General features: G+C 42.4%; 4 protein-coding genes and 1 long non-coding RNA gene across 9 annotated transcripts; 2 read left to right on the top strand and 3 right to left on the bottom strand.

Annotated features, from left to right (window-relative positions):
- Nucleotides 1-471: 471 nt before the first annotated feature.
- Nucleotides 472-6,609, bottom strand: ABITRAM (actin binding transcription modulator). 3 transcript variants are annotated; one of them, XM_045467721.1, is made up of 6 exons: nucleotides 6,353-6,609; nucleotides 4,933-4,984; nucleotides 4,109-4,238; nucleotides 1,328-1,404; nucleotides 1,178-1,247; nucleotides 472-1,084 (listed from the first exon to the last, which is right to left on the bottom strand). In XM_045467721.1, exons 1-6 carry the CDS (start codon nucleotides 6,429-6,431, stop codon nucleotides 947-949), a joined length of 546 nt encoding a protein of 181 aa, XP_045323677.1. In that variant the 5' UTR covers nucleotides 6,432-6,609; the 3' UTR covers nucleotides 472-946. The 3 variants fall into 3 exon arrangements, with proteins under 3 accessions (XP_045323677.1, XP_045323678.1, XP_045323679.1); XM_045467722.1 differs by having other exon boundaries at nucleotides 4,933-5,068; nucleotides 6,353-6,467; XM_045467723.1 differs by lacking the exon at nucleotides 6,353-6,609 and adding an exon at nucleotides 6,091-6,106 and having other exon boundaries at nucleotides 4,933-5,068.
- Nucleotides 6,610-6,761: 152 nt separating this feature from the next.
- On the top strand, nucleotides 6,762-65,543 carry ELP1 (elongator acetyltransferase complex subunit 1). Of its 3 annotated transcripts, XR_006709831.1 has the most exons (38): nucleotides 6,762-7,004; nucleotides 10,570-10,732; nucleotides 11,522-11,674; nucleotides 11,896-11,977; nucleotides 12,717-12,797; nucleotides 16,020-16,105; nucleotides 17,794-17,890; nucleotides 18,211-18,301; nucleotides 19,367-19,490; nucleotides 20,795-20,888; nucleotides 24,562-24,792; nucleotides 25,835-26,005; nucleotides 26,829-26,928; nucleotides 29,095-29,277; nucleotides 32,023-32,129; nucleotides 32,451-32,554; nucleotides 33,683-33,736; nucleotides 33,821-33,926; nucleotides 35,009-35,124; nucleotides 35,457-35,530; nucleotides 36,266-36,344; nucleotides 36,442-36,521; nucleotides 37,925-38,062; nucleotides 38,186-38,271; nucleotides 38,580-38,728; nucleotides 41,527-41,650; nucleotides 42,516-42,613; nucleotides 44,129-44,330; nucleotides 46,275-46,336; nucleotides 53,224-53,286; nucleotides 53,659-53,719; nucleotides 55,244-55,357; nucleotides 55,881-55,992; nucleotides 57,298-57,425; nucleotides 57,887-58,041; nucleotides 60,857-60,932; nucleotides 64,208-64,361; nucleotides 65,335-65,543. XR_006709831.1 is itself a non-coding variant. In XM_045467716.1 (37 exons), exons 2-37 carry the CDS (start codon nucleotides 10,583-10,585, stop codon nucleotides 64,273-64,275), a joined length of 3,999 nt encoding a protein of 1,332 aa, XP_045323672.1. In that variant the 5' UTR covers nucleotides 6,762-7,004; nucleotides 10,570-10,582; the 3' UTR covers nucleotides 64,276-65,543. The 3 variants fall into 3 exon arrangements, 2 of the variants coding, with proteins under 2 accessions (XP_045323672.1, XP_045323671.1); XM_045467716.1 differs by having other exon boundaries at nucleotides 64,208-65,543; XM_045467715.1 differs by having other exon boundaries at nucleotides 32,436-32,554; nucleotides 64,208-65,543.
- ACTL7B (actin like 7B) lies at nucleotides 64,252-77,999 on the top strand. Its single transcript, XM_045467720.1, has 2 exons — nucleotides 64,252-64,361; nucleotides 76,608-77,999. Exon 2 carries the CDS (start codon nucleotides 76,649-76,651, stop codon nucleotides 77,900-77,902), a length of 1,254 nt encoding a protein of 417 aa, XP_045323676.1. The 5' UTR covers nucleotides 64,252-64,361; nucleotides 76,608-76,648; the 3' UTR covers nucleotides 77,903-77,999.
- On the bottom strand, nucleotides 69,992-71,434 carry ACTL7A (actin like 7A). Its single transcript, XM_045467719.1, has one exon. It carries the CDS (start codon nucleotides 71,432-71,434, stop codon nucleotides 70,112-70,114), a length of 1,323 nt encoding a protein of 440 aa, XP_045323675.1. The 3' UTR covers nucleotides 69,992-70,111.
- A 27,939-nt stretch (nucleotides 78,000-105,938) lies between the features above and the next one.
- Nucleotides 105,939-114,691, bottom strand: LOC123593120. The gene is made up of 3 exons (XR_006710136.1): nucleotides 114,480-114,691; nucleotides 112,854-112,985; nucleotides 105,939-106,458 (listed from the first exon to the last, which is right to left on the bottom strand). It is a non-coding gene; the product is annotated as an uncharacterized LOC123593120 (long non-coding RNA).
- Between the last annotated feature and the right edge of the window lie 7,205 nt (nucleotides 114,692-121,896).

Genomic DNA, 121,896 nt, shown 5'->3' with positions numbered 1-121,896 from the left:
GTACACATATTGCAGTGCTGAAGAAAAAATTACAATTTAAGAAGTCCTTTTATTTGAAATTTAGTGTAAATAAAGACACAATCTTAAGCCATTATTCAGTTTTGTTTTTAGTTTAGATGATGTAAAGGTTTTTGTTCCATGCAAAGGCATGTGTGTCTTGGGATTACAGCAACCCCTTGGCCGGCTACCCCGTAGCTAGAGCGTGAGACTGAGCTACTACAACACTGTATCAGCGCACTTCCCCGCTAGGAGAGCCTCTTCCTGATTCCGTCGTTTAGGAAAGCCACAGTGTTCCATTCGATTTGGTTGCAGAGAGGAAGGCCACCCCAGAGGTGTAAGGGGCACAGGGGGTATAGTCTACACCCTGCCTCTCCCCTACAACCTAGAGGGAGAAGAGCTGGGGCTGAAGGGGCGGCACTAGCATTTTTGGTAGCGTCCCTCAGACAAAGATTCAGTAAAACGGCCCAATTGTTTAACTTCAAACTGAGGGAAAATTGAGGCAAAAACAATGATCATGCCATAACATTTCAAACAGAAGTGTGTCAAAATGTAGTATTTACCAACGGGTTACAGGATGACAGGTAAATTATTTTTACTTTGCTACTTAAAACATAGGTGTCTTGTCCAAATTTTCCTCAAAGTGCTTTTGTTTGTTTGTTTTTAATCCAATAAAAAGAAAACCAAAAAAACATCCCTTGCTTGACGATTGTTACGTAAAAGCAAAAGGAGAATTGAGTGAGTACATGGTCAGGACAGAGGACCAAACAGGAACTAAGGCTTGTTATGCAAGACAAAGACAGGAAAGTAGGTTAAGTTTTAAGATGAGACGTGTCTGGGGATGGCTGGGTGTGAAGCATGCTTCACACGTGCTGGGTCTTGAGAGCTCTGATCGCTCAGGCCAGGGAAGTGTGTGCATGCCACGCTGTGTGTTACTCCTTTGCGGTCCTCATGATGTGGCTGTCGTGGCAGTGATGCGCCTCACCACGACTTCTTCATACTGTTTTTGTGTCAGTAACCCATCTGTTATGCTCTTACTTTCTTCAAATTTGGGCAGCACAACTGCAATGTAGCCTTCAGTGGATGGCTAGAAAGGAAATAGAAGATTTAGTACTGTCAGATGTGTAAAATCAGGTAAAAAGTATGTGGATGGGATCATACTTTTTTCTCCCCACTTTACCTTCTCTTGTAGAATAGATGGCTTATGGAGAATGTTTTCATTCACTTCCATCAACCGTCCTCTGACACAGCTATTTAAAAAAAAAAACTGTTTTGCAGAAAAATATTACCTCCCTTGTTTCTTCTAAATTGTGGTTAAAAAGTAACTCACCTAGATATGGTGTATTCTTCTCCATCTGAGCAGTAAATCTTACACAGAGGTGCAAGCTCTGTTAGAAACTGTGCCCCCTGATAATAAAAGGGAAGAAGTTATTAAGTAGTGTACGTGTTCACTTTCCTTTGAGAGGCAGCCCTCAGTGTTAGAATATATTCCTGGAGCTAGTGTTTTAAATAAAAATGACTTTAGTACAGAAAAAATATTCACTTATTCAAACATTTATGTAAGTGCCTACTATAGGGCAGCTATAATCGTAGGCTCTAGGGGAAAGAGCAGACTAAGACACCTGAGGTAAAGCGTACTTTAAAGATTAAGAATATATTTTATCAACTTTAACAGTATGGAGGTTCCTCACAAAACTAAAAATAGAACTACCCTACGACCCAGCAATTGCACTGCTAGGCATTTATCCAGGGGATACAGGTGTGCTGTTTCGAAGAGACACATGCGGTATCAACACATGTTGTTTCGAAGGGACACATGACTATCAACATTAGCCAAAATATGGAAAGAGCCCAAATGTCCATCGCTGGATGAATGGATAAAGAAGATGTATATATATATATATATATATATATATATATACACACACAATGGAGTATTACTCGGCAATCAAAAAGAATGGAATCTTGCCATTTGCAACTACTTGGATGGAACTAGAGGATATTATGCTAAGCGAAATTAGAGAAAGACAAATATCGTATGACTAGAATGAGGAATTTAAGATACAAAACAAATGAACATAAGGGAAGGGAAACAAAAATAATATAAAAACACAGAATGGACAAAACATAAGAGACTCTTAAATATGGAGAACAAACAGAGGGTTACTGGAGGGTTTGTGGAAGGGGGGGATGGGCTAAATGGGTAAGGGGCATTAAGGAATCTACCCCTGAAATCATTGTTGCACTATATGCTAACTAACTTGGATGTAAATTAACAAAAGAAAAAAAGAAAAAAAAAAACTTAAAAAAAAAAAGAATGTATTTTATCAACTGTAAATGAGAAAGTTACACATGGCCACGTAAAGATTTCAAAAGTGTAAGAAAATCCATCAATAAGCAATAATGTAAAATTCAACATGACAGAGTATGACAGTAATATTATACAAAGTTACTTTCATTAAGACCTAACTTATTTTTTACATTAGAACTTACTAGATAAAGGAACTTCTTTATTAGGGTTAATTACTAACACTACTTGAAGCAGTTATATTTTTCTAATTAAAAAGAATTCACTTTGAGGAAAGTTTAGAAAAATAAAAAAGTTTTAAATAGCAAATAAGAATAGTTTTCCCATTATCCTATAACCCAGAATACTGTGTTTTGACATTCATCTGTTGGAAGGTTAAGGCATGGCTGCTGTTTCATGTACTCCACTATATGGGTGTGTCTGGGGGAGGTTCTGACAAATATCTACAAGGAAGCTCATGGGGAACCCCTGCATGCATGTCTCACATGTTGCTCATTTTCCCAGAAATTTTTCCTACAGTGAACATGGGTATTTGAGGTCAAGATGCTATTCTCCATGACCTCTCTACCACTCAAAACATTAGATAGCACACAGACGCTACCACAACTGGCTTTAGTCCTCCACACGTGGGTATTTCATTTCAAAATACTAGTCAGTGTGGCTCCTCACTTTTCCCGAGGAGGGCTGAGGATTTGTCCCTGAGGGTGTGTCCATCACTGGGTCTGTATTAAAAGAGCAGAAATGTTTTGACCCCTTTTGTATCACCTCCCTTGGGAGAATCAATGATTGGCAGTGCTGAGATTCAATCACATCTTATCTGTAGTGGGTTCCACATTTAGGTACTTCTCTATTCTTCAACAGTAACAATAGTGTTACTATTTTGGACAAAGATTTATCATAGGAACCTCACAAGCACTAGCTGTTATACTTGTAATTTGCAGACTTTATTTTTTAAGAAAGGTTCGTGCTTTTCTAAGTCCATGTGCTTCGTGAGCAAGGAAAAATTAATACTTGTAAGGTATGTTATTAGGGAGTTTCAGGCCTACAAAGGGGAGTATAGACAGGGTCTCCTAGAACGATGAGGGTAATCAGCAGAAACTCTTAGTATCAAGTCAGAAAATGAAGGAGCTAAATCATCCACTGAAACTTTCCTATCCTGTAGCTATGTCAGGATACTTCAGTATGTTACTGAATTGTCCTTGGTGTGATGCTCTCTTTTAATAAAATGTGTCCACCCTGCCTAGAGTTGTAGAGGGTGGAGAGAACATTACAACTGAGCACGGTGTGGTGCTACAAGGTGCTAAGGTGACTGGATCTGTATCAAATTGGCAAAGATGAAAGAATGGAAAATGGTGAGGAGCAAATACTGTTATTTTTTTTTTCAGACTTTTCCCCCCACTATCTCAGGATATTTTTAAATTTATATTTGAAAATACATGTTAAAGAAGAGTTGGTCACCTAAGTTTTAGACAACTCAAGATGCTGGCTTCATAAAACTAGAAGAGACAAAAATATCTTGTTATATTGGTATTAAACTTGTCCTTTCAAAGGTCCACCTTCTCCATCCTCCACCCTGGGAGTGACAGGAATGGTGGCACAAAACCGAAAATAGGACAAATCCTTTTCCTCCTGAAATACCTCATTTTTTGGTCTAAGAATTTCTTTAAGGTTAAGGTATTCTTAAAATTAGCACATCAAACTGTCAGGGAAGTATGCTGAGCACATATCCCTGGATTCTAAGACTGACTGGATCTGTCACTACTATGACATTGAAGATTTAAGTGGACAATTACAGGAACGTACCCGCTTAAATTTCCCAGAGACCTTGTTCTGAAGTCTACTACAGTTGGTGCTGATTTGATAGGAAATGCTTTTGATTGTTTTTCCACTTTGAAGAACTGGATGAGATTCTGCCAATGTGATGACACATATTCTGTAAGGAGCAAAAATGTGGTGCTGTGTTATTGTTTGGAAGAATTCTTCCTCATACGACACAGTACTCCTACTCACGCTATTGTTTTCCCCCATTTTCCTCTGGCTACTGCTGGAACTTAACTAAGACGGGAAGGCAATAATAAAAGAGGAGAAGTGAGGGGGCGCCTGGCTGGCTCAGTCGGTTAAACCTCCGACTTCGGCTCAGGTCATGATCTCATGGTTCGTGGGTTCGAGCCCCGCATTGGGCTCTGTGCTGACAGCTCAGAGCTTGGAGCCTGTTTTAGATTCTGTGTCTCCCTCTCTCTCTCTGCCCCTCTCCCACTCACGTTCTGTCTCCCTCTGTCTCAAAAATAAATAAATATTTAGAAAAGTTAAAAAAAAGGGGGGGGGGGGATAAGTGAGACTGAATTTCCTTCCCAGAAAAAAGAAGAGCATTAGAAGTCATTAGGTAGCACTGAGGTTGATGAGAAGGAAGGCATGCCCTCTCCATGAGGGTCCTCCATTTGGATGTTTGGTTAATCAAGTTTGTTTGGAGTAGACACTGAAAGGCTCATTCTTGTCAGCCCAACTCTTATAATAAATACCATTTCAACATAGTGTTAGATAATCATTTAATGACCATTGTTCAAGACCATACCAGGCTACAATACCAGAAACTTTTTTTTATAATTTAAAATTCCCAGTTTGCTTACCGGTTGGAGTGCTGTAGTATACAGTGGTCCTCACAGGGTTTGCCTTTGACATCTAGAAGAATGAATGACTCTGTTGATTGGTGGGTCGGCATTTACTCCCACTGTGTGGTACTTTCTTTGGTTTGTACAGGTAATTCTGAAGATTGAACACATACTGATCCTTGGTATCCCTTTATTACCCAAAAAGATATACATAAAGGCTTCCTGTAAAGTACTTAAAGGGCCCTGGCCCAGAAAGAATCATTCATTCAATATTAAAGTGATTGTGATGGAAACCAATTTGACAGTAAATTTCATATATTGAAAAAAAAATATTAAAGTGTTTGCTAACTCTTTGCTCCATTTTGCTCCATCCTCACTTGAAAATGAGTACTCTCAGGGATGCCTGAGTGACTTAGTTGGTTAAGCATCAGACTTTGGCTCAACTCATGATATCACGGTCTGTGGGTTTGAGCCCTACATGTCCTCTGTGCTGACAGCTCAGAGCCTGGAGCCTGCTTCGGATTGTGTCTCCCTCCCTCTCTGGCCCTCCCCCACTCATTCTCTCTCACTCACTCAAAAATAAACATTTATATATAGATAGATGGATATTTAAAATGAGTACACTCATTATTTCTATTAGAAAAAGTGCCATTAGCAATGCATTCTTTATATAATACAGTAGTATATGTTTTGTTAGTCAATTTTAGAGTGACCAACTCTTTCTGATTTACCCAAGACAGTCTTGATGTTAGCTCTGAAAGTCTCAGATTCTGGGAAACACCTCAGTTTGGCTACAAAATTATATACCACAATATTTAAAAATGAGTACACCTATTATCCCTGAATGAAAGGGAGCAAGTAGGGCCTAGAGAAGAGTCCTCAACGATGCTCCCACCACTGATATGTACTGCGTACACAAAGCAGTACAACACGATACCGACTTCCAACTGACACGTGTATGGTACTGGCAACTTTTAGTAAAACTGTTAGATTCTGCTTTCCAAATGCCTCTATTCGAACCCACCTCTTCTCTCCATCCCTGCCTCTATTATAGTTTTCGACCTCATTTAAATCATTGTGTGTATGGTCACTGCTATAGGATTGAGCCCCTCGAAGCTTTTCAGGCCCTCATGGCGAATGCAATCCAGCCCCTCCCTTCCTTGGTGGGGACCTCACCTTAGACTAGTATCTTATCGCAAGCGACCCACCCTTGAACTCGCACTACATCGCCAGCCCCAGAGTGCGCCCGGCTGTATTTCAGGCCCCTGAGTCTGCAATTGCCATTCCTTCCGTCTAGAAGGGAACAGAGAGTTCCAGTTCATCCAGACGTGGCGAGGAAGCACCGGGGCGCGCGCCCGTGGCTTATGATCTGTCACCACCGTCCCTACAACATCAGGCCAATGCGGCCGAACAGAGACCTACATCATTCCCCTCTTACCGGCTTTGTACCAACGAGTGAAGTAACGATCCACGAGCGAAGGCACTGCGGGTCCCTCTGCCCCGGGCTCGGTAGCCATGGCGACCACGGTCGCCACTACCCCCCGCCTTCCGGGACCCGAGCACTTCCTCTTTGTACGCCCGAAGCGAGGACGTACTTCCGGCGCGCGAGCCACGGCGTGCGCACGCGTGCTGCTCTCCTGGCCCGGCAGATTCCGCCACCGAAGGTTCTCAGTACGGTGCTTCGAAGTCAGACGTCAAATGGGGGACCGAATATAGTAGCGTGGGCGGGAGGGCAGAGGGACAGAGGCGGAGGGGAGGCACAGCTCGCCACCCTACCTTGCCGGGGCTACGGAGAAGGCCGGCCACGCCTCCGCCTCCTCGTGACGTCACTCCCGCGCCGCTGTTGGTGTGTCCCGTCTCCTTCGCACGCTCTTCGCAGTCTTACGGGTTGTCCCTTCGACCCCTCTCCAGCCACTCCTCCCGCGGGTCCAGCGGCCCGGGGGCCCAATTCGCGTCCCGAAAGCTGGAGAGCCGCGGACCGAGAGGGGCGTGTGTGCAGCCCTGGGCGGGCTCCGGAAGGGCAGGCTGCGCGTGGCTGAGGAGGCGAGGGCAGAGCACCGCTATTTGCGGATCCTCGCAGCGCGGCGCAGGTGAGCATTCGAACGACTCACTCCGGGGCATGGGCGGGCACGGAACCTGGCGTGTCCTCAAGGGATGTCCTGATGAAGAGGACCCCCGAGCGTGCAAACTCTCCCTGCTGCAGGAAACCCGGGAGTGGAGTATGGCGTGATAACCTTTGCCTTTAAATTCTCTTTTTGGAGACTTGCCATCAGCGCCATCCGGGGTCTGCGGCAAGCGGCATGCTGGGGAAGACGTGTTGCTCCCCGGTCGGCACATTGACCAGCCTCCGGATTCCTTGCAGGAGGGGACAATACCGCTGAACAATTAACGCACCAAATAAAGCGAATCAGTTAATGTGCGACTGTTAGTGAATTGGATTTGTGTTGCGCGCTGCTTCTGGCATCTTTTTTCGTGGAGGTGCCCCCTGTGCTTCTCGACCTAATGTGGTATATTATGTGGTCCTCTCTCTCTTTAAACTGTGATCTCTTTGTAGGCAGTGACAGAGTCTTCTCTTGTCTTCAGATCCTAGCACTTACCAAGAGCTTAGTAGGTGTTTGTGTAGGCCACAAACCGGGTCATGGGATTAATTAGACATTGTGCAAAGAATTGAAACTGTATTGACAGCAACAGAGCTAACCAGTGAATAGTTTAATATGAAATATGAGCAAAAATGAGGGAAAGACTGTTTTCATCTTGGGGGACAGAGAGAACAGAAATGCCATGTCCTCAAGGAGGAGGAACTCACTTGAATAGGATAATAGCAGTACTTCGATTTCCAGGTTGTGTTTGATGTGCTTGTGACACATCCTGGTGATAATAGCAGAAGGTTGAAAACGTGGGTTCGTTGTTCACTTTGGGGACGGTCAGGGCTAGACATTTAGATCTAGTCAGCACATTAGTGAGCTGCCTGGTACTTGTAGTCATGGGCATGATAATTAGCCAAGAGGCGAAAGACTGGAGGAGTTGCCAGAAATTTCATAGAGGATGATGGGTGTGAAAAGTTAAAGAAGTTTTTTGAGCTTAGAAGGGTTGGGTTGGTGCAAGGTAAATTAATAGCTCACCTTTGTCGGTGATTTTGGAAGCTCTGCGACTTGAGAACTCCAGTTGTTTGCTATGTTTGTCACGCAGGGTCCAATCAGGAAAGTAGAAACCACACAATATTTCAACTGAATTTAGCATGAAGAATTGGTTAAGTAGCTATTTGAGGAATAAGAAGCAAAAGAAAGCAGTGAGGTAACATAAAATGTGAACTGATGAAAGTAGCTGTAACACTTAGGGCTTAGGTTCAAAACAAGGGAAGATGGAGTTATCATGACCTAATCTTGGAGGAGAGGCATCGTAAAACTGGACTCTGACTTCAGGTGTTGATGACTCTGAAATTCAGAAGAGTCCTGTGTTCTGGATTTCAGTGTCTGGAGAGAGACTGCCGGGTTAGTGCTAGTGTCGTTTGGAGTGGGGCTGATGAGGTTGGTGCTGGGAGTGCCAGGGACTGGGACCAAGGGCCCCTCAAGAATGGAGGCCCATTGCTGGGACGACGGTGACTGGTGTAGCAAGAGAACAGGAAAAAGTCTTCAGCTCTTTCCGTCTCGATCCTCCATATTCTTATCCTGGGGTCTCTCGACCCCAGGGATATACAGGTTTTTGGTTAATAGAGTCCAAGTTCACAGGAGGCATAGGAAGACATTTGATGATCTGATAATAGCGACAGTAACAGCATGATTATTAGATAAACTAGCATCAAAGACACACTGGAGACTCTACATTGGACCCCTTTGCCCATCTGTTCTCTTTTCTTCCTTCTCTATCACTCACTTACTCCTCTGTAGCCAGGCATTCTCTCATCTCACATCTAGCCATCCTTTCAGATCTGTGTCAGTGGTCATCTGTATGATGTTTAAAGATAAAGATATGTAATTTTTAAATTTCTTGAAAAACCAAGCTTTCTATCTAGAATTAGATCTAAATTAAAAACCTACATGATGTAATATCAGTTCAAATAATTTCCAGAAGCTCTTAAATTTTTTTTTTTTCAACGTTTATTTATTTTTGGGACAAAGAGAGACAGAGCATGAACGGGGGAGGGGCAGAGAGAGAGGGAGACACAGACTCGGAAACAGGCTCCAGGCTCTGAGTCATCAGCCCAGAGCCTGACGCGGGGCTCAAACTCACGGACCGTGAGATCGTGACCTGGCTGAAGTCGGACGCTTAACTGACTGCGCCACCCAGGCGCCCCCAGAAGCTCTTGAATATAAATGTCACCAAAGCTTACAAAACCATTGTTAGCCTTGATTTTCTTCCTCACTCCCACCATGTGATGTATGGTCTTGCCTTCCTCTTAACCCACATTACATGTTGTACTTTCATATTACGCTTACCATTATGTGCTGTAGTAGTATGAAGATGAACTCGTCTTTGTTCTTGCATTGTCATATGTATAAAATGCAAGATGAGAGAATTCATCTTGGATTAAGGTGATAATAAAATTAAGGTGATAATAAGGCCATTGTGGTCTGTACGTTGCCACCCCTAACATAAATTAGAGACTTCCAGTTATAAACTGTATAAACTTTAAAGGTATCTGAATATAAATATCCAGTATGTTAAAATTCATTTGTTTTTTTCTCTTAGCTAATATTATATATTTAAGCAGGTCTGATTTTGCCAGACCAAAGTAGGTTTCCTATTTATCATTCTTTTTTCACCTTTTCTATTGCACTGATAAAAACCAGGCCAGGAAAGCCAAATTATGTGAAGTAGTTACATCAAGTCACCAAGCTCCTCAGTATTTATTGGTCATTGTGAGTGCCGTAATATCATAGTGTCTTTTTTTCCTCTCTGAGAACAGTATATACTTTTATTAAAAAATATCAGTATTTATGTTTTAAACGAACATGGAAAACTAGTTTACAAAGAAATTAACTTGGTAATATTAAAGCCATTTTATTCTAGATTTTCTTCAACTGATAGGATATGTTTTTGGATTTTTATATGATTTTATTTTATTATTTTTTAAATGTTTATTTATTTTGAGACAGAGAGAGAGTGTGCAACGGGAGGAGAGGCAGGGAGAGAGGGAGAGAATCCCAAGCAACTTCCACGCTGTCATCACAGAACCTGACATGGGGCTTAATCTATGAGCTTTGAGATTATGATTGGATGCTCAACAAACTGAGCCACCCAGACACCCCTGATTTTATAAATCAGTCAGGTTATAAAGATACTCAAATATGCAAAAATAAGATGTTTTCTTATTTATTTTGATCTTTTCAACTTTCCTGAGGAATAACTGATGTTAAATCTTTTTGAAGAAAAATTTTAAAGTTGAGGATCTTGCCTCTCCCAAAGGTTAAAAACATAAAGTAGATTTCAGAACCTCCGTTTGTAGACCATAGGTAAACAAAATGAGTTGGTGAGGTTGCGACCACAACCCTCTGTGGGTTCGGATTAGGTCTTTTTCTTTTTTTCTTGGTTATTCTAACTACCATGTCCCTGCCCCTATATCATTTTGCTTAATTTGAGTGTCATTTGTCACTATTAAGCAGTTCCTTTCTCTCAGAGTAATAATTCTTCATCAAGAGATATTTGTACTTTCAGGAATTGCTTCATCATGAGAAATCTAAAGTTACTTCGGACCCTGGAGTTCAGGGATATTCAGGCTCCAGGGAAACCTCAGTGCTTCTCTCTCCGAGCTGAACAGAGGACAGTGCTCATTGGCTCAGACCATGGACTGATAGAAATAGACCCTGTCACAAGAGAAGTAAGTTACTTTTTCCAAACTTACTTCCCCCATAATCCTTATTTTAAATCTTACTGAATTTGTATCCTCCTAAATGAATATTCCCATTGCCTTATATTGATGTCATATTAGATATTACTTGAATAGTAACCTGCCTTTAACTCTACTTGTGTTTCAAATGTAAGTTGGCAAAACTCTGACGTTATATTTTGTGTGGGTGCTCTACTTTTTACCCCTTCTATCATGTAAATACTGTTTATAACAGTGGATCACAACTGGGAATGCAAATGAAAATTGCGAATTTAAAAGCTCTTTGAGTTGATTCTGATATCTTCCTTTAAGTATATTTTGCTACTTACATATTTTAGGTAATTACATTCTTAGTTCTTTTTCTCTATACTATAGAAATTTTAGAAAACCATAGTTACTAGCTTTATATTTTATTGGGCATTTTTTGAGACCAGGCTTCTTGCTTTTGTTTAGTATTTGCTTGGCAAAAAGTCCCATAAACTACCTTTTTTTTTTTTTTTTCGTTTTATTTTTAAGCAGTCTCTATCCCCAGCATGGGGGTTGAATCTGCAACCCCGAGATTTAAGAGTCACGTGTTCCACTGACTGAGCCAGCCAGGCATCCCTGCGAACTATTTTTTTGGTTCTCAAATGAAGGTTTGGATTTTAATCTAGAAAAAAAATTTTTGAAAACTTTTATATTAGAAAAGAAGCTTCAAAAATTCATTTATTTTTGGAAATGTTATGAATTGGTCTTGAAAGTCTATTGCCTAACTTGCTAATGTGTTTGTTTTGGTGAAAGGTGAAAAATGAAATTTCTTTAGTGGCGGAAGGCTTTCTTCCAGAGGACGGAAGTGGCTGCATTGTTGGCATTCAGGACTTGCTGGATCAGGAGTCTGTGTGTGTGGCCACAGCCTCCGGAGATGTCATACTCTGCAATCTCAGCACATGCCAGGTAAGTGGAAGGGTCCAGTGAGGAGGAAATCTCCAGCAGCCTCAAGCCACGTGTTTTGTGTAGAAGTTGAAAAAATCAGGAGCCATAATACTTAAGCATTTTGCAAATGAGAGTCTTTGCATTATGTATTTCTTGACAAAAAGTTGTTGGCCTGGCTGTAGCTGTACTGTAGCTATATGTTAGCTGTATTTCTAAAGCTCACTTTTGTCTACTGATGGCAGCTGGAATGTGTGGGGAGTGTGGCCAGTGGCATCTCCATCATGAGTTGGAGTCCTGACCAAGAACTGGTGCTTCTTGCTACAGGTAAGCTTGTCCCTGGTCTCTCGCTCTGACTTTTATAAAACAGGACTCATAATACCTTAAAGGCTTAAGTTTTGGGGTACTTATTCAGAAAATTTCTTTGAACAGTGATAGCATCGTTGTAATCTAGAGGGAATTTGTTCTTTTTGACTTAAATTTCACCTCTTAGTATATTGTTTTAAAAAATTATTTCTTATAACTGTTTCAATTTTTGGAAATGAGAAACAGTCCTAAAACTTGGAAAAGCTCTGAGGTCCACAGTAAAATTGTCAGCAATATTTAATCTATTCCAAGAGCAAGAATTGTTATTAAACAGATTCTAAAGACTGCTCTTCTAGCTCTTTCAGGACCTCTTCATAAGCTCTTGAAAACTACTTTTTTTCCCCTTTGAGTCTGTTCATTCCAGATGAGCTTCTGTAAATTGGCACCCCTGATGAGGTATGTATTTGAAGAGATAACCTTGGTGAAGTGTGAAGTTAGTGGAGGAGGGCTGGTGGACTTTCATGTTAGCTTTCCTAAACAGTTGAGAATAAGCACCAGGTAACTTACCTAGGCAGGCAGAGCTGTTTTGTTGTTTTTTTCCTTCAAATGAGAGTCAAAATATTTTGAGCGAATTGTGTCTTTCCTGTTCTCACTCTAAACTCCTCCACTCCAGCACTGTAGCTTCCAGTGCTGTAGATACTTATGAAATAGCACATTTGTTATGTGAAAACAAAATCATTCTTGTTTGCGCCCACCCAAGGTCAACAGACCCTAATTATGATGACAAAAGACTTTGAGCCCATCATGGAACAGAAGATCCACCAGGATGATTTTGGTGAAAGTGAGTATAGCTTTCTTTTGAAACATTTTGTGACCTGTAGTTCCTCTCAGGTTTGATCATTTTCAGAAACCCAAAGAACTATGAAAGGTGAAGCTTCATGCATCAGTGTCTGGTAGCCCAGGTCCTTTAGCCCTTTCCAGACCATACAAGGCATTCCTCCGGTGTTTGCGGCTCTGAGAGTTCAGGTTGCCAGTAACCTGGGGAATAGAAATCTGCTTAATGTCACCTGCATAGTTGTTACCCAAACCTCAGGGCAGGCTTAGGCTGGGGCTTCAATGAAAGGAACTGTGCTAGCAAAAATAAAGCGAGCATTTCTGTGGTACAGTTTTGGGGCAAAAACAAGAGAGGTGGGATAGAAGGCCGATTTCTTTGTTCCTACTGATTGGACCCGAATCTCCATTTTCATGGGAACCATCAGATTGTTTTCTTCCTAAGATGTAGCTGATGTGTGGGAGTATTGAAAGGGGAGAAGAGAGGAGATGTTTATTGAGTATAGGAAGCTCTGGCCATCACAAAGGCACCAGGTAGATGGCCCGGTTGAGGAAAGGGATGGGGGAGAAGGGATTTTAACTTTTACTGATTACTGACCTCATGCCTTCTTGTTCTCCCAACTCTGAGAAGTCATTTAGAAAGTTGCTACTCATTTATTTATTCAAAAATAATTTATTCAGAGATGATTTTTGAGTAGGTACTGTGAACACAGCAGTGTGTTTGGTGGTGTGGATAATTCAGAGTTTCCTTTAAGGAGTCCCATAATAACATGTGTAGGTATTAGGGTATCGTGAGGGGAAGGGAGCAATGGAGAGGGAGGACTTGAGAAGGCTGGCTTGAGCTGAGTCTTGGCTAAATTGGTGTGGGGTAGGTGACAGTTGAGGGTAGGGATGTGGTGTAAGCAAGGAAATTCATCCATTCCCAGGCATGGATGCTTCATAGACACGACATGGCTTACTCAGGCAGCTGTGAGTACTGTTGTATTGCTGCTGGCAGGACATGAGTGTAAATTGAAATAAACAGGATAGATTTTGATTAAATTTGGACAGGTTTTGATGATGCCGGATTTATTGGTTGATTGGTAGAGAGGGAAGAGACTGGAGACAGGGTGATCAGATAGGGGTAGTAAAAGAAACGGGTAAGAGATAAGGAAGGTGAATGTGGGGCCGAAAGGTGGAATGAATTCAGGAAAAATTTGATTTTCAGGGAGGATGGGGATACGTTTTTAGAATTATCTGAGAAATGTTTTTGGAATACGTATACATGATTCCCCTCCTGTCTTCGCCAATTGGAAATAGTAGTTAGAATGTGAAATAAACGGGTTTGGGTATGTAAGGTGAGGAGGAAAGAGTTTAGTGGGGCTCCAGTCAGAAGCTCAGGTGATGGGAATAAAGATGCCAGTAACTGAGAGGGAAGGTAGGGAAGTGCTGACTTGTAAGCGGTAGATGGTGAGTTCCGTTCTGGATTTATTTAAGGGCCATGTGGGATCACCATGTGGAGTAGGCAAATATAAGGGGTTGAAGCTCAGGAGAGGTCAGAGATGTGGATTGGGAGTCAGTGGCATGTAGGGAATCTTTACAGTCTTGGGAGGAGGTAAACTTACTCAGGAGCAGGTGTGGTGCTAGAAGAGTCTAGGATCTAGGGTGGGACTCCTGGGCATCCTTTTTGAGGACAGCCACAGAGGGAGTAACCAGCACACCTTTGGATGACAAAGTGCACTGGGCCTGGCTAATCCCACTGACTTTTTCAGAAGAAACTTAATAATAGAGTGTAAGTCGAGGGAGAGGGGGTCCAAGTCAGGGTCGTAGGTCTTAGACATATATTTGTCTCATCACTCTGTGATTGTGGTGAATAGATATTTTCCCTGTAACCCAGGGGTTGACAAACTTGTTCTGTGAAGGGCGGGATAGCAGTTATTTTCAGCTTTGCGGCCACATGGCCTCTCTTGTAGTTACCTCTGCTGTTTTAGCGTGAAAGCAGCTACAGACAATACATAAAAGAATGGGCATGGCTGTGTTTCAATAAAAATTTATTTGTAAATGTAGATACAGGCTGTAGTTTACTGATCCCTGCTCTCACCCCATCACTTATTGTCTGATCCCATTGGAAAAGTTCTCTTGCTTCATTCATTGGTCCTTTACATCTCTGGAAACTTTCAGATAGAAGCACAGGGGTGTGCACCAGGGTAAGCATTGCTGTTCATAGACAGATGCAAGGTGTGCTATTGTAGTACTCCCATGTACCCATGCAGAGCACACAGGAAATGGTCATGCTGACCTGTAATATATAGAAATTACGAGGGGGAGGGGAAGGAAAAAAAAGAGGTTAGAGAGGGAGGGAGCCAAACCATAAGAGACTCTTAAAAACTGAGAACAAACAGGGTTGATGGGGGGTGGGAGGGACAGGAGGGTGGGTGATGGGTATTGAGGAGGGCACCTGTTGGGATGAGCACTGGGTGTTGTGTGGAAACCAATTTGACAATAAATTTCGTATTTAAAAAAAAAATTACGAACAGCTCTGCTTCGCCAGAATCAATGGCAGGAGGGAAGTATTGGGTCCTGGATCTGCCTGATACTTTCAGAGACATGTCAGTAGTACCTGGGATGCCTGATCCTGCCTACTGGAACAGAGGGTTGCATTATTTCAGCACCTGACTGCACGCTTTATGCAAGAGAAACATTGTGATTTAGAGAGAACCTTAGGCTGGAAGGTGGACAGCCTGTGTTCTAATTTTGGCTTCTGCCGAATTTAGAGGGTCTCATTTTCTATCTATGTGAGGAGTGAATTCCGTAATCTACAGTCCCCACCACCACTGACAGGAAGGTTGGATACATTTAGTTGACCAAATAATTATAATCAGAATTTTATTCCTAGCTCTTGTGTTGAGTTTAATGTTCTTATCCGTGGATGTATCTCGTAAATTCTTCATGTTTCATTCTTACTTGTGAAGTGGGAATTGTTGACTGTCCTTGAGGGAATTTAGAATATATAAGATGACAGTGAAGTGCTTTCCAAAATAAGACCATTTCAGATTCTTCAAAAATCACTGCTGTGTATGATATGGAACATTGGTTTTCAAATATTGAGTGCTAGTCAGTTTATTGAGAGGTCTCAGAGGACCCAAGTAATTGCCAGTGACCTACTTAATGAAGAATAGCAGTGGAACTGTTTTTATTTCATTTCATGTAGCTTATTGATTGTCTTGCATGTTCTCTATCAATTGCTCTCTAGGCAAGTTTATCACTGTGGGATGGGGCAGGAAGGAGACGCAGTTCCATGGATCAGAAGGTCGGCAAGCGGCCTTTCAGGTGCAAATGGTAAGATTGGTCTGATGGGAACAACCTTGACTGGAACAAATACAAGTTTTGCCAACTACCGGGAGCTCTTAGGTGTCCTGTTAGAGGCTGATAATGGATAGAGCTCTTCTGCTTTAGTAAAACTGAAACTTTAGAGCCCTCGGAATGAGTCATTCTCGAAAGACCCCTTTTCCTTTGTTATTGCCAAGTTGCTTTGTATTGTTTTTTCAGTGTAAGAATAATTATAACTAATGTTCAGTTTAAAAAATATATCATCACAGATAGAAATGAAGTATTTTGTGTATCCCTCCCAGATACTCTCCCTTTCCTCCCCAGAAAGAGCTGCTATCCTGCATTCACTGTAGATCATTCTTATGTATGTTTTTATATTTTTCATACATACATAAATTAGGTACTTTTTCTGATTTTTCCCTTTGGATGAAACTCTGTTTTCCTTTTCTCTGAATACATTTTTTTCCTTTTTTCTGAATACATTTTGAAGGTAGAACTATCAGAGTTATTGATAATGGATTAAATGTAGAATGAGAAGAAAGAATGATCCCAAGATTTGGGCTGAGCAAATAGAAAAGCATATTACTTGCATCCATGTAGACGTTTCCATGAGCTCCGTGGGACAGGCGGATCAATAATGCACCGCTTGTCATTTACATTTTCCATCTTTACTGATTGCTGGCTACAATCCGTGTGACTTCTATTTCATCTCAGCCTTTCACTAGGGGAAGGGTTTGTGTTCTTTGCCAATTGAGAATATGTCTTGTTAGGCTGCCTTGCGTATTCCCCGCTGTGTGGAGTGTGGTGCTCGTGCCGTTCCGCTGCCCCCTGTCACGGGAGTGTGATAATGAATGCTCAGGTGATCTTTTGTCCCCCAGCCTGCAAATTTGGCCTCTGTCTTCAAGACTTCAAGACCTTCAGGACTGGGATATAAGTGGTGCTAGAGCCCTTTCTTGCTCCTGTACTGCGGAACACAGAACTCTTCCGTGTTTGCATCCTTGCTGCTGGCTTTATTGCCTCTGATTTTTCTCTTCCTACCTTTCTCTCATCTTTTTAACTTGTCTCTGCACTGTTGTAAAGCTTATACAGTAATCAGATAACCAGAACTCTACCCCTTTACATTTAGATAAACAGAACATCTATTTCCTTACCGTAGTTACCCAGTAGATTCCTCAGCTCATTATGTTTAATATCAGATCTGCAGCTCTTTTCCTCTGTTGCTGGGCTTGGAGGCCACTTTTTTTATGTGTGAAGATGGATTTTGTTTTGGTTTCTTGGTTTCTTGATGATTTCTGGGTCTGAGAAGCCTTCTAGAAGAGTACCTGAGGATTCTATGAAGATGGTTTTCTAGATAGCTTAAATGTCATGTAAATGATTTAACTTTAATAGTCTGGGGCTGGGGCGCCTGGGTGGCTCAGTCGGTTAAGCGTCCGACTTCAGCTCCGGTCACCGTCTCATGGTCCGCGAGTTCGAGCCCAGCGTCAGGCTCTGGGCTGATGGCTCAGAGCCTGGAGCCTGCTTCCGATTCTGTGTCTCCCTCTCTCTCTGCCCCTCCCCCGTTCATGCTGTGTCTCTCTCTGTCTCAAAAATAAATAAATGGTAAAAAAAAAATTTTTTTTTTTTAAATAGTCTGGGGCTTGTTTGATTTGGGGCCATTTAAGTCCCCCAGTAACATTTGTGTTTCTTCCTCTCTTTAGTACGAGTTGGCTTTGCCCTGGGATGACCATAGACCACAAGTGACCTGGCGTGGTGACGGCCAGTTTTTTGCTGTGAGTGTTGTTTGCCCAGAGACAGGTATGGAAATAAATTGCAGTTAAAGAAAATATTTTTTATTTTATTATTAAGTTCAAGAAGGTTTTCTTCTTAGGCTTTTTAAAATTATACATACGAGGTGCTGCTTTAGATTTTAAGTGAATTTAGAGCTAAGAACTAAAAGAATTCTTTGAGGTCATCTGCTCCAGCCTCCTACTTGTGGGTACAAATTCTTAACAAGATTAATCTAATTAGCTTCGTAAAACCATGGCAGTTTTTATTAATAAGATGTTGGAACAGTTCTGACTTGACAACATTTTAAGTGTGTCTATTTCTTTATTTTAACTCTACCTGCCACGCAGGAGCCCGGAAAGTGAGGGTGTGGAACCGAGAGTTTGCTTTACAGTCCACCAGTGAGCCTGTGGCAGGACTGGGACCAGCTCTGGCTTGGAAGTGAGTGGGAGAAGAAACCTTGTAACTTCTTCCTCAGCGAATATTTTGGAACTGGGGTAGGGGTGGTGATACCTGTTGGGTACAGGTGTTTATATAACACAAAAGGATATTAACTTCTACTCATTTGGCTGTAGGCCCATATCTCTCTCTTTGTAGTTTTTCTGAAGTCTGAATCTGAATTCAGTTTGAATAGTAGATTGACAGCTTCTTCACAGATGTCATTCCAAGATATACACATTTTACAGCTTATAGGGAGCTTCTGTATGAAATCCTTGTGTATAACAGAAAGTGGTGCTTAGAAGGGAAGTCACAGTCTGCAAAGCTCTCAGGGGCAGTAGAGCTTTGGTGAAAATTAGGAAAAGGGCTTTTTTCTCAGCACAAGCCGCAAGCTCTTAGGCTAGAGGGTTCTGTTTGCTGAGGAACATGCAGGCTGGATCTGGGCCCAGTAAACCTCTTGCTTAGTGTCCGCAACTGCCCTGGTCAAAGACAGAAGTGTCTCCTCTGTCTCAGTAGCATCTGTTATATGCCAATCCCCTAGGTCTCTGAGTTTCAGACATCTTTTTCCCACCTGTATTTGAGTGACAATTGGATGACAGAGCAAAGAGAGAAAGGTATTGAAGTTAAAGCTATAGAGACAAATACGAACAGGATGAGGTGACTGGGATGTTTTAAGTAGGCTGGGAAGTCTTAAATACCTGTCTGAGCATGGCATAGTTGCTGAAGTCATAGATAGAAGGAGAAATACATTATGTTTTTATGGGATGTAATATTTAGAATAGAATAGTTTAAATAATGTATTGGTTTTTTAAAAAGTCACACTGGTGCAGTCTAAATCTGTAGTCTTGGGGGACAGATGGAGCCTTTGAGCAAATCACGAAGAGGCACTCTATCCCCTGGGCAGGTGGAGTACGTCACTAATGTGAACTGCTTGCCAAGAGTCACGTGGGCTTTAAACCTTCCTTGGGTAGAGGTTTTTTGTTGGAAAAATCATTTATCTGACTTTCATCTTGTTCTTAGCAGTTGGCTGCACTTTTGGACATTCTAACACTCAGTGTTTGCGTTAAGGCCCTCAGGTAGTTTGATTGCATCCACACAAGAGAAACCCAGTCAGCAGGATATTGTGTTTTTTGAGAAAAACGGCCTTCTTCATGGACATTTTACACTTCCTTTCCTCAAAGATGAGGTTAAGGTAAGTGCCTGAGTTGTTTCACCATCAAATTTAGGGGACTTTCCTCAGCTGTAGAGGTTTCTGTCTGATGTGGGCATATAAAACAGAAGCTCCAGAGTAGATAGTAATAAAAATAGTGGCTTCTTATAACTGAATTTTTTGTTTTGAAGGATGTGTTGCAAAGAAATGGCAGTCTTTCTTACTCTAGTTACAACATAGATAGAAATAGAAATCCTAATTAGTATTGTTTATTTGGACAAAAACATAATGCTTCCAATGATAGATACTTTTCATTGATAACATTTAAACCTTAAGCCACTTGTGTACCATTAGGATTTTTACTGAAGCAAAAACACTGAATGGTGATCTTTAATTATGTAAACATAAAAATGATTTAAAATTATGTTACATTTATGGGGCACCTGGGTGGCTCAGTTAAGCGTCTGACTTCAGCTCAGGTCATGATCTTGTGATTCGTGAGTTGGAGCACCTCCCTCCCCCCCAATCAGGCTCTGTGCTGACAGCTCAGAACCTGGAGTCTGCTTCATATTCTGTCTCCCTCTCTCTCTGCCCGTCACCTGCTCATGCTGTCTCTTTGTCAAAAATAAATAAATGTTAAAAAAATAAATACAATTATGTTACATTTAAATTAAGAATTTAAGCTAAAGGTTGAGAGAGGACTTTAATGAACTTCCATGTCCTTACTTTCAACAGATACTAGCATTTTGCAGAGCTGTTTTCATCCAATGACCCCTTTCTAGCCTACACACACACACACACACACACATACACACACACACACACGCATGCACGCACTCACTCACACATTTTTGTTTCCTGGGGTTTTAATTTTAGAAATTGTATTTTTAATATCCATTTCTAACAGGTAAGAAAATACTTTTCTTTGTATAGCCAGAAATCCATGATCACACCTTACAAAATTAGTAATAATTCCTTAGTAGTACCTAATACTTAGTCCATATTCAAATTTCCCTGATTGTCTAAGACTGTTGACTTGCATTTGGTTGTTAAGTCTCTCTCTCTCTCTCTCTCTCTCTCTCTTTTTGGTTGTTAAGTCTCTTAAATTTTTAACCACAGTGCATTTTTTTTAAAGTCCCTTGCATATAATGATCTATTACATAGGTTTGTAGGTTCTGTAGGTTCATACTGATTTTGTATGTTCATACTGATTCTGTAGGTTTATAATTTATTGCTAGGGATCAGCTCAAGTGTTTGGTTTGTGAGAGCAGGGAATTTAGCTCTCGTAAAGATTATGAAATATGTACATAGTTAAAGGCCAGTGACATGTCTTTTTTCCCTACTAGGTAAACGGCCTGTTCTGGAATGCAGATTCCACTGTGCTTGCAGTTTGGCTGGAGGACCTTCAGAGGGAAGAAAATTGCACTCTAAAAACCTATGGTAAGACAGCACTAGTATCTCAGCTTTATGCCACATGAAATGTAATTGAAAGTAGGCTGTGGAGTTGCCTTTACCCCTTCTACTTAGTCCTGTAGTGGAATCAGAGATAACTGAGGGGGTAGGTGGAGATGAGGGAGTGTTTTGGTTTTGATTATTTATGAATTTTAGTCAGGTATCAGTCAGGGTTCTCTGTAGACATTAGGCTCGGGGGACAGGCTGGCAAGTTGGAAATACAAGAGTTGATGTTGCAGTCTTGAGTCCCAAATCTGTAAGGACAGGCATGTAGTCTGGAAACTCGGGCAGGTTCTGTGTTACAGTCTGGAGGAAGAATTCCTTCTCTGGGAAACCTCAGTGTTTGCTCTTAACGCCATAAACTCTTAAGGCCATAACTCTTTGCATGAGAGCTCCCCACGAAATAATCTTTTGTTTTTAAAGTCAGTTGATTTTAAAGCATGATCACATCTACAAAATACTTTCCAGCAACATCTAGACTAGTGTTTGATCAAATGGCTAGACAGCATAGCCTAGCCAAGTTGACATGTAAAATTAACCATCACAAGTCATTGCTTTCTCTGCATGGATGGTGTTATGCAGGAAGTTAAAGTGCTAGCCAAAGGAAAACTGTAGCAGTGAAAGACAAATGGCGTTAGATACAAGTAAGAGTCGTCTGTATGCCTTTTTAACTGTAGATCACATTGTAAATATGTATTTTTTGGTGTGTGTGTAATATGTGAAAACATTAGAAAGTAAAGATGAGAAGAAACAAAAGTTATTCCATAATTCTTTTGCTCAGTAATGAGCACTGTTAAAATTTTCTTGTGTTCCATATTTTATGTGCGTGTATCGGTATGGCTGTGATCTCATTTTTGTTAAGTATATAGGCATGATATGTGTAGTTTTATAACTTGTTTTTACTAAGTCACAAACACATTTCCATTTCACATACCCATCAGCATAATTTTAAATTGCTGTATGGTATTTGTGCCACACCTTATTAAATCTCATGCTATTAGGCGTTGAAAGTTTTGTAATTTTTTCATATCAACAGCAATGCACCGAATTGTTTTGTTCATAAAGCATTTCACTTATTTTTTAAGTGGCTTCCAAACTTTTTAATCAACAGAACTTTTTCTTTAACTGGAATATTATTTAAAAGCTCATTCATTCATTCATGACACAAACCTCAATGCTGGCTGCTCCGTTAGAAAAAAATTACTATCCAGGCCTCATCTCAGAGTTGGAGTCAGTGTGTTAGAATGGGGACCAGGGACGCCTGGGTGGCTCAGTCGGTTAAGCATCCGACTTCGGCTCAGGTCATGATCTCACAGTCCATGAGTTTGAGCCCTGCGTCGGGCTCTGTGCTGACAACTCAGAGCCCGGAGCCTGTTTCAGATTCTGTGTCTCCCTCTCTCTCTGACCCTCCCCCGTTCATGCTCTGTCTGTCTCTGTCTCAAAAATAAATAAACGTTAAAAAAAAAATTTTTTTTTAGAATGGGGACCATACATCAGTACTTAATTAAAAAATAGGGGCACCTGGGTGGCTCAGTCAGTTTAGTGTCTGATCTCGACTCAGGTCATGATCTCATGGTTCATGAGTTTGAGCCCTGCATCAGGCTCTGTGCTGACAGCTCAGAGCCTGGAGCCTGCTTCAGATTCTGTGTCTCCCTCCTTCTCTGCCCCTCCCTGCTTGTGCTCTGTCTCAAAAATAAATAAACATTAAAAAATTTTTAAAAAGCTCCCAGGCAATTGTTAATGTGCAGCCAGAGTTGAGAACCAGTTTTGAGCCAGGGTGTCAAGGGCTGGTGCTGTGATACACTCAGGACAGAAGTGTTGCACAAGAAGTCACATCATCTGTCCTCCTAGAGCATGAGTACGTGGTCTAACTTAGCAACCCACAGATAGGTAGAAGTGTTCTAATAGCTTAATTAGAGAACTAGGTTACATTCGCTGTGGTTGCTAGGTTAATTAATAATTAGCAGGGAGAGAGGCGCCTGGGTGGCTCAGTCAGTTAAGTGTCAGACTAGGTTTTGGCTCATGTCATAATCTCATGGTTCGTGAGTTCAGGCCCTGCATCGAGCTCTGCGCTGATATCACAGAGCCTGCTTGGGATTCTCTCTTTCCCCCCTCTCTCTGCCTTCTCTGTTCTCTGTCAAATAAACAAAACAAACAAACAAATTTAAAAAAAAGTGCAGGGAGATGTTTAAAGAAAAGAAATTCCTTAATACAGTCAAGGTATTTGTTTATATGTGTTTTCTCTTTAATAAAGGTTGGTTTCAACATGATCAGGTCTTTTCCCCCGAGCTTTATTGAGATTTAATTGCTATTACAACATTGTGTAAGTTCAAGATGTATACTGTGATGATTTGATACACGTATATATTGTGAAATGTTTACCATAGTAAAGTTGGTTAACATGCTTCATTCACTTCACGTAATTCCCAGTTTGGTTGTTGTTAAGGTGAGAACATTTAAGACCTACTCTCATAGCAACTTTCAGGTACGCAATACAGATCATTAACTATGGTGACCATGCTGTCTGTTAGGTCCCCTGAAGTTATAACTGAAGGTTTGTGCTCTTTAACCAACATCCCCCCATTTCCTTCCCACCCCAGCATTAGGTCTTATTCTTTTAACAGATGTTGGAAGGGATAATTGCTGATAAAGGATGAGTACTGATCTTCTTTGGATAGCTGAATCATGCTTAATACCAGATAGCCGTGGACATAACTGCACGTAAAGCGCCTGGAAGAAAATAATAAGTGTCTTGAGCCTAAAACAGCATAGTGATAGTAATCTAGTGCACTTGGATTGAGTGGTTTATTTTTTATTTTTATTTTTTTATTAAATATAATTCATTGTCAAATTGGTTTCCATACAACACCCAGTGCTCATCCCAACAGATGCCCTCCTCAGTGCCCATCACGCACTTTCCCCTGTCCCCCACGCCCCATCAACCCTTAGTTTGTTCTCAGTATTTAAGAGTCTCCTATGGTTTGCCTCCCTTCCTCTCTGTAACTTTTTTTTTCCCCCTTCCCCTCCCCCATGGTCTTCTGTTAGTCTGGAGTCTTAGAACCTTGACTACCCTACGTTCTCCTACAAATGGACCTTGAGAGCTTGTTTGGAGGTTCTAGCAGGGGAGTGCAGCTACTCGTATACCCTTGACTGAAGAACGGTCCTCCTCTATCAGGGAAGGTCGTCCTCTTGGAGTGCGCAGCTTTGGGAGGGACACACATGGAGTGGTGAGGGAGGGAGGGGACACCGGAGCCAGCCAGATCAGCTGAATCAACCCTGGCAATCAATGGGGTGACAGATGTCACAGCCAGATCGCCCTCACATCCAGGATTGAGTGTTTTAATACTTTTAATCTAATTGCCAAATTTTCTTCTTTCTAAATCTTTATGAAAAAACAACTCACTAAAGCACCGTTGTCCTAGTACCTTTCTGTCCTCATGATCCTAAAGTTTGAAAGTAGAGGGAAACTGAACATGTGTGCTTCTGACCTTAGCTTATCCCCATGGAAAACTACTTTTTGACAGTTATTATTATTATGATTTTAATGAAGAGGCTGAGCAGGAAAGGTCATTTGAAAAAGAAAAAATTCTTCCCCATCTAGCAAGTGGCATGAAGTCTGGTCCTCCAGCCTGATGGCCTTCGTCTCATCTCCCCCTTGCAGTGCAGCTCTGGACTGTTGGGAACTACCACTGGTATCTCAAGCAAAGTCTGCCCTTCAGCACCTGTGGGAAGAGCAAGCTGGTGTCTCTGATGTGGGACCTGGTGACCCCGTACCGGCTGCATGTTCTCTGTCAGGGCTGGCATTACCTCTGCTATGACTGGCACTGGACGACTGACCGGAGCTCAGGAGATAATTCGAGCGACATGGCAAATGTGGCTGTCATTGATGGAAGTAAGGAGCTGGAAAGCGTGTCCATGAGCCTGTAGGGGTTCTGAGTCTGTTCGTGCAGATGTCATGGTTTGGCTAAAACTGGAGAATTTTGATTTGTTTGGTGCTTTGGTTGTTTGGTTTATTTTTACTTATTTGTTGTTTTGATTGGATGGGAATGCCCCTAGTGGGGGCTTGTGTTCTCCTGAGAACCATAATCCTTCCTCCTCATCCTTACCCCTGCCCAGCCCAACTCCATCCATGGTCTTCACGAATTTACTTGTCTGGCCTCTGAAGACGTTGAACATTTTGACTTCAGGTACAGAGGACGACAACGGTAATCTTGTGGCATTGGGTGTGTCAGTCTTACCTTTTTGCTCTGACACAGATTTACACTGATCCTTGCACCACTCCACTTGGGTTGCTTTGTTATTTGGTACAATATTTGTTAATTATATAGTCTCCAATATGTTCAATTCAAGTCACAGACATCTGTCTAGTATGAGGATTGGTTGGTGTATTTTGTTTGATGAGGGGGAGGAAATTGGAGCAAGAAGGGGTTACTTCAATAGACAGTGTACTTACCGCTGGTAACGTGTAAAGGAAAACTTGTTGCTAAGATTGTGATGTGCAGTGGTGTGCTAATTTAGTTCTAATTTGTTCTAATCAGTAGTCCTAATACTGATTTTACAATCATATGCTCTGTACAGAGGCCTTAATCAGGTATGTCTTATTATTGAAAACATGTAGGGAAATATTTCAAGGATTTGGAAGGGAATCATTCCCTCGGTTCATTGGCTTGGTTGCAGGCCCGGGTTTCAAGCTAGAACTCTTGGCCACCTTGCCCTTGTTTGCAAGAGTTGGACTGCTCCATGCCTGAAGGTTCCACACTCATTTTTCCTTGTATACCGTGTTTAAGTTTATTTATGATAAAAGCACCAAACATTTTTAGAAACTGCTGTGTATTTTCTACCACCATTATTAGATAGTGGTGCTGTGCTGTCAGATGCTTACTTTGCAAAGGACACATCCACTTACCTAATCTCCTCTTGTCTCTCACACGCAGGCAGGGTACTGGTGACGGTCTTCCGGCAGAGTGTAGTTCCACCTCCCATGTGCACCTACAGGCTGCTGCTCCCACACCCTGTGAATCAAGTCATGTTCTCTGCACACCCCCAGAAGAGTAATGACCTCGCAGTCCTAGATGCCAGTAACCAGATTTCTGTGTATAAATGTGGTATGTTCAAAAACTGTTACCATGATGTTCTGAACCAAGTTCCTTCTACACAAAAGCAGATTATACTATGGTGTTGCCTTGGTGGTACCTTGCCAGTGTTTTTAAAAATTGTGAAGTTTGTGATTAATGTCATTATTATGATATCTAATTGGCTTGTGGGGTTTGGAATGGGAGGGGGTTAATCCTACTCTGGCTTATAAAAGCAATTCGTTTTGCTTGTTGAACTTGAAAAGTTAGTTATTTAACACTAACATTCAACCCTGGAAGTAGCGTAGTATCTTAATGCATCTTTATCACATTTTACAGTTTTCATAGCCTTTTTCACATACTTGCAGTTGATCTCACAGCCTTTCTATGAGTGGTGTCAGAGCTGGGGTTTTTCTGTTCTGTAGGGGAGGGAAGAGAATGCCAGCATGTTTGCAGTTTGCTTGAGTGGACAAGAGTGCAAGAGTGGACACTCTTGAGTGCAAGAGTGGACAAGGACCTTAGCTTAGGTGTTCTAGCTTCTAATCCACTTGCCCTTCCACAGTCCCATTGCTGCCAGCTTCTGTTTGCTCTCTTGATTTTTTTATTTGTGAGTTCAGTGGCATGCTGTAAATTACACTGGCACGTGATACTATAGCCTTGTTTTCAAAGCGTCCTGAATCCCCAGCCTGAAAGGTATGCAGAGATTTAAGAAAGAGGTTGAGATGTGGTTATTTCTAGAATGCTTTATTGCTAAAGTGGATTACCTTCTAGAACCTTAAATGAGGATTCAGTACCCTTAGTACCAGGGAAAGTGTGTGTTGTTTACTACGATAGTGTCTGCATTTTTGTTTTCTAGGTGATAGTCCAAGTGTGGACCCTACGGTGAAACTGGGAGCTGTGGGTGGAAATGGATTTAAAGTTTCTCTTGGAACACCTCATCTGGAAAAGAGATACAAGTAGGTTGTTCTTAATTACCTTGGACCTCGGAGAACAGCATTTAGTTCTAAATTCAGCCTACTCTTACTAACCTGTGCCTGTAGCTGAGTGGAACAAGTAGATTGAACCCCTAGGCCCTGGTTTTTCAGCCTGGTTGGGGAAGTCAGTTACCTGGATATCTGAATGCCATGTGCTAATGGGTGACTGTGGAGCCAAGCTGTTAGCTGGCTTAGAACCTACTTCCTCTGACAGCCCTTGGCTCGCCAGGGAAAACCACACGGTAAAGGTGGAGATGAGGATGATAGGGCCAAGCTGCATATGCCTACATACGTGAGGGGGGCCCATGTTGGTAGCACATGGCAGACTGAATGCGGTCTCTGTCTTTGTCACATCCCACACTCCAGAACTTTGGGTTTCTGTGTTTTGAGTCTCCCGGGTTGGAAATCAGAATGCATTTTCCCACTGAAACAGTAATATAAATGATTGGGTATAACTCAGTATCTCAGGTACACTATAGACATTGTAAGATGACCCTGAAGCCAGTTATTAATTATGATACCACTTCTGTGAGAATCCAGGATTTGATCATTCTATTTGATAAGCCCATGTTCTGAATTACTAAATACTGCCTCTTGAGACCATTTATTTGTAAGTTAATAGGAATAATAAACAGGCTAAAATAAATAGCTGAATTTAATAAGTAATATTTCTCTTAAATATATGCAATATGTTTAATAAATGTGTATAATGTGGGGGCTGTCTGTATAATGCTTAGTCATTTTCGAAGAACATTTATGTGGGTTATTTCATTTCACAGAATTGAAACCACTTGAGGGCAGATTTAAGGCAAACTTGGAAGTGTGAGACAATTTATTTTTTTATTTTTATTAAAAATTTTTTTAATGTTTATGTATTTTTGAGAGAAAGACAGAGACAGAGGCTGAGTGGGTAGAGGCAGAGAGAGAGGGAGACACAGAATCTGAAGCAGGCTCCAGGCTCCCAGCTGTCAGCACAGAGCTGGATGGGGGGCTCGAACTCATAAACCATGAGATCATGACCTGAGCTGAAGTTGGACACTTAACCGACTGAACCACCCAGGTGCCCCAGTGTGACAATTTAGAATATAGTATCATTTTTAAAAATTGAGTGAAGGATAGCTCCACTTCATTTAGAAGATTTTATGAAGGACTTGAATACTTGGTCCTTAAAGAACAGATCTGGCTAGGACTGGCAGAGATGGACCAGGAACATTGGCTATGGTGGGCAGAAACGTGTTGGTGGGAACCAGAGGTGGGAAGGCCCCTGTGTGGGGAAGAACACAGTGGAGGGGCTGAGTCCAGGGAGAGCTGGTTGGGTGCGAAGAGCAGGGTAGTGATCCAGCTTCTTCAGTGCGTGCTGAGGACTTGCCACTTTAGCTAAAAGGCAGGATAAGTAGCCATTACGAGTTCTTGCCTGATGTGGCAAAAACGTGCTCTCCTCTGATGTATTATGCTACAGGAGGAAGGTGTTAGAAGCCAAGATACCATCTTTCAGGCTAATTAGTCGTTTTGATGTGAAATACTTAAAAATAACACACTCTACTGAGACCCAGATATCTGCTGGAGCCTTTTTGAATGCTAATAAGTGGTGGCAGTGGACAGCCTCTGGGGTTTGTTACTCTAGGGCCTAGGGCAGGTAATTTTCTTGTGTAGTCAGTTTCCTGAAGTATTCTTTTCAATATAATGATCTCAACATAAGAAATCTAATTAAATAGAAAAACATTCTTTTTAAAATTTTTTTTTTTTTTAACATTTATTTATTTTTGAGACAAAGAGAGACAGAGCATGATTGGGGAAGGGTCAGAGAGAGGGGCACACACAGAATCTGAAACAGGCTCCAGGCTCTGAGCTGTCAGCACAGAGCCCGGTGCGGGGCTTGAACTCACAGACCGTGAGATCATGACCTGAGCCAAAGTCGGATGCTAAGACAGCCACCTAGGTGCCCCGAGAAACATTCTTAAGCCAGGGAGACATAATTATGTTTGGATTTTGTATTGTTTGGATTTTGTAATATTTGGCATTACTTCAGGTTTTGTCGTTCCAAATTAGTTGACTGTGAGCAGGTGGTTCATTCTTCCTTCATTTAGGAAAATCTCAGTGATATTAAAGTTTTATTTATGTCTTGAATATTCTTCAATATTAAAACAGAATTCAGTTTGAGAATGGTGAAGATCAAGAAGTAAACCCATTGAAGCTCAGCCTTCTCACCTGGATTCAGGAAGATGTTTTCCTGGCTGTAAGCCACAGTCACTCCAGCCCACAGTCTGTCATTCACCATCTGACTGTGATGCCTTCTGTGACGGATGACGAGCACGGGCAGCTCAGTATTAGGTATTGTAGCACTTCCCTGTTATCACACAGAGTTATGTTTGTGTCTTTTCTGAGTATAGGACTTTTTCTGACTTCTGGGGGGTGAAGTTAAGGGCAGTAACTTTGTTAAATATACTTAGCAAGGGGGTTAAGTGTCGTTTTGAGTCATGTCAAAATATAAACCTTAATATGTATCAAGAAGTGGTGAAACATAGGGCAAATACCAATAGATGGGGCAGAACCTTTTGTAAGATGCGATAAATTTTTTTTAACGTTTTTATATATTTTTGAGAGAGAGAGAGTGCATGTGCACATGCAAGCCGGGGAAGGGCAGAGAGCAAAGGGGACAGGATCCGAAGCAGACTCTGCTAACAGCAGAGCCTGACGTGGGGCTGGAACTCACCAGTTGGGAGATCATGACCTGAGCCGAAGTTGGATGCTTACCCTACCAAGTCACCCAGTCTCGGTCTATATCTGTGTGCTTCATTTGATATAGTGACTTTAAGATGCTTCTTCTGGCTTCCTCATCTATATGTTCTTTTTGGTGCTTGACTGTATTTACTATTAGAGCGTGTCTGTTTTTCTTTGCTAAATTTCACTGCTTCCTGGCCCCTGAGTTTTGCTTCGATTCCAGACTGCATCTCTGTCTCAAAACAAGTTTCATTTAATGGGTGCTGTTTTCTGTAACGCAAGCCCTGTTGTGAGGTCGATGGTGTTGCCTTGACAGCTCCAAGAATCCTCAGGCTTCCAGCGTCAAAACTTGGCACAATAAGCCTAAATTGATATTATTCCTCAGACTCATTTGTAATTCAGGGTCTCCTGGTTAGATTTTAATTCTGGAAACCCTTGCTGCAAAATTAGGAACCTCTCCTTACAGTATACACAAAACATAAGGTAGTCATTAACTCCTAATCTTTGACTCAAAGTGCTTCATATTTTTAAAAAGCTTTTTATGAATATGTCCGGATAAAAGATATGTTTTAGCTATATGCAACACTCATAGGTAGCCAGGAGCTTGCTTTTAAAAAGCAGAGCAGATGGGAGGGATGGTGAAATAGGTGAAAGGGATTAAGGAGAGTATTTGTTGTGATGAGAGCTGGGTGATGGATGGAATTGTTGAGTCACTACATTGTACACCAGAAACGAATACAACACTATGTTACCTACACTAGAATTGAAATAAAAACTTACTAAAAATAAGGTAATAAAAAACAAGGCACTTTTACATCAGAAATACCTAAATGGTACAAATTTCTGCTTCTCCAAATTTGAAATTTTTTTAAAAATTTTTATTTATTTTGAGAGAGTGCACATGCTCGTTGGGGAAAAACAGAGAGAGTTCCAAGACTCTGTGCTGTCAGTGCAGGGGCTGGATCTCATAACTGTGAGATCATGAGCTGAGCCAAAATGAGGAGTCGAACACTCAACCAACTGAGCCACCCAGGCGCCCCTGAAATTCTTTTTTTTTTTTTAATTTTTTTTTTTTTTCAACGTTTATTTATTTTTGGGACAGAGTGAGACAGAGCATGAACGGGGGAGGGGCAGAGAGAGAGGGAGACACAGAATCGGAAACAGGCTCCAGGCTCTGAGCCATCAGCCCAGAGCCTGACGCAGGGCTCGAACTCACGGACCGCGAGATCGTGACCTGGCTGAAGTCGGACGCTTAACCGACTGCGCCACCCAGGCGCCCCCTGAAATTCTTTATCATTAGCTCATAGAAGGAAAAGCTAGGTCATCTCATTTGTTGTATGGAAATGAGAAGTCATTTAAAATATATTTGTGCTGCTTTGACTTCTGTTTCTCAAAAAAAGGCTATTCTCTTCATACAAAATATTACTGTCATTAGGGAATATAAAGTTCCTCAATCAGCTTACAGGTCTTAATAGCTTACATTTATTGTAGCTTGTATTTTGCAAAAGATACTCTTTTAAGTGCTTTACCTACAGTAACTCACTTACTTATGACATTACCTCTTCGAAGTGTGTATCATTAGCACCCGTGTTTTACAGCTGAGACCACTGAGGCACTGAGCAGTTAAGTAACTTGCTTGGGATCATGCGGGTAGAGCCTGTATCCAGTCCCATTCGTTCTCACTCCAGAATCTCTTCTCTTAACCCAGTCACAGATCATTTATCCTCACAAAATTTGGGGCATTTTGAGTTTTTCGTAGATTGGCTAAAAAAAACTCTGAATAAATGTTAGCATCAGCAACATTTGGTTTTATTGTTCTCTTCTGCTTCTGTCCAGACATGTCTATTTTCTGTTCATCGACGCAGGAAAATACATAACGATAGTAACAGATTCTCCTCTTCCCTTTAATGAAGACCCACAGACTGTCATGAATGAATATGATAGCAATAAGAGATATTGAGCATACTCATTTTTCTACAGATTCACTGCTTTATTTGAGGCAATGTATATTTTAAGGAGACAGAAATGATACCATGCATGTCCAGTGAAGGCGATTAAATTGTTATAAGTTGTATTAAGTTGCTGCCAGATGGGAGTGATGACCTCACAGTGTAGACACCTAGCTTATTGGCATTGTGGAAAACAGTGTCGTGTGACAGGTAATTTATGTGGGCCCCTGCTTGTAGTATTTATCATTGTGTGTATGTATTATGTATATATTGTATTGAAATAGGCAGTGCAGCCCAAAGGGAAATTACTTCTTTTTTCATTCTGCAAAATGAGTGAAATGCTACTACTTTTGAGAATCAAGTAGTCTGTTCACACCCTCATTCCCCTTTTTTTTACTTTTGTCAGTTCATCTGTGGCAGTGGATGGAGTCATAATCAGTCTGTGTTGCAGTTCCAAGACCAAGTCAGTAGCACTGCAGCTGGCTGGTGGCCAAATACTTAAGTACCTTTGGGGTGAGTATCAGAATGTTAGGAAAGTGTGTTTATGATAAATGTTTAATTCTTGAGAATGTGTACTTGTGAGTTTCTTGTCAGTGCTGCATTGACTGTTAGGTCTTTTAACTATCCTGGAAAACCCAAAGCTGTAGAGTGGAATTGGCAGGTATCTTCTCCCTCTGTGTTCTCCTGTAATGGACTGGAGTATTGTATGAGTTTCCAAAATACACTTGGAAAGTGATCCAAATTGCATGTTAAGTGCTCCAGCAAGTATTGATGTGACAGTGTTTTACAGTGAGCATACCAACTCTTTGTAAACCTCAGCTGCCCATCCTGCAGAGTCACCCTCTCTGGCTGTTGAACCATGGAAGAACCCTAGTGGATTTCCTGTTCGGTTTCCATATCCTTGCACACAGACTGAATTGGCCATGATTGGAGGAGAGGTAAGTGAACACAGGGCAGAAAGACTTACCACTTAGAACAGTGGCCCAGGAACTGACGGCATTAGGTAAAAGTCTCCACTTACTCTCAGGGCAACAGTGAGAAGTACCTGAGCCTCAGCTTCTTCATCTATGAAATGGAATTAAGAGATTGTCTGACATGTAGGAGTTAGCTGATTCCTTTCCTTGGAGGTATGAATTAAAAGATAGAAAAATGCAGTTGGCAGACTTTTATGCCCTGTTGTGTAGATAATTCAGAGTTAGTTTTATTAAATGCTGTTTGGGGACAACAGAAATGTAATCTCGAAAATAGTGTTCAGTGGGTTGTGATCATTCAAATATTGGAATGTCTATAATTATGGCAGATGATAGGATACAGTGGTTACAGAACAAAACAGCCAACTAATCCCTGCTCTTCTGGAATTTGTAATCTATCAATGTAGGTATGACTATCCCCTCTGATAAGAGAATGAAGGAAATGACCAGGGTGTGGTTTGGGGGGCTAATTAGAAGATGGTACGGGAAAGCGTCTCTGACATGGGTTACGTGCTGAGGTATGAAGGGAAAGAAATCTCTGTCCCTGGGAAAGGGAGAGTGTTCTGGGGAGAAGGAACTGCATGCACCTTGAACTTGGAAAGAGCCCAGCTTATTCAGGGAACCGAGTGGAAGTAGTGTGGCTGGACCTTTGTGATAGGCTGTGGGAAGGAGTGTGGGTTTGTTTATTTCACAAAGATTGGAAAATTGTTGCTGTTTTTAATCAGGGAATGGTACGATCTGCTTCATGCTCTGAAAGGTTATTCTGGTTGCCCAGTGGAGAGTAGGTAGGAATGGGCCGACAGTGGACGGACTGTTGGAGAGGAGGTGGTGACAAGCAGAAAGGAATCTAGTCGAGACATGTGTAGCAGATGGGAATGTGGGGCTTGCTGATGGATTGGATGGCATACTGCTCCACTTTGCCCTGAGCCAGGTGTCTGTATTCAGTCTGTAGTCACCATCTCAGGTGTCTGTATTCAGTCTTGATGACGCGGACTTTGAGGTAAAGCCACAGGGCAATAGAACTATGTGATAGACAAATCAGGTTTAACTAGTTGGGTTAGAATTGTTTGTAATTTCAATTTTGTTTCTTTGCAGGAATGTGTCCTTGGTCTGACTGACAGGTGCCGCTTTTTCATCAGTGACACTGAGGTATTAAGGCTGGGTTTGGTGCAGGATCCTTTTTACTGTCGGCTCCAAGAAATACAGCTAACTTTCCCCTTTACCTTATTGTAGGTTGCTTCAAATATCACATCGTTTGCTGTATATGGTGAATTCTTGTTGTTGACAACCCATTCCCATACCTGCCTGTGTTTTTGCTTGAGAGATGCTTCATTTAACAGTAAGTGTTCAGTGTATAAATTAGGAAATAGTCCCTTTTCTAATATCTTCTGCCCTTTGAAGCCTTGATGACTTTAAAGTTCACCACTTACTTTGGCTTTTTATCATAGAGTCCTAGACTGTGAGCAAACCTTTAGAGTTCATATACTTGGCCCCTAATCACAACACAGTATCTCAGTTCAGTATTCTATGCCAGTTAGCAAAGACTTCCAATGAAGGAGGTCTTTCCTCAACCAGAACATTGTAAAATTAAACAAAACTGTTCTCAGGAGTATATAACAAATCCAGTGTTGTACTTTGAGTTACCATGTAGATACAACCGGCTGTCACTTCTTTGTAATCTTCCTTTGCTGACTGTGGCCACCCTCCATCATATATCTGAAAGACTCTATCTAGTGGTTTGTAGGAAACTGTCCCATTTTTTCTTTTTTTTTTTTTTTTTAATTTTTTTTTCAACGTTTATTTATTTTTGGGACAGAGAGAGACAGAGCATGAACGGGGGAGGGGCAGAGAGAGAGGGAGACACAGAATCAGAAACAGGCTCCAGGCTCTGAGCCATCAGCCCAGAGCCTGACGCGGGGCTCGAACTCCCGGACCGCGAGATCGTGACCTGGCTGAAGTCGGACGCTTAACCGACTGCGCCACCCAGGCGCCCCTGTCCCATTTTTTCTTGAATTCCACGTATCCCTTCCCCCTACTGTTTGTGTGTTTTCCTTATTCTAGAAAACTTCCCCTTGTTTTCTTTGCTTCCAACTTGAAAACTGGGAATCTTTCACAGATGTGATTATAGTGTACTGATAATGTGCATAGAGAAGCTGCCCAGTCCTCCCTGTGTTTTCTAAATCATTTGAGAAGCTGTGTATGTGAATATGGACGAGGACTCTGTGAAAGAGAGGGCAAGTTCCAGGGATAAGGTTGTTTGTTAGGAAGGCTACCGGTTTTGTGGTTGAGTGGGAGAGCAAAGGGGTGTGGTTGTTAATTGCTTTCTTCTAGTTTGGAGAATATGTTCAGTTTCAACTGCAGTAAAAGGAAAGTGACTTGTCATGACGGTGATTCTCATGGCTTAGCCAGTGGTGTCTTTAGCATTACATGCAGGTCTGAGCAACAACCACGTGTCTAAAGGGGAATCTCTGCGGAAGGTGGAGAGGGGTTCACGTATTGTCACCGTTGTACCCCAGGACACCAAGCTTATATTACAGGTAAGCTCATTTTTCTGGCTGTGTTTCTGGTTGTGTTTTAGATACTCTTACACTTGTAATAATTTACTATAGACCATTCCTTGCTGAATTCTCTGTTAGCTTTATACAAAGGTTGTTGATACAGGTTGTGCCCAGCATGGGTAAAAGGGAAGCTTCTCTTGGAAGTCAAAATAAACACCGAGCACAACTAGATTCTGCTGGAAGTGTGCGCATTTTATAGTACCGTGGTAGTTCTCTGTGAAGAGTTGAGTTAGGTGAAATAGTATATCCTGGGTATTTAAATTTTTTCTGTTAAATTAAAAACATTACTGTTCTGATTTATTTATTTTAAGATGCCAAGGGGAAACTTAGAAGTTGTTCATCATCGAGCTCTGGTTTTAGCTCAGATTCGGAAGTGGCTGGACAAGTAAGAACCATGTATATGACTAGTTTGTTTGTTGTTATGACTTATATGTGAACATAATATGTATTCTATTAAAGTTTTTAAAACATGAAAGTATGAAATTACACATGTCTTCAGTTTCTCAGAGGCTTTTTTCCCCCCACAATTTGATTTTAATATTATGTGGTGCAATAAATATTCCTAGTAGGAAGAATCGTGAGACTCATCATACAAGACAGGGTTTCCTAGCTTGAGAAGGTCCACATGGGTTTTAGATGGCCCGCGAACCCAGGGAAATCGTGCACCAAACTGTCTGTGTGTATTTATTCAGGGAGAAGGACTAAGGTTTTGGGCAGATGTACAGAGGGGCCTTTGACCCACAAATGCCTGAGACACTATTGTGAAGGAAATGACCCATTGTCTGAGTTTATTTTGGGAAAACTTTATATTAGAAAGACCTTTACTAACATTTTGCTAAAAGAGAAAGTAGACCTAAGTTCTATGATGATTGTCTATCATGTGTATGTGGGGAAGTAGTCCTCAGACTGCCATGGGGACTAAGTTAAGTGAAGAAGGTAAGTGAAGCTGGTACCTGATTTTTCATTCTGTGAATTGAGAGTGGAAGTCCAGTGGTAGTTGTTTGGCATTTGGACTGTAATCTAATTATAACTGGTTTGTATCATAATGAAAACATGTTGGATCCAGGAAGGTTATTAGTCTTTGTAAAATGACATGTCTATTCATTATGTCTCTTCACAGACTTATGTTTAAAGAAGCATTTGAATGCATGAGAAAATTGAGAATTAATCTCAATCTGATCCATGACCATAACCCGAAGGTGAATTTCTGAATCTGATATTAACTCTAGCTTACCTGAGACTTGAACTGACGTGATTGGAACTAAAATTTTTTGTCCTTTTTTTTCTCTTCGGTAGGTATTTCTTGAAAATGTGGAAACCTTCATAAGACAGATAGATTCTGTAAATCATATCAATTTGTTTTTCACAGAATTGAAGTAAGTATTTTGAATAATTTATGAGTATCATATCCATTATTTATCTCATTTTGGAAATAAAACATAAATAGCTACAGGAAAAAAATTAACCTTCTGTTTGGTATTTTTTAATCATTATAAGTCTAACATGCCACTGACAGTAGATATTTGCTCTTTTCCCTTCTTTTTAAAAATAGCCTATTTAAAACTAAGACTCAAAAAAGTGTCCTTTAGAATGATAATTGACTATTTTTAGGTGTATATGAAATTGAAGTCAAATGGTGTGTTTTCCTGCAATGACTTTTTTCCAATTTAAAAAATTCTAAACGTACAAGAAAAGTTGAGACGTCCAGTGAGCATCCTATACCCCCACCTAGATTCTGCAGTTGATGTTTTCCTATATTTGCTTTATCATGATCTACCATCTGTCCATCCATCATTCACCTTTTTTAAGGCAAATTAAATAAAATTTCTTTTAATGTTTTTACTTATTTCTGAGAGAGAGAGAGCAGGCATGAGCAGGGGAGGGGCAGAGAGAGAGAGGGAGACACAGAATCCAAAGCAGGCTCCAGGCTCTGAGCTGTCAGCATAGAGCCCAATGTGGGGCTCAGACTTGTGAACCGCAAGATCATGACGTCAGCCGAAGTCAAATACTCAACCCCCTGAGCCACCTAGGCACCCTGAGGCAAATTTTAAGTTAATTGTAGAAATCAGTCCACTTTATGTCTCAGTATTCCACTTTGTGTAACACTGATTAGAGTGCATTCTCCGTGTACAGGGTCCCCCCCCCCCCCCCCCAGCAGGTCAGATTCATGTGTGATGAAGTGTACAGACCATAAGTGTACTGTCTAGGCAGTTTTGACCAGTGTGTACTTCCGTATAGTCCAAACCTGTCAAGATAGAGAACATTTCCTTCATCTCAGAAAGTTCTTCCAAACCTCTTGTTAGTCCCATTCCCTACTTCCTAGGCAACCATTGTTTGGAGATTGTCACCGTAGATCAATTTTGCCTGTTGGAGAACTTAAATGTTAAGTGGAATCAGATAGTATTTGCTCTTCTTTGTAAGTTAAGCTGCTTTCACTCGGCATGTTACCTTGAAAGTAACCCGTGTTTTTGCTGGTATCACAGGTTCATTCATGAAGTGTGCTATAGTGCAAATATACTACAATTTGTTTATTTGTTCCTCTGTAGTTGGGCACCTGGTCTGTTCCCAGTTAGGGGCTAATGTGAATATAATGTCACTGTACACGGTTTTTGGGACATGTTTTCATTGCTCAGTTTGTTTCTTCATTTTTCACCTAATGTGAATATAATGAAACTGTTCTCCAAAAGCCATTTTTATTACCTCATCAGCATGTCCCAGTACCTCATTTGATAGCTAGGACACATGTTCAGTTAGTGACCTTTTAATGACCTGTTCTTAGGGAAGAAGATGTTACAAAGACCATGTATCCTCCACCGGTTACCAGCACTGCCCAGCTGTCCAAGGATCCTGATGGGAAAAAAGTAGACCTTATCTGCGATGCTCTGAGAGCAGCAATGGAGAGCATAAACCCTCACAAGTATGTGTGCTGTCATTAGTTGGCGTCTTTTGAGGCCCAGAAGTGTGCTATTGTCCTTATGCAGGGACTGAGAATGTCCTTCTTCACTCTGCTCATTCTGGCGTTCTTCACTCACTACCTCAGGTACTGCTTGTCAATACTCACCTCTCACGTGAAGAAAACAACCCCAGAACTGGAAATTGTGCTGCAGAAGGTACACGAGCTTCAAGGTAGAGACCCTTTCACGGAGAGTGTTTAACAGGGCCCCAAGTGTTACCAGACTTCCAGTCTTCTGGAGATCTCACTGACCAGGTTCAGTGCCACATCATAGATTTAGTATGTGGCTTATTGGACATTTGAAGACCTGTGTCAGTTTCTTTGAGCACTGCCCTACAAAGCATGTACAAAAGAAGTCATATGGTGTTCAGTTCGGCCAAGAAATTTTGTTACTTTGTCTTTTTGGTTATGTTGGTAGATGCACGGGTTTATTCCCAAATGGCTTTGATCGGTCTTGTTTTCTTACACACTGACATGACAGGCAGTGCTTCGCCTGTTCCCGATGCTGTGAGTGCTGAAGAAGCCCTGAAGTATTTGCTGCTTCTGGTAGACGTTAATGAATTATATGATCATTCTCTTGGGACGTATGACTTTGATTTGGTCCTCATGGTAGCTGAGAAGTCACAGAAGGTATGTGAAGTTTCCACTTTAACATCCTTTTGGTTCTTATTTTTGTTATCATGGTGGTATGAAACCCTGTCTGTCCCTGATACTGCAGTATCTTGTCTGATGTTAACACTGCATGTACAGGCCTAGAGGCAGATCTGTGAGTTTGCAGGGCTCACGCTTCTAAGCCTCATTCTCTGTCAGTTCTGGGCTTATCAAAGTGTTTTGAATGCTAGGTTGAACAAGTGAATTAAGTTACTTCGTTATCTTTAAGATTATGGTCACGTATGTGAACAAAGTCTCCTCTTATAAAGGGAATATAGCAAATGACTTCTATTCCAATCCAGTTCCTTGTTATGTAGCTGTTTTTCCCAGTGGAAAGTGGGAACATGCAGAATGGAAAGGTTTGAGGCCTCTTGTCCCACCTTAGCATGCTATAGTAGAAAAGTTGGGGCACCCCTGGTTTATACATTTAAAAAACAATTTTTTTTAATGTGTATTTATTTTTGAGAGAGAGGGAGAGAGAGGGAGAGAGAGACAGACAGCATTGAATAGTGGAGGGGCAGAAAAAAGAGAGGGAAACACAGAATCCGAAGCAGTCTCCAAGCTCTGAGCTGTCAGTACAGAGCCTGATGCAGGGCTCAAACTCGGAAACAGCAAGATCGTGACCTGTGCCGAAGTCAGACACTTAACCGACTGAGCCACCTAGGTGCCCCTATACATTTTTTAACCTGTTTTTTGCAGTCTTAGTTTCATCCTGTCACTCCTCTCTTTGCTCTTCCCAGAGTGATCTTTGCTGAAAGGAAATTTTGCTCTTTCATTGTTTTGCTTGTAATGCTTCATGGGCTCTGCCCATTGCTGTAGGATAGAGCTTACAAGCCGTAATACTGCTTAACACCCCCTTGTCCCCCACCCAGGTCTGGTGTCTATGCTCATGCTCATCTCTTGATGTTGTTCTTTTTTCTCAGCCTGCAGAGGGGAGGCAGTGCTTTTGTCCCCACAGCCACCACTTAGCTTTGCAGGTAGCATTACTTCTGCTTCCCGTGGGCCTGTGGGCTTTCACCACTCTCACCCTTCCATTCACCGGGCTAATTCTCACTCACCTAAGGCAAAGGATGCCAGGGTAGCATCTTCCCAGTAATCCATTCTTGCCTCCCTGCCCACCACCCAGGGACTAGATGAGATGGGCCTCGTGTGCTTCCACTGCACCCAGTGCCTGCCCCTCCCTCCGTATCATTCTAGCTCCTCTACTAGCTTATAGGTTTCCTGAGGTTAGGGGTTTGTTGTATTTTTTGTACGTAGTGAATTCTTCCTAAGTGTTTGTTGATTAAATACTTCGGCCTATAGTTGTGCTTTTTATCACATGCATGAGTATTTATTTTTTTCTCTGGTCTTTTTTTGTATACTTAATGTGTATTTATCCTATCTGCCCAGTGAAATTACATTAAGAACAGGGAGCATCTGTTCTTTAGAAAAAAAAAAAACAACAATTTTCAGGGCATAGTACAAAGCTGCAGACAGTCAGTGCTAATAAAATCTTGGTTGGCAGGGCCTTAGAGTTTTGTGTTTAACTCAGTACAGTTTTACCTTTGTTTTAAAACTTGAAGACGGAGAGCATGAAATGTCATGCAAAGAGCTCCAAGTACCTTCCACTTCCAGAGAAGTTGGATGCATTTGTTGAATATCTTCTGGATTGGAACCTTGTTTTCCTTATTAGCTTAGGAAATAAAGGGTTGTTGTGAGACTATATGAGAATTCATCTTCATTATTCTGAATGAAAACAAATAATGCCTGTATTTTTTTTTATGGTTATAAACTAAGACTTTATTTATTTATTTATTTATTTTTAATATATGAAATTTATTGTCAAATTGGTTTCCATACAACACCCAGTGCTCATCCCAAAAGGTGCCCTCCTCAATACCCATCACCCACCCTCCCCTCCCTCCCACCCCCCATCAACCCTCAGTTTATTCTCAGTTTTTAAAAGTCTCTTATGCTTTGGCTCTCTCCCACTCTAACCTCTTTTTTTTTTTTTTTTTTTTTTCCTTCCCCTCCCCCCATGGGTTTCTGTTAAGTTTCTCAGGATCCACATAAGAGTGAAACCATATGGTATCTGTCTTTCTCTGTATGGCTTATTTCACTTAGCATCACACTCTCCAGTTCCATCCACGTTGCTACAAAAGGCCATATTTCATTTTTTCTCATTGCCACGTAGTATATTCCATTGTGTATATAAACCACAATTTCTTTATCCATTCATCAGTTGATGGACATTTAGGCTCTTTCCATAATTTGGCTATTGTTGAGAGTGCTGCTATAAACATTGGGGTACAAGTGCCCCTATGCATCACTACTCCTGTGTCCCTTGGATAAATTCCTAGCAGTGCTATTGCTGGGTCATAGGGTAGGTCTATTTTTAATTTTCTGAGGAACCTCCACACTGCTTTCCAGAGCGGCTGCACCAATTTGCATTCCCACCAACAGTGCAAGAGGGTTCCCGTTTCTCCACATCCTCTCCAGCATCTATAGTCTCCTGATTTGTTCATTTTGGCCACTCTGACTGGCGTGAGGTGATATCTGAGTGTGGTTTTGATTTAATAATGCCTGTATTTTAAAGCATTTTTGCCAAAACTTGTTTTATGTAGTTTCATTATACAATATGTAATTAATATATCAGCATAGTACATATTTTAAAAATTTTGTAGCTTTGGGTTTATTGATTGTTACAATTATTATATATCATTTGTATCGTTATAAGTAAATGTAATTATAAGCAGTAAAGGTCTGACCTGTTAGGTTTTTGGTTTTTGTTTTTTTAGGATCCCAAAGAATATCTGCCATTTCTTAATACACTTAAGAAAATGGAAACCAATTATCAGCGGTTCACCATAGATAAATACTTGAAGCGATATGAAAAAGCCATTGGGCACCTCAGCAAATGTGGTAAGCGTGAGGATTAGTATGTTTATTTCTGCTTCAGATCTTCTTTGGAGCTAGGCAGGGTATAAGTTAAAGTGTCAGTTTAGACATAGACGTAGATGGATGTCAGTTTCCACTCCTGAAACCGAAACACGGTTACCTGTGTGCACCTTATTTTATCATATGTTCTAAAAAGCTGAAAGCAAAGCAAATGAATTTTAATGAACTGGAGGAGCTCCCTAACTTAAAATATAGAGCAGATCCATTTTGGGTTAAGGATGATCATGTCCTAAATTCATTTCAGTATCTCGGAATGAAAATTGGTTGATAGTGCACTCTTCTCCCACGGTGTTTACAGACACCTGTGGGAAGCATGGCTTGTCTGGAGTGAGTGGCCATACCCACTGGCAGCTCCCAGAAGGACACACTCCCTGTCCCATGCTGGAGCTGCTGGCTTCAGCAGTTGTGGCTCTTTCCCGAGAGCTAAGATGGGGATAAGGAAGTTGTTTGGGTGTTATTAAGCTTCCTTCAACAATCCGATTGAGCTGGGCTGGGATAGGACTCAGGCGTCTGTATGGCTGATAAGCTCCCCAGAGGATTCCAATGAAGGCAGTTGAGAAAACACAAGGTTAGATGGTCATTTATCAGGGGTCGTGTATGAAGAATTCCTTTTGAGTAGAACTTTCATCCGAACCAGTGCTTGTCATACCTCACATCTGCCATGGTGCTTTGCTAAAATTAAAATTCTTGGATTCTGTTCTCCTGATACTCTGATTCTGCAGGTCTATAAAGGTCCCTTATAGACTTTGTTTAGGGACCACTGGTGTAAATGAAACTCATTATGCTTCCAAAGTCCTAAATTTGTGTGTGCATGAATCTCACTCCTCAGGACCCGAATACTTCCCAGAATGCTTAAACTTAATAAAAGATAAAAACTTGTATAAGGAAGCTCTGAAGTTATTTCCATCAGACTCGCAGCAATACAAGGTGAGTGGTGTGTGAAATGAGGCTCTTTTGGTGATATGAGTTAGCTGGAAAGGGTGTAAGGATCCTGAGTCTGTAACACCATCCTTGGTTTCAAGGTTTATCATGAAATAAGTTAGCCTTATCATGAACTCTTATCTGGGAGAATGGCCCTGACCTGCTCCTGTTCTGAAGAAGTTGCCCAGGCTGGAAGCCTAGGAGTTGTCTCCCATTTCTCATCATGAATTCTGCTTGATGAGCGGCAGCTTCTCAATAGGATTTCCTGCTTACGTCCCACTCCTTGCTCCAGCCCAGCCTTGCAACCACATGACTGATCATCCCAAAGCGTGTAGATCTTTCTCAGGTGGTTTAGGATAAAGGGATAAAGTTTGGTTGTTTGTCTGAACAAACATCCATTTAGTTTTCTTATATGCCAGGTGCTTTGTTAAATGAATTGTATGAGTGTCATAACAACCTAATAGGATAAACAGATGTGGAAACAACTTGCCTCAGGAGCTGGAGCATGAGGCCGCTGAGCTGGGATGCGGAGCTCAGGCTGTCTGAGCCCGGAGCCTGTGCCAGTGACCACTCCTCGTCCTTGCCACCCTCAGGCCGTGTGCACTTGGTCTGCAAATTGCCTGTGTCCCTATGATCTGGCTCCTGCCTGTTTCGTTAGCATCGACTGCCTCTTCCAGGCCTCTCCCTGCTCCTTTCTTTAGCCCCACTTGTCTTTCAACACTTGGGTCTCCTCTGTGACAAAGCTGTTCCGGGGCGAGGTGCCCCACACCGAACTCCAGAGCACCTTCTCATGTCAGTGGTGGTATGTAACAAACTGCTGACACACCGATTTGTCTCCCCAACTGACCATGGGTTGCTTAAAGGTGGTGGCTTTGTGTTGTATTCCTCTTTGTGTCCCTACCTGCATGGAGCCCAGGATAGAGAATTTGGCCAGTGGCCGCCTCTTTGCTTTTATTTTCATTGTCTCTTCCTCCCTCTGGTGCTGTCTCTTGTCCAGCCACACCAGCCTTCTTGCTGTTCCTTCCTGGGTATTCCATACACATTCCTGCCTCTTGGCCATGGTGCCTTCTGTAGCCATCAGTCTGGAATACTCTTCCTGTAACCCTTTATGTAGCATATTCTCCTCACAGCCCTCCAAAATAACAACTGTCTTCACTCTCTGTCCCTTTAGCACTATGTCACAGGCTATATTGTGTTTGTAAGTCCATTCCCTATCACCACAAGAGCAGGAATTTGATGGTGGTTTTGTTAGTATTTGGTGTTTCGCTTGTTTTTATTTTTTGCATCACCATGTGATTCCCACTGCCATGAATAGTACGCCGTAATTACTTGTTGAGTGAACACATGACACATCCTCAGTAAGGTTTTCAGTGGAAGAATGATTGAATTCACTGATTAACTACAGGATTTTCATAAGTAATTCAAGAGATTTTCAAATGTAGTAACTGAAGCAGCCTCTATTGGAGGTTAAAAAATGACTGTCACCTTTCCTTACCAACCCAATGTCTCCTCTTACCACAGGAGATCAGCATTGCTTATGGGGAACACCTGACACAGGAGCACCTCTACGAGCCAGCAGGGCTCGTGTTTGCCCGCTGTGGTGCCCATGAGAAAGCTCTCAGTGCCTTTCTGGCCAGTGGCAGCTGGCAGCAAGCTCTCTGCATGGCAGCCCAACTTAACTGGACCAAAGACCAGCTGGCTGGCCTCAGCAGAACTCTGGCAGGTAAACACGGCGGTTTAGGCTCTCCAAAATGAGAACTTCCCCAGAGGTTTTTTGTTTCTCCCTTTCTTTGGCAATTTTGCAAGTAAATTTAGAGCAGCATACCTTGAGACAGTCTCACTGCTACAGTGAGTCCCCCAAATGCAGTGGCGTAATAGAGAAAGCTTCTGTCTTCTCTCACGTGAGGACTGAGAAGTTCTTCCATTGTGTGGCTCTGTCATCTCAGACGGATGGTTGTAGCTGGATTTTCTCCACCTCTGTATCGCAGTCCTCAGGAAGGGGAGAAAGCTAGAGCCGTAGGAGAACGCTTTTAAGTTGGAAATGATCTTGAAGTTACACCGTTACTTCTGTTCCATCTCATTTGCCAAAGCTTACATCACACGGCACACCTAGCACAGTTAACTGCACAGCCATGGGCCCTAGGAGAAGGTGAACGTGAGTTTTGGGGTGGGGCCCTTCAGTTATAAACGGTAGATCGTGGGGAACAAGAATAGCATTTTTCAGAAATGAAAGAAGAGGCTAAATGTGTAAGCGTTCTGAATGCAAAGGCAGTTTAGCTGCGTCAGGGTCTAGGGGTTGTCTGATCCAAGCTTCAGGACCGCTTGGGAGAAGAGGTGAACGGGGGCTCTGTCCTCTCAGCTGTGCTTGAAGTAAGGGACCGGTATATTTCCCCCCTGTCCTTTTTAGAGTTTTAAAAATACTGTTGTTGTTTCAAAAAATACGTAGTCCTGAAAAAATTCCAGATTAAATCCTGTTAAATATATGTACATATTTTCCTTAGTTATTTGTATTTTTTTTTCTGGTAATTAGATCTGCAGGCTCTTGTGAGCCCTCTTAATTTACATGGTGAACTCTTTTTAGTTTTTGAGAATTCTCTATATTAGGCCTGTTAGGTATTCTTTGTGACTCCACTGTTACTTCTGCTTTAGAAACAGGTTTTGGTAGTTTGTTTATACCTTCCAGTTATGTTTTTAGGACCTGCTATCTTCTTTTACATTCTTTACAACTTGAGCTTGCTATTTGTCTTGTTTTATGGTATACACCAAGTTCTCCCAGATGTTTAGCAAAAAAAAAAAAAGGCAAGGGGAGGTGATGGTCAAAGATTTTTGAGAAATTTTATAAGGTAGAGTCACTTTATGTACACTTGAACTTAGGCAGTTTACGCAAGAAAAGAAAGATAGCTGTTTAAATTGTGGAGATGATTTTACCTGTTTTTGTCAGGGATGATATGCACAGGAGTTTGAATGAGATGGGAGACATGAATCTGCCAGCCCCGTAGTCAGCTTCAGGTTCTGGGTGCTTCTTACAGCAGGATTCTCTCAACTGTGCTGAGTCACTCGAGGATCTAAAGACACTGCATGACCCCTGAGCCAGCTGCCTTCATCTTAGTGCTCAACCAAAGATTAGCAGTCTCTTCCTATTTGAGGAAGAAATGGATGAGGGAGAGATGTTAGGTCAGTCTCCCATATGTGTGCCTTTGTAAGCTTTTCTCATGGCTGATTTTGACTATACATCATTTTCACATTTTCTGCTAAATTTAGATCGTAACTGCCATTTAAGATAGGACTCCATGGTATTCCTGCCTACTTCCTGACAAGTTCACAACATACGCCGTTTGATACATAATACAGATATATTAGTGAACCACTCAAGCAAAGGAATCTGTGTAGCTTTGTTTGACCTAGTGCTTCACAAACTTACTTGACCTGCGAATGTTGTTGTTTTCTGGTATTGTCTTTTATTATTCTACGGAACACTTTTAGGGAGCACTTTGGAAAATGCTGTTTTAAAGCAGTTCTGTTTGGATGTCTGCTGTAGAGCTCAGTCTCCAATTTGTAAGGGGGCCATTTTTGTTCAGAAAGTACCTGCAAAAACCATTTCAACGTGAGCTTTGGTAATCCTGTTCTTAGCAAGCCAACTATGGTCAGATGTTTATTATCTTTGCAGGAAAGCTGGTTGAGCAGAGGAAACATGGTGATGCAGCCACAGTCTTGGAACAGTACGCCCAGGTAACCTCTCAGTTCCTCCCTTCTTTTTTGTTTTTTTAATGAGCACAAGCTCATGCACACGCAAGCAGGGGAGGGACAGAAGGAGAGCGAGAGAAAGAGGGAGAGAGCATCTTAAGCAACTCCACACTCTTGCATGGAGCCAGGCGCAGGGCTCGATCCCACTACCCTGGGATCTTGACCTGAGCCAATATCAAAGAGTTGGACGCTCAACTAACTGAGCTACCCAGGTGCCTCTCAGTTCCCCCCTCCTTAATCCACCCAACCAACAAGCAAGGTCTTCCCAGTTGTACTTCACTGATCAGGAAAATTAAAGGAACTCAGGGTAATTAGGAAGTCCAGAGACAGTGTTTGCTCTGCAGGTCTTCCATCTTGCTGACCTGACTTAGAAATCTGAATTTAATAGGCCTCTAAATAATTAGTTCTCTAAATAGTAAGTTCTGTGAGGTAGTGAGGCACTACCTCTGTGAGGCACTAGTGATTTGACCCTGACAGAAAGTACTAAATTAAATCTGCAGGGAGTTGTGCTTTTTATGTGAACTTGCCAAGTACAAACAGTGAGAAAGGACCATTCTAAAACAAAGAGATTAAACTTCAGATACTTTTTTTTGGCCTTTACAACCGTTCTATCTGTTGGAAGTGTCTTTTTATCTCAGACAGCCTGATGGGATCCAATTTTCTAGCAGATTATAAAGATGAATACCTATACCAGCTTTTGATAGAATTATAGAATTTATTATGAAAATAATAAAACTATGCATTGATACTGGCCCTGGACTAACAGGATGTAGGTACGCTGTTGACGCCAGGGATTACTGCCTTCTAGAGTTTTGGCCTTTGACAAGAGAGTGTTATTTTTTTACAATCGTTACTAGTGGGCACATTTGTATAACATAATTGTGCTTTTAAAATACCTGAATGTCTTTCATGTAATAAGGGTGAGTGAGAGAAGATCAGTAAAATTTGATATCATTAGATCCTTGCAAGAAATTATGTTGGATGATTGAGCTGAAAACATCAACGAATAAACTATGCATAATAACGAGACTAGAGTAGAAAGATATACTACCTAAGGTGGTTAATTGAATGGATAAGATGCCACCATGTTTTTTCCCCCTCTGTAAATGAAGATTTTAATTCATTTTTGTACTTAATTTATACATTTATAACTTGTATATTTTTAATTGGATATACTTTACATATAATAAAATTTACCAATTTTAAATTAACAATTGGATGAGTTGTGACAAATGCTTACAGCCACGTAGTGCTACTACAGCCACCATAACAGAACATTGCCAGCACCCTGAAAAGTTGTGCTTCCCCTTTGCAGTCAGTCTTCTCCCTCTGCTCTCGGTACTCTCTTACCAACCACTGCTATGCTTTCTATCATTACAGTTTTGCTTTTTCTAGAATTTTATGTAAATGGAACCATCTGGTATGTAGTTTTTTAGTCTGGCTTCTTTCACTCACATAATGCTTTTGTTTTCTAACATTTCTTTTTGATTCTTTCTTAGAGTTTCCATCGTTCTGTTACATTACCCATCTGTTCCTGCATGTTGTCTACTCTCCCATTAGAGCCTTTAACATACTAATCATACTTCTTTTCTTTTATTTGCTTTTTCTAATTGAAATATAACTAACATGTGGTGTCATAATAGTTTCAGGTGTCATCATACTCACTTTAAATTCCTGGCCTCATAATTTCAGTATCCCTGCCCTATCTGAGTCTTGTTCTGATGCTTCCTCTGGCACTTCAGACTGTTTTTTGTCGTTTTTGTAATCTTCTGTAGAAAGCCTGCCATGATGTCCTAGGTAAAAGGAAATCCAGTAAGTAGGCTTTTAGTGATGTTCTGATAAGGTGTGAGGGTAGAAGTGTTCTGCAGCCCTATGATTAAGTCTCAGTTTTTTATTGAGCCTGTGTCCCTGGACTTCACCGGTGCTTCTTAGATTTTTCACTCCTTAGGTAGGACAGGAAGGCCAGGGGGAGCTGGAGTTTTATTTCTCTTCCCTCCCTGATAAATTCCACTTTAGTTAGGTTCTGGCAAAATAGTTTCTCTTGGTCTTGTTAAGAGCAGCGTGCTCTGGTTATATTCAAAATGACATCATTTTTGTTTTTGCCAGAAGCAAGAGAATCTATCTGATACTCACTATGAGACTCTGGTAGGGCTCGTGGAGGTAAAAACTCACAGAAGTGAAGGAGCCTCCCTGAGCCTGGATGTCCATAGAGTTTTCACCTCCAGCCTCGTCCGCAGTGATCCTTCAGCCATTGGTCACTTACACTTTAGATGTTCCCACCCCAGTACTGGTTCTGGTAGGGATTTCTACTTGTGAGTCTCTGTTCTGTTCTGCCAAGTTGTAATTCCCCGTGTCTGCCTGTCTGTTTCTCCAGTTTTAGGGGCAGCAGTTTGCCCTATGACCTTGGTTCTCCAGTCTAAGGAGAATTGTTGATTTTCAGTTTGTTCAGGTTTTTACTCATTAGGATGGATGATTTCTTCCAGGTTCCTTGTGTGTTGGACTGGGAACTGGAAATCATAATGCTTTTGATATTCGTCCATGTTATGTCATGTGTATCTGTGCATTCCTTTTTATTTTGCCTAATGGTATTTTGTTGTAAGAACAGGTCGTAATTTGTGGATTCATCCACAAGTTGATGGACATTTGGATTGTTTTCACTTTAAAGTTAGAATAAAGCAGCTGTGAGCAATCTGGTACCAGTCTTCGTGACGACAGATGTTTTCGTTTCACTTGGGTGAATACCTGAGTGGGAATGCTGGTCACGTGGGGAGTGGATGCGCGACTTTATAAGGAGCTGCAGAGCTTCCATCACTTGTGTTCCCACAAGTGATGTGTGAGTGCCTTAGTGAGTACTCACCCACACTGGATGTATCACATATCAGGGGATGCATAACAAATTACCCCCAAACTTAGCTTAAAATGACACTCATTATTTGTTTCTATGGGTCAAGAATCTGGGTGGGGCTTAGTTAGGGCCTCTGGCTCAGGGTCTTTCACAAGGCTGCAGTCAAGGTGTTGGCCAGAGCTGGGGTCATCTTAAGACTTGACTAGTATTTTTCCTCCACTTCCCAATTTCTTGTTGCTAGTAAACAAAAATAGTTTATCGTTTTCTTTTGGCTTTTTGGCTTTATATATCCTGCAACCTTGCTGAACTTATTTTTTAGTTCTAGGAACACTGGGGTAAATTTTATAAGATTTCCTATGTTAATGAGCATGGCTTCTGTGAATAAAGACAGTTTCTTTCTTTTCAATTTGTATGCCTTTATATTTTTTCTAGCCTTACTGCATTAATCAAACTTCCAGTACAACGTTGAATAGAAGTGATAAGACACCTTGCCTTTCTCCTGATGTTAGTGGGGGATTCGGTCTTTCAGCATTAAGTTTGATGTGTGCTGCTGTTTGTTTTTTTTTAATTTTTTTTTTAATGTTTTATTTATTTTTGAGACAGAGACAGAGCATGAGCAGGGGTGGGTCAGAGAGAGAGGGAGACACAGAATCCGAAGCAGGCTCCAGGCTCTGAGCTGTCAGCACAGAGCCCGACGTGGGGCTTGAACTCAAACTGTGAGATCATGACCTGAGCTGAAGTCGGACGCTTAACCAACTGAGCCACCCAGGCGCCCCTGTGCTGCTGTTTTTTAATAGATGTGAGACCCCAGTAGGGCTTTTGGAGTTGACAGACTGTAGCCTGTGGGCCAAATCTAGCTGGCCACCTGTTTTTACGACTAAAGTTTTATTGGAATGTAGCCACACCTATTTGTTTACATATTTTCTGTGGCTGCTATTGTAACTACAACCAGAGTTGAGGGATTGTGACAGAGATGGTCTAGCGCACGAAGCCTGAAATATTTGTTGTCTAGCCTTTTACAGAAAAATTTGCCAGTTCTTGCTCCATTGGGTTGAGGAAATTCCCTTCTAGTCTTGGTTCTGAGAGTTTTTATTGTGAACGGATATTGAATTTTTCAAGTACAATGTCAGTTAAGGTATTTTTGTTTTAGACCAGTGCCAGGGTGAATTACATTGATTTTTGAATGTTAAATTAATCTTGCATCTCTGGGTTAAACCCATCTTGCTCGTAATGTAATACCCTTTTTCATTACTGGTGATTTCAATTTCCTAAAATTTTCTTGAGGATTTTTGTATTTTTCTATGAGGGATTTTGGTTTATAGTTTTCTTGTTGTGTCCAGAATGCGTAAAGAACTCTTATAACTTAACAACAAAAAGACAACCCATTTTAAAAATGGACAAAAGACTTGAATAGATACTTCTCTGAAGAAAATTTACAGATGGCCAACAAGCAAGCACTTAAGATGTTTAGCATCATTGTTCATTAAGGAAATGCAAATCAAAACCATGAAACTCACTAGAATAGCTTTAATCAAAAACAGTGCAAAGTTGGAAGGATGTAGAGAAATAGAACTCTTCTGTACATTGCTGGTGAGAATGTAAAATGGCACAGCCACTGTAGAAAACAGTTTGTTGGTTACTTAAAAAGTTAAACATAGATTACCATATAACCCAACAGTTCCACTGCTAAGTATATACTCTGGAGAAATGGAAACGTATGTCCACAAAGAAATTTGTATGCAAATGTTCGTAACAGCTTTATTTATAATAACCAAAAGGAAGAAACAACCCAAATGTCCATCAATGACAGATAAATAGATAAATCGTGAGATACATGCTCATAACATTTATACACACACAGTAGGATATTATTCAGTCATAAAAAGGAATGAAAAACCGATGGATGGTTCAATTTGGGTAAACCTTGACAACATTATGCTAAGTGAAATAAACCAGATATAAAAGGACAAATATGGTAGGATTCTACTTGTACGAGGTACCTAGTGTAGTCAGAGTCAGAGAGACAGAAAGTTGAATGATGGTTGCCAGAAGCTGGGGGAGAGGAGCAGGGGAAGTTACTGTTTCATGGGTATAGAGGTTCAGTTTTGCAAGATGAAAAATGTTCTGGAGATGGATGGTGGTGATGGTTTCACAACAGTGTGAATTTGTTTAATGCTACTGGACTTTACAGCAAAAAGTGGTGAAAATGGTAAAATGTATGTCGTATATATTTTATTATAATCAAAAATTGATTTAAAAAGAACAAAGAACTGATACATGCTACAACTTGGATAAATCTTGAAAACATTCTGCTAACTGAAAGAAGCCAGACGCAAGATCACCTATTGTATGGTTTCTATTATATATCCCAAGGGGGCAAATCCAGAGAAAGAGCACATTAGAGGTTACCAGGGGAGGTAAAGAGTAGGAAATGGGAATGTCTTTATGGGGTGATTTAAAAAAGTGTTGGTAGTTACATAACATTGTGAGTACAGTAAATGCCATCTAGTTGTACACTTTAAAGTGACTGTCGTGTGGTTGTCACCTTGGTAAACAGCTTTCTCTTTTTCTCTCTCTCTCTTCCTGAGTCAGGCAACACATCCTCCTGCTGCGTCCTGCTATACCTGTGGTATAAGCCTATTCATGCGGCATATGCATTGGATCTGGGAAGAAAATACTTATTTTTAATAATTTTAATTAAAAATATAGTAGTATGCATATATTTAGATTGTTTAAAATGCTGAAAGTAGATACAAGGAAATAAAAAACGTCATTCCTACCACCCAGAAGATTGCTGTTCTTCCCTCCTATTTCTGATTCTTCTTAGAGTGCGCTCTCTCTCTACACAAACACACACATACCTTTTAGCCAAAATGAAATTACACTGTTTGTGGTGTTTTTAAATTTGCTTTGTTTGGTTATGATCTTCATCTTTCCATGTTAGCACATTTTATTTACCTAACGATTAAAATTCAAGTTCCCTCAGTGGTTCCGAAATTGTTTACAGTAGATTGATCCAAAATAGGCTCCAGTCTAGGGTCATGTATTGCGTTATGCATCTTATGTCCCTTAAATCTCTTTCAATCTAATGTATACCCATCCCCCCTCTTCTTAGGACAGTGATTACTAGAGGAAACCCAGCCAGTTGTCTTAAATATTTCATCTGTTTAAAATGTGTTTTATTTCACTCATTTCCAGTTTCACAAACTTCTAGTTATAAGTCACGGAAAAGAAAAAAGTATAGCATGAGGAATATAATCAATAATATAATGTGTGGTGATAGATATGACTGTCCTTAACCGTGGTGAGCATTGAGTAATGTATAGAACTATCAAATCACTCTGTTGTACACCTGAAACTCATATAACATCGTAGGTCAACTAAACTTAACAGTAAAAACATAAACATGAATTGTACATATAAAAATATTTTGCTTTGTATACTTCATAAGTACCTTAAGTACATACTGCGGTATGTGCTCACAATTTTTTACTGGTAAGGCTACAAGCATCAAAAATGTTTGAAGACTTAGGATATGTGGGTGTTTATTGCACTCATTATTACACGCATTTTTCAGTTCCCTGTAGGTTTGAAGTTTTTAAAAATAAAAGTTGGGGAAAAAAACATCAAAGAGTAAAAAGATTAGAAGTTTACTATTCTAGTTTGCCATTTATTTGAAGTGTGAACTTGTTCATTCTGGAGGCCCCCCCCCCCCCAAACCTGCTGACTCAAACTGGGTAGTGTAGCTGGGGCGATGGGCACTCCGGTGGTTTTGATGCTCAGGGAGATAGGGAGATGATACCATGTGTTTTGTGGTTATTTCAAGAATCCACACCGCCCCTCACTCCTTTGTCTTTTGCATCAGTATTTATTTATTGAGCAGATACTCTGGGCCAGACATGCTACTAGGCACTGGGCTGGAAGGGGCTGGAAGGGCAGAGAGGCCACTCTGTCGGCAGTTTGTCATGGTGGCATCTGACGGGCCTGCTCCATTTACCTGTAATCTTCCTTGGTTTTGCCTTGTCAGGATTATGAAGAAGCTGTGCTCTTGTTATTAGAAGGAGCTGCCTGGGAAGAAGCTCTGAGACTGGTAAGAAAAACTTTAAAAATCATCACTATGTTAGGTGCTTAGAGCAAGAGTGCGGGGGAGAAGGGTCAGCTAGAATCCCTGGTCTTCTGAGGCTAGAGAAATTAAGTAAAAATAGTTTAGGTTCTTGGTCTAAGGATAAATAGTATTTTTAAAGCCATTTTAAAAATGTATTCTTGATGTTTTGAATTAATCAACTTTTAAAATGTGAAATATTACTGGTCTTTACTGAAGTGAATTAAATATTCATTAGAGGCCTACTGCTCTTGAAAATATCCTGGTGACCTCTGAAAGTGATCCATTTCCTTCCAAGTATCTTAACTCTCCAGTGATTTGCAGTTTTCTTGCCTGAGATTACTGTATTTTTCCTTTTAGGTATACAAATACAACAGACCAGATATTATAGAAACCAATGTAAAGCCTTCCATTCTAGAAGGTAAGGGTTACATCTTAGAATTCCACATTTGGAAGTGTGGAGGTGTGGAAGAGCAAGATAACAGTACTTACTTTGTTAGGACATCCTTTAATCAGGTGTTACATAGAGGTGATCAAAACTGTCCACTGGGTGTAATACTTTCTTCTGACCAGGATTTTTAAGCATGCTGAACTGTTAAATGGTAGTATGGAAAATATTTGAATGTTAAAAACACATGATAAGATATGATTAAGAATCTTCATATTTGGAAATAGTTGGTAAACTTGAATATGAACTAGACATTAGATAATAATAGTATTTTGTCAGGGGCCAGTTTCTTGCATTTAATAATTGTATTGTGGTCATATTAGTGTCCTTTATTCTTTTTTTTTTTTAAGTTTATTCATTTTGAGAGAGAAAGAGAACATGCACAAGCAGGGCTGGGGCAGAGAGAGGGAGAGAGAGCATCCCAAGCAGACTCCATGCTGTGCACAGAGCCCGACGCCGGGCTCAGACTCGCAAACTGTGAGATCATGACCTGAGCTGAAACCAAGAGTTGGACGCTTAACCGACCGAGCCCTACCTGGATGCCCTGATAATGTCCTTATTCTTAAGAGAGCTATGCTGAGGTATTTAGGAGGGAAGGATCGTATCTGCAACCTACTGTCAAAACGTTCCATAAAAATAGTAGTTGTGTGTACGAATGGAGAGAAACAGGAAGCCAAAAAAATAGGGCAAAATGTTAACAATTGGTAAATCTAAGTGAAGGGTATATTTGTACATTGAACAGATGAGTTTTACCAGTTCTAGAATACTCAGATGGTCACTGTGACTCCTTAAAAGCAAAATGGGAAGGAAAGGCATCAGTTTGGCTAACAGAAATTTCTGGGAGTGGGGTTTGGTTCTAAGCCCTCCAATTTTAGCACAGTCTGCCCTGTGACTAAGATCTGGCCTTTCTGACATGTATATATATTCACATGTTTACCCTGCCTGCATCCTCCTCCCCCTCCACATTAACACCATGGAAGGATTCTTTTCTTATCGTTCACGTAGGTATCTCTACCTGGTTACTGAAAGCTTCCGTCCTGGCCCTCCAGCAGTCCATCTAGCCAGCTCTTAAACTTGGATTTTGTCCCCTATTGAGCACTTAGAAAAATACTGACAGTTCGTCTGCATGGGCCTCATACCTATGTTCAGGAAGCAGTTCAGTGACTGTTTGTGTTTGTTAACAACTTCCTTGTATTCTCCTTTTCTTTGCTAGTCCTCTCTTGGGTTAGTTACCTAGTCTTTCTTCAGGTGATTTTTTTCAATTTAGTGGTAGCGAATGTTCCAGGATGATGTTGATGAACACTAAGAGCTGAAGTCTCCATGTCTGGCTCATTCTCTGAAAATGATGTAGGTTAATTCTCATTAAGGAAAAAATCTTGCTTGGAAAACCTAGTAACTTGTCTTCTTTTTGTTAAATTCTGACCTCCTCACTGCCCTTCTCTAGTTCTTTTTTTTCTGCTTAAATATCCTCAAATTATTTTCCATCTGCACTCCTAGCCCAGAAGAATTATGTGGCACTTCTGGAGTCTCAGACAGCCACATTCTGCCGCCATAAACAACGTTTATCGGTGGTTCGAGAGCTCAAGGAGCAAGCACAGCAGGTGAACCTGGGTGAGTGTCTGCATGACGGCATTGGCGCTTGGGTGCGGTGGGGACACGTCACACCTTGTCTTAGCTGCTTGTTGTGCCTTCTGCAATATGATTACTGTGCCGGGGGACATGTGAGGCCTCTGTGAAACCCCTTAGGGGCTGTGTGTGCCTGTGTGTGCCTGTGTTTGTGCGTGTAGGGGAGGGCTGAGGGGCAGGACCAAGCATGAATGGGAAGAGCTCTGCTGCATGTGCCCTCAACCCCACCAAGCAGAGTAGCCGACTTCTCTGTTTCACAAAATGAGCCACCTTGTCTCCAGAGGTTCCTTTGCTTTGAAAAAAAAAAGAAAGAAAGAAAAAATAACTAGTTTGGTACTGTATATGTTAATAATAACTAATATTCTCTCATTTCACTTTGAGATCTACTTTATGATAATTGTCATCCATCCTCAGATATGCCCTGGTTAACCACAGTCCACTTACCCCACTAAAAGTAAACTCACATTAGCAGGGAGTTTTCATTCTGCATCTGGTTCTACTTTTCTAGATGATGAGGTGCCCCAGGGTCAAGAGTCAGACCTCTTCTCTGAAACTAGCAGTGTCCTGAGTGGCAGTGACATGAGCAGCAGATATTCCCATAGCAACTCGAGGATATCAGCGTATGTATCATGTTTATTCAGCGTTTTGACCATGCCCTGGGTGTATGGAGAAAGAGCAAGTAAGTAGGTCAGTTTTTCATCAGGAGGACAGTGCAGGGCCACGATATAGTTATGCAAGGACTCTCCCTGCATATCTAAGAAATTAGACTTGGTGTTGAAATGTTTTCTGCTGATTCTTCATGGACTGTGCGTTTGCTCATGCCCACAAGGCTCTTACACTGGGAACTCAGTTTTTATGACATTTGATTTCATTTGTTTAACAAATACTAGGTGACCATAATGTGTAAGCACTAAAAAAAATTAAAAGATGATAAAGAAAAAATATTCAGGCATCTTCAGTTCAAAGTCAGGATTGGAAGAGGTTATAAACATAAAATAAGTCATCATACTTCAAGTGTAGCAGCTGGTCAGAACACCCAGATGCTAGTTGTAGTGGATGTTAGCAAAAACTTTTAAGGAGCTATGGGTTTATAAGTGCTTTATAGTCACCCTTGGGAAGCATAAAACAATGCATATCGTGTATTCGAAGTGAATCATACTTTATGAATTCAGAATGGAGATTTTTGAGGTTATGTGGGGTGATCAGAAATTCCTAGAGAAGTAACTAGAAACTGGACTTTTAAGAGTCAGGTCGAGAGACAGGTGGCATAATTAAAGACCTCTGAGCAGGAAAGATATAGGACTCATTTTATTGCATTCAAATTCAGCGTGCTATGTCTATGTCCCCTGATTGATTGATTGATTGATATTTTGAGAGAAACAGACAGCATGAGTAGGGGAGGGGTAGAAAGAGAGGGAGACAGATAATCTTAAGCAGGCTCTGCACTGTCAGCGCAGAGCCTGATGCGGGGGTCAAACCCACGAAACCATGAGATCATGACCTGAGCCGAAACTGAGAGTTGGACGCTTAACCGACTGAGCCACTCAGGCTCTCATATGTCCCCTGATTTAAATTTTACTTTGTTGCCTTTGAATTTATATTTTGTTAGAAAATTCAAGTTTGTTGTTCTTCTCTTTGTTGTTCTCGCTCTTATGATCAGATACAACCTCATTTTACTCTGTATTTTAATCAAAATTTTAAGGCCAGATACTACCTTTTAGGGTTTTCCTTATTACTTCCTGCCTATAAGATTTGCTTCTCCCAATTTTATTTTAGGCGTCATTTAAACACCTCATCACCATTTATACCCAAATATACATACCATCTGTAGACTCTCTGGGTTCCTCGAAAGTTGGTGGCCAACGGGTACATTCATTTTAATCTGTGCAGCACAAGATTTATAACCTCTTTCTGATTTCTAACAGGCGATCGTCTAAGAATCGCCGCAAAGCGGAGAGGAAGAAGCATAGCCTCAAAGAAGGGAGTCCACTAGAGGATCTGGCCCTTTTGGAGGCACTGAATGAAATCGTACAGAGCACTGAAAAATTGAAAGGTATATTCTCAATACTAATGATTCTTGCCACGCAAAAAAGTAAATGGATAGCACAGACTTTAATAAACATTAAGATGCAATTTTCCCAACTTGAGGAAAGACAAAAACTGGCAGTAGGAAGGACGCATCTTGTCAGGGCACATTCCTGAACCACTCTCAGCTGGTGACATAGGAGCCTTCCTCTATTGGCCTCCATGCACCTGGCCTGGGAGACATTAGGGCTGAAACTGGAGTAAAGGATTGAGAAGACACTGCTTCCTGCTTGGGCCCCAGTGTGTCCCTTTTCTTCTTTATAGTAGATACGTTGAATTATTCCAGCATTTGGGAAGAAGGAAGAAAATGTGGGAGATGGCAGCTGTAGTGTGATATTAAATATTTCTTAATTGGGAAAGAAACTAGGTTGATTCTAGCAATGGAGTTGGGGACCCAAGTTACCACTTTCTCAAATTTCTTCTCTCTAGATGAAGTATACCAGATTTTAAAGGTGCTCTTTCTGTTTGAGTTTGATGAGCAAGGAAGGGAATTACAGAAGGCCTTTGAAGATACTCTCCAGCTAATGGAAAGGTCACTTCCAGAAATTTGGACTGTCACCCACCAGCAGAATTCAGCTACGACGGTAAGTTTCCTTCAGAGACAGAATGTGCATTTTTAAAAAATCATTTTCAAGGTTATTACATTCACACAATCTCTTAAAAGTCGAAGCAAAAGATTTGCTTTCATATTATATTAGAAACACAACATACCATAGTTAAATTATCTTAGGCTTATGTTTAAGCTGTCAGTAAGAAGATCTTCTATTCAGGTACACCTTGGCCTAGGTTAAGTTTGCTTTTATTTCTCCTTTCTGCATGAAGCAGTTGTTGTGGAGAAGATGGGCAATTCAGACTGTTGCCCCCTGCCTTCAGTGAGATCAGGGTGGGGAAGGGTGAAGCCAGGGCCAGCGTTAGCCTCTTCACCTCCCTGTTCAGACTTTGGGTGGGATCAGAGGTTCTTAAAGTAACCCAAACAATTGCTTTCTCTTTTGTTTCATGGAAAATTTGACTTGTCACTTCTACTCTGTTCTCATGAGGAGCTTTGCTACTTACGTTTAAGGCAGTTGTGTCCTATCAAGAACTCTCATGTATTACCATCTGTTGGTTATACCTGTGCTCAGTCTCTCACACCTCGGGCCTGTTGTTAAGTTTCTGTTTTGATTCAGAAAGGCTGGTGTGTCAGGCATGATCCATTAAGGAAAACCACCACAGCTGTTATTTTAACAGAGAGAATTTAATACATGGAACTGGTTGAACAGGTATTGGAGAACTGAAGAGCCAAAATGGGAGCTCAGAGAAGGAACTCGAGATGGTAACTTCGAGGGAACAAAGAAGAGTTTGGGATTACAGCAGTTTAGAAGTTTGGAGATGGGACCCCACGAAGCTGGCTCTCCTCCCTCTGAGAAGAGGGTGCCAGGCAGTTGGTGCTGATACTTCTGAGGGAGCGCAATGGCTCTAAGTGTAGAGAAATAAACTGGAATGAACAGCCACTGCCAGGGTAAAGAGCTGCCATTGCATGAAAGCAAGTGAATGAAGGAGCACATTCCTTCTTTTTTTTTCTTTCTTTCTTTTTTTTTTTTTTTTGAGAGAGAGAGAGAGAGCAAGCAGGGGAGGGGCAGGGAGAGAGGGAGACACAGAATATGAAGCAGGCTCCCGGTTCTGAGCTGTCAGCACAGAGCCTGATGCAGGGCTCAAACCCACGAACCGTGAGATCATGACCTGAGCCAAAGTTGGATGCTTAACTGACTGAGCCACCCAGATGCCCAACACATTCCTTCTTCCTCCAGTCTTGCACTGTCCCTCTGGTGTCTGCTATGGTCAGAGCATCGTGAGCCAGGTGCAAAGGCGAATGTTTTCTCAGGCTCTCAGTGTCACAAGCACTGTAGGGAAGGGTGGTTTTGAAGCCGGAAGAGAAATTGGTATTCAGCTCACTGATTAGAAACACGTAGCTTTACTGGGCCTTGATTTCCTCAGTTGTAAATGGGGATATACTTCCCTATACACCTCACTGGAATATTCTGAAGGTTAGGTAAGAGGGCAGATATAGGTGCATGTAGTGTACCATAAAAATAAAAGCAGTTGAGAATCAGCACCCCACAAATACTTGAATTTACTAAAAGAGGTATTGCCTAGAAGAAATGTGATCATCTTCAAATCTGTACTGGTTTTGAAGCTTAACAATGTATAGTACCTCCTCATGTCCTCCCCTACCCTTTTTTATTCAGATCCTATTAATTTCTGAGACACGGGCTTTAAGAGTCTTCTAGGGGGGCGCCTGGGTGGCGCAGTCGGTTAAGCTTCCGACTTCAGCCAGGTCACAATCTCGCGGTCCATGAGTTCAAGCCCCGCGTCAGGCTCTGGGCTGATGGCTCAGAGCCTGGAGCCTGTTTCCGATTCTGTGTCTCCCTCTCTCTGCCCCTCCCCCGTTCATGCTCTGTCTCTCTCTGTCCCAAAAAAAAATAAATATAAACGTTGAAAAAAAAAAAAAAAAAAAAAGAGTCTTCTAGGGAAAATGAGCAGAAAATTGTTTTGCTTTGCTTGGTAAAGTATGGTAATGGCATATGTGCAGGATACATGAGTCACATGGAGGTGCTTTGAGCATGACATTGACATTGCTGCTGAGACAGTGCCCCCGAGGGTGTGCACGCTGAACCAAGTGAAGCCAAAGCAGAGGGCCTGGCATGTGCCCACTGAGGCTCATACAGGTGTGGAATTCCTATGATGTCTCTTGTTTTACCTTGAACACGTGTGCAGAGTTTGCACACGTGCATCCATGATATGCACGTTTGTTTTAATATAAAAATTCCCACAAATCTTTGAATGCGATTTGATGGTCTGTTCTTTTTTTTATTTAAAAAAAATTTTTTTTAACATTTATTTATTACTGAGAGACAGAGCATGAGCATGGGAGGGACAGAGTGAGGGAGACACACAGAACCTGAAGCAGGCTCCAGGTTCTGAGCCACCAGCACGGAACTGGACACAGGGCTCAAAGGGCTCAAACTCAAAACCCGCGAGATCATGACCTGAGCCTAAGTCGGACGCGTAACCGACTGAGCCACTCAGGCGCCCCTCATGGTCTGTGTATTCTGTAGCCTCTTGTACTCTACTCCTCCCCGCAGTGTATGGTTTGCTTATTTGGAAAGGACCAGGAGTATATTGTTGAGATTTTCTTTTTTGTTTTCCCCTCCTCATCACCGTGTCTTCTGGAAGAAAGGAGATGTGGAGGTCTGAGTTGAGAGTGGGAAAACTGGCAAAGTAAAATCAGAAGGAAAAGAGAATCACTGCGCTTGATACTATGAAAATGACAAGCTCCTTACTGCTAGCAGAGATGCGGCCTTTGGTATTTGCGGTCATGGGAAGTATAAAATGATCTTTGCTGTTCTACTTTCTCCTTAGGTTCTAGGTCCCAGTGCTACCGCCAATAGTATCATGGCCGCTTACCAACAACAGAAGACTGCAGTTCCTGTCCTTGGTTCGTATTTTTTTCTCCAGATTATCACAGAACTAAGCAGAGGAATATTTTTCTGTAAGTGTTAAGATGATCAGCAGTATGAGGAGAGATAGGGTATTGACTACAATTTTCTTTCAATTTTAGGACTATATCTTTAGTAAAATCGGTTTAGTGTTTCTAGTAAGAGCAACCCGAGGGGTAGGGAATCCAACATGACATTAAACATACAATTTTTTAAAAAAATTATCTTGATACCATCTTGTCTATACCCTGGCATACACTTGTCCATACAGGCACATCAGAGTTGAAGTCTGAGTCTACATAGTCCATATATTTTAAAGACTCTTCTGAATTATCATTTTTGGCTGTTGGTAGTTATGCATTGCATCTTGGGGATGTTTTCATAGTTGTTACTTAAGAACTGAACCTTTTTAATCATCTTCAGGATTGACACTAAACTTTGAAAGCAAACCCAAAGAATGCTAGCATTTTATTTGCATTTCCTAATTCCTAAAATGTTTTGTTTTGTGTTGTTGGTGGGGGAGATGATTCCTGATTAGATTGCACAGCCCTTAAAGTTAAAAGCCCTAAAGCCTTTCTTTTTTTATTTGGTTAGAAACTTTTGACACATCAGTTTGGTTCCTGAGTATTTACCCTTCAGGTGGATCAGTCAAGCATACCAACAACCTCTTAGCTTTCAAACATTAGTGACCTATTCTGAAATAATTGGTAGTGTTTGCTACTGTGATTTGCATTTTCCAGCATGTGACGGGCAACAACATTCTGAATTTTTTCCGTTTAAATGCTATTCTATGCTAGCATTCTGATGACATTTGAAGTAGCCTTTGGGGTTTCGCATTAAGTTTAATTTTAACAGCTTATGTTGCTGCCAGGAATAAATTAACTACTTTCCATCCCAGCTCAACTCCTATATCTGGACAGTAACTACTGTATTCCTAGCTCCCCTTCTTCTTAAAGGCTGACAGGCTGCTTTTGTTACCAGTCCCAAAGCATACACTTATGTCTGAGATGCTAAAAATTTATCTTAGACTTGAGGCAGCTTAGTAATTGTTCAGTTTGTACTTTGTCCAATCCAGTTGTGATTTGTGCCCCACTGTCATCATTCCTGGCCAGATGCTGACCTTCCAGTGAAGTCTAGTCAACTGCTTTCTCTAGAGTAGTTTGGTGGCTTTATCAAAGAGCACTCTCATTTTCCAGCTCAGTCTTAAACACAGTAATATTCTGAGGCTCGTTATCTGAGTACATAAGTATTATCAACGTCCTTGTGGGTATTACAAGATAGTGTAGGGAAAGAGAGGGTCTCATAATCTAAAAATAGGCAGAGGAACTACTGACAAAATTAGTCCCTTGCAAATATTCCTCAACTGCCCCTCCCCCAGCTAAGGGGAGTTTAAGCACACTCACACTTCCTGCTGCTGGGATCCAGGACTTGATGGGCATTGTCTCTTTCATGCTTACAATGTGTTATCATACAGATCAGTTACAAGTCTTACAAAAATGTAGAATTTCGTAAAATGGATTAAAATGTTATCAGAGAAGTGCTTGAATCTTCATAGCTGAATTGGGCTTATTAGTTACAATTGATAATAACAAAGTAAGTGTTCCAAATGAGAATGATTTGACAATCAAAAAATTAAGAAAAGTCTTGGAAAAATTGATAAAACTCTCAAAGTATTTTTGTAAAAATAACTCTTGTAGCTGTGAAATTCAAATGTGGAAAGGTAAAAGATGTCATGTCTTGTCCTTATACAGTTTGCCGAACAATTATGTTTTCCTGCCAAAAAGTCAATACTTGGTATTCTTAGTTAAGTATAGAAATCAAACGTAGTTGCGTCTAATTTTTTAATAAAATAGAGTATCTTGTAATGTTCTTATAAAAAAGATTGTCTCATTTAAAGTTTAATCAACTGTCTCACATGGAATGATGGGCCTTGCTGATAATGAATTTCCAGTATCAGTATCCTGAAATAAGGAAAACCTCCTTTGGTATTTTTATTTGTATAGCTCTTTGGGGGAGTAGAAAACACTAATTGTACATGAAATTATCAAACTGATGTGAATAGTAGTGGAAATCTGGATTGTACAGAAAATTATGTCAAAGAATATTAAAATTTGATAATTTCTAGTACATGTATTTATGTGTAATATGGCAATCATGTTTTTAAACACATTTTATTTTGAGCATTTCTCTCATGTTAAATGTTATTTTTTTTAAGTTGATTTATTTGGCGGGGGGTGGGGGGTGGGGGGAGTGGGAAGGAGGGGCAGCGAGAGAATCCCAGGCAGACTCTGCACTCATGCAGGGCTTGAGCTCATGAACCGTGAGCTAAAACCAAGAGTCAGATACTTAACTGACTGAGCCACCCAGGTCCCTCTCGCGTTAAATATTCGTGAAAATAATTTTTAATGTCTGTGTGACTCATATATACAGGTGTACTTTTGTTGGCACTTTATTACGAATAGTGCTGAGAAAGAACACCTTTATATGTACATATTTTCTCACATCTCTGCTACCTATAGATATCTCTTGCTACCACAAATCTAATTGAAAGAGGGCCTGGGTAGAGTGTGTGACTCTTGATCTCGGAGTTGTGGGTTCGACCCTCACGTTGAATGGAGAGATTGCTTAAAAAATAAAGTATTAAAAAAAGAAAGAGGGCCTGGGAGTTTTAGAGTTTGAGCTAACAGTCATAATTTTACCCCAACCATCTTTCCCTCTTCCATTTGCTTTTTTCTAAAAGTAAGGACTTTTTTTTTTTTTTTTTTTTTTTTTTTAAGGACATTTTTATTGATCAGTATGTTTGTAGAATTTTTTTGGTCATAAAATATTTTCTCTTGGTTAACTTTATTTACCGAATAACATGCCACCACTTTTTTTTTACTCTTATAATTGAGGTAAATTTTGTAGATAGTGGAATGTACAGATCTTAGGTATACAGTGTGATGAGATGTAATGATCATATACAGCCTTGTAACCACTACCACCACCCTCTCCCATTCAAAATCTAGAACATACTTGTACTTTGAATCACTCAGTGGACATTTTTTCTTATATCCTTCCACATGCCTGAAATGGAAATTCCTCTTCTTGGGGCAGGGCCTCTAGGCTGTGTTTCTTCTGACTGAAGGTTGCAAGGGTAACAGACATTAGCTCTGGTCTGATGTTTATCTTGTAGCTGCAAAGCCCAGTTGTCTACTTTCAGGCTAGAGTTCCTGCCTCAGCTCCCAGCAACAAGAGAGTGTGTCTGTCACAGTTTCCCTTTCCTTTCTTTTAGATGCTGAGCTTTTGATACCCCCAAAGATCAACAGAAGAACCCCGTGGAAACTGAGCCTTCTAGAGTGACTGACCCCCGTTAGGAGGACCCCAGCAGAGACTGTTTTCCTTCCGCTCCTCACTCCTTGAGGCCTGGCTGTTGGGAACTGGGAAGAGTAAGACAGTAATCTACCTTAGCATTGTAGAGAGCTGCTCTATACAGCAGACCTAAGCAGACACCAAGCAGTTCCATTTTATGTTATTTTGTGCCTAACTTTAATCATTAGCAAAACTTTAAGCTTTAACCAATGTAGCATCAGTTTGTACAAACGACTGTTCTTTTGTTTAGTGCTGTGTGAGAGCATTTTTTTGGTATTTATGGTAATCAAAAGATTGGCTTTCATACCTAGCTACAAGTCTGATTCATTTTGGGACCTTAGATAAGTCACATAATTGATTTGTGCCTCAGTTAATTGGGAATAATGTTTCATGGCTTCTCCCTCAAAAGTGTGAGGAAAAGAAAATAATGTTTTTAAATAGTGTTATGTACCTGGAGGAGAGCATTATATATATACACAACGTGGCTGTTCTATCAACATGTAGTGACACTTAATCACTTAAATGACTTCTTCACCTTGAGCTAAAGCAGAATATAAAGCTAAATATATCCTTTGAAATTCTCAGCGTTCCTATGCTGACAGCTGTTATCTTGTAATGTCTTACCAGGTTATGTGCTTCTAGTTAGTTACAACTGCATTGAGCTCCTGTCACTACAGTGTTTACGGGGACTCTTTTTACTGCCTGTGAATTTTCTGCTAGAGAGTTAGGAGTGTCAGAGCTGGAACAGATGAGAATTTCTGTAACAGTATCAGGCACATTTGGTATGGTGAGCAGTGTACACAGTTGTAAGTTACTCCTTTTTCTCCAAATAATTGCTGCTTTTAACTAAAAGGTTTTTTCTGTCAGTGTCTGGGCCATTTCATTTATTTTTCTTTATGGTGCTTCACTGATCTCTGTCTTTTAGTTATTTTCTTTGGAAAAAGTGAGGATGTTTTCTTTTGGGTAAATCTAGAAAAAGCTCAGTTCATTTAGACAGCAGTTTTGTGGCTGATGTTTGGGTAAGGTTAAAATTTTCTTCCATGCTTTTAGTACCAGAACAAGACCTTCATGACTGCACATGAACTGAGAATGCTGCCTTCGGTCCTCGGAATGTGGATATGCCCAGAATTGTAATGAAAGATGGTCCCTGAGTAGCATGGTGTTGACTGTAGAATCTAGGTGTGTTTGCTGGTGTAATTAAGCTTTCCTATGTGTCTGAAAAATTTCACAAAGTAACATTAAAAAAAGATATCTCCTGCCTTGTAGAAATGTACTTTTTGACTTCTGCCCATAATGGATTTGCTATAATTGAGTGCTCCACACTGAAAGGCTGAAAGTGCTTTGTGACTACTCTTTGTTCTGGGTAAATGAACATAGTAACTTAGATGACATCCTAATACAATGTAGTGCTCTTGCTATGGATAATAGTGAAGGCATCCATGCCTGATGCATTGGAAATAGAAGTGGTTGGAAATAGAAGTGGATTGGTAATGGTGTGACTTTTTATGGATGTTCAGTTCCCTGAAGATAATGTATTGAAGCAGCAAGAAAGAATTTGTGTGAATATAAGTTACTGTCAATTGCTATCTCTTTCCTGTGAGCAAGATGGAATTTTGTTCATTTGGAGAAGCAGCAGGCTGGAGCAGACCTTCTGAATTGAAGGCAGAGTCCAGGAAGAATTTATGGGGAAAGTGCAGTGTATGGGAGGAGGAGAAACTCCTAGAAGTGATGAACACATGATTTGGGGGAAGGGTGCTGTCAGGGTTCTAGAAAAGAATATATAACTCTTCCCCCAAATTTGGACTCTGTCCCAAAACAAGTTCATGCTGCAATAAGCTAAAAAAAACCTCAGTTACTTTGTTGGTTCCATTGATTAAGCTTTGCTTGGACGCTCTAGACATCAAGAGGCAACTTGCAGAGGACTGTCTCCTACAAACAAAGTCCATTTTAAATTTATACTTTAAAAAACTGAGGCAGGAGGTAATATTTTCATTATGTGTTTATGAGTGTAGCTTGGTGTAGTTTCTTAGTACTGCCACATATTTTTAAGTAAGTTCATTTTCTGTACATGTCTACACATACATATATTCACACATATTTGTGTATGTACACACACATGCTCACCTTTTACTCATAGCCATAATTGAAGGTTTTTGTTTTGTTTTTTTAAATGAGTAAAACTAATGAGTCTTAGTAATTTAAGGTGATTATCAGTTTGGGGAACAAAATCAGCTGTTTTTTCTGCCTCCTGTACCAGTCCATAAGCTTCTGTGCTTCACTAGAAGCACCACCTGGACAAGCCCTCGGGAGTTTCTGGCTGTCCTTCCTTGTCTGTTGTATTTGTTAGTAACTGAGATGAGGAACCTGAACATCTTAAGCTAGGTAACCATTAATCTCCGAGATGCTGTAGACCAGTCAAAGCTAATACGGTGACATTTGGGGACACTGAAGACCTGCTCTTGATTTCTGTGTTTTCTATGCTCCCTGAGCCCTTGCCTGTGCCTCATGCCTACTCCACCATTAATCTTATTGGCTCTAAAGTCCCCCACATTTTAAGGCCAACAGATGTTCTTCTGGTATACAGGAAAGAACAAGGCCTTGGGTCCACCCATCTTAGTGCCCTTGGACAAAGACTTTTTTTTAAATATAATTTATTGTCAGATTGGCTAACATACAGTGTGTGTACAGTGTGCTTTTGGTTTTTGGAGTAGATTCCCATGGTTAATCGCTTACGTACAACTCCCAGTGCTCACCCCAACAAGTGCCCTCCTCAATGCCCATCACCCATTTTCCCCTCTCCCCACCCCAAAGATACTTAATCTCACTGAATCTTGCTTTCCTCCAACCTTGTGTACCCACTGGCACTATTGTGTACCTTAGCACTATTGACATTTTGGGTCATATCATTCTTCGTTGGAGGGAGCTGTCCTGTGCATTATAGGATATTTCGCAATAACCCTGGCCTCTACCCACTAGATGCCGGCACTGTATACACCCCCACTCCTGTTCTGGTAACCAAACATATTTTTAGACATTGCCAAATGTCCCCTGGGGGTCAAAATTGCCTCCAGTTGAGAACCACTAGGCTAAGATGACTTACACGTAGTTACCAAAACTATTCATAGCACTCTCTCTCTCTCATTTTTAATTAATTAATTAATTTATTTATTTTTATTATTATTATTTTATTTTATTTTTTGGTGAGGATGGCTTTCTTTCCTACAAGGGGAATTGCGTAAGGATCAAGTGAGAATTCATACTGTTTTGAAAAGATAAGTAGTTGTTCAGCTTTATATTGGTGTTTTTCCTTTTTTTGGTATTTTTCTTTTTTTTTTTTCAGGTTTATTTATTTTGAGAGAGAGCTTGCAGCATGAGAGGGGGAGGAGAACAGAGAGAACCCCAAATAGGTGCCATGCTATCACTGTGGAGCCCAATGCAGGGCTCGATCTCACAAACCGTGAGATCGTAACCTGAGCTGAAATCAAGAGTTGGGCGCTTAACTGACTGAGCCACCCAGGTGTCTCTGGAATGTTTCCATTTTAAAGTGCAGCAGAACATTTATGCCTATCATGGCCTGAAGATTCCCTCCAGAGCCACCTCCCATGCTTCCCCTTCATCAAGACTCACCTTTTTGGGGATCCTTGACTTGGGGATCATAGATACTTAAGGGATTTAAAGACATATGATTGGTTTTCTCTGTAATCCCATTTTATTTTCTAGATTTTAAAATATTATTCTGGGGCGCCTGGGTGGCTCAGTCGGTTGGATATCTGACTCTTGATTTTGGCTTTGGTCCTTCATGATCTCACATGGAGCCTGCTGAAGATTCTTTCTCTGTCTCTCTCCCCCCTCCCCCTCTCTCCATCTGCCCCTCCCCCACTTGCACGCAGACACTCTCTCTTTCAAAAAACAAACAAAAAATATTATTCCTAGGTGGAGCCCATAGGTTTTACCACCCCTGCTGGAGGAATTAAACAAATTTCAATCTGCCCAGTAGTGTTCATGGAATGTTAAGAGTGGTTTGGGCAGAAACTGAGGTTGATAAGACCTTAAACTTCTCTCTCAAGTCAATGTACCCAACTTCTAGGTGATCCTTTGATACTTCAGGATAAGGTTTAGTCATCCTCGGTCAACTGTAGGAACTCCACATGCCCTTCTGTGTTGTCTTTCCTTCTCTACTCCAGCTTGCTGGTGCCAGTCAGCTGTGCCTGGATCAGGTCTTTCAAGGCAGATACTATGAAGATGGCTCTGTAGGGCTTTTCCCTGGGGATTGTAGAGATGTCGTACCTCTCCTGTGAGTGCTTGAATGTGTACTTTTGGGTGTACATATGACTAAGAAGCATGGTTAAGACTTTGGGGCTCCTGTATAAGAGGTAGAAGTCTGCAAGGTAATTCTAGCTAGCTCTTGTGGTCATCTCCCAGAGGCCAAATTCTAGTATTTGAGTGTTTATCTCTGTTTTGTACATCAGTTGTGTGAAGTAGGCGTTTGAATTCAATATTATAGGTAGGTAGACTCAGATCAGAGTTAGGTGGTAGTGAAATCAGTTTTAAATCACAGAGTTCAAAGCCCATTTCCTTCTATTTGATGCTGCTCCCTGCCAGTGTTCAGATGCTGAGGTTTAGACAGGGCAGAGAATGTATTGGGGACTATTCCAAAAAATCTATGTTCCATTTACAAACTGACCCCACAGGACCACCACAGAACGTGCCTGGGCCCTGGAAGGGCTTCTCTGGTTCTGAGGGCTGTGCGTTCCTTCTGGCTCCTCAGTTGTGTTAGAATGACCAGCATAGGGGCGCCTGGGTGGCGCAGTCGGTTAAGTGTCCGACTTCAGCCAGGTCACGATCTCGTGGTCCGTGAGTTCGAGCCCCGCGTCGGGCTCTGGGCTGATGGCTCAGAGCCTGGAGCCTGTTTCCGATTCTGTGTGTCTCCCTCTCTCTCTGCCCCTCCCCCGTTCATGCTCTGTCTCTCTCTGTCCCAAAAATAAATAAACGTTGAAAAAAAAAAAAATTAAAAAAAAAAAAAAAAAAAAGAATGACCAGCATAGGGAAGGTTCCTATAAACCCATACCCTTAGCCCCAGAACTGGCAGCCTCTATCCTCGCCCACCCCAGATTCTAACTGTATATCCTACAGGTTGATGAGGAATCCCATTTAGTAGGAGATGAACAGCTGAATAGCTATCCCCTTCAGACACACACGCATATCTTGCTCATAATATGCCAGGTTTCAGCAAGCAGCCATCATGGTGGCTTGATAAGAACTGGTATTGAGGCATGACTCACGTTCAGAACTAGAAGTACAGTTAGCGCAGGGATCAGACACCCTCATCAGCTCTTTACAAGCCTCCACGAAGCATGATATGTATTCTGCTGCTCTATGGGAAGTTGAGCCATTATAGCATACTTCCTATTGGTGTTTACCAAAAGAACTGTTCTTACATGCCCTAACATACTGTCTCCTCTCTCTTCATCACATGCCCCTCCTGAGCAGATTTAACAATGAGATAGTTCCTAAAAGGGAATACACAAAAGGGACAGAATAATGTTAGAGCTAGTTGTTTGTCAGGAATGTTTAAGCAGGCAGCACGTAATACATGTCTTTGTTGTGTCACCACCCCTCCCACTCTTGTGTGACAAAAGTATATTTTAAGGTACATGCTGCATATTGTGAAGTTGCTCTTACTAAGTCAGGAAATAGAGAAACACTGTGGAGGGAACACGAGGATTGTTTAATACTACAGGAGCAAACATGCGGGCTCAGCTCTCTATGTGTATGGTGGGCGCTCACTCAGCAAAGCGGATGCATGGCAACCATGCTTTATCAGAGTTCAGAAGCACCTTCTGTACAGGAAGAAAGGCCCATGTTCCTGGTACTCAAAGCGGTGGACCCACAATGGTTGGAAGCCCTGAAGCGATGCCAGGATGGAGCCACCCGTCCATACTGCAGTGTCTCTTTCGGGCAACACATTTACCTGGGGGCTGTCATTGGGACACATGCTGCTCAGCTCCTTCTGCAGCCGGTTAGGGAATCCACTGAGCATAGTGCTCCCCCCGCAGAGCAGGATGTTCCCCATGAGATCCCGTTTGAGGGCAATGTCACACTTGTTAAGGCAAGACACTGTCTGGGTGTGAAGCCCCAGCTGCATGGACTTGATCAGAGAAGGCTTAAAGAACATCTCTGCGCAGAGGAACCTTTCCTGGCACAGCTGTATCTCCTTCCCATCAGGCAGTATGTACTGGATTGTATGCTCAGTGGCAGGGATTTTCTTCTCTTCTATGGGGTCCAGGGCCACAAAGCAGCATTTCTTCTTAATGTCCTCCACAATGCCTATCTGGTCCTCGGTGAAGCGTTTCCCCGAGTTATTCATCAGGCCCATCAAGTAGGCTGTCAGGTCAGAGCCCGCATAGTCCAGCCGTCCGGTGATGCTGGGCAAGGGATAACCCTCATAGATGGGGACCACGTAGGACACGCCGTGGCCAACTTCCACCACTAGGCCTGAGGTCCTTCCATAGGAGTACATGGAGAGGCGGGATTGATAGGCGATGTGCATTGCAGGAGTGTTGAAGGTTTCAAACAGCATTTCAGCGTACTTCTCCCTGTTGGTGTGTGGGCTCAGGGGTGGGTCTGAAACCAAGACCGCATGCTCCTCTGGGGCGATCTTCATCTCTTGATGGAAGAGATATTCCCAGATATCTTGCACGGAATCCCAGTCCACGATGATGCCATGTCGCAGAGGATTAAGTAGCTTGAGACGAACCTCTGGATTGATGAGCTCCCGCCCCACGAATGTCTCCTTGCGATTGTCCCCAGTTTTAGCCGTCTCCATGTAGGGCTTCCCCACTGTTGTGGAGATGTTATGGGTGGGCTTTGGCAGCCCGGCAAAGCCACATTTGCAGTAGCCAGTGCCGAGGTCCACAACCACTGCTTTGGTCACCTCTGCCTTGGGTTTGTCCTTAACCGTTCTTGAGTTAGTAGGTTCTTCTGGCTCTGAACAGTTACATCGGACCCACACTGCCCGCTTTGCCGGGCCATCCTTTAAGGAGGCAGTCTGGAGGATGTGTGTCTGTGGGGAGACCTGTTCACCTACTCTCTTGGCAGGCCCGTCCCCGATGACTGCTGCCTGTGGAGCCCACATGCTATCAAGAGCCATTTGCTCTCAGAAAGTTCCTCAATCCCACAGGCTTCAAGGCCTGAAAGACTTATATCAGATGGCAACTTGAGAATTTCCCAGCGATGACATCACTGATTATGACATAATCTGGTGACCTGGGTTTTCTAGATGCCGGGAACCTGTGTCCCATGTTGGGGTGGACTTGTTTCAGAGGTGACTTACCTTTTTCTAGATTTTGTAATAAACCTGATTTAGCCAACCAGTTATTTATTGATCACTTGCAATGGGCAAGGCAGCTGGGAATAAAAGGCAGCCGTGGAGAAAAAAAAAACAATCTCTGCCCTTGTAGAGTTTACGTTCTAGTCACTGGGGGTTGGGAAGAGATAGACAATAGCCAAAACAAAGAGATGACAGAAAATGTTAAGGGCAAAAAGAGAAAAAGCAGAGAAAGAGATTGGGGAAGGTGGCTGTGTTAATGTGCCTGGGCAGAGGTCCCTGAGAGGGTGACACTTGAATGAAGACCTGAGGAGGTGAGGGACGCTGGGTGCCATGTGTACATCCTGCATATCAGGAGCAGCAGGTGCAGATGATGGGGGTGCAGCTGTGACTGATGAGTGAGAGAAGGGGTCAGCAAACTAGGGCCTGCCTGTTTTGGTAAATAAACTTTTATTTAAACACATGCTCATTTACATCTTGTCTATGGCTGCTTTTGTGCTACCACCACAGAATTGGACTCATTGCCACAAAGACTGCATGGCCCACAAAAGTGCAAATTTTTACTGTCAGGCCCATATAGAAAAAGTTTGCTGGCCCCTGAGTTAAAGGATCCCCAGACCCACGTGGCCGAGTGGGGAGAGCAAGGAAAACTATGAGGGGGGAGAAGGGGCGGGAAGGGTGAGCAGCCTACATCCATCCTCTTGGGCCATGACTAGGACTTTGGTTCTGACTCTGCGTGAGGTCAGAAAGCACTAGGGAGTTTTGAGCACTGTGGACACTACCCAGTTTATTTAGCAGGAATTGCTGCTCTGGTGACTGAGCACTTCTGTCTCCCTTGTTTCTCAGGAAAGCCTGCAGAAGAATAATTTTTAGGCCCATATCTGTGCACATACTCCATGCAGGTTGGCAGCGAGATTGGACCGTGCAGAATTGCACTGATGAGAACACTGAGGCTCTCGGGTGTGGAGCTCACCCATGGATGTCCATCCAGCGGTGGCCAAGCTCTCCCAACTCTGACTACTTCCCAGGGGTGTGGTGTGGACACACCTTGACGAGACCCACAGTGTGTCTCTGAAGCTGCATGGCCACCATCTCACGTGCCATCTCTGAAGCTGGGCACATTGGTGCTGACACCGGTCACTGTGAAAGCATCCCGAACCCAGCTTTTTGTTATGTAGTCCCATACTTTTCATAAAAGAGCAGTCATTACGATGGTGGGCCTACTTTTTAAGGAGGTTGCTGGGGGTGCTGTTGGCTCCCTGAGGATTGTGAGAGAAGAAAAGGACCAAGTCCAGTCTTGTGACTGCTGATGGGAGCAGTCAAGGTGTCCTCTCAAAGACAAAGTCACAACTTTTTGGTTCGGTGGGTAGAGGATGAGATGGTGTTGAATTTTGGGATAGGAAAGTGCTTTTCTGTACACCTGGCTGCCTGAAAAGTTGTTTACTTGCCTCTGCTGTTCAGTAGGGATTTGCATGGCCAACTTGGATTGTTTGACATCATATCAAAAGAATGTGTGATAACCAAAGGCATATTTAATTTAGAATGACCTGTTTTTCCTTTGCAACCCTCCTCTTGAATTCTGACAGATCTGCAGCTGCATAGCATTTTTAAAAAATTTTTTTTCTTAAGGTTTATTCATTGTTCAGAGACAGAACATAAGTGGGGAAGGCTCAGAGAGGGAGACACAGAATCCGAAGCAGGCTCCAGGCTCTAAGCTGTCAGCACAGAGCCCAGCGCGGGGCTCGAACTCACGAGCCATGAGATCATGACCTGAGCTGAAGTCAGATGCTCAACCAACTGAGCCACCCCGGCGCCCCTGCTTAGCACGTTTTTATTGCCCTGGATTTCTCTAAGAGCATGTGCTTACAGTTTTCTATGGCCGCTGTAACAAATTACCACAAATTTAGTGGCTTAAAACACAAATTTATTATCTACAGTTCTGGAGGTGAGAAGTCCACAATCAGTCTCAGCTAAAATCGCGCCATCAGTATGGCCGCATTCCTTCCCAAGGTCCTAGGCAGTAATCGTTTCCCTGCTTTTTCCAGCTCCTGGAGGCCACCTACATTCCTTGGCCTGTGACCCCTTCAACTTCAAGGCCTCTCTGACTTCTTCTGTTGTCACATCTTCTGGGACCTGACCCTCCTTTCTGCCTCTTAGGAAAATCCTTGTGATTGCTTTCTGCCCAGTCAGATGATGCAGGGTAATCTATCTCAAACTCCTTAACTCACATCTGCAAAGTCCCTTTTACCATGAAAGCTCACATTCACAGATTCCAAGGATTAAGATGTGGACATCTTTTGGGAGCCATTATTCACCCTGTCACCTGACCTTTCTTCCTACTTCACTGAGAGACTATGGCCTGACAGGCTGTTCCACACGCTCCTCCCCCACTGCCCATGCTCGCCCCTTCTTAGCTCCTTCTTTCACTAGGGGTGGGAGAGGTGCTGTGCTGGCTTAAAGCCAGGTGTCCCATCTTGTCTGTAAAGCCCAAGGGCACAGGGACTCTCAGGGTCCACACCACATCCTTCAGGCTAAAGTTGCTGGACATTTTTTACTCCTTTTATTTCACTTCTCAGGATTTTGCATGCTTGAATGCTCTTTCGTAAGTGAAATCCTTTTCCCTTAGCTTCTATGTACCCAGCCCCCCACTCTCTTGTGTTCCTTCTCTTGGGGTCAGGACACAGTTAATAGTATTGATGATGGGAGAATATGGAGACTGTTGGCACACTGCACCCAAAACCTACAGTCCGTGGCATGCACAAGCCCCCATACTTGTCACTAGCCATCTAAGGTACTTGTGGGCTCCCTGGGGTCTCTGGTGAGGTCCCTCAAGGTTAGAGGCACCCTGTATTGCTCAAACTATCTTGGGCCACATTTTCTCACCTACTTTTGCTCCTCTAGCCCAAGGCTAGAAAACCATGAGGTAACCCTTCTTGAAAGCAACCCTGAGGCTCTCCTGTAGTGGAAAAAGAAAACCAGGAAGATGAGACCAAGAAACACATTTTTCCCCGAGCTGGTATGCTTGCTCTGGTTTTTGGGACTCCGCACACCCTTAATTTTTAAAAGAAATGTGAACTAGGCCCCTGTAATTTTAACAGCTACAGAAGGGAAGAAAGAATCTAGTAAAGAAAATGCCAAAGCACAGTATTTCTTATGAATTACCTGGAGGAGTTTGTTTTTGTTTTTGTTTTTTGAGGGAAGAGAGTTTGGGGTGGAGGGTCCTATGGAAACCTAATGAATTCGTCTGTTGTGGATGACAGACACTTTGGATCTTTTGCTTTGGCACAGGTGAGGGATTCATCCCTCTCCCTCACTCCCCACATCTAGTTTAATCATCTGACATAAATGCAGTGTTGGGGTTAAAAATGTCACAGGAGTAATGAGAGAAGGCCTCAAATGCTAGAATAAGAGCTTGGGTTGAAGTGAGAATAGTTGGGGAACCAACCAAGTAGATGAGATTCTACCTTCTAAATTTCTGTAGAACCTGTTCCTCCTTCTCTTCCACACTATCACAGCCTGGCTTAGATCACCTTCAAGTCTTACAAGAATATCTTCAGTGGTGTTTCAGGTCTCAGAGTCTTGCCCCTCTCTACATTACAGCTAAACACAAGTCTTCTTCAGATTTTCCAGAAGTCTGATCTGACCACCCGCTGCTTAAAGTCTTCATTGGTTCCCCATTGGTCCTCCATTTATTTTTTTAATTTATTTATTTAAATTCAAGTTAATCAACTTATAGTGTAGTATTGGTTTCAGGAGTAGAACTCATCCCAACACGTGCCCTCCTTAATGTCAGTCACCCATTTAGCCCATCCCTCCCCCACCTTCCCTCCAGCAACCCTTAGTTTGTTCTCTGTGTTTATGAGTCTATTATGGTTTGCTTCACTCTCTGTTTTTATCTTAGTTTTCCTTCCCTTCCCCTATGTTCATCTGTTTTGTTTCTCAAATTCGACATATGAGTAAAATCATGTGTTATTTGTCTTTCTCTGGTTGACTGATTTAGCTTAGCATACTCTCCTCCATTTACCCCAAACTCTTACTCCTAGCATTTGAGGCCCAACCTAGTTGGCTCCATGACCTCTCTAGCCCCATCTATTTTTCCAGACACTTAACTATTAAGTGGAACCTTCCCACCATGTCCTCCCACATCACCCCAAGCCTTTGCTCAGGCTGTGCTCTCTGCTTGGGATGCCCGTCCCTCCTCCTAGCTACTTGACAAATACCTACATACCCATTAGTGGTCGACTTAGCATCACTTCTCTGGAGAACCTGCTACTCCCTTCCTTCAGTAACCACTCCTTCCTCGTATACTTTTGTTCTCCCAATAGACTTCCACTTGCAAACCTCTCTGTCCATTCTGTCCCACCTAGACTGGACACTGCTGTAGCCAGGGTTCTGTCATCTGTCGCCGGCAGGCTGCACTGGGCTGGACCTGCCACAAGCCCCAATAAATGTTGAATGAAGGGACCAAAGTACTGTTGAGACCCTTATACTCTTTAAGACCTGGTGAACTAGAGTTGAGTGAACTTGAGAGAAAATACACACTTTTGAAGAGCTGTTTGCTCTTGGGCAAATCATTTAAATTCTGAGCCTTCATTTCCTCAGCTCTGCCCTGCCTCAGGATTCTGTGTAGTAACATATGTGAGGTACCTGATACTGTGCCTGGCTTACTGTAGGGGCTCAAATACTTATCACCCTCCAAGCCAGGAAGCAGAGGAGGAAGAGGTGTTCAGTCAGTGGGCGGGGCATTAGGGACGTAAGGGGAGGGCACAGAGGCCTAAGACCCCAGTGTGCTTGGATTTCTACAACTGCTGGCTGTCTGCTCTGTCTTGGAGACCAGCTGAGTTAGGTAGATGGTGGTGGGGGTGACAGATCAAGGGCCTGCCAAGGCCAAGCCCTCCCCGGGCTGCCAGAATGGATCAGCCCTCAGTGACATCACAATCCTCAGGGGTTACCAAGGCACTGCTGGAGGCAGACCCTCTTATTTCTCCCCACGGAGCTCTAGGATGTGGATGTGAGAAAGGTGAGCAAAGAAGGCAGATGGCGACGAGGAGCAGCCCCAGCCCCATGCCCGTGGGCACGGCTCAGGGTGATCCTGGAGAGGCAGGAACACTGCCGGGTCCTGATGCTGGCATCCGGGAGACTGGGTCAGCCACTCAGCTGAAGTTGAAGCCCAAGAAAGTGCGCAAGATCAAGGCACTCATCGTTGACCTGGGCTCCCAGTACTGTAAGTGTGGCTACGCGGGGGAGCCGAGGCCCACCTACTTCATCTCCTCCACTGTGGGCAAGCGCTACTCCGAGGCCGCCGATGCTGGCGACACCCGCAAGGACACCTACGTGGGCCACGAGCTGCTCAACATGGAGGCGCCCCTGAAGCTGATGAACCCGCTCAAGTATGGCATTGTGGTGGACTGGGACTGCGTACAGAGCATCTGGGAGTATGTCTTCCACACGGCCATGAAGATCCCCCCCGAAGAGCACGCCGTGCTGGTCTCTGACCCCCCGCTCAGCCCCAGCAGCAACCGGGAGAAGTACGCAGAGCTCATGTTCGAGACCTTTGGCATCCCTGCCATGCACGTGACGTCCCAGTCGCTGCTGTCCATCTACTCGTACGGCAAGACCTCAGGCCTGGTCGTGGAGAGCGGGCACGGCGTCTCGCACGTGGTGCCCATCTCGGAAGGAGATGTGCTTCCGGGCCTGACGGGCCGCGCCGACTATGCTGGGAGCGACCTCACCAACTACCTGCTGCAGCTGCTCAACGAGGCCGGCCACAAGTTCACGGACGACCACCTGCACATCATCGAGCACATCAAGAAGAAGTGCTGCTACTCGGCACTCATTCCTGAGCAAGAGCTCGGCCTGGGCCTGGAGGAGGTGCGCGTGGACTACAAGCTCCCCGACGGCCAGCTCATCACCATCGGCCAGGAACGCTTCCAGTGCGCCGAGATGCTCTTCAAGCCCACCCTGGTGGGCAGCAACCAGCCGGGCCTCCCCAAGCTCACCGCCGCCTGCCTGGACCGCTGCCAGGAGGCAGGCTTCAAGGAGGAGATGGCCGCCAACGTGCTGCTGTGTGGTGGCTGCACCATGTTGGAAGGCTTCCCCGAGCGCTTCCAGAGGGAGCTGAACCTCCTCTGCCCCGGGGACAGCCCTGCAGTGGCCGCTGCTCCTGAGAGGAAGACCTCCGTGTGGACTGGCGGCTCCATCCTGGCCTGCCTGCAGGCCTTCCAGCAGCTGTGGGTCAGCAAGGAAGAGTTTGAGGAGCGGGGCGGGGCGGCCATCTACAGCAAGTGCTGAGCGGCGGTGCCCTGGTAGGCGAGGCCTGGCGGTCAGGTGGCCTCCGGCCACTCTATACACATTTACAGAATTTCACATAAAACTTTAATGTGCACTGGTTCTTGTGTGGTCTGGATTTCTTGCTCTAGTCTGACAGCAGGTGGTGGGGATTTGGGCTTAGAAATCTCAGCACCTTTGGCTCTGCTGGGTCAAGAGTAGCAGGTGGGCAGTGGGGCAGGGGGCTGTGCCTCACTGACCCATCCCCTTGAACCCCCAGCATGAAGGTGACATCGTCTCAGAGCCCAGTGTGTTCCCTTAGCTCCTTGGAGCTCAAAACACAGCTCAGCGACATACTGCTTGTTTGTCTGTGGGCCAAGAGGCAAACACAGGCTCATATTAAGGGACTAGCTTGGGACCTGTTGTCCGGTGGGGGTGGGAGGCTTAGCCAGGTGTCCTGTTTCTGGCCCTGATGGTCGCATCTTCCTACCGCTGCAAACAGCTTCATCCTTGCTTGATCTCCCAGGCTCGCTCTCTAACCCCTCACTGCCTGCCCTTTTCAGGGGCGTAGACCATGGGCATGCATCTTCTGATTGTGAGGGGCCATTTCCCTACCAACCCCAGCCAAAACTGCAGCTACTTTTGCACTCACTTTTGCCACTGAATCTAGAAAAACCATAAAGCCCTTTAGAAATCATGTGATTCTCTCCCTGCCGTAGACGTGGGGAAACAGGACCAGGAGGGAGGTGCCTGTGTCAATGGTTGAGCCCAAGTTTTCTGACCTAGGTTATGATTGTTTCCAGAAGGGCAAACATGGTTGCTTTAGGGTGGCTGCTATAACAAAATATCATAGACCAGGTGGCTTATAAACAATAGAAGTTTATTTCTGGACGCTCTAAGTCCAAGATTGGGGTGCCAGCATGGCTATGTTCTGGAGAAAGCCCTCTTCAGGGTTGCAGACTGCCCACATCTTGCTGTGTTCTCACATGGTGGAAGGGATTAGGGAAAGCTCTGAGGCCTTTTATAAAGGCACTGATCCCATTCATGATGGCTGCCGTCAGACCTAGTCACTTCCCAAAGGCCCACCTCCTACTGTTAATCTTGGACATTAAGTTTCCAACATGAATTGGCCAAGGGGGATGGTGGGAGGCGGGAAGTCTAGAGCAATGGTTCTTCATGGTTAGCAACCATTAAGCATTTACCAAGCACCTACTGTGGATGGAGCCCAGAGCTGGAGACAGAATGACCAGAATGTGGCCCTTCCCTTGGGATTGCACACAGCCAGTGGGAGATTGGGTGGTCACCCATGTTGGTAGGGAGATGAGGCCTGAGCTCAATGTTTCTGGGGTGGGAAGGTGGAGGTGGTGTATTGGAAAGCTGTAAATGAAGAAGGGCTAGGTGGGGTGACCACTTGGCTTCAAGACTGAGGGTGAGTGTCGTGAGATTTCAGTTGAGGGATGAATGTCCAGCTACAAGAGGGTGGCTCCTTCCTATTTCCCTGCTCCCTTCTGCTGTCTGTGGGCTTGGACACTGGTGAGCTCTGTAATCTGATGGGCTACTTAATTTTCCCTGAGCTGCCTCTTACCTTAGACAGAGTCCTGATTTGGGGTGGTCCTTGAGGCTGTGTCTGTCCTGGGCCTATGCTGGAGGCTGTGGACTGGTGAAAGAACCAGATATGGTCTTTCTTGCCCAATGCCTTGCCATTTAGTCCTTCCCCATTGCCCAGAATTGGGTTTCTAGCCTGGGGTTTGAGTCCCCTTGGGACTGGCAGGGCCTTGGTGCTGTGCAGGCGCTTGGGCTCTTCCTGTAGAGAGAGATGCAGACTGGGGGCCAGTAAGTTGATGGTGCCAGTAGGCACATTTTGTTTGCCAGGCACAGTGTATGTGTGTTTTCCTGAATGCGAATTCTTTCAGTGGGGCTCACGTTCTTCAGGTCGCCCAAGTCTCTACCACCCTGATCTCTTCATGCATACCTGCTGCTGCAACATCTTTTGCTTAATTAGCCAGCATTCATTTCTGTCGCTTGCACCCAAAATACCTTTGACAAATACTAATCCTAAAATCCTGATGAGATTGGATAAGGAAACAGGAAAGTGACGTGCCCCAAGTCACAGGCAGAAAGCTAGCACTGAACGGCAACCCTCTTGCACATTTGATCTTGAAGATGTCCAGACACCATGCCTGTGTCTAGCCCCTGACCCCCATCAGCTCCTTGCTCCCCACACCCTCAGCAACTTCCGTCTCCAGTTATAGCTTCGCTGCCCTTGCTGCCTGGTTATCTCCTCCAAAGTCATCCCTGTGTGCCAGAGGCTGTAAAAACACTAATCACTTAATACTTGACATGAATTTGTTCAAGCCAGTCACAGACACAACATTTAATTTTGGTGGGAAAATATGGATCAGTGACTTCCTGCCTAAAATGAACAACCAAACGTGTGTTTATTTCCTCTCCCTCGTAAGACTGCGTGATAGTGGAAGAATACAGATGTAGAATCCCACTGCAGATGAGGATGATAGAGACACTGCAGGAGGCCAGAGATGTCTGCCTGATTCTAGAAGGAGGAAAGCGGATGCAGGGCAGGAAGTTTGCAGTCTGAAGCTTGCAAGAGGCTCCCAGTAGGGGAAGGTGACTTTCCTGTCCTGCAGAACAAGTAGGGTTTGGGGACTTGGAAATGCCAAGTAGGGGAGATCTAAAAGTGAAGTTTGTGAGACACAATGGGATAGGGGAGGGGATGAGAACTGATGGTCTCTGAGAGCACAGTCCCCCTCCCTCTCCCTGCAGGTAGAGGGGTGAGCAGAATGGTCAGCCTCTAAGTGTGAAGTTCACAGGCAAAACACTGAAGAGCTCTTTCTGTGAGGGCAGTGCTGGTACAGAGAGAGGAGGAGTGTGGGTGAAGAGCAGGTCATGAACTTGGCCTGCATCCCCTTGTTCCTCCCCCAGAGCACAAGCCACACTTAGTGGAATCAACAGTTGATGCCTTCAGTTCCGCCTCAGTCCTATCCCACAACTTCCAGTTTCTGCATGGGCATCACACGTGGCCCCAGGCTGACTCCCTCTCCAGAGCCAAGGGAGTAAGCCAGTCACAGAGCCACCATCTGCCTGGCTGCAACCGTGGGCCAGGAGCGAGCACGTGACCTCAGTGTGCTGGAGCTGAGGCACAGGCCTTTCACTGGGAAGATTGACATGGGATTGGTATGGCCTAGAACTGCTGTGGCAACGTTTCTTACCAAGAAGCCAACTTGAAGCTGACCCATCAGGGAGCATGGAACTCGGGTAGCTGGTGCCCTGATGGTAAGTGACATCAGATTGAAACAGAGCCTAGAGCTCCCTCTACTGTCAGACGGTGTTTCCAGGAGCTGATGCATTCAGCCTCCTCGTGACTCATCAGTGAGTGTATCGGCCACTTGCAACTGGGAACATTCCGCCTGTTTCCTTCTGAATAGTGAGTGGTGTTCCTCCAGGGCAGTTTGTGTGGAGGAGGGGCTGGGATTAGAGAGGGCTCTTATAATTGAAATTTTAAGACCAACACTTCATTTATTTACCAACAAAAAGGCTACTACACGGGAAGAATTTTTACCAAGATTTTAGAGAGTGTCAGGAAACAGTAAGGCTGAAGTGCAGAAACCTAATAGTGTCTACTGGCCATTGTGCTATATTCTCTGGTTTAGATATTTGTCCCCGAGGTTGAAGTTGGAGTTCCTCAAGGGCAGGAAGTTTGACTTCCTCATCTTCGTTTTCTGCAAGCCCAGTGCAGGGCACAGCACAGGGTGGGTGCTTAGTACATGCCTACCAAAATGACTTACTCCCAGTCTGGGAGGTAGAAGTTACAAGTATTTTCCCCATTTTACAGAGGAGGACACTGTGGCCTGGTGAGGCTAAAAATCGTGTCCCAGTTCAGCTGCCTGATAAATCAGTCTTGTGCTAAATCAAAGTCTTGTGATTCCCAAATGCCTCTTTGCCTTCGTCTCCTACCTTCCTGCAAATTACCGATTTCTTTAACCACGAAAAAAGATTGACATAAAAATCGTTTTCAAGTAACGATCAACACATATGATATAATTTCATACTCAACTTGAGGTATAAAAGTTAAGAATGCCTGAGGTTGCCAGAGACATAAATAAGCAAATATTAGAGTGACATCATGTAGTGAAATGCTACTATTTAGATGTGGCAAGCAGCCTGTCCTTGTCACTGCCTGTCTGGGCAGCCTGATGTCTTTTCCCCTAGTGTTAATTACCAAGTCTGCTCTAAGACTTATCTGCAGAAGATGGGTTTAAGCGATTAATTTTACTACAATACAAACTATTAATGATGTTCTACTTGACGTTAGGTGGGTTTTTTGTTTGATCCTACATTTTCCTGAAATGTTGGGGTTTCTTGACCATGGGGAAGAGGGAGTGTGGGCCATTGGTTATGCTGGAGTTAGCTCTTTTTTTTTTTTTTTTAATTTTTATTTTAATTTATTTTTTAATGTTTTTATTTATTTTTGAAGGAGAGAGAGACAGAGCATGAGTGGGAGAGGAGCAGAGAGAAAGGGAGACACAGAATTTGAAGCAGGCTCCAGGCTCTAAGCTGTCAGCACAGAGCCCGATGCGGGGCTTGAACCCACAAACTGTGAGATCATGACCTGAGCCACAGTCAGACACTTAACTGAGCCACCCAGGCGCCCCTGGAGCTAGCTCTTAAAATGGCTTGTGAGAGAGAGCCCGTTTCCAAGCCATTTGTTAAGTTGTGATGGTAGCTTGAATTGGGCAGGGTGGGAGTATTGGCCCCCACAGAAATCAGCAGATATTACAAATCAGGGTCCCCTCCACCATCGAGAGTTTGTTTACAGCAGGGAGCAGGAGAGTGCACGAGGCATGGTGGGCAGCAGAATCGTCTAGGGAGCTAGTTCCCCCAAAAAACCAAACAACAAAACTGGTGTGGACCATCCTCCTGGACCGAATCGGTAGATCTGGGGAAGCCCCTCAGAATCTGCAAGTGAGAGGTTCCCCTGGGGCCTGGTCAAGAAGCTGCTCAACAGTGTGTGGGGCCACACTAAGTACAATGTAAATGTTCAGAAGTAAATCGGGAACTATGGCATAGGTGGGACAAGCCAAAGGTGCTGGGTGTCTGAGATGCTGCTCCTTTGGGTCATAATGCTTCTTGTTACCTATCTGAACTCTAGTCTCCCTCAAAGGCACAGCCCAATGTCCGCTTCTCTGGAAGGCGTTCCCTGACACGCCCAAGCAGGGCACTTGCTCCCTGCGCCCCTTTGCGCTGCTGTGGCCCTTGCAGTGCTGCGTTGCCCTCCTCTGTCTGCACAACTTGGTGGAAAGGGCAGCCTGTGTCTCTTCCACCTTTGAGTCCTGGTGCAGGCTTGTGTCTCGCATGGAGCAGGGACCTGGGGAAAGGTGTGCTGTAGGTACTGCTCCAAGGCTCCTTAAGTTCTACTTGCTAGGTCTTGACTTTTTTGTTCTTCCTTTCCAGAACTCTGCAAGATCTCTAAAGAAAATATAGTTTAATGTAATTGGCCCTGTGATGAATAGATGCCAAGTAGACAAACACAGAGTCTAAGGAAACACTTAGAATGGGTTTCAATGGGGCTGAATGAGGAGTTGATCTCCCACCCCTCCCTCTGGTTCCCACCTGTGATTGCCATGCTCCGATTTCCCCAGTGGGATAGTGTTGGTGCATCCAGTGTTAAGTCGTACCTTCAGCCCCACCCAGCAGCAGTGAAGTGGAATAAAGTGATGACAGGTGGGGCTAGCTGGCACTTACCTCCCTCCTCCTCCTCCTCTTCCTCCTCCTCCTTCTCTGGTGGTTATGCGGCCCCTCGAGGAGTTAATCTTCCACCTCCACTTGGAGGCAAGTGATTTGTGGATATTGCCAAGCTGATTCTAAAGTTTATATGGAAAAACAAAAGTCTCAAAATAGCCACCCCAACAACGAGAAGGAAGAAAGACAATTTGAAGACCGACACTATCTGATTCAAGGACTTACTTATAATCAAGACAGTGTGGTATTGGTGAAAGAATAGACAAATAGATCAATGGAAACAATACAGAGAGCTCCAGAATAGATCCATACATCTATAGTCAATTGTTGACAAAAGAATAAAGGCAATTCAATAGAGAAAAGATAACCTTTTTAATAAATGGAGCTGCAACAATTGGAAATCTTTTTGCAAAAAAAAAAAAAAGAGAGAATCTAGACACAGACTTTACCTTCCATAAAATTTAACTCAAAATGGATCATAGACCTAAACGTAGGACACAAACTTACAGAACTTCTAGAAGACAACATAGGAGAAAAGCTAGGTGACCTTCAGCTTGGTGATGGAATTTCAGATATAACACCAACACAGTCCATGAGAGAAACTATTGAGTTGGTAACTGTATTAAAATGAAAAACTTCTGCTCTGTGAAAGAAATTGTTAAGAGAATTGAAAGACGGGACTCAGAATGGGAGAAAATATTTGCAAAACATATATCTGATAAAGGATTTGTATCCAAAGAACTCTTAAAACACAGCAATCAAAAAACAACCCAACTAAAAACAGGCAAAAGATCTGAATGAACACTTCACCAAAGAAGATACACAGATGGAAATAAGCATATGAAAAGGTATTCAACACGATATACAAGGTACAAAATGGTGCATTCACTTTGAAAAGCCATTTGGCTGGGGTTTATGTTATTGTTATTGTTGTTTATTAAGCTAAACATATTCTTATCATATGATCTAACAATCACACTCCTAGATATTTGCCCAATTGAATTAAAATTTTACATCTACATAAAAACCTACACACAAATATAGCAGCTCTATTCATAATTGCCCCAAACTGGAAGGAACTGAGAGATGTCCTTAGATAGGTTAATAGATAAATGGTGGTGCATCTATACACCAGAACATTACTCAGCAATAAAAACTATGGACTTTAGTTAAATAAAATGTATCAATATTGGTTCATCAATTATAAGAAATATGCCACTCGAAATGCAAAATGTAATAGGGAAAATGGATGGGTGGATGGGGGGTGGTATGTGGAAACTTTCTGTGCTCTCTGCTCATTTTTCTACAAATCTAAACCTGTTTAAAAATAACTTAATTAAGGGGCACCTGGGTGGCGCAGTCGGTTGGGCGTCCGACTTCAGCCAGGTCACGATCTCGCGGTCCGTGAGTTCGGGCCCCGCGTCGGGCTCTGGGCTGATGGCTCGGAGCCTGGAGCCTGTTTCCGATTCTGTGTCTCCCTCTCTCTGCCCCTCCCCCGTTCATGCTCTGTCTCTCTCTGTCCCAAAAATGAATAAACGTTGAAAAAAAAAAAAAATTAAAAAAAAAAAAATAACTTAATTAAAAAATAATCTGTTAATTAAAAAAAAAAATAAACAAAAGACAATCTATAGATCAGAAGAAAGTTTTTGCAAACCGTATATCCAGGAAAGGACTAGTATCTAGAATATATAAAGAATTCTCAAAACTGAACAGTTAAAAGCAATCCAATTAAAAAATAGACATAAGGCATAAACAGATATTTCAAATGATATCATAAAAATGATAAAATGCATAAAAATGATATGCAATTGGTAGATAACCACATGAAAAGATATTCAGCATCACTAGCCATTAGGGAAATATATGCAAATTAAAATCACAAGAAGACCTATCACACATCTGTCAGATTGGCTTTTAAGAAAACATTGTGTCAATGCCAAAGCTGGTGAAGGTGAGAAACTTGATTGCTCATGCATTGCTGATGGAAATGTAAAATGGTACACTCCAGAAAATCGTTGTGCAGGTTCTTATAAAACTAAACATCCAAGTGCCATACCACCTAGGAACTGTACTTTGACATTTATCTCAAAGATACACAAATTCGCCTTCACACAAAAACCTGTGCACAAATGTTCAAAACAACTCTATTCATAATAGAAACCGGAGACGACTCAGATGTCTTTCAGTGGTTAAGAAGTAAACTGGCACATGCATACCGTGGAGTACTACTCAGCAATTAAAGAAAAAATGAACTATTCAAACATGAAACAACTTGGGATGAATCTGCAGGGAGTTTTGCTGAGTGCAAAAAGCCAATCCTAAATGGTTACATACTGTATGATTCCATATAATTGACATTCTCGAAATGATAAAATGATAGAAATGGAGAACATATTAGTGATTATGACAGGGGTTAAGGATAGGTTGGTTGAGGGAGTTGTGTGTGGCTATAGAAGGAAATTCAAGAGGTCGTTGTGGGGGTGAAACTCTTCTGTATGTTGGCTATACAAATGCCAGTATTATGTTTGTGGGTATTATGCTACAGTTCTGCAAGGTGTTACTATTGGGGGAAGTTGGCTAAAAGGTACATGGGATCCATCTCTATTATTGCTCACACTGCACGTGAATCTACACTGATCTCACAATAAAAAAATTGAATTGAAAATGAAGAGATAGGGGCACCTGGGTGGCTCAGTCAGTTAAGCATCCGACTTCGGCTCAGGTTATGATCTCACGGTTTGAGTTCAAGCCCCGCGTTGGGCTCTGTGCTGACAGCTCAGAGCCTGGAGCCTGCTTCAGATCCTGCGTCTCCTTCTCTCTCTGCTCCTCCTCCACTTGCACTCTGTCTCTCTCTCTCTCTCAAAAGTAAATAAACATTAAAAAAAAATGAAGAGATAGACTGAGAAAAAAGTATATCCTCATGCCCAGGCTTTACTTTAGACCAATTAAATCAAAATCTCTGTGGGTGGGATCAGGTATTAGTGTTAATTTCTAAGTTTTCCAGGTGGTTCCAGTGTGCAACCAAGTTTGAGAACCAATACTTTAGCCAGCTGTGTGGAGCATGGAGTATCAGTGGAGAGGCAGTGGAGAGGTCATGGGTTACACAGACCAACAACTCAGACCAGTTGGGTGGTCTTGGGAAAGCCATTTAACCTCATTTAACCTCTGGCTCTTCATTTGTATAATAGTGGCTGCCTGTCCTTACTTCCCAGTGCTTTTCCAAAGATTGAGGAGAAAATGTAGGTAAGTAGTTCATAAATTGTGCAAAATAAATGTTCTGGTCAATGTGCAATGTGTGTTGTACCTACATGCAAATGTATGTGTGTTTAAATATGCACAGAATACCTGCTGCATGCAGCAGTTCTTATATTAATAGTCTCATTTAATCTCAGCAACAACCTGACAATGTGGGAATTGTGATTCTGATTTTGCAGAGAGAAGGAGCATGAGGCTCTTAGGGATAAATAACACTCTTGGTGTCAGGAGTATAAACAGATTCTGTCGCAGCAAAACTCCCCTGGTCATGGGTTTGCCAACAGAAGTGATTATCAAAGTAATTTAGGTGAAAAAGTCAGCTCCTACTTTCACTTCCAAGAGACACAAATGAATAAAATTCCTGTAAGGACAATTTTGGTTGAATTATCTGGTTAATAGTCTGAATTCTTTACTTCATTTTGCCAATATAGATGAAGCTAAGTGTGAGAGGGACACACAGGAGTTGAGAATAAGAAAGCACCTGGTTCCCAAATGATTTTTGCCTGACAGGTAGCCAGAAGACAGAGGCCACTGGGGAGAAGAACAGGCTAGGACCTGTGACATCCCATTAGTGAATGTTAAATCTCTCTTAATGCCTGTGTTTGATTACAAAGTAAGTTAAAAAATGCATGAAGCACAGAAAAGCCAGCTGACTCTGGCATCAGACTTCCACAAAATGAAAAGAATACCAATGTAAAGGAGAAGGAAGCTACCATCTTTTTGTGTGTTGGTTATAAATATAATTAATTAAGCTACTGGAACATTTGTCAAACTAAGTCTAAGAGAGATCAGTTCCAGTATATTGGAGAACTGAGGCAGATTTATGTTCAAAAGTCCACATATGCAACTGGAAATGTCTTGATCACTGGTGTGCTTTTTGGATTAAGATAGTTACTTGACTGACCAGCTGCGTGTGTATAAATAGAGACTAAGTAATTCAAGGTCTTCCACCTCTTAGATGGATTTGGAACAAGGGATCAGTCTCATTATTGGCCACCTGGCAGTTTTTCTAATGCTCTAACATGAATTTGAAGTTTTGTATGAATCAGCCACCATCTTTCTACCTCTAAGGATGTTTTTCCATCCATGTTAGTCTCTGGTTTTATGTGGTGGTTCCCAAGGAAGTTTTTAAAGTTCTGGCTAAATAGATTGAAAGAAATTTACCAGATGAATCTTCAGAGATTAGGGAAGGGGAAGGTAAAGACTGATCAGGAGAATATTTTTGCAGCCTGTTCCTTTTTTCCTTTTGAAACCAAGAAGGAACCTTCCTACTGACTGACCCAAGTTGGAGAAATGGCCAGATGCAGTCCTGACCAGAGGATGCATTAGCCGTGAAGAAGCTGGACATGGCATCGCACCATTCTTGGGTCTTATTTTCCCAAACCCATGAAATGGTTACAAAGTACATGGAAAACCATCTGATAATCTCAGGTGAGCTTCCTGGCGTTGGCCTGAGTCGTTGTAGATTGGGGTTTCCACAGGGGCATCCACCATCTCGAGGCCGTGTCTGCTCCTGTCTCCAATGGATATTCCCCTCTGCTCTCCTTGTTCCCCTCTGCCTGGCTAACAGGGAATACCTTGCTTTTCTTACCTTCTCAATTCTTTCTCCCTCTGCATCTGAAGTTTTATGTCATCCTGGTTCATAGTTTGCCAAATGTCATGCTATTCCTTAGGAGGCAATTAGTAGCTTTCAGTACTTAAAACTATTGAAAAATCAAATTAGATACAGGCTTTGTATTTCTCTAGCACTAGGTTGGAAATGCTGATGTTGGTACTAGTAGTCATGTTTCACAACTGTGCAGCTTTTTTCAGTTCCAAAGCACCTTCCTTGTGACCTTCTATCCTTATAAGTAGCCTAGAAGAAACAGGGGTGTGTGGGTGTTAACCATTATTCTCAGTTTATAGATGAGAAAAGTGAGGCTCAGAGACATGTTGAAATTAGTTATTGTGCACATAGCCCTGCGTCTGGTGCATTGGTGAGGGGGGTGTATAAGAGATATGTGATTTCTCACAGGAACGTTAGTAAAAAATACCGTGGCAGAGTCAACCATTCACTGAGCATCTAACTTTCATTCAGCATGGTGAACTGGCCCAGGCTCTGTGCCAGCCCCTGGGCTGGGGGAGGGAGGAGATCAATGGGACATGAAGATGAATAAGCCCTGCTGTGAAGTCGCTTATGGTTTCATGGGGGTAGGGTTGCCAGATTTAGCAAGTTAATGATAAGGATGCCCAGCTAAGTTGGAATTTCAACAAACAAGGATTTGTCAGTATAAATACGTCTTATGAAACTTCATCTGGCAGTATTTTGCATGGTGGAAGATAGACTAAAAGTCTGAAACTATCAAGATAATAGTGGGGGCTCCGGGAAGATTTTCTGGAAGAAGTAATGACTAACTTGGGTCTGGAAGGTGGAAGAGGCCACAGGAAATCTAGTCAAAGGAGGCATGATAGAGTCTGGTGAGTTTAGGGAATGGCGTTACTTATCATTTTGATCTTATTTTTCTCGTTTATAAGATGGGGACAATAATAGCATGTCCCTGTAAGGTGGTTGTGGAAGTGAAATGGGTTTATATGTGTAAATCACTTATGACAGTGCCTGGCACAGAGTAAATGTTGTATGTGTATCTGCTCCAGTGAGAGCGATGGTGAAATCAACTAGGACAGTGGAAAGATGAGGAAGAGGAAGGGACTTTCCAGAGGCTCAAGTGACTATAATCAACTGGAGGAGCAGAGCAAGCATTCCTAGTGGGGGTGAGTGGGAAAAGCTGGAGCCTGGGAAGAGGTGAAGAGTAGGTTTGGGGGAAGGTGACCCAATTCCACGTGCACCTGTGTTTGTGGTGCCCTCTCCAGGTGGAGAGATGTGGCTGGAACCCAAATGCAGGCTCAAGGAACAGAGCAGGGTCAAGGGTAGCGCTTAGAAGATTACAGACTGGAGGTGAGGAAAGCCAAGGGCATGAATGAAATCACCCAAGGGCGGCCTCACTGATGTTCTACTTGCCGCACACAGATTTTTTTTTTAAATATTTTTTCCATTTTTTTAAATTTAATTTTTTATTTTTTAAAAATTTATATCCAGGGGCGCCTGGGTGGCGCAGTCTGTTAAGCGTGCGACTTCAGCCAGGTCACGATCTCGCGGTCCGTGAGTTCGAGCCCCGCGTCGGGCTCTGGGCTGATGGCTCAGAGCCTGGAGCCTGTTTCCAATTCTGTGTCTCCCTCTCTCTCTGCCCCTCCCCCGTTCATGCTCTGTCTCTCTCTGTCTCAGAAATAAATAAACATTAAAAAAAATTAAAAAAAAATTTATATCCAAATTAGCATATAGTGAACAGTGATTTCAGGAGTAGATTCCTTAGTGCCCCTTACCCATTTAGCCCATCCCCCCTCCCACAACCCCTCTCAGTTTGTTCTCCATATTTGTGAGGCTCTTCTGTTTTGTCCCCCTCCCTGTTTTTATATTATTTTTGTTTCCCTTCCCTTATGTTCGTCTGTTTTGTCTCTTAAAGTCCTCATATGAGTGAAGTCATATAATTTTTGTTTTTCTCTAATTTCACTTAGCATAGTATCCTCCAGTTCCATCCACATAGTTGCAAATGGCAAGATTTCATTCTTTTTGATTGCCAAGTAATACTCCATTGTGTGTATGTATGTATGTATATATATATGTATATATACACCACATCTTCTTTATCCATTCATCCGTCGATGGACATTTGGGCTCTTTCCATACTTTGGCTATTGTTGATAGTGCTGCTATAAACATGGGGGTGAATGTGTCTCTTTGAAATAGCACACCTGTACCCTTGGATAAATGCCTAGTAGTGCAATTGCTGGGTCGTAGGGTAGTTCTATTTTTAGTTTTTTGAGGAACCTCCAAACTGTTTTCCAGAGTGGCTGCACCAGCTTGCATTGCCACCAACAATGCAAAAGAGATCCACTTTCTCTGCATCCTCGCCAGCACACAGATTTTTTTTTTTTCCAACGTTTATTTATTTTTGGGACAGAGAGAGACAGAGCATGAACGGGGGAGGGGCAGAGAGAGAGGGAGACACAGAATCGGAAACAGGCTCCAGGCTCTGAGCCATCAGCCCAGAGCCCGACGCGGGGCTCGAACTCACGGACCACGAGATCATGACCTGGCTGAAGTCAGACGCTTAACCGACTGCGCCACCCAGGCGCCCCAGATTTTTTTAATGTCTATTTATTTTTGAGAGAGCGAGCGAGAGTGAGCAGGAAGGGGAAGAGAGAGAGTGAGATAGAGAATCCCAGTAGGCTCCATACAGCCAGTGCAGAGCCTGACAAGGGGCTTGAATTCACAAACTGTGAGATCATGACCTGAACTGAAATCCAGAGTCAGGTACTCAACTGACTGAGCCACCCAAGCACCCCCGGCACAGAGATATTTTAAATGTTTAATGTGATTTACATTCACTAAGGAAATTCCATAAAAACTAAGGCAATTATGAAGAGCCCCCAAAATTGCAACGCCACATTTATGTGTGTATGGGGACATGCGCTGTCTGTGAAAGGAGGGATCCGCTGAGAACAGAGATCCCTGGACACAGTAGGAGGAAAACTCACTTTTTACTTTACAGCTTTTTGTGCCTTTTGATTTCCCCCAACCAAACATGCCATCTGCTCAACTTGTTTTTAAGAAAAGGAGAAAAACTAAAAATTGTGGTAACCTATTGTAAGAGCCTGAAAAAGGTGCTTCTATTTACATTTCATTCTTTCTTTTGTCCTCTTAGAGTGGGTTTTTTGGACAGCCATGGCTTTGGGCATTTTCACCCTTAGAAACAAGGATTTATGGGGCGCCTGGGTGGCGCAGTCGGTTAAGCGTCCGACTTCAGCCAGGTCACGATCTCGCGGTCCGTGAGTTCGAGCCCCGCGTTGGGCTCTGGGCTGATGGCTCAGAGCCTGGAGCCTGTTTCCGATTCTGTGTCTCCCTCTCTCTCTGCCCCTCCCCCGTTCATGCTCTGTCTCTCTCTGTCCCAAAAATAAATAAACTTTGAAAAAAAAAAAAATTAAAGAAACAAGGATTTATGCCTCAGGACATCTCTTGTTTTGGGGTGTGTTCACAGAGTCTTAGCTTAAGAAGAGAAATACTACTTCAACCATTGCATCCATTGTTCATGTCTCTCAATGCCTGCTGTCTACCTCAGTCTCTCTGCAGACTTGGATTATGGGGACAATAGTCAACACTATGTCAAAACTCCTTTGACACCTGGCTGAGACTGGCCCAAACAACTGCGAGCCCTGGGTCCCAGTCCCCAGGAAGTGTATGGAGTTAGTCTCTTTGGAAACCTTGGATTTTCACACATTGAGTAATTGACATAGGATAAGTGAATGAGAAGCAAAGAGGTATCTTTTCTCTTTAGTTACTGCTGAGGTGTTCCAAATAAGAAACAGGCAAGAAAAGGTCATGGACAACTGGGGGATTGGAACAGGAGTCTAGAAATGATCTGGTCAATTTTTTTAAGATGAGAAAATAGAGGCCCAGATTGAGAAGCAGCTTGCCCAAGGATATGTAGCTGATGAATACAGGAGCTGAGACCATTGTGACATTCCCCAGCATTTGGTCCAGCACTCTCTCCACACCACTCGATCTTCTAGTTGATCTACGTGCAGCTCGGCACACCTGAAGCCTTCACAATGTGTACTTTTTAATCCTTTAAGAATCGCTTAAAGGGGAATGGACATGTTTGTGGGTGCCACAGAAGCATACTTTTTGCAGAAACAATGTGATTGTGCTGTCTCTACAAAGAGCGGGAATGAGTCACCTCCAGGAACAGGCAAGCCAGAATCTCTCATCACACTGGAGGAAAAGGCCCCACACCTCAAAAATCATGTCTTAAGAAAACAGCTGGGTGGTGCTTTGGGAAGAGCCCTGTCCCTGGTCTGAGCTCCCATGGCTCCCAGTTTTTCATCAGAATTAGAGAGCCCAAATGGCCAATTGTATCTCACCAGAGGGTCCAAGGACATTAAGGAAGTTTCCCCTAGCCGAGCTCCAATTTAGTAAATGGTAAAGCTTCACAGCTAGACCAAGAACAAGTCAAGTGTTGTTGAAGAAGAGTAAAGCAGAAGGAAGGCTGTGGCAGAGAATGATAGTGGTTTAGCAAAACATTTCTCTACTTTGATAAGATTTGCAGCTGGGCACATGGCTGTGCAGTTGGAGACTGCATTTAGCAGCCTCTCTTGCAGCTAAGTGTGGCCATGTGACTAAATTCAGGCCAATGAGGTGTGAATGGAGGTGTTACATGCGACTTCCGGGTCATCTTCAGCTTAAAACAGATGTCCTCAGCAGCTTTCCCTCTCCTCATCCCTTGAGCTGGACATGAATGTGCCTGTGACCCAGCCTTGTCCATGCAGACAAGGATAATGCCCTTGACGGGTGATGGCAGAGCAGTAGGATGAAGAGAGCCCGGATTCCTGAATGGCCACATAGAGAAAAGCCCCTTGCCAACCTGGACCTCAGGGCCATTAGTGACAGAAATCTCCATCTTCTTTAAACTACTATATTTTGGGGGTCTTTTGGACACAGGAGTTTATCCTTTTCTCTGACTTTATTGGGGCGAGCACAATAGGAAGTGGGTGATATTTTGAGCAAAACTGGAAGGACTCTAGGCCAGAGCAGGTAGAAGTCCCTCCCTTTTGGAACATTACTAGACTGGGCATGGAATTTCTCTGTAGGGCTATTGTCCATCACTTTTCCTTTTCTGACAGTTTCCTGAGTAAGCAAATCAGCTGTTTCATATAACCCTTATAATAATCCTGTGAATAGGGTTTTCTCCCATCTTCAGGCCGAGAAACCTGAGACTCAGAACATGGCAGTAACTTGCTCAAGATCATACAGTTAAACATCATGGGAAGATGATTTGAACTTGGGTCTCTGTGACTCCAGGGTCCAGGAGCTTTGCTCTGTGGCATGCTGTGCCCCACCCCCCATAAGCCAGAATATATTTCTGAAAATAGGTGCTCACTATGCTTTGGTAGTTTTAAAGTCTTAAGTTCATAAATAGAAAGGGCTTGGTTGTTTCATACAGGTAGAGGCTGGCAGGAAACTGAAACAAGCTGTACCCAATTTAGAAAAGTGATCTGACAATTCATTTACATTCCTGTTGTTTGGAACTGAGACCATATTTTTCCATAGAATCAATGTGATTCATGGTGACACATACCCAGGCTAGCTCCCAGACACCTTTATAACTCATAGTCTGAGTTGTGGGTCTAGAGAGCAAGGAAAGAGGGTCATGATAGTGATGATGGTTCTCCAATGACCGGATGCCTCATGCCCACTCTGCCCTAGGCTTCTGGCCTGTCTTCCCTACAAATTTCCACCTCCCCTACATTTCAGCCAAATCCCCCAACTCTTTAGTCTAGCTCATTTCACAAAGGAATAAATTAGAACGCAACCTGATTGAACTAATTCATGCTAATATGCTTGTTATCTAAGAAAATCTATGCCATTCGGTAGGGTGGACTTAGAAAAAATTGCTTTCTGTTCAGTGTATTTTCTTATAATGCGCTTGTAGTCTATAAGCATGCTTGGATCAGGTCAAAGAATTAGTATCTTATTGACCACACACTTCTTTCTAAAATTTTTTAATGTTTAGGGGCACCTGGGTGGCTCAGTTGGTTAAGCATCCAACTTTGGCTCAGGTCATGATTTCATGGTCTGTGAGTTCAAGCCCTGCATTGGGGTCTGTGTTGACAGCTTAGAGCCTGGAGCTTGCTTCGAATTCTGTGTCTCCCTCTCTCTCTCTTCCCCTCCCCAGTTCATTCTCTCTCTCTCTCTCTCTCTCTCTCTCTCTCTCAAAATAAAATAAATAAATAAATAAAAATAAGAAAATATTAAACAATTTTTAATATTTATTTATTTATTTTTGGGGGGAGAGAAGAGTCTGAGTGGGGGAGGGGCAGAGAGAGAGGGAGACAGAGAATCTGAAGTAGGCTCTGCATTGTCAGTGAGGAGATAGACACAGTGTTCAAACTCAAGAACCGTGAGATCATGACCTGAGCTGAAGGCAGTCACTTAACTGACTAAGCCAGCTAGGCACCCCTCTTGCAGACAGATTAAGTTTCATAGGGAAAGGCATAAGTAATATCTTAAAAGAGAGTGAAGTGGGGAAACAATTTCAAAAGGCAGTTAAGTACATAGCTACCTAGTTCAATTGCTAGAAGACTGGATTGCATTTATGGAGTTTGGAAAGCAAAGGAGTGATCTGGAAACACAAGAGCTATGCTGTAAATCTGCTTTGTTCCACATCAATCAAAATTTGGTGTCCATTCTGAATATTTTAAGCAGGAAGACATTTTAATATGTTAAATCTTACCAAATTATGCTTACCAAAATAGTGATGAGTGTTGGGGGAACTGGCTCTGGTTCTGGGCCTCTAGGTATATAGAACACTCCGGAAATGATGCACCTGGAAAACTACCGGTTCTTAAGCCTTAAGAACTTGAGTTCAAGAACTTATCAGTGGAGCTTTGAGCTGGGATAAGGAAGTGGGCATCACAAAGCTGCTGCCACTGCTGGCAAGGCCAATGCCAATGCCAATGCCATGGCTACCTTGACACATAGAAAGCTAAACAGGCGCTAAGGCGCTAGTGTGCTGCTGCAGAAAATCTTGGTGTCTTCGTGGTTGTGTTTATCTTTTTTTTTTTTTTTAAGTATGCTCTATGACCAATGTGGGGCCTGAACTCACAACCCTGAGATCAAGAGTTGCATGCTCTACAGACTGAATCAGACAGGTGCCCCATGTTTATCTTATTTTCGCCTCATCAGGCTCCTACAAGCATATCTAATTGGTAAACAATATTTGCATCCAGAACCTGCAAAGGAGTGTGGGAAGTATAGTTTTAGCTTTCTGATCTCTGCCATACAGGAAGGCACTTTAGATCTACGTGGTCCAGTAGAACTTTCTGTGATGAAGGAAGTGTTGTTCTTCATCTGTACTGTCCAGTACAGTTGCTGGATGTGGCAACTGAACACTTGAAATGTGGCTAGGCAATTGAGGAAGTAAATTTAAATTTTTATTTTGTTTTAATTAAAATAATTTAAACTTAATTTTGAAGAGTCACATGTATCTGGTAGCCAAGGTATTGATTACTGTGGATCCAGAAGGAGGATGGAATGGAGGTGGAAGGAGCAATTCATAGGATCCATAACACTGATTATAATCCTTGAAAATCATTGTGGAGGGTAACCCTCATGGCCTCTATTTCCACACCTGTAAAATGAGGGTAACTTCTTCAAAGTGTAATGTTACAGTAAGGTTGCTGGGAAACAGCTCGTGGTTAGTAATAAATTCAGGACCATGAATACCAGGGGGCTGTGGTAAGAAAGATTATCCCAGGCGATAAAGATAAATACCCTTGAAACTAGGATCTGGCACAGTACCCTTGACTCTTCAAAGTATACATTTCTAAGAGAAAGCTGGTGATGTGTTCTTGGATGAACTTGGCTTCTTTGTAGCCTGGACTTCTCTCCTGAACTCCATGTCCATGTATCTGTCTACTGGATGGCCCTACCTGGATTCCCAACAGTTACCTCAAATCCAGCACGTTTATCCATCCACCTTTCCATCCATCCATCCATCCACCTTTCCATCCATCCATCCATCCATCCAACCATCTGTCCAAATATACACAAACATGTATTATATGCTACCATATACAAATTCATGAGCTAGACATTTGGAGTATAATGTTGAAAAAAAAAGATAATATCTCTTTTTTGGAGCTGATAGCTAATAGGAAAGGCAGAGAATAACAGGCAGTGGGGCAAGTGGAAATACACGGTGCAATGGGAATACCTTGGAGGAGCACCAGACCTAGACCAGGAACTGCCCAGACTGTCAGAGAAGCCTCCCTGGAGAAGCAAAAAGTTGGGATCTAGCCAAAACAGGCAGAGAGGAGCACCAAAAGCAGAGGCCCAGAGGCAAGAAAGAATGCAACACATTCCAGGTGGCAGAGAAGGTCAGTTAACTAGAGTATGTGAGGGACTGGTGTAAGATGGGGTTGGTAGAGACAGATGATACAGGATCTTCAAAGTCAAGCTAATTGGACTTTATGCTAAAAGCACAGGGGGGCATAGAAAGATTGTAAGAAAGGTATTTGCTTTTTTGGGGAAAAGCTCTGTTATCAACTGAATTGTGTCCCTCCCCCAAATTCATATTTCGAAGCCCTAACCCTTGATTTGGAGATGAGGCCTTTGGGAGATAATTAGGAATTAGGTTTTTGGTGAGGTCATGATGTCATGGGGCCCTTATGATGGGATAAGTGTCTGTATAAGAAAAGACCCCAGACAGCTTGCTCTTACTCCCTCTTTCTATCATGTGAGGACACAGCAAGATGGTGGCCTTCTATTGGGGCACCTGTGCGGCTCACCCGGTTATGTGGCCGACTTCGGCTCAGCTCATGATCTCGCGGTCCGTGAGTTCGAGCCCTGCGTTGGGCTCTGTGCTGATAGCTCAGAGCCAGGGCCTGTTCTGTTTCTGTGTCTCCCTCTCTCTCTGCCCCTCCCCCATTTGCACTCTGTCTCTCTCTGCCTTTCAAAAATGAATAAATGTTAAAAAAATTAAAAAAAAAAAAAAGATGATGGACTTCTACAAGCCAGGGAAAGAGTTCTCACCAGAAACCAACCATGCTGGCATCTCCACTTCTAGCCTCCAGAACTCTGAGAACTACATTTCTCTCGGTGAAGCCATCCAGTCTATGAGATTTTGTTATAGTAGCCTGAGCTAACTACTTTGAACCCTCTGGTTGCAATGTGAATGAATTCTCAGAAAACAAGTCTGGACTCAGGCAGACTGTTGGAAGCAGGAGGTTGTTGATGTAACTCATAGATGAATGAGGGTGGTAACACAAAGGTAGTAACAATAGAGAAGGAGAGACGAGTGCAGGTTATGGAGATAAATATAGATTTCTGACTTGGGCAAGTGGGTGAATATTAGTGCTAAGGTAGGGAACACAAGAAGAAAAGTTGGTTTTGAGATGGGGAGATGAATTAAATTTTGAATGTGATAGGCAGAATAATGGTCTTCCCAAAGATGTCCATTCCCTAATTCCAAGAATCTGTGACTATCAGCTTACATGATAGAAGAGATTTACAGATGTGATTAAAAGATGCAGAGGAGCACCTGTGAGGCTAAGTCAGTTGAACATCCAACTCTTGATTTCAGCTCAGGTCATGATTCCAGGGTCATGGGATCATGCCCCACATTGGACTCCATGCTGAGCATGGAGCCTGCTGAGATTCTTTCTCTCCCTCTCTCTCTCTGCCCCTCTCCTCTGCTCATGCTTTATAAAACAAAAAATAATAAGTAATAAAAAAGTAAAAATAAAAGATGGGGAGATTATCCTGGATTAGCTGGGTGGGCCCAATCCAATCACAGAATCACTAATATGGAGAACTTTTACTGGCTGGGTTAGAGAGATAAGATGGAAAAAGGGAGGGAAGAGCTGAGCCCTCCATTACTGGTTTTGAAGATGAGGAAGGGGGATAGCCAAGGAATGTGATAGCCCCTGGACGCTGGGAATGATTCTCAGTTGATAGCTGGCAAAGAAATGGGTACCTCAGTACTACAACCACAAGGAACTGGCTGAATTATGCCCAAAACCCAGTGAACAGGAAACAGATTTTGAGCTAAAGCCTCCAGAGAGAAATGTAGCCTCATGACACTTCGATTAGTCTAGTGTGAGATCCGTACTGGACGCCTGACCTGCAGACCTATAAAGTAATACATTCGTGCTGTTTTAAGTTCCTACATTGGTGATAATTTGTTAGGGTAGCATAACAAACAAATATTGGCCCTCACCTGCGTGGTTTGTAGGCACACCAGTTGGCATGTAGTTAGGAGCTTAAGTCACACTGGTAATTTGAACAAATTTATAAAGAATTTGTAAAGAACTGTTAACGAGTAAAAGGTGATTAACAGATAAGAAAGAGAATTCTAAAGAATATAGAAATAGCAAATGTAGGGAGCAGCCAGTACCTCTAGGGCTGTGAGAAAGTACCCAGGGAAGAACAAACTTAGCCAGATCTTGCAAGGTGGGAAATTGTTTGGGATTGTTTAGTTTTGATGTAATAGCTTTGGATCAGTGGACAAAGTGAAGATCTTGCAGCAAGCCTTGATGAACAATAGTTAGTCCTGAAGAGTAAATAATTTTAGTTGTTTTGTATTGTAATCTTTAGGAGTAAAGCATTTCCTGGAATGAATAGCTACATTAGTTTTGCTTGTTCTCAATATTGTTTAACATAGCAATAGAAAATATGCAGGTCCCAGTATTATTTTAATGCAGGTACGGAAAAATATGTTGGTTTAAATTTCCATTACCTTTGCTATTCTCATGGGAGGAAAAGATACCCTCATTGTTGGATTTTATGTTTCACAAATGAGTTGAAGAGCTTTTCATATATAGTTCTGTGTGAACTCCTGTGAATTAATCCTTTTACTGATTGGTTTGTAAGAATATGGCATAAAATATATTCTTTATCATTTGAGCTCTGATTTTTCCCAGTGTGTCATTTGCTTTTCACTGTGTTTTTACCTTTTGTTTTAATACAGAAATATTAAACCCGTTTATATTGAACCACAAATCAGTCTTTTCTCTTTAAGATTTCTGGGTTTCAGGTTATGCTTTAAAATGCCTTTCCAGATGCACCTGATTGTTACCTGTGCCCGCCTCCACGGAGTGAGTGTGAAGGGATGAGAATGCTTATGCTGTGGAATTTATACATTTATGTGTTCTTTGGATTTATATAAAAACCATACTCTACTATTATGCTTTTTAAAATATGTTTTTCGGGGCGCCTGGGTCGGTCAGTTGGTTAAGTGTCTGACTTCAGCTCAGGTTATGATCTCACTGTTTGTGAGTTCAAGCCCCTCATTGGGGTCTCTGTTCTCAGTGCAGAGCCCACTTTGGATCCTGTGTCCCCCTCCACGGCTCTCTCTCTCAAAAATAAATAAAGATTGGGGCGCCTGGGTGGCTCAGTCGGTTGAGCGGCCGACTTCGGCTCAGGTCGTGATCTCGTGGTCTGTGAGTTCGAGCCCCGCGTCGGGCTCTGTGCTGACAGCTCAGAGACTGGAGCCTGTTTCAGATTCTGTGTCTCCCTCTCTCTGACCCTCTCCCGTTCATGCTCTGTCTCTCTCTGTCTCAAAAATAAATAAACGTTAAAAAAAAAAATTAAAAATAAATAAATAAATAAATAAATAAATATAAAAAATATTTTTTTCAAACATAGTAATGCTTTTCCCATTCCAAGATGATAATCTTATAGAACTTTTTATGTTTAAAAAAATATATGCTGGGGCGCCTGGGTGGCGCAGTCGGTTAAGAGTCCGACTTCAGCCAGGTCACGATCTCGCGGTCCGTGAGTTCGAGCCCCGCGTCAGGCTCTGGGCTGATGGCTCAGGGCCTGGAGCCTGTTTCCGATTCTGTGTCTCCCTCTCTCTCTGACCCTCCCCCGTTCATGCTCTGTCTCTCTCTGTCCCAAAAATAAAATAAACGTTGAAAAAAAAAATTAAAAAAAATATATATGCTTATTTAAGGCGAGAGTTATAGCCAGTTTTTCCACCCAAACAGTAAGCAATTGCCCCAACTTTGTTGAATATCCCATCTTTTCTCCCTGATTTGCCATACCACCTTTACAAGATGCTAAATTTCCATACACATTTGGGATAATTTATGGACCATTCACATCCACATTCCTGTACATTTGTGTCAATACCATACTTTTTAATTAACTTATTTTTAAAAATGTTTATTTATTTTTGAGAGAGAGCAAACATGGGGGAGGGGCAGAGAGTGAGGAAGAGAGAGAATCCCGAGCAGGGTCCATGCTGTCTGCTCAGAGCCCGACATAGGGCTCAATCCCACAAACCACAGGACCATGACCTGAGCCGAGATCAAGAGTTGGACGCTCAACTGCCTGAGCCACCCAGGCATCCCCATACTGCTTTATTTACTTTAACTTTATTAAAATGTTTTAATATCTTTGGGCCACTTTCACCCTCCCCCTTTATTACTATTATTTTTCAGAATATCTCCGACTGTATTATGACTTTCTTCTTTTCATATTAATTTTGGTAATATTTGACCCAAACCACCACAAATCATGTTGGTGTTTTCATTATAATTGTAATGATATATAGATTTAGGGAAAACAGATATCTTCATAATCTTGTATCTTTCCATCCTAAAATAACGTGTATCTTCCTCTCCGAAAACAAATTTTCTCTCCTTTAAGTCCCTAAGTAGAATTTTAGAAACTCATGATTTTGTGAATTTTTTTTTTTTTTTTACTAAGCTGCTTTTATTCTTTTATTGTTTTGTGAGGTCTCGTGGCTATTCCAATTTTTCTGAGTCTCTATTTTAGGCATGTAGTTTATAGACAGACAGCCTAGAGTGTGGTTTCATTTTTTGACGCAGTCTGAGTTTTTCATTTTCTAAGGATTTTATTTCCCTTTCATGTAGTGCTATCACAGATATTTGTTTGGCTTCTGTATTGTTATTTCAAAAAGCCTTAAGTCTGTTTGGGCTATTGTAACACAAAGACCATAGCCTGGGTGGCTTAAACAACATTTATTTCTCCCAGTTCTAGAGGCTGGGAAGTCTAAGATCAAGGTGCTAGCAGATTGGGTGCCTGGTCAGAGCCTGCTTCCTGGTTCACAGAGGGCTCTCTTCCAGCTGTGTCCTCACATGGGGGAAAAGAGACCAGAAGTAAGCTCTGGTTAGGGTTAGGATTAGGGTTAGGGTTAGGGTTAGGGTTAGGGTTAGGGTTAGGGTTCGGATGAGGGCTGTACCCTGATGACTTCATATAATCCTATTTACCTCCTGAAGGCCCTACTTCCTAATACTATACACTGCAGGGGTGGGTAAGGTTTTGGCATAAATTTTGAGGGGACACAAATATTCAGTCCCTAACATAGTCATAGTCTGAGTTTTCTTTTTATGTCTTTTCTTGGTAGTCTACCTCACTACTGCCATCCAGACAAGTTGGGTGTTTTTGTTTTGGAAAAAAAAGTTACTTTTCTTTCTCTTCAAATATAGGTTTTTGTTTAGATGTTCTGAACTCTGTTCCAGACTGTTAGCATAAATTATTATTATTTCTACATTATGCAGAAGGATTTTTAAAAGATGCCAAAATTAGGTGGCAAGTTGGTCTAACATTTCAAAGTCCCATTGATCTTTTTATACTGAGTAGTGCTCTCACGTTTTGAGCATTTACTGTGGACCAGGCATTTCACATGTCACCTCATCTAATCTGTAGATTATTTCTAGGAGATGGGTATTGCATTTCCCATTTTCATGTGAAGAAATCAAGTCTCAAAGGCCTAGGAAATGCCCACCTTCAAACAGTAGGGGATTTGAACCATAGTCTTTCTACTTTCTTCTCTTGCCTTTCTTCATATCCCTTCTACATCTTGAGGGAAGAATTCCAAGCTATGTTATCATCTGTATGTCTTGGTTGATGAATCAAAGGAAAGGGTTGGAAGTGAGACTTCTCTAAGTATAGTTTACTTTTGACTTTTGAACTATGTAAACGTTTTGTTTTTTTCTGAAGACTAAAATCAGCAGGAAAAAGAATGCTAACCCTAAAATTGAAAATTAATTGAAATTAACAACCTTAACTCTTTATCAAATTGGTTACATAACCATACAGAGGAAAGAATTATTTCTAGTCATTCTGGAACATGTTCTTCTGGTATACATTCCTGGTGAGGTATATTCTAATGAAAAAAGAGTTGCAAGTAATTTCAAACTTCACGCAATAGTTTTATTATTAGGAGTAATATTTGTATTATAATTTTGAAATATATAATTTATATATTAGGAAAGGACAAATAAGAATGTTAATGTTAAGATCCAAACTTTTCATTGTGGGAGAAAGGAGATACATGTAAGAAATTAAAGTAAAAATCCTGTGTTAAATTTGATATATTAATACGAACTCAAGGTTTAGATTCTTTTACTTTCTCTGTTCACTGAAAGTACCTAAAAGCAACAGTATCCCAGTAGCACTGTTAACTGAGGATCTATCCTTCGTTCTTGTTTTTGCTGCCAGTTTTGGCAAAGCCTCATCACATGGGTAGGAAAGGACTAGGTGCCCCGGGCTAAGACTGTTTCAGGTAAGGAAATAAGTCAGTGTTTATAGCAGTTGGGGATTTTAAAATTGTTTGCCAGGGGTGAGGTCTGCCCCAGTCCTCTTCATCATCATTTTGTAAAGGCTACATTGCTCACTAATGCTTTATGTGAAAGTGGACACTTTTGGGTAAACATAAAGGTGGAGTTGTATCCTATGTCTGGATTAATGCTGGCTAGGAATCTGGAATTGAGAACAGGAAATCTTGAGAATTTAAATTCCTGGGAGTTAGTAAAAACTCCTGGAACAACTTCACATTTTCAAAGGCTATATAATTGGTAATTGGTAGGATCAAAGCTGAGGTGACCAAGGGGGACAACTCAGATAATATCTGGGTTGTAGGAGGCATAAGTATATCTGTGATATGAAAAAAGGATGGAGTTGGAAAAATACTAAGGCCCAGAGAAGGGTGGAAGGATCTAGAAGGCCGGGGAGGAGTGAAGGGTTCTACTAGGCTGGATGCTGTGGAGAGGGATTGTGGATTCACCTTCCTCTTTAAGGACCCTCTCCCACATCGAAAACACTGTCACTTTTCCATAACTCCATGGTGGGGACCTAGAACTCTAGTCTACAGTACATTTTCTCAGCACTAATTGTTTGAGGCTTCTGTGCACTTCAGATAAACTCTGCTTTCAGATACTTTCTCAATGAGCGTTGGGGCACTAGTTCCATTTTATATTTTCTGTGAGTATGAGATTCCTTTTTCTATTCCTCTACTATTTACAGAGGAAGCAAATTTTACCAACATTTAGGAAAAACAGACACATCAGTATGGCAAAGGAACCTTAGGGCCAGCCCCCAGCAGAGAGGAATCTTCTCCTCTTCCTACTTTTCTACACCAATTATGTTGATACAGAGAGCCACCTGAGATGGAAACTCTCAGGAAAGGCTAGAATGTCATCACAGGGCACAGGACAGGCGTAGGAGTGGGAACTGGGGTTTATATTTGAAGCTCACAGTCCCTCTATCTGGTATGATAGAGGGCTCCTATAGAACTCTGATAACAGTGAGTCACCTGCCATAGACTGGATTATAAAGAGAGTTCGGGGTACCTGTGGAGGACAGAGTCAATCAACTCTATTCATCAGTCGTGTTTCCAACTCCAGTATCTCTTAGCCAGGGCCTCCCTTTGTGTTGGGGCTGATATGGAGAACAGTACTCCTCGCCTTTGAAAGCCTCGAATCAGATGCTGGAACCCAAGCTCTGTCATCAGGGTCAAGTCCGATGTGAAGGAATACACATGAGATTTCTGTTCTGGGCAATTTGTGTCCTTTACCTGAAGAGGATAGGGACTGAAAAATAGTTGAGATTGACATACAGAAAACCCTTTTTGAAATTTTTGTAGAAGGAAAAGTGGACAATATTCTATTCACTTTAATGTTCATTTATTTATTTTCAACGTTTTATTATTTATTTTTGGGACAGAGAGAGACAGAGCATGAACGGGGGAGGGGCAGAGAGAGAGAGGGAGACACAGAATCAGAAACAGGCTCCAGGCTCTGAGCCATCATCAGCCCAGAGCCCGACGCGGGGCTCGAACTCACAGACCGCGAGATCGTGACCTGGCTGAAGTCGGACGCTTAACCGACTGCGCCACCCAGGCGCCCCATATTCACTTTAAAGTGACTAACAGAGCTCTATTAATTTAGAAAATCAGATTATCCGTGAATAATGAATAATGAATGTCTGCAGCTAATCTAGAGAGAAGAGCATGAAAATTTGGTCCTAGCCACTCACTGTAGTCTCTTAAGATCAGTGCACAGTCAGAAAGAGGAACAAAGGTCTAGCATTAAAAGGCAAGGTTTTGTATCGTCAACCTTAATCTCACCTGTCCATGAGGACCCAGGTCCACAATCTCTGTGAATGGCAGTTCCTAGAGCAATTCCCATTAGAAAACAGAACTCTTAGAGGGGAGGTTCACAACAAGGATTCCCTGTTCTGCCATGGGGAGGGCCACGTGAGATATATTGGAAACACTACTGGTTTTGGAGGCAGAAACCCCAGATCCTGATTTTGGACAAGCTGTCTGACTTCCCAAGGTTCAGGTTCCTCCTCTGAGGTATCATCTGGTCTCCATACCTCACAGGGTTGTTGTGAGGATCCCATGAGATAATGTCTGTGAAAGGCCTTCTTTTTATTGTCATGGCCTATTCTATCTTGTGTGTTAATTTTGTTGCTTTCAGAGTCTTAGTCCCCCAAGAGTCTGCCCCAAAGGATCATTCCACTCAGCCTCCTAAAATATCACTTTGCTCCTCTCTTCACCACAAGTAACCCAAGCTCTTGGATTCTCACATTGGATAGGATGACTGAAAGAACCTAATGAAGCACAGGACGAGATTTTCTGGTGAACCAGAGATGAATCTCTCTCCCCTCTTTCCTGTATCCCTCTTCCTAGGATGACTTATGCAGTGACAGGGCCCAGTGCAGCCTGGGATTGATACTGGCTCAGAAACCTATAGGGAATATAGGGAATATAGTCTCTGGACTCTCCAGAGGAATATTTCCATCTGTTGCCTCTTTGCCTGAGTACCTTTTTGGAGCCTATCTCCCCTCAGTGAACTCTTACCATCTTTTCCCCCTCCTTGTGTCCTATTTTCTCAAAACACCTACTTGTCACTTATTTTACCACCACCACTGGCTTTCTTTTTGTGAAAATTTGCGTGGAACTGCTAATTTTCACAAAAGGTTTCTGAGCATTGTTTTGTTTAGGAACCCATACTTCCTTTCTATGTATGACATGACAGGGAATTTTAGAATTCTAGTTGTTTGGCCTGTTAACAATATTGTCCATCCCTAGATCCCTTCTTGGTTGAGTCTTATCACCTAGGAAATCATTTGATTAATTCCATGATACTTCTAGCAAAGGAAGTCGGATGGCACCGAAGGAAAGTAAGTACAAACCCAACAGACAGTGTAATTAATTGCATGTTGTAGCCGGGCACTGGACTCGTACCGAGGAGTGACTAAGGTAAAAAAACAAACAAATAAACAAAGAGTATTAAAGATAAAGACCTTGGAGGTATCCTGGTTAACAGACAAGAAGTGTTAACAACTGAAACCTTAACTTTGCAGAGAGGAAAGAACAAAGGAAAAGAGCAAAAGCACGTGCAGGTTAAAGCGCCGCAGCGGGTGGCTCTGGTGGTCTTGTCTGGTGGATCTTGAGGGAAGGCGGCACTTCCTGTGGTTACCAGTGCGGTCCCAATGGTCTTGGGTGGGAGGTGCAACTTCCTGCTGTTATCTGTTCTGGAATGATTCCTCAGATTTCTCTGTGTGAGGTCTCAGGACAGCCTCCCAGGGATTTCGTGTGGCTTATGCCTTTTGACTTGGGAGGCATGGGTTCCCTGTTGTGTTAGTTGTTAACAGTACCTTGTAAGGTCCTTCTTATGGAGGTTTGACTGCATTCTTTCTTTGAGGTCTGACGTAGTAACTTAAAAAAGTAAGGAAATTTGTGTTATTATTCAAAAGAATGCTAGGACAGAGAGTTAATAGAATATTTTGGTGATTCAAAAGAAAACTCTTATCTAGGCAGAAAATAACTGAGGTCATTTTATGGAAAGAAAACACGAATTTTATTCTTTTTGTGTATTGTCTATGTTACAATTTGCAGTAAGAGATTTAGAAGACTTTTCTGTGAATAAATCAATTAACATTGAATATATCCTTGAAATTATCTTTTTGTCATTTATAGAATTAAAGTTTATTAATGTACCTCTGTATGTATATGCAGACATACATAAATATGTATGTATAATAAAGTTAACTTTAATCTTAAAATATAATTTATCTAAGGGGCACCTGGCTGGCTTAGTCAGTAGAGTGTGTGATTCTTGGTCTCAGGGTTGTGAGTTTGAGCCCCATGTTGGTTGTAAAGATTACTTTAAAAAAAAAAAATCTTTAAACATTTATATATTCTATTAATCTACAGTCCTTATATAATGTATGTGAATAAGGATAAATTAAAACTATTATATATATTACACATATATTTCAAAGCTTAGAAACTGTTCAGGTATCCAAATATTATATATCAAGTAATTCAACATTTTCTAAAGTCTTAACATTTTAATTAAGTATATGGAAATTATAATTTTAGTTAAAACATTAAATCCTTATGATTCATAGTATTGTACGAATTTTACAAGATCAGAACCCTTTAAAAGACATCTGTCCTATGATTTTACTTAAACACAATTTTATATTTTGTAATCTTGAAAAGTTTGCTTCAACCGTGATTCTTTTCTTGTCCCATAAAACCAACATACAAAATTTAGAAGGTTTAAATCTTGAAGTTTTAATCTTAGTTTTATATAAACTAGAATACTGTCTTAGCATTAATCTTATATAATAAAACCAGGGCAATAACTTTATATAATAAAACCAAGGCAAGGGCGCCTGGGTGGCTCAGTCAGTTAAGCATGCCACTCTTGATTGTGGCTGAGGTCATGATCTCAGAGTTGTGAGATCAAGCTGCGAGTTGGGATCCATGCTGAGCATGGAGCTTGATTGGGATTCTCACTCTCCCTCTCTCTCTGTCCCTTCCCTGCTCATGCGCTATCTCTCTCTCAAAATAAATAAACATTAAAAAAAAAAAAAACCCACAAGGCAATATAGGCATAGATTGTCTCTAATCAATATGATTAACTCATTCTAATTTATCCAAAATTTATTTATGAGACAATTACAGGATACTTTAAAAAAATACACTTTATAAACTTTGTATTCATCAAACAAAATTTAAGTAATCTTAAAGTCATAATTAAAAGCTCTTATATTAGGGGCACCTGGGTGGCTCAATTGGTTGAGCATCTGACTTTGGTCCAGGTCATGATCTCACAGTTTGTGAGTTCGAGCCCTGCGTCAGGCTCTGTGCTGACAGCTCGGATCCTGGAGCCTGTTTCGGATTCTGTGTCTCCCTCTCTCTCTGCCCCTCCCCAGCTCATGCTCGCACTCTGTCTCTGTCAAAAATAAATAAACTTAAAAAAAAATTTAAAAGCTCTTATATTGAAGCTAAGTTCTCTCATAGCTATAGTAATGAAGGCTACTATTTAAATACATTTGTCTACATTTTATAATGCAAAATAGTTTACTGACATTTTTATTTTCTTTATTCTTTGACATTTTTGACTATATAGTATGCAAAATAATGACCATGATTTTTTTTTTTTTTCTGAGCAATTGATCTTTAAAAATTCCCAAGTGAGGGAAAAACAGAGGGACAGACCAACAACAAAGTAAGTGGGGTGCCTGGGTAGCTCAGTTGGTTAAATGTTTGACTTCTGCTCAGGTCATGATCTTGTGGTTAGTGAGTTAGAGCCCTGCATTGGGCTCCCTGATGGCAGTGTGGAGCCTGCTTGGGATTTTTTCTCTCTCCTCTCTCTCTGCCCCTCCCCTGCTTTCTCTCTCTCTCTCTCTCTCTCTCTCTGATAAATAAATAAACTTTAAAAAAAAGTAAGAGGTAGCTTTAGACAAATATGAAATTATCAATGTAAAAGATTATCTTTTCGGGGCGCCTGGGTGGCTCAGTCTGTTAAGTGACTTTGGCTGAGGTCATGATCTCACGGTTCGTGGGTTTGAGCCCTGCGTCGGGCTCTGTGCTGATTGCGCAGAGCCTGGAGCCTGCTTTGGATTCTGTGTCTCCCTCTCTCTCTGCTCCTCCCCCCACTCACGCTCTGTCTCTCTCTCAAAAATAAATAAATATTAAAAAAAAAAAAGGTTATCTTTTCTCTGTAAGGAGAAGGGAGAAAGTTTAGATGCAGGAAAACCTGTTTCATATATACGTAGACCCAAAAGAAAAAGTCATTATAGGTTTAAACAGTAACTCAAGCCCTTGACAATTTTATCAAGCCATACAATTAAAAGCCAGTGTTTATTAATCCCTACAGAATGGAAACAGAGGGGAAATCTACATTAATCACAGTGATCTCTCTCTTTTAGACCAGTTATACAATCTCCTGAGAGTTTCTGTTCCCTTTTTGCCTTAGGCATTTCTCAAATGAACATTCCTGTTCATGTCAAAGTTCCCCTAGTGGCCACTATAATTCTAATTTATCCTCGATGAAGTTATGCCAGGTGCTAGTACAGACTTATTAGCAGACAAGCCCATGAGAGATTTTTTGACTGTTGTTCAGAGGTAAAATATCACTTGTGTTTTAAGTCCTCAGCCCTAAGGTTAGGCTGCTTCTACTTGCTGACCTGGGAAATCAGCAGCCACCTGGCTCTGTGTGGAGAGATCTTTCAAAGCCAATTTCTCATACCCAGAGAAGACTGGAGAAAGTTCTCATAGACAAACAGAAGCTGGTGGACAAACATAAGGCAGAAGATGGTGTTAAAAGTCAAACTTCACCAGGGGACACTCAGGTCTGACCAGAAACCAAAAATTCTAGCAAACAAATATTAAACTGGTTGTATCTTTGGTCCTTTGATATCGGAATCTAAATTCAGTGTAAAATCACACAATCAGAGACAAAGAGACCTTCAATGTCTTGAGATTCAAGGAGTCTCAGATATGCACATTAGTACTGAGTTAAGGAGGCCAAAGCTTAGTAGGGAGGGTATTGACCGAGTATCAAGAGAACCTCCAAGTGTCCTAATCAGGACACCAGGAACAAACTTATAGTTGACAAAGTCAGGTTTATTGGCTTGTTGCAACGAGGGAGGTCACATACCAGAGGAACCATGGCATATGCCACCAAGAAAGGGAAAAATTATGATGTAGTTTTAAGAAGGGATGGCATTTAGGTGAAATTTATTTTTTTAAAACATTTATTTATTTTTGAGAGTGAGAGAGAGAGACAGAGAAAACGAGTGGAAAGGGGCAGAGAGAAGACACAGAATCCAAAGCAGGTTCCAGGCTCTGAGCTGTCAGAACAGAGCCTGATGTGGGGCCCAAACTCACTAATTGTGAGATCATGACCTGAGCTGAAGTCAGACGCTTAACTGCCACCCAGGCGCCCCTGAAATTAATATGAAACAGTATTTTGATAAGTTAAAGCAAAGGAGGGCTGGATGTAAAAGGGATAACATCAGGTCTGGATGGTGAAATGAGACACAAGGTCTCCTTTTCTTAGAAACTACAAATTAAGATAGATGTAGAATGTTATACCCCTGAACCCCTATCTTGAATCTGTACCTGGGTTGGATATCAAGGCAGTTGCTCTGTGTCAAAGTGAATTAGATCCTGTAGGCAACAGCAGGATGTTTTGTTCTTACTGACATTATTTCAAAAATGATGTTTCTGATAAACTATGATTTTAGAAAGCAAGATTTCTTAGTAACAAAGTAATAGTCATGCTACTGAGTGTCATTAGGACACTTTACAGCTGCAGTGTTTCCTTGGGAGAAATAGAATTTTCTGCTAATTTTGCAGCTGGCTTTATCTGTGTTCTGTGTCTGTTTTCCCAGCTTGATGAATGACATGGGGGGTTTTCATTGTCTCAGGCCAAACTAATTTTCACTTTCTCAACATGTAACTCAGTCTCTTGTTTTACCAGCCTGTAGAACTTGCCAGAAGAGGGGCGCCTGGGTGGCGCAGTCGGTTGGGCGTCCGACTTCAGCCAGGTCACGATCTCGCGGTCCGTGAGTTCGAGCCCCGCGTCAGGCTCTGGGCTGATGGCTCAGAGCCTGGAGCCTGTTTCCGATTCTGTGTCTCTCTCTCTCTCTCTCTCTCTGCCCCTCCCCCGTTCATGCTCTGTCTCTCTCTGTCCCAAAAATAAATAAACGTTGAAAAAAAAAATTAAAAAAAAAAGAACTTGCCAGAAGGAAGCTGTGGTGGCATGGGACTTTTTCTGGAAGTGATTAATCTCTTCCCTTCTTTTCTGTTTCCCTGCTTCTTAAGATGGGCTGTGCAATTTTGGGGCCCCAGTGCTGCCTGCGGTTGTTCCCGAAGGAGGAACCCACAGGGAACAGAATGAGAAAGCAAGTCTTGGGATGAGGTTTATAAAAGGTGTACAGCTTTCTCCACTATCCAAAACTAGTGTGTTCCTATGAAAACTTTCATAAGCCAAAGAAGAAAAAAATAGCATAAAGCAAACATTACCATTTCTAGAAATTATTTTGAATGTTCCCACCTTCCCCCCCCCCCAAAAAAAAACTTCTTAGGCTTTTCTGATACCTTAGGGCACATCTTGCTAAGGGAGGCACAGAATAAATTGAGATAGAGCACAGATGCTCACAGACATAGTTCAGAGCTCTGGTGGCTGGATACTGAGATGCTGAGTGTAGTTCCTGGGGAAGGAACTTGGTGGGGTCGCTCTCACTGCCACTGCTACTGCTTGGGGTGTGGCCTGCCTCTATAACTGCAACACAAATGCTGAATGCTATTTTCACTCTTCACCTTTTGATGGTAAAAGCAAAAATTCTCTTTGGAATTCTTTCAGGTAATGAAAACAGGTAGTAATGTAGGTCTTTCATAAAAGCAAAGTGGGGGAAGTACATGTATCATGGGTATAGGATGTTCTAATGGGCAGGGGCAGTATGCCTTAGGGGCCCTTACCCTCTCCAGACCCTCTTGTTCCTATTCTGTGTCAGTAACTGCTGGGTCAAAACCTGAGCAGGGAGGGTTGGGAAGGCATCCGTGTGGAGGGTGACCTTCTGTTTTTAGCAGGCCTGTGAAAGATGCTGCTCTGTCAGTGTCCCCTTTGTTCCTTCGGCTCCTCTGCCTGAGTTGTCTTTAACTCTGGCCTCCACTCTTTTACCAGACCTTCCAGAAAACCCATTACCAGCCCTTCAGGCTGAGCCCATTCACTGTTTTTTTTAAACTTTTTTTTTTTTAATGTTTTATTTTTGAGAGACAGAGAGACAGCATGTGAGCAGGGGAGGGGCAGAGAGAGAGGGAGACACAGAATCCAAAGCAGGCTCCAGGCTCGGAGCTGGTGGCACAGAGCCTGATGTGGGGCTCGAAATCACAGAGCTGTGAGATCATGACCTGATCCAAAGTGAGACGCCTAACCAACTGAGCCACCCAGGCGCCTCTGAGCCCATTTGCTTCTGGCCTATTTATCAGCCTCCCTTCCCAGGACCCTGCAGAATCCTGTCAACCCTTGCACCTCCCTAGCTCGTGTCTGACTCTGCTCCCACAGAGCCTGTTTCCTTCTCTCTGTGCTCTGCCCTTCACAGTGGGCCCCACTCCCTCATCCCTGCTTTCCCCCTCTTACTGCTGCCAGAGGCTCTCCCAAATTCTCAATCCTCTCTTTTACCACTCCAATGATGGCTTTATCTCCTCTGCCTGGGAATCCTCCTTGCCTTGGTCTCACCTCATCTTTCACTATCCTTCCTTCATCCCCACAAACCAGTTTCCTCATTTTTCCCCCAAGATCCCTCTGCTTCCATTTGACCCCAGGCTCCCTTATTCAGTCTCATCACTGGGCACCAGATCCCTTTTTGCCCTGGAGCTACAATCCTAACAGACCGTCTTCTACGCCCCTCATTTACCCTTCCTCCTCTCCTCTGGAACACACAGAACTACTAGACCCTCTTACGCAACCAGATCCCACCTCTTCGTATGATGCTACCCTCTTTGTAAGGACCTCAGCTTCCCATTTCTCACCAATACCTCATTCCATTCACTCCATGAATCCCACTGATTCATTTGCCTGTCTGCCCCCTCCACCAACTGTCTCTACCCCACCATTGCTGGACTCTAACAGTGTTGGTTTTTGGCTTGATTTCAGTCTTACTGAGCACTGTCCCAGAGAGCTCATCTTCAGAAACCCCCTTCTGTCTGGCCTCTTCTGTTGCAACAACCTCAAGCATTGATTGCTCAAAACACTTGCTCATTTCCACCTTCTGGTGGCAGGTGTCTGCTGAGGACTTGTTTCTCCCTACCTTCTCATACTGTGATTTCCAGCAGGAGTTTTTGTCTCTTTGTCCATCAGGTTCTATCTCTGGGTAGATCCTGTAACCAGATATGTAGATGCAGGTAGACATGCTTTCCTCAGCTCTACTGTCCAGAAGCTCCTGGAGGTACAAGTCACAAAGAGTACAGATTTCCAGATTTGGGGGGACAAAGAGGAGGGGATAATTTCTTTAAAAACTTTTTTTTTTATTTATTTATTTTTGAGACAGAGAGAGAGACAGAGCATGAGCAGGGGAGGGCCAGAGAGAGAGGGAGACACAGAATCCAAAGCAGGCTCCAGGCTCTAAGCTGTCAGCACAGAGCCCAACGCAGGGCTCGAACCCATGAGCTGTGAGATCATGACCAGAGCCGAAGTCAGATGCTTTACCGGCTGAGCCACCCAGGCACCCCTTTCTTAAGGAGGGGATCATTTCTAAAGCAACAGAGGACACATTACCAACTCCATTGTTCTGTGATTCCCTTAGTGTCACTTGCTGTTCAATAGACCTCTGACTCTTCTGGATATGTGAAGGTGAACTAGAGAAATTGCATAGTCTGTAGGAACTTACAAATCCCCAAACCTTCAGAGACTCTGCAGCAGAAATGTAGCTAGTTCTTCTGAGGTCCTTACTCTGCACAGCAAGTCCCTGTTGGCTACTCTCCTGTCCTTTGACCGTTGTCCCTCACCACTTTCTCTTATTTAGTCTCTAATGCCCTCCTCCTGCAACCCAAATGCAGATAACCAATCCCCAGACCTTTTCCCCCACCGTTGGAGGAAAGTTCTAGAGAGGAAGAACTTACCAAAGAAGGAGGGTACCTTCTCTAAGTTGAGTTTCCACTTTAGGAATATGATAATGGAGATAAATTTAGGAATGAATTGGAATTCTTTCAAGGATTAAACAGTTGAGGGAGATAGTCAAGGTCAAAGCATCCCCAGCTCTGGAGCAGCCTGGGTCAGCAGAAGCCCTGTGTCCATAAGCTTCAGGCCCAAGGAAAAGCCAGAAAAAGAATGTAGCCCCAAAGGATGAGAGGGCCCTTAGGATATCCAAAACATACATGCATCAAAGAAAGGAGGTAGGACTTGGGGACATACCAATCCAAGCAGTCACCCTCCCAGCCCAGGGACTTAGGTGACACCCTAATGAACAAGACCCATAGTTTTTGCCCCAGCTGGAATAAAGTAACAAAACATCACTTGGGAACAAAGGATGAGATGCTGTTTCAGCGGCTTTGTCCTGGGACACAGGCTAAGGGCAAGTAGGTTGCTTCCAAAAACTCCATCACCTGTGCGTTGTCCATATCCAAGTTGAAACCAGAGGGGTCTGGGTAAAGTATCACAGTCATTGTTACAAGCATTTGGGACACATCAGTGAGAAAAACAAAACTCCCTGCCCTTGTTGAGTTTACATCATTGGTTCTTGAGTCTCCTTCCCCTCAAACTGCACAAAACTCTATCAGACCTCCTTAATTTTCCTCAAGCCTCCTCCTCAACACCTCCTCAACACATTTTGCTGTGTGGCCTGCTCCTGAAAGGTACCGCAAGCCTTCCCATGGGAGCCTTTCGTCATCAGATCTTCTAAAGGGTTGCATCCCACCCTCCTTTCCTCCTTCCTTACTGCTGTGTGAAGGAGGGGTCCTTCCGGGAGGCCTTCCTTGACCCTCCCAAAGAAGGATGGGTGTCTTCACTTTCATCATCACAACTCTTGTTGCACTATGTTGCAACTCTGGGCGACCTTCCCTCTTCTCTGAGCTTCCCTGGGGGGCCTTCTTTCTCTCCCTCACTGCTGGCCTGTGTGTCACACCCAGGTAACGGTCAATAACCGTGAGGGAATTGACGACGGAGATTGGAGGAAGCCTCTGGGGGCGGGGCTGCATCCCGGGGCGGGGCCACGCCAGGGCGGGGCCACGTCAGGGGCGGGGCCGAAGTCTGGGGTGGGGCCGAAGTCTGGGGCTCTCTTCAAGCTTTCAGGTGGTGGTCAGCCTGGCTTCCCTTCAGGATGTTGAGTCGGAAAGGAAAAGCAGGGGCTTCCCCCTCACGGACCGGGTTAGGATGGGGCCTTCCCGCTCTGCCTGCGGGGCTTCACCAGCAGTTCCTCACCTCAGCCCGCAGGGCATTACACTGGGGCCGCACGGGCCCTGGTCGGCCTATGAAGGCTCGGAGAGGCCTCAAGAGACCCTGAGCGCCTACCGCCCTCTCTGCGGGAGCTCGGCGCAGGTCACCTCCATCAGCCTCACTGACTGCTGCCTGTTGAGGCCGCACTGCCCTGGCTGCCCGGCAGGTCCCTGGGCCCAGGTCCCAGTGCCATGGTCCCAGGGGCTGGAGCGCTATGCACACCTGCCTAGTGAGGCCGCCGCAGGGGTGGAAGAAGTGGAAGGGGCCGGAGAGCCTTGTTCAACGCCGGGTTCTGGCTGGCCCACAGACTGTGCTGCAGCTGCCGCGGGGGCTTGGCGAGGCCAGCGTCTCATGCTCCCCCACGACCAGTATCCACCGAGGGTGCCCGGCCAGCGCTGGAAACTGTTTTCTGGAAAGCTGCCAGGAAGTCCCGGGCGCCTCCAGCAAGGCCGGGCGATGGCTCCTGAGAGCGCCCAGGGGAAGGCCCTCAGCACAGCCTGACGGTGGAGGCACGAGGTCACCCCTGAGTGGCAGAGACGGAAGCCCGTGCAGACTCCGGAGTCCCAGGTCCTACCGCGCGGCGCAGGCCTCCAGCACAGCGCATGGAGTTGCCTTCACCACTCAGGTAGGCTTCTATCCAGCCTTGCTTTGGTGGGGGGGCCCTCAGCGTCGGGGTCTCCGGGTGTGATGGTCGTCGCCAGAGATGGGAGCAAACGCTGCGTTTCTTTTTTTGGACAGGTTTTCTTGCATGAGTGTTATCGAGCAAGTTTACAAGATACGGATTACCCCGTAATAGCCGTGCTCATAGGCTCGACCACAAACATTTAATGCTAACACGTGTTGCATTTCTTTCCAGACTTTGCTATGCCCATTTTCAGTGTTTAAATAATATACATACGTATATTATTTGTGAAAGGTGGGAAAACATTTAACGTTTTATCGTAAGCAATTTCGGCATTGTTATATACTGTTCGTAAACATCATTTTAAATATGTTCCATATTAGCTCAGCCTTTCTATTTTTTCTTTGATATTCAGGTTCTAAGTTTTTGATATTATACATTTTGTGCATAATTGCACTTGGTTCGGAACTGTTATTCCAAAAAATCACAAAGCTTTTCCAGAAGTTAAGATGCTTTTTTCTTTCTTTCTTTTTTCTTTTCTTTTCTTTTTTAATATTTATGTATTTTTGAGAGGGAGAGAGCACAAGCTGGGGAGGGGCAAAGAGAGAGGGAGACACAGAATCTGAAGCAGGCTCCAGGCTCTGAGCTGTTAGCACAGAGCCGGATGTGGGGATCAGACTGATGAACGGTGAGATCATGACCTGAGCCCAAGTCGGTTGCTCAACCAACTGAGCCACCCAGGCGCCCTGTGAATTTCAGATGATTTTCTAATCCAGGATTCTACCCTTGAGCCATTTCTCTTCTTTTCTTATGGTCTCCTTAGGTGAGATATCTACCCATCAAGTAAGTTATTTCAATGCTGACTTTTCCCTTTTGCTTCAAATTTATACATCCCGCTGCTTGCTAAACATTCCCCACCTTGGTTTCCCACAGGTGCCCCACACCTAAAACCCATAAATTTAGCTTATCATCTTCCTCTGCCATCACCGCCCTTGCTATCCTAGTCCCAGTATCAATTGGTAGCACCTGGTCACCACACCAGAAACAGGTGAGCCTTTCTATGCTCCACCTCCTTCATTCTTCCCACGATTAGTCACCAATATTTAGCAACTATCTGCTAAATATTTCTCAGATTTTAATCTCCTTTCAGTTCTTACTCCCCCCCTGGTAGTTCAGACCCTCATCATCTGTCACCAAACTATGCAGTAGCCTCTTAGCTAATCTCTGTTTCTAACTTATCCTCTATTTGCTGATCTCTACTTTTTTAGCTTCTTTTGTTACTCTCTACTCTGCATTTTTTTACTCCGGTAATAAACGCCTGGTTTTTTCAGTGTTTCCACATCTTTACTCATTATGATTTTTCTACTTGGAGTGCCTTAGGCAGATAAATACTAGAATTCTCACTGTCTACTACAGTAGGTCATAGGCTTTATTATTTTTTTAAAGGAATTTGCCTATTTCATATAAGTTGTTTAATTTATTGTCATAGTTCATAATATTTCCTTATTTTTCTTTTAATGTTAGTAGATCTGGTGATGTTCCTTATTTCATTTTTGATATTGGTAATTGTGTCTTTTGTGATCAGGCTGACTAGAGGTTTATTGTCATTTTCTTTGCAGAGAAATAGCTTTTGGTTTCTTTGATTTTCTTATTTTTGTTTTTTATTTGATAGATTTCTGCTCATATTTTTATTATGTTCTTCCTTCTGTTTGCTTCCTTCTCTTTCCTTTTCCTATTTCTTCAGGTAATACTTATTAGATCACTAATTTGAGACCATTTTTCCCTTAATATAATTTTTTTTAAGTGAACATAACCTCAAGATTGTATTGTCTTTGTAATAATGATCATTTAGCCTTTTCTCTTGTTATCTCTTCCTAGTTCAAAATGCCTGCAGTTCCTAATAGCCAGCTTTCTTTTAGATCCATAGCTGGGCTCAATGTATTCTAGCCTCAGTATAATCTTCTTTGTAGTGTTAACCTTTTTGTGGAAAATTGGCTTACTCTGCTTGCCACAGTCACTTTGCCTCCTGTCCTAGCACTGCTTCCCCTGGACACATGACAATCCTTGCCTTTCTTGTACTGTGTTATTTTGTTGGCATTTGCCACACTTCTTAGAGAAAGTCTGGTGGGTTTTAGGAATGTTTACCATGTTTGCATGGCTATTTTCATTATACATGTTTAATGTTACAAATCTCCCTATATATTCTGATTTATCTGTAGCCCATAAATTTTGATACGTCGTTTTTATTTTCAATTGAGATTGTTATTTAAATTTCTTTTTTTCAAAGTTAATTTTCAGAGTGAGTGAGTGCAAGAATGCAAGTGTGGGAGTGGGGGAGGGGCAGAGAGAAACCAAGAAAGAGAGAATCCCAAGCAGGCTCCATGCTGTTAGTACATCAGTAAGGAGTCCCCCATGGAGCTTGAACCCATGAACCGTGAGATCATGACCTGAGCTGAAATCAACAGTTGGACACCAAACCAACTGAGCCACCTAGGCGCCCTTATTTTTTAAATTTCTTATTTGGCTTTTTCTTTGAGTAATTTAGAAGTATGTTTTTAATTTTCAAATTTTGGGATTTTTCCAAATACTTTTCTATTTTGATTTCTAATTTAATTCCATTATGGTGAGAACGTACTTTGTATAATTTCAATATTTTAAACTTGAGGTTTGTTTTATGAACAGTGTATGTTCTATCTTGGTGACTGTTTCATGTGTACTTGGAAAGAATATGTATTCTGCTGTTTGTTGGATAGAGTTCTCAATAAACACTAGGTCAAGTTAGTTTATAGTGTTTTTCATGTCTTCTGTGTCCTTCCTAATTTTTTTTCCACTTCCTTTATTACTGAGGGAGCATTGTTGAAGTGTCCAACTCTAGTCATGGAATTATTTGTGTCTCCTCTGGGCTCCGTCAATTTTTGCTTAATATCAGCTGAAGCTCCACTGTTAGATATAATACATTTAGGATTCTTACGTCTTGCTGGTGAATTGTATCCTTTATTATTATCTAATGACTCTTTATATGTGGTAATACTCCTGTTCTGAAGTGCACTTTGATCTTTACAAAGGCACCCCAGCTTTCTTTGCGTTAGTGTTTGCAAATCTTTTTGCTTCTTTTAAACTTTTAACTTAGTTATGTCTTCATCTTGAAGGTAAATTTCTTGTACACCACGTATCATGGTGTCTTGCTTTTTTATCCAATCTTACAATCTCTGTCTTTTAATTGAGGTGCATAGACCATTTAACATTGCTATTATTGATATGGTTTTATTTATGTATTTATTTTATTTTTTATTAAAAAATTTTAAGCTTATTTATTTTGTGAGAGGGGGAGAAGTAGAGAGAGAGAAAGAGAGAGAGAGAGAGAGAGAGAGAGAGAGAGAATCCCAAGCAGGCTCCACACTTGGAGCCCCACGTGGTGCTCTAACTCAAGAACCATGAGATCATGACCTGAGCTGAATCAAGAGTTGACGCTTAACTGATGGAGCCACCCATGCTCCCGATATGGTTATATTTAAATCTACCATCCTGTCAGCTGTTTACTCTTTGTTCTGTTTGTTCTTTGTTCCTTTCTCCTCGTTTGCCAACTTGCTTTTGGATTATTTATGACTCTGTTTTCTCTTAACTCTTGTCTTGTTAAACCTCTTTTAAATTTTTTTTACAGTGCATATCATAAGATTTAAAATATTCATCTTTAATTTACACATTTTAAAATATTCATCTTCAAAAAAATACTCATCTTCAAATAATATTATACCACTTCATGTATAGTGTAAGAACCTTACAACAAGATATTTTTTCCTTTACCCCATCCTTTGTGCTATTATCATATACTTATGGGCTGTATTATTTCAAATTATTTTAAATTTCTTAAGTAATATAAGATTTTTTGAGTAAAAATATTAAAACATTTCACAGTCTGAAGTCCCCTTGACCATCCCTTCCTTGGAGGTGAACAGTGTTATCAGTTTCTTATACATTGTTCTAAATCTTTTCTATGTCTGTACTGTGTGTGTGTGTGTGTGTGTGTGTGTGTGTGTGTGTGTTTATATACATATATATACCCTTAGAATATGTACAGTTTTTTTTGTTTTTTGTTTTTGTTTTTGTTTTTTTTTGTTTTTTTACATATAACATATCATACTGTCCATACCAGTCTATGGCTTTTTCTTCTTTTATTCAACAGCATATCTTGTCTGTTTACTCATATTAGTACTCATAGATCTGCCTCATTCTTGAATTGCTACATAGTACTCTGTTAAATGAGTTGCTTACCATGTTATTTAAGTTGATGGACCTTTGTTCTCTATTCATTATATTGAACAAGCTTCCAGTGAGCATCCTTCTGTATTCCTTATTGTGGACATATGCAAGTTCTTCCCTAGAATACCTGCCTAGAAGGGGAAATACATTTTTCATAGAACCCTCTAGCCAGAAATAAAGGGGAGAGGGGAGCAGAAATTAGCAGCCCACTGGGGCTGGTGGGTGTGGTAGTAGGGGTGGTGGGTGTGTTTGCGTTATGAGAGAGGATTCAAAGCCTTGGAAAGTCTTTGGAAAATCTTAGGCAGTAATGGCATAATCTTCGGAACTCAGGGACATCTGAGGGGACATGGATTGGGTGTTTTTTTCATGGCTTGGGTATAAAGAATCCACTTTTTGGGTGCCTGGGTGGCTCAGTCATTTAAGCGTCCAACTTCGGCTCAGGTCATGATCTTGCGGTTTGTGAGTTCAAGCCCTATGTCGGGCTCTGTGCTGACAGCTCAGAGCCTGGATCTCACTTCGGATTCTGTGTCTCCCTCTCTCTCTGTTCCTCTCCCACTTGCACTCTGTCTCGCTGTCTCTCAAAAATAAATAATAAAAAAGTTTTAAGAATCCACTTTTTTTTCTAAATTGTGAATAGATAAGGGAATGGTGTGACTCACTTTGATGGTCTATCAGAGGGGTTAAATAACTTGCCCAAAGTCATATGGCTAGTATAGGGCTTATTTTGTGGTTACCTCACAGCAGAATGAGGGACAGCCCAAAGGGCTTGGGAAAGTAATTGAATACAGAGGTCATCTGGTTAGACACCTTCACTATTCACATGGGAAGAGAGGCCTTGAGAGAAGAAAGGTGACTTGTTCAAGGCCCATTATCAAGTCAGTGTTAAAGCCGGAGCTCCAGCCCTAAATGCTAACCTGTTTCCCGGCCTGGCTGTGGGAGGCAGAAGAGCAGAAGCAGGAAGGAGGTAGCGTAGTCCGGCTAGGAAGTGGTGGTGGGGGACCGAGGAGACAGAGAAGCAGACAACATTGCCGCCTACTCCGCCCCCTGTAGCCCACTCTCTTCCTTTCTCCAGATTCCTGCGGACTTCTTTCTTCAGCAGCTTCAAAGGAGTCCAAAAAGGAAAACTAAACAATCCAAATTATAGGATAGAGAAAAAGACCCATTTCCATGTAAATGTTACCATTCTGCAGCAAAACAAACATAGTGGAAATAATGAGGCTTTGGTTTGAATCTGCGATGTGGAAGATGGGAATAAATAGTCTCTAAGCCAACAAGTGGAGCCGCAGTAATTCTCTCCTGGATGGTAGAGGGATGGGGGCTGGGCACATTACCCAAACACTGCTGTTTAAAGAGTGGTCTAGATCCCCTTGCAATAATCATTAATTTCAGGCAGCAAAACAAAATAAACAAAATAAAACAGCAACAACAAAAGGAGGCATGGGTCATTAAAACGAAAAAACTGGTCACTCAAAAGACTTCTCCCAGCTGGAAAGTTGTGGAAGAAGGATTTGAGACTGTCATCAGGCTTTTGCCTACTTATTACAGCAGAAGTCCTCAAACTGGCCTGTCTGCAAGCAGATTAAGGATGCTCTTTGAGAAGTACAGTATCTTGGATGCTGTCTTCTGAGTACATGGGAACAGAATATTCTTCCAGTTCAGAAATGCTCCATGGGAGTTTTCTTTAGAGCAATCTCTGTGCCTTGGGATGCCTGGGATGCCTTTTAAGAAGGCAAATTCCTGAACTACCCTAGCCCAACTCCAGTACTGACTATGGGGGTAGGCCCAGGAATGCTCATATTAAACATTGTCCAGGTGATTCTTGTGCCTGTCTGCCGATATTTGGCCCAGGATGGGCTTGTCAATCCTTTTGCAGTGATAAAAGAACGGTCTTTTGGAAAACCTGCATCAATTATGTTGAGCCCTATCAATTTGCTATGTATTTTCTTGTAAGTCAAAAAATAGTCAAATATTGGTAACTTCATATGGTCCAACCTAGTATCTTTGTTTTCTTTAAATTTCTACTGAGCACTAGAAAATG

This window comes from Leopardus geoffroyi, chromosome D4 (assembly GCF_018350155.1).
Source record: "Leopardus geoffroyi isolate Oge1 chromosome D4, O.geoffroyi_Oge1_pat1.0, whole genome shotgun sequence".
NCBI lineage: Eukaryota > Metazoa > Chordata > Mammalia > Carnivora > Felidae > Leopardus > Leopardus geoffroyi.
This window is presented reverse-complemented; position numbering and strand designations above follow the sequence as displayed.

Coding starts and splice junctions, on each gene's coding strand:
- ACTL7A (XM_045467719.1), bottom strand. CDS start 71,434: ATGGCTCTTGATAGCATGTGGGCTCCACAGGCAGCAGTCATCGGGGAC.
- ELP1 (XM_045467715.1), top strand. CDS start 10,583: ATGAGAAATCTAAAGTTACTTCGGACCCTGGAGTTCAGGGATATTCAG. Junction 19,491..20,794: donor TCCTCAAAGATGAGGTTAAG/GTAAGTGCCTGA, acceptor TTTCCCTACTAG/GTAAACGGCCTGTTCTGGAA. Junction 41,651..42,515: donor TGGGCACCTCAGCAAATGTG/GTAAGCGTGAGG, acceptor CTCACTCCTCAG/GACCCGAATACTTCCCAGAA.
- ABITRAM (XM_045467721.1), bottom strand. CDS start 6,431: ATGGCTACCGAGCCCGGGGCAGAGGGACCCGCAGTGCCTTCGCTCGTG. Junction 4,239..4,932: donor ATACTACAGCACTCCAACCG/GTAAGCAAACTG, acceptor TGCTCCTTACAG/AATATGTGTCATCACATTGG. Junction 1,248..1,327: donor GAAGAATACACCATATCTAG/GTGAGTTACTTT, acceptor TTTTTTAAATAG/CTGTGTCAGAGGACGGTTGA.
- ACTL7B (XM_045467720.1), top strand. CDS start 76,649: ATGGCGACGAGGAGCAGCCCCAGCCCCATGCCCGTGGGCACGGCTCAG.